Source organism: Anas platyrhynchos, chromosome 1, assembly GCF_047663525.1.
Source record: "Anas platyrhynchos isolate ZD024472 breed Pekin duck chromosome 1, IASCAAS_PekinDuck_T2T, whole genome shotgun sequence".
Classification (NCBI taxonomy): Eukaryota; Metazoa; Chordata; class Aves; order Anseriformes; family Anatidae; genus Anas; species Anas platyrhynchos.
Genome location: NC_092587.1, coordinates 128,440,158 through 128,565,639, shown reverse-complemented (window position 1 = coordinate 128,565,639; position 125,482 = coordinate 128,440,158). Strand labels below are relative to the sequence as shown.

Genomic DNA, 125,482 nt, shown 5'->3' with positions numbered 1-125,482 from the left:
AAACTGGGGCTGGAAGAACAAAAATGCATTTAGGGCATGCCTCAATAAGAAAGCACTGAGTTGCATATTGGGCACCACACCCCTAAAATAACATCAAATACCATTATCAGGCCATTTTTTTCCAGGCAGGAGTGCAGCTTAAGCTCTCTCCTATACTTCGTCTTCTGCCTTTCTGCCCAGTGCATAAGAGATGGACACAAGCAGTACTCAGAGACTGATTTTCAGAGAGTGGCTCAGAGGGGCTGTAGCTGCATGGCACCGGGTGCCTGGCCTGGAGCATCCCCTGGGAGGATGAGCAGCCATGGGAAAAGCTGTCCCACTGCCCACGCAGGGCTGCAGCTGCCCTGCTTCTCTGCTGTTTGCCAAAGAGCAGCTCACGTCAGTTAAATACCTGGCAAATCCTTGCTCTGAGGAGTAAGGTAGCTTTGTAGAGGCAGAGATGGTCCGGATGCAGCAGCGGTGCTCGAAGAGGGGCTGCACTGCCTCAGCGACTCCTGAGCATCGCTCGGGGGCAATCCCACAGCCTATCCCTCATCTTCGTGTTCCAACTTGGGGGCTGGGCTAATAGCCCTTTTAATCCCCAGAGCAGCCTGTTTCCCACATGAGTAACCCTTCTGCATGCATGGCATCAGACAGCTCTCAGACAAAAGCCCCTGTGGCCCAGCCAGGGGCAGGGCACTGCATGGCCACATCCTGGTGACTGCCTGAGGCTACGCCTTGATAACTGACTGTACCCCCGCAGCCTCCTGTCCTAGGACAGGCTGTTTCACTACCTGGAGTGCAGACCTAAAGAAAAATTGTTGCTTCTGGCCCTCTCCTTCCATTTCCATGGGAGGCATGGGCTGACGGCTGTTCGAAGCGTGCTCAGCATCGTCAAGGAGGCAAGCACCCGGTGGGCAGGTGCACAGCCTGCATCTGAAAACATCAGGAGCTGTGGAAAGATGCTGGCAGCTGCCTGAAGCATCAAGAAACTGAAGTGTTTTTGCAAGGTTTAGGACAAAGCATTGAAGCTGAGTGGCTTTCAAGAAGGCAGAGAAGATCTTACAACTATGCAGGTTGAATCAGGATGTTATGAAGTGTCCTGCTTTGTGCTGGGGAAGGCCAGTTAGATTGAGACCACAGGTTAAGGAGACAGAGGGGAAAAAACCATGACGGATCCCAGTATGCTGTAATATTTACACCTTGCCCATTAGAGAAAGCCACCTTGCTGTAACAGTGAAGGGGAAGTGTTGATCCTGTGATATGCAGCTTTCCCTCTAGGCAACCAGTGTTTCTCATTCCCTGCTCACCAAGGAGGAGGTGAGTGGTCCCACTTCATTTTAAAATGCCCATGTGTCCACACATCAGCATCTGCATTGTTGTTTAGATACATTGGTCCAAAGTCTAAAAATCCCATTGGTCCACAACTGATAAAGGCTTCATATGGTAATCAGTAGTAATTAAAATCTAAGTGATAGGAGAGCAGCAGCAGCTGATGGAGGGATAATACTAGAACAGAAAGGAGCTCGTGCCATTTCTCTGAAATTAAATGTTTTCTTTTTAACCATTGCTGAAGCTATTAAGATGCATTGACAGCTTCACATTATCATCTCTACAGGAAAGGGAAACAGCAAAAAGAAAGAGGACTGGCTAACAAAATCAAAGTTTTCTGTATTATCTCAAGGCAAATCTGTTTACTACTAAAGCTGCTGACTTTGCTAAGAACAAGGTTGAACCCATATTGTAAAGACGTAAGTCCTCCACACCATTTTATCTTGGTCAGAACAAACATCAACCCAACCACAGAATATCAAGCTATAAATGCAAATGCATCATGGTAAGTGCATCCACGGTGCTTAATGTAATCACAAAACTGAACATACCGACAAATTTCTGCTGGCAAGTGCGTGCCACTGATCACTGTCAATGTACTTTAGCTTTATATAATTTGAAATCTGCCAAGTTTAGTCATTCAAACTGGACATATCTAACAGTGCAAATTTTCATTAGCAACTGTCCGATAGCTGAGGAGGCTGCAGTGTCATTCTATTGCATACATGTCTTCTTGCATGTCACGTTAAAAGGAAACAAACCATGAGAGGCCAAAAGAAACTGCTCATAGAAAACCAAGCACAGATTGATCATTGCTAATGGATTGCAGAAAGTTGGTCAATTTTCTATAAAAACCTGGCACATTTAAAACAGCTAATTTCATAAGTCACAGGTTACTGCACTGGTGAAATGACCAAATGTCCGAGGGCATCTGAGATGTGTTTTTAATAGTATCTAGAAAAATAGGCACCTACATTTTACTGGGAGCTATTTTAGATCTTTGTTTCATTTCTGCTCTAAGCTTTAAAGTAAGTCTTCTCCTCTTTCCTTTTCACTTTTTCCTTTTTTCCTTTTTTTCCTTTTTTCCTTTTTTTCCTTTTTTTCTTTTCTTTTCTTTTTCCTTTTTTCCTTTTTTTTCTTTTCTTTTCTTTTTCTTTTCTTTTCTTTTCTTTTTTTTTCTTTTCTTTTCTTTTCTTTTCTTTTCTTTTTTTTCTTTTCCTTTCCTTTCTTTTCTTTTCCTCTCTTTTCTTTTCTTTTCTTTTCTTTTCTTTTCTTTTCTTTTCTTTTCTTTTCTTTTCTTTTCTTTTCTTTTCTTTTCTTTTCTTTTCTTTTCTTTTCTTTTCTTTTCTTTTCTTTTCTTTTTTCTTTTCTTTTCTTTTCCTCTCTTCTCCTCTCTTTTCTTTTCTTTTCTTTTCTTTTCTTTTCTTTTCTTTTCTTTTCTTTTCTTTTCTTTTCTTTTCTTTTCTTTTCTTTTCTTTTCTTTTCTTTTCTCTTTTCTTTTCTTTTCTTTTCTTTTCTTTTCTTTTCTTTTCTTTTCTTTTCTTTTCTTTTCTTTTCTTTTCTTTTCTTTTCTTTTCTTTTCTTTTCTTTTCTTTTCTTTTCCTCTCCTCTCCTCTCCTCTCCTCTCCTCTCCTCTCCTCTCCTCTCCTCTCCTCTCCTCTCCTCTCCTCTCCTCTCCTCTCCTCTCCTCTCCTCTCCTCTCCTTCTTTTAGCCTTGCCTTGCCTCGCCTTGCCTTTCTTCACTTTTCCTTGTCTTCACTTTCCTTTTCTCAAATGTGGGAGGTTAAACATGATAAACTCTTCCTGTTAAGATGTGATAATCTTGCTTGGTCAAAACGGACACACAGGTTGTCAAACCAGAAGCTCTTGTGCTAATGCAGTGATTTGCATTCATTTTGGAAATATTTTATTCCAAAAGTGATGAGGGAACACAACCCGAGTCTTGCCCTGAGGCTCATTGTGCCCACATCACCCTTCTCTTTCATGAACAGTGCCAGAAACAGTGAACTAGCTTCAGTTGTCTTACTTCAAAATACAGAACAAATGAGGCCCTTTGTGAAGGCATAGTCAAGAAGGTGCTCTTCATGGAGGCCCGTGTGACAGAAGCAAATGTCTGTACCTGGAAGAGTAACTAGGAGCATACAGTCTGCAAGAGGAACATGAGGGAACCCCTCCAGGATCTTCAACACAACAGAGCCTCGGGGGGAATCCATGTCTGAGTACCAGATTGCAAGGTGGGATAATAGGGAAACATTTAGAGGAGAGTGCAGCAGACAAGCCACACCTCCAAGGACTTTGTGGAGGATGAGAAGAAAATGCTGAGGTGGCAGGACAGGCTTCAACCTGTTTTTGTCCAATGCAGAGTGAGTGTGAGCTTGTGGACAGAGTTGGATTTCCTTAAAGCAAGTGGCAGAATTGGTCTGTTAAGGTATTTAGCATCTGCCCATGGTTTGTCATCTTCCCTGAATAACTGAGTAGATGAAAAAGGACTACTAATTTCATTCACACAACCAGTCTGTGGTCAATGCAATGCTCAAGGTTCTGCACAGGAAACAGATGTGTCTAAATCAACCCAGTCCCTAGTCTATGAGCAGCATTTTTGAGTTCCTGATGTCTCCAGTGCTCCAAGAATGTAGCTAATGAATGGCAGTGCAAACAACTTACACGTGCACGGGTTGTGTTTATTCTAACGCACACATCAATACTGTCTCATAAGTAAACTGAACAGAGCTGCAACGTCCTTCCTAAAATGTCGACTCACTGGGGATATGGAGCTAGTGATAAACGCTGCAGATCTTCTTCAAACAGAACTTCTCTGCCCTTACTGCTTTATATAACTGAATTTTCTTTTTCCTCTCCCTCTCTTCTCAAATGCAGCTCTTGAAAATAAAACAATCCTGTCTGGGGCACACCATGTCCCTTTGAGGAAATTCATTGGCTCAGCACAAATGTAACTGAAAGCAGACTGACTCACTGCTTTTAGGAAGTATTTTACCATGTATTCTATGTTGCTTGTTTCTCACTTTTCTGTTTATTATCATGTCTTTCGATGGCAGGTGGTTTAGGGAAAAAAGCAAAACTTAAAAACAGTGAAAGTTACATAAAACCTCTGGGCCAGATCCTCAATGGATATAAATTGTCTTTGTACCATTTGCAGGCTCAGGAGAACAGGCTTTACCAAATCAAAGTGCTCTTTGTTTTCTAATAGGTTTCTGCTGCACAGGGAGACCAGAAAAGAGATTTGTTTCTTCTGTAGCACTGTGCCCTTGATTAACCTCATTTGCAGGAGCTATTTCAGTTAAAAAGTTAATACCAACACTGACTTCTAAGTGTTGCTGTGTGATACCTGTCTGTTCATGTACCATTTACTTCTCTCAAGCCATTTTCTGTCAGCACAGAGGCAAGCAAGATGTATGCTGTGGCTGAATTTCATATCATCATTAGCAGAAAATTACACCAAACTGCTATAAAGTAATTACAGTGCTAAGAGGTGAGCCAGCAGGAAGTCAGTGATTAAATGTGTACCACCAGAGTCAGCCTACACCACTTGGTGTTTTGTTCAGAGGCTTTCAATCTATTTTCCAATTGCTGGCTAGTGCCACAGGCTGTATCAAACCTTCAGTCGGGCCCTTCTTCATACCAAGTGAATTTTGTTCCAGTCCCATATAGCACAGCTCAGGATAAGAGTAATTTTTAAACGGTAGCTTGGGGTTCCTCTTGCACCACTAAGCTCTTCTTACTGAAATCTTTCAGAGGCTCTTGCAGAGGTGCTGCAGTTACAGCCATCCATTGTGGTCAGGCTGCAGCATAGCTATTTGTCATACAAAGAATGTGAAAAGCGCGAAGGTTTAGAAATGATGTGATCTGAATTACCTACATAAAACTCTGCCTGAGTGAAAGACCTTGGAGCAATGACTGAGGAAGCAATAATAATACTGTACTCTGTATCTTCCCTCCAAATGATCTCAAACAGCGGTAAGCTTAACCTTTGGCATTCCTGTGAGAAATGCATCTCCATGTTGTTGATGGTAATTTGAAGCACCGAGATGTTACCATTAATAACTGAGGAGTGAGTGGCACACCCTCTGGGGCACAGAGAAGGTACGGTCCTCATCCAGAGGGGCCCTCCATCACGACACAGAAGACAGCAATCAGAAAGAAGACCAGGTGAGACACTTGGTCTGTGGGATCCATAGTTTTATTTCACATTTTGCCCTCCTCTCCCCCTCCCTCTCCCAGCTTTGAGTTCCACCCTCTCAGCCTCCTCCCTTCTGCTCAGTTTCCCTGATCTCCTCCCCATTCCTCCTGTTCTGCTCACCCCATTCCCAAGAGCCAGAGCAAGGTTAAATGGACAATCAAAGATGATACAGCCAAAATGCCAAAGAATTTGAACCGTGGGAGATGAAAAACCTTCTCACCCTTCAGGACACTGGAGGGTCCTTTACGAGGAGCTTTTACCCAGTTTTACCCTGTTCCTATGGGTGAAGGATCTCCAGATGCACAGAATAACCTGAATAAAAAAGTGGGCTTTCTAATATTGCCTTCAAACTTTACACTAAAAATTAGATGGTCAGATCCTACCTATAGTAGCGTGAATAGCTGTTTGGTGACTGCAGATACTGTATTTTACTTAACACACTTCCATTCTGTGTGCAGTTATCCACACAGACAACTCTCCTTCACTCAGGCCTAATACTTCTGAAATCAGTAAGAATTTTATTACTGGTTTCAATGGGAACAGGCTTAGGGCACGGATAGCCTATTCTGAGTGCATGACTGATGTCAAAGTAATCCATCAATGCAATTTAATGGCTGGTATTTGGTGCCCTCAGCTTCCAGACCCATAGGAAACCCAGGTCCAAATGCTCTCTGCTGACACAGCCTACATGTTCTTATCTGGGTAGGATGCAAGAAGACCAGTAGCCAGTGCTACAAGTGCTGGACCTTTTCAAAAGCTGCCCAGATACCACATTAAGTGTTCAGCTGACCCTGGGTTCACTATGTCCCTGGGAAATTTGCTCTTCTTTTATTATTAAAAAGCATATAGAATTTTCAAAGAACTGCAACATGCCCTCATAAATTTAATGAGAGACGGGCCACTAACCACAGGCTACAACTTTGAAAAATCTCCCCTTTCTTCCAACTTTTAAGTTCAACAGATTTTAAACTCTTGCAACTTTTAATTTCCAGGTCATGTAATCTGTTACTTTGTAAAGTGAAAAACCTGTTTAGTACCACCAGATCTTTGCTAGTCCTAATCCTATAGTTGACCCCATCACTTCCTAACCTGCTCTTATGGAGACTGTGAAAGCTTACTTTTTTCTCCCCAATAAACTAAAACCTTCATGCACTGATCACTATTCAATCCAAAAGCATACTGTGGATGAGCAAACAGAAGTCAGCTTATAGAGAAACTTTTGCATATGGCTTAAAAGAAAGCCCAGCAAGGATTGACAATGACAGATGATCTCCCCTGTGACATCCAAGAATAATGTAGTTTCACATTTACATTAGGGAAAAACAACCAACAGACACACTTAAATAATCATTAAAAATTAAACACTTGACATAACGCAGATTTCAACCCTGTTCTGCCACACATCTTTTAGAAATCATTAATGGATATCATTTGAGGTTTTCTCATTTGCTTCGCTCATGAACAAAAGCTTTGTAATGGAGGTTCCTGTGTATCTGTTATCAGCAAAAGGTTCTCTCGAGGGAAATTAAGTGAAAGGACATTTTTCTTGTCTTCATATTTGACATTCAGGAGTAGTGACGAGATAAGGTAGGCACGGGAGTCTTTCAAAAGAGCGCCAGATAGCGATGGCAGCATTTCATAAGGACGTGAACCGTTCATCATCTGCTGAAAAGACTCCGTTAATGTGGCCTGCTTTTAAATCCAATGTTTCACAAGGAGTCCCATTTTCTATTGTTATTGTTACTTCGCCTTTCTCTTCTAAGTTTTCTCTCTCTGTTGACTCTTTATTCTTTCTAAAAACAAGGAAGAGAAAATTGTCTTATTCTATTGACCTGCAGCACTCCACCAAGCTCTCACAGACAGAAAACAGCACATTTAGTTAGAAGGTTGTGTAGGTTACGTACTGAAAGGCATCGTCTGGCGCAGAGGCTCCCCAGCATCATTTGCTCTTACATCAACTTTAGCTGTATTAGCTCACAACCACCTTTACGTGCAAAAGCAGGCAGCTACCCACACAGCCTCTTTGCTGCTGTAAATACACCACTGAATGGGGGGAGGCCTTCCCTTCCTGGGACTGGAAACTTTGGTTTAGTGGTTCAAGGTCAGGACTGGGAATCAGAAAACCTAGGGTAAACGTGTTGTAAATATGTTATATGTATCACTTGGGCTACTGGTTCTGTGAAATGACTGGAGGTTGCAGAAGTAAAACCTGGTGCAAGAGAAAAATGGAAATAAAAACCAACTCTGAATCTGTTTTTTTGCCTGAAGTCAGGAAGGACTGCACTACACACCTAGTCTGGCCCTGTTGTACGTCATAGATTTCAACCAATGATGTGGATAAATTAAAATATACTGTAAGAAACAAATTGACTTCTGACTAAAGCCTCCACTGGTGGAGACTTGAGTGTCTTCAGACTCCTTGACAATCTTCTCCAGAAGTTAGGCACTCTTCCAACCTAGTATCTTTTTATACTTTTGTTTTCTAGACTAAGCAATTTTGTGGGTTTCACTTTCCTGGCTACAGTTCTGATGACAACCATATTAAAATAGTTAAATAAAATTATCTTAAAAAAAAAAAAAAAAAAAAAAAGATGTAATAGAGAAGTATCAGTCAACATGTCATAGTGTTCCTTCAATTCCAGATTTATTTTGACCTTGAGATCCACTAGTTCATAGTTGAAAAACCTGCTGTACTTTACAGCCTGCAGCATCAGCGGTTTCAGAGGATAAGAAACTCAAAGGTCAGCTCCACCGCTTCTTCCTATCCCACAATACACACTGTAACAATCTGACTCAGGACAATCATAGCAGCCTGACTCAGTATAATATCAAATAATAGTTATATTAAGAATAATAAAATGTTATTGGCCTTTGGGAGATTGTTGGCATTACAGGCTTGCTAAAAATAAATGTGGGGATAGTACTGGAAGCCTCTGACCTCTGACTGACTTATCAGCTCTTACAGGGATGAGAGTTCTTTGATTCAAAAAGTGTGGGCACAAACATAAAGAGAGATGGTTACTAAGGTGTGCATTCAAAAGAAAAGAGAGGAATAGAAGAGGTGTGTAACTTGTTGCCATAGGAATTCAGAGCAGCTAAGAATTTCTTAGTCCAAGGAGGGACTCAGCAAGTCAAGGGAAGATAAAACATTGTGGGTTACTCAGAACATGAAGACCAAATCCATCTCAGGAAGGCCACCAGCTGCAAAATATGTGCTGGGTGAGTAATAGAGGGAAGCATTTGTGTGCTCACTCTGTCCTTCCTCTTCCCAAGGCAAATGTTTTTGGTCTTTGCTGAAGATGGGATTTTGGAAGTAGGGCTGTCCATCAGATCAGTCTAACACATCATACACAGTAAAGAACAGAACAGAACAGAACAGAACAGAACAGAACAGAACAGAACAGAATAGAATAGAATAGAATAGAATAGAATAGAATAGAATAGAATAGAATAGAATAGAATAGAACAGAACAGAACAGGACAGAACAGGACAGAATGGGAGCAGAATAGTTCAGCTCGAAGGGACCCACAAAGACCATCAAATTCAACTGCCTGACCACATTGGGGCTGACCCAAAGTAGGGTCCTGCCCTGGGTAGGCACCAAATCTGTTAGTAGAGAGGGCGGTGTCATACTGCTGTGATGGCAGGAGAACAAACATAAAGTTGGGAGATAATGTGTCTGATCCAGTTCACTGTAAAGTCAATGGCTACAGCCACATGGAGCTCTGCTAATGATTGCAAACTACAGGCAGCTGTGGCCTGGATTTTTACATGTTGGCAGTGATGCACAGTGAGAACCTAATTAAGAAAATCTTCCAGTTCAAGAAATGACACGTGAGTCTAACTCATTAAGGAAGCTCCATTAGAGGCCAGTCATGTGCTTCCTTGATACCCTGTGTGTGAGCAGGCTGAAGCACTCCCTTTTGTGCTTATTTGAATTAAGGTATTTAACAGGTACTTTAAAGGCCAGTAAAGACAAAATGCCAGGTTTATGAGAAGTCAACACTGTCCTTGGGGCCAGATTTCCAACACAGCTTACTAGGCAACATAGTTGTCACTGTGTCAGCTCTGGTCAGGTTTCCAGGAAAACTCATTACTGGCTGTTCTGAAGTCTTTTCACGACTTATCACATACTTCAGTGCCTGAAGAAGAGATGAGCACTTTTGAAATTCACTTCTCTAATGTCTGGCTCTTCTATCAAGAAGCCAAATAGCTCAGACCATCCATTTTACCTCTCCAGTCTTTCCAACAGTAGACAGAAAAAATATACACTTGTTTTACCCTCTCACTCCTTTCGCTCTGCCTGCAGATGCCATTGAGTTGAAAGGAGGGTTATAACTCAACCATGGATAACTCTGCTCTCAGGAAAGTCTATGCATAAAGACAAGGTAGGGGAACAGAGGAGGGAGTGAAAAGGTGCCTAATAGAACTGTTCATGCTCAGCTGAGCTTTTCTGTAAACAGGATGGGAAAATGTTGTCTTTCAGTCTGATATAAAGTAAAAAAGGACTTTTTAGCTAGAAAAATCATGGCTATTTAGCATAATTTATTTATATTATGCTCATCTGAAATGTTCAGTGACCCCCTTTGAGCAAGGTGTTATATAGACTCACAGAGCCATGATACTACGAAGATACACTGAGAGTAAATATGGTCTTCAGGAACCAACAGTGCTCCAGTTTTACAGATGAGGTTGCCTAGGTTCAGGGGATAAAATAACCTGAAGGTTATGGAAGGTTGTGACAAGGTTTAAACTATACATGATCTCAAGTGCCTGCCCTAACTCTTTCCCCAGCAGAATATCTCATCTACTGTTTGTTGAATTTTGCTTTTTGATAACAGAAAGGGGGGGCACAAATTCATGCAACTTTTCTGAATGCAAAATATAACTGAAGGGATTCAGACTACCCATCTCTCTATTAAAACCAGTTATCCCTCACAAAAAATGCTGTTCTTCTGAGGTCTTTTAACATTGCTTTTTGACTTCAAGGAGTCAAAAAGCAATGTTAAAATAAGGAGGCAGAAAGGAAAAATCTCTGCAACATACTGCTTTCCACATGTGAATCCATTGTCCTGATATATCTGAGGATATGTGATTCTTTTGCTGATGTCAGACTTTGCATTACCCTAACCTTCAAGGCAGCCTAAATCATGGTAGAAGTTCAACTATTTCTTACTTCCATGGCAGGATCTCAGCTCAGATGAGAAATTTCCATTCCTCATGCCCAGCTCTGAACCAACAGTGACGGTGGGATCAAAACCTCCACAAATCTCTGACCCACTTCTACCTGCTCACACTAGGACAGCATGAATAACCTTCTCTGTTTCACCACTGCTACCGCAGGGCAGAAAATGAGTGTCAAAGGGAGCACCTCTCTCTCTTACCCTACCAACAAACAGCAGACACCTAGGCTGGTGAGATCTGGTCACGAACCTGTGAAGGGCTAGGTTGCTCAGACTCATCAGGATGTGAACAGAAGGTGAGATTAGGCACCATCTCATTGGGCAGGCCTTCTTCAGACATATGTTAACCATTACTGTGTCCTCTACTTAGGCTTCTCAAATTGCAGCAGCACTTTTTCTAGCCTTGTCAGTTTGTGACACTATGGCCTTGGAGGGGACGCAGTCACTGGCAGGCTTCTGTCCCTTGGTAGCTATTTGGCTACTCTGTGAGAAGAGATTCGCCACACAGCACGCTAAATCTTGAGAAAAATGACAACAAAAGTCTGTGTAAAGCTATTGTCTCTACTTAGATGACCTCCAGGATCAGGTTGTTATCCTCCCTGTTTCCAGTACCCCAGCATTACTAAGGCATTTAGTTCACAGTTAAAAAAATTTAAACCCTACCCTCAGAAAAGGACACAAAGGCTACCTTTACCTATGGATGGAGCAAGGACACAGCTACAATTTCTCTGAGGCAGATTTGAAAAGCACAACCAACCCAGCTAACTTAATTTGCCAGTACGTAGTTAGAAGAAAAGCTAAGCTGCTTACTTCTTGCGCTGCTGAATCCCTGCAACAACGAGGAAAACAATTCCGGCCACAATGAGACAAAGAACAACACCAAATACGATAAGCCAGGCAGGTGTGGAGGGCTCAACAGGAGGTGCCAATGTGGAGGGTATCTTCAGGAACTGCAGCGTTTTGTCACTCAGTAGGAAGGCATTGTTGATTCTGTTCCGGTTCATCCTTCACAAAAAACAAAAAGCATCACAGCTCTTTAAAAAGGTATTTTATAAATAATAAAAAAAAAGGATAGGAGAAAAAAAAATATTTTCACATGTGTGCTGCAAGTCTGTTGGGGTTGAATTTGATCCAGCATGATGTTGGTAGGATTACACAGACCTTCACTTTAGCATAGATCCTGTCAGTAATCCATAGATACCCACACATTTATGGGATTTTGAATACCAGACTTCTTTATTCATTTATCTGAAATAATGGAAAATACAGATGAGACTTGAAGTACAGTATTATTAGTTGTTTCTGGTTTGGACCACATGCTGAAGACATAGCAATCTAAAATGGTGGCTCTGTTGTCTTGTTTATGAGACATTCAAGGATAGCGTGGGACTGGTGGAGCCACTCTGCAATGCTCAGAGGATTTTCTTGTCAGTGCCCCTTGGTTCCACAAACTGAACTGTCCTGCCTGTTATAGGCATGTACATCTGCTCTTGCTGATGTAGATTTTCTTAGATCCATGAGGCACTGGTTATTATTTGGTCCAGAAGAACCCATCCCCATTGCCAATATACCTTTCTTCCCCGTAGGATGTAGCTAAATGGATTTGCACTTTGCAGATGTTTTTTCAAATGAGTAGTACAACTGCTACCCTTGAATGGATATCTTCACTCACATTCATTTCTTTTGAGCATTTGCAGTAATTTCTGGATCTGAATCTAAGTAGTCTCAAAAGGATTTAGCTGTATCTTTCATTAGCTTTTGCAAGACATTTGAAAATTTTGACAAAATTTATTACATATATTGGTGTTTGGAGATTTTGATTGCAGTTGTATGATTCACATCATCTCTTTCTTGTATACAATTAAATTAATTTACCATAAAGGAAGTATTTCCTAAGAAATATTTCCCATAAGATATATGGTAAACAAAGGTAAAATTTTTAAAATTACTCTTCTTGAAAATTATCACGTTGACTATCTTTTAAGCAGGAAATTCTTACCCTTAATGGAAAGCTAGCATTCCTGGAGAGGACTGAAAGGCATGGCATATTGTAAGACTCATTATATGGTAAGCCGCCTGTGATTTAAAGAGATTTTCACCCTTATTGATATAAATGGTTCTTTGTGAGCAGCTGAAGTAAGCGTTGTTCACCCTTCTCTAATGGCTGGAGTTACAGACTTCTGTGCTGAAAGATGTGCAGGTAACTACAGGTGCTTATTGCGTTTGTATATGCAGAAATATATCCATGTATATTTATGCAAGATCTTGGGAACCATACAGAGCTTTGAGAAGGTTTGCCTTCCTCTTTGTTCTTAGTTTCTGGAGAACCTCATACTGTAAAATCCTGGTCCTCGTTAGCATTCTTACATGATGCTGTACTATACAAAGAATTTGAATAATAGTTTAGTATGGAAGCCTGCAGTCAGAAGCAATTGAATTTTAAAATATGTAGCTTTATAGAACACTTTAATTCTTGTTTCTGTGTTAGGTAGGAATTACAACTTTTTAAAAATAGCATATTCTTTTTTTGGGTGAGAGACAATAGTTAAAAAAACAAACATGCTATAGTAGTATCCAATTTCTCCTTCCAAGGGGGCATATAAAAGACTTAAGTAAATCAGCTTATGCTACTGAATGATTCAAAGAATAACAGAAATGGAAAAGGAAAAAAAAATAAATCTGCATTCCAGCACTCTTAGAGAGCTTCAGTGAATAAATAATCTGCTTCCTCTACTAATGCTATGAAACTATTGTTTGGTGCCTCTGCAGGAAACAGTTTAATCTACTCATAAGCTTAAAAGTTAATCTTTCCAAAAGAACGCATGCTCATTCATCAGGAATTAGGCATTACACCTCCACAGAGATAACGTGAATTTTCAAGACAAAGTACAGAATGTCTAAAAACAAAGAGGTCTGTTTTCCACTCAGTGCTTGAGAAAGATATGTGAGTTATGCTGCCTGTGGGAGTCATCCCCATAAACCCCTTTTGTAGCTTTGATAGACCATTGAAGTCAGGTTTTTCGCTCTTCAACTCCACACTCTTGCTTTTATTGGCTACGGAATGTGATATTGAGTAGAAAATGAACTGATTTGTACCACACGGTACTTTGTACAAGTAATGCTCAACTACTGTAGCAACTAGCGTTCCAAAAAGAGCTGGAATGAGAATAATATGAGTACAAGGTTATTTAAACCAAGCTGGGACACAGCCAACTGTTCTCATGAATAGCTCACATGAGCTCTTCTCATGTAAACATTGACTTCTACAGGAAGCCTGAAAAATTGTACTTGATGAGAACCTAAAGGGAGCCCATGGTTACTAGTCCTGGTGCATGCAGATGGGCATACAACATGCAATGAGCATGAAATGATATAACCTCCCCCCCAAAAAAGGCTGTAATCCTGTCACCTGAGGAAGAAGGCTCTCTCACAAGGAAATGTAGCAGCCAGATGCCAGCAGTGCTTCTGCCATGCACAGGATACCAAATTACAGCTTGGGCTCTGGGAAGGGGTCTAGCTTTCATCCAAAGCCCCAGCATTAAGAGAGACTCCTTCCACAGTTATAATCCCAAGGTTCACATGCTTTGAATTCTGTGGGCCTGTTAAAAATCCTGCTAATCTTACATGCCTGAAAGAGTACTGACCCTTTGGTGTTTTAACTACTTCAATTAGTTCATCCTTAAAGAGGCAGAGTGCTTATTGATGGCCCCAAGGGAGAAAGCATCCTCAGTCAGCAAGAAAGAAGAGGCTGGAGAAGCAGTGACTGTACCTGATGGCTGCCTCTACCTCGCTTCCTGGAACAGTTGTTGTATTTTTGGTAGAATCCGTGACCACAAACCAAAATGACACCCGATCCGTCACATTGCAGAGCAGCACATTGGAAATTCTACAGATGGTTAAAAAATATATAATAATAATAAATTAAAGAAGCACGGGAGTAATTAATGAAATATTTCAGATTTTCCTAAAATACTGCTTTCATCTAAGGGGAAATAATCTTCTAAAAAATGCAACGGTTAATGCCCAAGGAAGAAACACCACCCATGGCATTTCCCATTTCCCAATCTGATTGAAAATATGTAAGCTTATTGAGACCAAAGTTGAGCCTACAAATGAATTTCTGAATCTACTACAAACTTGTCTGAACTTGGACATACATTTAGCATAACAACCCAGAAAAATAAATATTTGTATCTTAATCATCTGGGCTTTGAAAAAAAAAAAAAAAAAAGCCATATAATAAGATAAACATATTGATGAAATAAGAATTTTATTTTTGATATCCAGTGCTACAGGAGCCAGATGTGGTGATTCCCCATACAATCTTCAAGTGTGTGCAGTCCTACAGGGTACACTTTCAGGAGGGAGGAGAGGAGGTCAACATGGAAGGAAGAGCAAAAAAAATTGGTGTTATTCTCTTTAACATCTTTCTGCACTGTCAAGCACAGAGCGGAGGCAAAAGACTGAAAATAAACATCATACTGGCACTGATCTATGCCCTTTAGGATGTGCTATGGCATATTTACTTCATCTGTTTCAAAAGAAGATTGCTTGGTTTTATGTGAAGTTAGCAGTGGAAGGCCATAGGCATGCAGCTTCTTATTGCATACTATGTAAAAAGTGGGTGACATGTCTTTAAAATGCTTTTTTTTTCAGAATCTTATAAACTTGTAATCTATCACTGATACTAATAAGTGTACTAAATGAACTATAATTAGAAATAACTTGCAGAATGATATCACCATGAGTGTTAAAAATAAAGAATTAAAGGCTAATACATGTATAACAAAGTGACTGAGAATAGATGGTGCCTTCGTGTTCTTCTGTCTGTTCCTATTTTTTATTCATATAGCTGAGAAACCAGCCAAACGCACGTGTGATATACAGAAATTGCTGTAAATGTAGCACTTCTAACAGCATGGCAAGGAATATGGTATGTATCATAGAAGGACATTCAAAAACTTGAAAGATAGAGACCTAGAGAGAGAAAAATAGAAAACAACAACAACAAAACATTCTGTATCATTAATAAATAACCCTTTGGCTCAGGATTCAGATTTCCTGGTCATGCCCAAGCAGTGAGCAGATATTCCAAAAGCCCACGAGCAAGAGTTAGGACTATTTCTATTGCCAGGGAGTAGCCCAGCCTTGTTTCACCTTTGCATAACGTCTGCCTGGCCACAAGCATAACAAAGCTGCCCTGTCCCTGTTTTGTTGGACCCCATTTGGGACAATTGGACTTCAACTACTATCTGCTGTTACAGAGGAGACCCTGCTGTGAGCCAGCAAAGAATACAGCTCCTCTCTTAATTAACTACGTTGATGCCCATTATTATCACTGGATTCAAGGTTTGGACTGTCCATCATCAAAATGCAAATTTTAACATTTCCTTTCCAGTTTCTGCAATTCCCAGGGTGACAAATCCCCCACTGGAAGCAATGACCTGCCACAGAGCTCTGTTTTGTAGTGCCATCTTCTGGCTAATTACAAACTTAATTAAATGACTGCTAAGAAGACTTCAGCAATGGTCTGAGGAGCAGAAAGCACAAAGTAGGAAAGAACGTAAGGTAACAAATGCTGCCCTTAGGTGCGTAGTCTCCAGCCAGAAGAAGGAAAAAAAAGGGGGAAAAAAAAAAGAAAAAAATAAATGAGATAGCTGTTAAGGCAGGACAGGCATTGGCTTGTTCACAACAGTTCACTTTGGATATTTTGTAGAAATACTTCTTGCTACAAGCTTTTTTGGGTGGTGGGTGCTTTTTTGGTTCAGGTGCCCGAGTGTTTGGGTAGGACAGCCTTTAATTTTACAGAGAAGGTACGTATTCCACAGAGACATGCAATAAAATGGAAAGCAATGATTTTGCAGAACTGAAATACCTACTTTTACCTCTCAGGAACAATGTCAATTTTGCAAATACAGAGAATTTTCTTGGATAAAAGAGGAAAGCCATCCTCTGGGATTTTAAAAGATGTTCACATCAGTTTGCTGGCAACAGTCAGAAGATGAAAGTAGATTTATTCCACTCAAAATAAAAGCAAAGCACAAAATTTACAGGAGGGGAAGAAAAAGTGTCTACTTTTGGCTGGTGGATGACAAACTCTTGCTGACTTCACAGAATATCTAAAAATGTTTCTGTGGAGGAAGTTTTCCATCAGGAGAATTTATAACAGTAGGACCTAAATCTTCACGCTGCTGCAGTTCGTAAAGAAGGAATTTCAGTGGTGCACTCAGAAACTGGTCTGGGTAGAAAATCTGAGTTCATAGTGCTCTACAAATATTCTCAAAATGTGGTGAGTGAGCAAAGCTCATTCCTCCAACAGAAAGACACATTTGGTGGGTAAAGACTGGCAGAACACCCTGGTGTTCTCTACAGCCTCAGAGACTCAAAGGGACTCTTCATCCCGGGGTCTTCCTTACATTGCCAAGGCTTTCAGCATGGGTTAGGGCAGTCAGACATCGTTGGGGGCAGTGTCTCCATCTCTGGATGGTACAGCACTGAATCAGCTGGGCAGCAAGATTCATGCTAAGTTACGGAAATTTTGCCTCCTTAATGCCCCCTGTTGTGTCTAAAATCCTCTCCTGATTATCAGCATCTAAAATCCAGCTTCACTGCTGCTTTTCATCAGCGGAATCTGCATGATGCAAATCCTTTCGGGCTCCAAAAAGAATAACACTGTTCTTGAGAAGGTCAAAGAGGATTGCATAAACACCAAAATGGACTAGTTCAACAAGCACCAGTGTGACCAATGTGACTTGCAGCAGGTATGCCCCCCCCACTTTTTTTTTTCTTCCAGTGCTGTTTGCACATAGGTTTGATTTGCAGCATGCTGAAGTGTTCGAAGCTCCTTATGGAGATTTAGAGGATTATTTAGGGATAAGAAGATCCATCAGGGACTCTGTGGGTGCTGGGTGCCCATGGTGGCTGTAAACTAGTGGGAGAAGCATGGGCCCTGAGTCCCAAGTGTCTATCTCTGGCTATCTCTACAAGTTTATTTTGTCGTTCTAAGTGGTCAGAATATTATTTTATTTTATTTTTTTTTAGTATCAAAAATGCCTGTCCTAGGAGGATAGATAATGTTGATGAACTTTTTCTGGTTATTCCAATAGGAAAACTGCACCTTCCTTACATGGAAGATGTAAACTGGGGGAAGATGTACCAAAAGTAGATCCTTTCATTTGAACATAGGTAAATGTAATCATGTTCTTTCTACTCTAGAGATTAATCAGCGTCAGGCCCAAAAGAAATGCATATTATTTCAAAAGAGTGACAGATTAGGGAAACCAGGATTGCTAACACAGGCTGCGGACAATTATCTTCTAATACTGGCATATCAAAGGTTTGCTTATGTAATTCATGAATGTATATATTGAGAATTAATCAAAAAGCTATACAGAGAGCAAGACATAAACTACATGTATTTCTCCACTGAACATTAAACCTCTGTTTTTTCTGTATTAATAATTACCGAGTAATTTGATGGATTATGTTTTTTTCCTGTTTCACACAACCTCGACAATTTGTCAAGCCTTTCAAACATTAAACACAGCTCCATGACTTATTAAATTTTAGTTTAGAAATTAACTTTAGAGAAACTGAGATACAATGTGCCATCCTGTCCACTCTGAGTGGGATCACTTGGTGGTTACACAAGGGCAGCACCAGCACCAGCTGCTCTTTCCAGCAGCACACTCAAATGCTTGCCATCACAGGCTGGCTTTAATCCAGCTTCAGAGCCTAACAAAAGATTACTTTGAATCTCAGAAATGATGGGCAGGCTGCAACAATGGTTATGCTGATCCACCAGAAAATTATATGGGGCCTGATCCAGCTTGCTGAAGTTAATGACGTTCAGTCTCATGTGGGAGTCAGTTGTGGCTGCTGCTGCAGTGTCGTGGCTTAGAAATTAATGGGATGTTAAAGGGGAAGTTTGTCACATTCTGGTTATGTCCCCATGCATAAATTATACTCTGTCAGAAACAGTGTTTGTTTGTAAAACAGCAGTGGATTTTTCATAAATTTTTCTTTTGTCAAAAATGTTTAACTGACTAGATGCAAAATTTGGGTAAATTTAGATGCTACCAGAATGCAGTCATTTGCAACTTGTTTCTTCTTTTATCACAGAATAATTTATCATCTTTTACATCTCATGATGAAAATCTGCTGGCATTTACCTGTAAATGTGCCCACAGTGTAATGCAATTTATTTGCCACAAGTTTTCTCAGAAGATTAAAAATTCTACCTCACCTGCAAAGTAGCAGAAAAAACTGCTTTGTGACAAAAGGTATAAGATTTCACTCAGTCTGAAGCTCGGTGAGTCCCTTTGGGATCGAGGTTGGGTACAGCCTGGCACTTACCTAACTTGTAACTATGTGGGGTCCTTGCCTCTGCCCCAGCAAGTTATACTCACGAGGAAGTCCTATACTGTCTTAGAAACAGGAAAAGATGTCCACACCTAGCTATTTGCAAATATTGTACTGACTTCTCCTCTGACAAACTTAGTAGCAGGAAATTGTTGACATGTGCAAGCCCACCTCCAAAATGGAGTAACTGCCATTATCATATTTGCCCATAGGAGAAACTGTCTTGGTAGGAAATTGAGCTAAGTGAGCACAAATGCTGTGGTTTTCCAGAGTACATAAGCACAGCTTCCATTAAATTTTTATCTCCTTTCATACTGGCTTGAATTTTTCCCATTCCTATACCAAACTTTCTAACATTAGTTGAGTCTGCAGACAGCCATGGTACTTGAAGAGAATAAAGCTCACTGGTGTCTGACACAGGCTTTTTGCCATGTGAAAGCACCATGGATTTGAAGGAAGAGAATAATAATTTAAAAAGGGGACCTGGGACTAAAATAAATATATGGAAGCAAATCCTTATGGGTCAGAGACTGAATTAAAATTCTCCTCATTTGAAAACCTGAGAAAAAGCCCTGCATAATCACCTTTAATTAGCTTGAATCTTAAATTCATTTTTTGTAAGTGTCATTTTCATTGTGTGCAGTGGGAACATACTTGACTGTTTTTGTTAAGCTCGGTGTAATGGCTCCTTTGATGAAATAAGGCACCTTCTGAGGAACACGAATAAAACAATAAGGAACCAAGCAATCCTGTGACGTAGAGGGGGAACGCATCTTCTATTTACGAGAAAGTGCATCAGCCACAATAGTCATCATATGACTAAAGATAACTAATGTCTTTGCAAATGTGCACTATGCTTCATCTGATGCAATGATGGCCTAAAGCAGGTTTTTTTTTGGAAAGTAAATTGAAAACCTTATCCTCATTAGCGTACCAGAGAAATAAATCTTTCCTTTAAGATTGAAAAACAATGAAAAAAAAAAAAAAGGCCTATAGAAATACACTCACAAGGTTTCTTGTTTAAGGAAGGGAAGAATATACTGAAGTTACAGCCTGCTAAATGGTCTGTCTGATCTGGCATCTAATTTCATAAGTAGCAATGATCAGAAGCCTGAGAAGAATATTCAATGCCTTAGGGTAGATTTAATCCCAAAACCAATTAATGGCTGATTTATGTCTGAACAGCAACATCTGAAACTTCTTGATGCTAGGTAATTCAGCAGCTGTAATATTAGGGAGAGAGCACCAGCACAGCAATCCACCTTCCAGTTCTCTGGCTCAGCTCATCTTCAGCTGAAGCTACACGCTGAGTAAATGTGCACCAAAGCTGCTTATTCAAGGATCCACACTGCATTTCTTGACCTTGCCGACGGGCCCCTTCACCTCTTCCCAGTACGGCCTCCAGAAGGCATCATGTCTTACTGCCAGATTCTGCTAGAGAAAATTGGCACAGCCCCACTGAGAGCGACGGCTGTGCCACTTCACATCAGTGGGGACACTGCTCCAAAGGCTGCGTGCTGCTTAAGACAGAGAGAGTGACATTTAACATGTATCTGGGTGTCAAAAGAATACACTGGAACAGTCTGCTTTTGGAGGCTGTATATAATGATTTCTACACCTAGTACAGCAGGGAATGGCCCACTAGGTGCAGCACTGTTAATAGGTATAAGGCAAATCAGAGTAGATGCTTACTGAGTTGTAGTCTTGCTGGAATATCTTCTCATAGTAAAAGCCACCATTGCTTTGAAGAGGTACTCTTCATTTGTATCCCAGGCATACTGTAAAGGAAGATGGAAAATCATCGGTTTCAGCTTCAGTGCTTGCAGTACAGCAGGGAAAAAGAGTCACTGAACTTGGAATGCTATGCTGATCAAGAAAATTAATAAATTCACTGGTTGTGCTATGAAAATAAATTCCTGTCTCTTATTTAGTGTGCAAAGATGACTTCTAATGGCTACTGTGAAATGCAATACAGAGTGAAATGAACTTTTCCAAAAACTGACTGAATGGAATGTTTCTGGAAACTGGCCAAACTGGAAATGTAAAGCACCTCATATAAAAGACCAGGCATGTTACCCGAATTCTCCCAACACAGCTGCACCAATTGCCTTGACTCTTTTGTTGTTGGATCAGCCATGTTAAGGAGGTTTACATTCTCTCTTAAAGACCAGATGGTTCTGCCAGAAAATAAAAAAGCTGATGTTGAAGGTAGTCTGTGGGAGCTGGATGCCAGGACACCAGGAAAAAAAAAAAAAAAAAAAAGAGATTGTGGCCTTATTGCTGCACGCTGTTCTTACAACATGAAGATAGACTCAGCTACAACCCTTAGACTCAGCTACAAGGAAAAATACTACCTCACATTTGAGATAAAAGAAAGAAAACAGTATCCTTACTATTTCAATAAAAAGTAAAAATGGGCTCCGAAAACTTTTCTCTGTTGTCTTGATGAAAAATCATACTTCCATTATTTCAGGTTTCTGAGAAAGCTTCCCTAGGTTCCCCTGGGCTTTCATTCCCACATGCAATTCTAATGACCAGCAAGAACTGCACCTATTACATTTTTATAACAAAAGACGTGACTGAGGCATACTGATTGAATTTCCCCTTTCAGCAGATTATAAAGATTAATAGTTTCTTGGAATTATATTAGTGGAGGTTAGAGGCAGCTTTCGTCAGTCAGTCAGAACACAAATCTAATCTTTAACTTTCAGCACTAAAAAAAAAATCCTCACTGTAATCATCCAAAACAGAAAACCAGTGGAGTGGATACTTAACCCTGCTGACAACCTGGACCTACTTTTTCATGGGCCCTTATAACACACTCAAAACCCATCAATACACATCAAAAAACAGTAGACAAAATACCACTGAAAATGCCAAATCTTAATCCTGTTTTTTAAATTCTGATTTTGGATGCATGCAGCTGCAACCTCTCTGTAAAAAGGAGGAATCCACTTTCCAGACACCATCGCTCATTTTGCTCTGACATACTGTGGACTGGGAGCCTGAATAGGGAAGGAGGCAGACAGATAAAGGGCAGAAAGTCATACCGATCATATTTATCACCCCTAAATGAATGACGAGTGGTGAAATGGGCTGAGATACGGTTGGCCAGGGACAACAAAGCTGAGCAACAGACAGCTTGAGCAGCATTAAAAGCCAGATGCAGCGCTGAGAATCAGGTTTCTGACTCACCACTCCTGCTTTGTGAATGAAGGGAGGTGTAAACACACTGTGATAATGCATGCCAATCGGGGAACTTAAAGTGAAAACAAAACAGGAACTGTTTGCATAAAAATATTTAAAAGCCCGTATCTTGAGCCCACTGCACTGATGGAAATGTAACAGTAATGTCAGCAATAGTATTAAAGGAAAAAGAGACAATGTAGTAGAGGAAGGAATACAGATGAGAGCCATAAAACTATTTACCATAATTTTAAAGACATCTGTATTTAAACCACAGAGCACAATTTGCAGCAGTAAAAAGGCAGATCATCCTCTTTTTCGTGTGTGGCACTATTGACTGAATCCCTACGTGCCATCTGTAGTCCTTGAGAGCAGGTCCAAAAGGACAGAATAAGATCATTTGTTATCCAGTGGATTAAACCAGCTGTAGAGATAATTCCCTCAGATGGATAATGGATAATGATGAAACTCAATTTCATGCTTACATGGACACAAATGCAATACCTGTACTACATACTATATGTACTTGACATGTTTATGTTTAGTGCACTACATGTATATATGCAAAATGCATCATTATGAATGAAGTACTTGGTTTTCATGATGAAAAAATAATAATAATGATGAAGCATAGAGCTTCTTTAAGACAAAGTAACAAAAAGGGTACCAGCTCAAAGAGTAAGCACTATAAAACAGACAGAATAAACTGCGAGAAATGGGAGAGCAGACTGGCAGAGAAAACCAAGTGGCACTCAGGGGTCTGCTCTAGTGAGGAGAGGGAGCTGCAGGATGCCTTCTAGGCAGAAAGCTGAGAATCCCCAGGAAAACAGGGACGAGACAGGAGGAAGAGGAGATGGAGATGGCTGTGGGCTCCATGTTAACAAGACCCTCTGAACATGAGTGCTTGCAGGAATATGTGTGGTGAGAAGGCAACATAATTAGGAGGAAGATGGTGGCAAGAATGCCTTTAAGGTAATAAACAGTACAGACGCACCTGACTGTCAAAGCCAGTCTGCCAGTCTATTGCTTGCTGTGAAAGAAGAGGTTGTTGAGTCAATGGGGAAAAAAAAGAAATGATGAGTGGTGTAGATTGTAAAATGCTATAGTAGTTCTCTCAGGAAAATAAAATGTATGTTAGTAGAACAAAATTATAATCTTATAAACTTGTCCCTGGGCAACCTGATCCATGTGCAATGGTGATTTGGCCTTGAGCAGCAGAGGACTAGGGACAGCTGAAGGTCTCTTTGTGTGGACATCACACCTGCTTACTCTGGTTGACTCTGGCCCTTTTGAGCTAACTCTATAGCTTTTCTAACTCCGTGACTAGGAAGCAACCAGTGACTCCAGAAGGCACTCATAAAGTTAACACCAAAATCAGAGAGACTCTGTCCGTAAATCACCTTCCTTCTGTTTAGGTTTCCTCCCACTAGCTAGCTAGCAGTGTCTCTGTCTCTGACATTATTTTCAAGTAACATGAAAACAGCTAGATACTTGCTATATCTTATCTGCTACTTCTACGCCATCATGATAAGAACAACATTAGTACACTAAAACAGTATTCTCTGCCTAAAAGTGCAGCCTACCTTGTGAACAGATGAAAAAATGCTGTCTGTCCTTATTAGTATCACTCAAAGTATGCACTAAATCACGTGGAAAACTATACTAACCTATTTCCTATACTCCTGAATGTATGTAGGAGTTATCCTTCCAATCCTACAGCAACATGCCCATGGATGGTATCACAGTCTTCTGCAACCATCTAGCTTGAAGTGACTTGAAAGTGAATGAAACAGAATTAAATAGCAAAGCATCATACCAAGATATTCCAAACTGATTGTGTACTATTGTGATGCTATGACAGTGTTAACCTTTTCTTTGGTAAAATTAAAAATAAAAATCAATAAAAAAGCAAAGTTTAACAAATTATTAAGCCAAAATGAATTTCAGTTTGACAGCAGTTTCAGTTTTCAGTTTCAGTCATTTGCAGAGAAGACTACCATGGCTATGAAAAGGAAATATTAGTTGTGCAGTTAATAGATTGTTCATTATCTGTGGATAATTTTGTATGGCATATTGTTCTAAAATGCTGGTTTAGATCGTACCATTCTTTGGTCTTAAATCCACTTTACTGTATGAAATAAACTACCAGCTATTTACCAAAAAAAAAAAAAAAAAAAAAAAGGCTCCTCACTTTTTTTTCTTTCTTGTAATATAAAAATATAAAATGTAATATAAAAACTTTAAGATGGCTTGTATTATACCTTTTTGGGGATGAAAAATAGAAAAATTACAAATGATCAGACAAATCACCCTTATTTTACTATAATTTCAGAACTAAAAAACACTGAAAAAGAGCACTGCTGGGAGCTGCAGTTTTTATTCTTTGTTTTGAGCCTAATGTTTTGAACCAAGATTAAATCAAAATATTTGTAGTTATTATCACAAGGTATTTCAATAAGGATTTTAACATATTTTCAGCGATAGGATTGCAGTATTTCACTAATTTTTAAAACAATCTAGGTTTGCACAACTGTTTAATTAGTCTCTCACCCAAGAGGATTGACTTCAATACCAATTTCCACAGACAAATACTTTAGTATTTATCTTGAACATTTCTTCTAAATGTATCCGGCTTATGAAGTTCCCAGTGGAACTGGTCTCTGCTACTGTTAAAGTTACCTAATAGTCCAGGGTAGTTTCAGAATGGCTTCTAAGGTCACAGGGAGATTCTCATACCTCCAGTCTCTTCTAGCACGTAATTTATGGTGCTCTGTTTCCCAGGGCTCCTAACAATCAGACATCTTCCAGTGAAGATGACTGTCTAAGACATTTGATATCTAATTTTATTGAGAGCCCTGTAGCACTGCAGATTTGCTGTAAGCATTCAAAACTGAAAATGAATATTGCCTTCGGCCATATCTCATAGCTTTTTAGATCAAGAAGGACCATTTGGTCATCTAATTTCCCAAACTCTTGCATATTACAGACCATTATTGCTCACACCAGCACTTGTACATTAAGTCCAAGGACTTGAATTAAGCCAAAGCATTTCAGTCCTCATGAGACTAACATGTGCACCACAGACAGGGAAGAAAGGGCACTATCCAAAGCCTACATTAGCAGAGAACTGATGAGATATGCATGAATGAGCTCTACAGATCATGCTTGTCTGAGAGCCTGACATAAAATCCCATTTCATAAAGATCTCACAATCGTTTCCTGCTTATCATCCCTGACATGCTTGACTTTACAATTAGCACTCTCAAGAAGATATGTTTTTCCCAAAATACAGACTTAGATTTATGCAGCATCTCTCATGCATGAAGTGCAACATCTCTACTGTTTGTTTTTTTTTCAAGAAAAAGAGAAAGAAGAAAAAGGAAAATAGAAAACAAAACAACAACAACAACAAAAGAATAGAAACACAGAAAAAGAAAAAAAGGAATAGAAAAAGGAAAAAAACACATTGACAGAAAATTATCTTTATGAAAAGTGAAGCTTTACACTTCACTTACAGGATGTCATTTTAAGGAGTGGGCTAGCCAAATGCCATGATGTGAACAAGCTATTACAACTAACACTTCAGAACAAATTGCTTGAGCTGCCTTCAGAAATTTTACAGTGTGTATTAGTTTTTTTTTGGCAGATGTTTAGTTAGGAAGAATATGTGAAGATACTTTACTTACTGCATTATCTCCCAAAGCTGTTTTGATACTAAGGCGTACTTTGAAAGCATTCTGTGCATCTGACACAAAGAGAAGAAAGGCAAACATATATTGATAGTCACCAAGATAGGATTTTAAATCATCTACTTCTCTAATTATTTTACAGATCACAGTTTCTAAATTTGCCCTAACGGATTACCCGGTTAGGAGAACCAGAAGCTACTAGCATGAATAAATGCATCAGCCCTATAGATTTTCAGTCAGGTTTACCATGACCTCCTTAAAATATGTAAGATCAACTTCCGTACTTAATTTGAAAACTCAGCAAGGAAGTGAATGCTCAGAGTTACCATATTCAAACTGGATGCAACCAGCTAAAATAAAAAACATAAGAAGCTGACAGCTCTGTAGACATAAGCTCATAGCTAAATTTCCCCGAGGAAGAGTGGGAAGCAGCAGCTCCAAAACTTACCTGGCTTGCACAGCTCAGCATGAGCAATGGTAACTACAGAGAAAGTAAGCAGCAAAACCTGTAACATCCTTTCAGTGTGGAAAAGTTGAGGCAAAAAGAAGTAAGTCTCTGGTGTAAAGCACTCTTAAACTTTCTGTGACCCAGGATTAAAGCATCAGCAGCACAAGTGAGCAACCAAGAAAAAAGGTTTAATAATTAACCCTCGTTATTTTAGCTAAAACGGGCACTAGAAACAACTGTCTTCTGTTAGTTATTTACTACCTTTATCTGTAGTAAAAGGGAAAAAAATAAAGCTGTTATAAGGTTTTCATTTTCCTTCTTCCTTTTTAGAATAATGCAAAGTATTGCACAATGTGTTTTTTCGGTTTTTTTTTGTTTTTGTTTTGTTTGTTTGTTTTTTAATTTATTTATTTTCCCCACATGTGATTTTAGACACATATACACAGGATGTCTGGGATAATTAATGCCAGGCCAGACTGCAACTCCGGTGGCCGGATGCTGTGCTGTTACCCACAGGGTGTTCACCTGCACCGATGCTGTACCAACAAAATCAGCTTCTGAGACAATACTCTGAGCTAAGAAAAGTTATAAAGGTAGAGAAGTACTTTCTTGCTGTTGGAGTGTCACTACAGTAGAAACTGGAATGAGAGACCCTGCAACAGAAGGACTTGATGGGGAAGCATGTACACATATTAAATAAAGATGCATTCTAGTTTTGTTTGCACAAGGTGCTGTGTATACACACACGCACACATGAATGGAAATATGTTAATGATGTACTCTATGCCCTTAGCCAAACATTTTCAAAGACAAAGAAATAAGTGCAGAGGAGAAAGATTTCAGCAACTGAAATGTCTCACCAAGAGGTGAACAGTCTTTGCAATTGAGGCAGCAAGACAGGATTATTTTATAGCAGTCCGCTGCTGTATTCCCCCTGCAGCCATTCTGATTAATGGTTAGTTCCTAAATTGAAGATTTCTTCAAAATTACTTTCAGTCGGCCCTTTAGCACTAGAAGTGTGTCTTGAGACTGCAGACCCAAAGACCTTCACAAGAATGGCTACCACTGAGAATATTTTATGTAACAGTGGGATTGAATTTATGGAGGACAGTAATCAGTATTTACTACATAAGGATGCTTGGAGTTTCAGGTAATTGAGAATTTACTGATTCACTAATTTAATCTTGTTTTTAGAAGCCACTGTTAAAGGAATTGATACCCCATCATTAAAAGTCATTAAATCAAGCTGATTCCTGGCCGTCTGTTTACTCTCTCTAGACAACCGGTTCCGAGTACAAACCTATTGGATTTGTTATCTGCTTAGATGTTCAATCTATGCCTACGAAAACAAAAAAAATGACCTATTCATTCCTAATGATGGCTCAAATTAACACACTGTGGCTACACGCATCAAAAAGAGACCACTAAAAATGTACAGATGCATGAAAAAACTACCATTTTTCTGTAGAATGTGTAATTTCAAAAAAATCTAAAAAGACTCTGAGCCTTGTTAGCCTCATGCTAAATTCATGTACGTTGCTTCAAATAACGAGAGCTTGAACTCTGCTCCCTCTGTGGAGGACATACTGCAGTACCGGGGAAGATGGTGGAAAAACAAAGCATTGATTTCCCACACGCAAATGGAGCTGATTGCCACTGTGATGTGTTGTCATCTCTCCCTGCTGTTGGCCACTGGAAATCAGTTCTTGCCTTAGAAACACACGGAGCCAGTGTCAAAGTACATTGCAGGCACACAGTGCCCAGCGGGAACGGCCTCGGAGGGTAAGGCTGGACTCCCTGATCACAGCTGCTGACTTCCAGCCAGGATGGCTGATTTTACTGATTTGTCACACTGGCAAGCAGCAATACGGGTGATTTTCCTGGTGGTGAGGGGAGGAGGTCAGGAGAAGGAGTGGTGTGATAAATGCCCCAGCTCACAGCTCATGGAGAGTGACCTGGATGCGTGCCAGATGCACCCAGCTGATGCCCCACGCGCTTATTCAGCTGTGCATACACAGACCACTGCACATAAACAACTGATTGCTGCACATCTATAAATCTTTTTCCAAAGCTGGCATGATTTTCATCTATTTTTTTATGTATCTACTTGTTATATTTTTATTAAACCAGGCAGGTGGACACGCCTAGACTGGGTATTAGCAGAAAACTAACTCCTCTTCAAACCCACCACATTTTTTAACACTGTCATAAAAAAGCACTGTAACTTCTCAGGTTACAAATGCCAGCAAAATGTAGGAAGACACACATTTTGCCACTTTGCATCCCTCTAATAAAACTACTTGTATGGGTTACTTTCTGCCCAGCCTCTTTTCTCCCATTTTGGCCAGATAATTTAGCACTGTAAAAGCACATCTGCATTTGTTTGCTACTGATTAATCAGCCAGACATCGGTTTGCTTGAACAAACAACAATCTACATGCAAACAGAGCATGCTATTAATCCAGTATTTTGATGTACTTGATCATTTAATAGTTCCTCTTTTGTATTAATTTTGTTTTTCCTAACTACGGCTGAGCTACAAGTGAGAGCCACGCAGAATCCCAGGTGTAATCTGCAGCTTGAAAATAAAATTGAACTAGTGCAAAGAACTAGTTCCCTTCTTGCACTAAGTGAATTTGTCTGTCTGGTTGAAAATCAGTATAATTTTTTTCTGCCCTTGTGACTTCCAGAAGTTCATGCATTATCTGTATGTGTATACCTAACAGTATACCATAATTCAGACTTCTAAACAAATGAAGAAAGGACTGAAATTTCTAGGAGGCATATGACTTGGTAAAACAAATAAAACCCTTCCGTCCTCTCAATGTGATTAGCAAGGTACTTTTCTGCTTCTTTCAATGCCTTTGAAATGGAAAAATCCCAGGAAAGTAAAATATTGATAGCCATCATATAAGTTAATTAACAGCTATGGCCAAACTTAACCTCAGTTTTCAAATTTGACAAATTAACAGTTTTAAACTCTGTGGAAGTTAATCTTTACTCTTAAATAGTTGTGTTCAACTCTTATGAGGAAAGAGTCAATGTGCTACTGTCAGCATTAGTCACTCATGGAAATGTACCTAGAGCACTGCAGGCTGGCTGTGCACGGTGCTGTGCCGTTCCCTGAGCACAACGCTGCACATCCCCTGCAGTCTTTGGTAGCTGGTGAGATGAGGATCTACCTGAATGTCAGCAGCATCAAATAGACCAGCGCCAGCTTTTATAGGTTCAGCCTAAGTCTCATTAAATGGGAGTTTTTCTATTAAGTTTTTGGGAAGTGGGTGTGGAATGGGGACCATAATCACAGTCATCATTATAATATTGGAGAAATAGCTTACATTGTCACGGAGTTTTTATCAGGGCTCACAGAAGTAGACAGTGTCTGAGAAATCATTTACCCCTCGAGACAGCAGTGCAGCCATTAGGCAGCAGGTGTGGGAAAGATGTGCTCTCTAGATTTTGCATGTATCACCTTGAAGCATGCACTTTGCAGTGAAAAGCACAGATGGTCACCCACAGTGGGGTTAGCATTGGGAATGAGCAACAGCAACTTTCAGCGTGATAGGGAAGGACGGTGCAGCTGCTGTCACTTCACCAACCACTGTACAGTACAAGCCATGGCCCTAAAGCTTCCTGAGTGTCTCGTTATAAAAATGCATTTTCTCAATCAACCAAATTCACGCTGGTGATTTACCGCCATTTCCTACATATTCTCCTAGTTCCATTTTCTTCAGACAGGAAAATAAAAGCTGTACACTTATTAATTTTTCTTTTCTTATTTCCCCATGGGGCTTGGGCATACAACAAAAAACAATGAAAACTTTGTATCTGCCTGCACTGGTGGGAAATACAAGGAAAATGGAAGCCAGAGGGATCATGTGGCCACTACGTGAAAATATGTGCTAAACGGGGTACCTGTACTGTGGTTCAGATGTATGTATGTATTTAACTCTGTGCATATATCTTACAAGGCATGTAGATTTATAATGGAATAGTATGTAGTCTCAGATTGTATAATCAACGTTTTGTATTCTGTAATGTACAATCAGAGCAGCTCATATATACCTTCTCATGATGGGACATGTATATAACCAGTATAGGTATATTTTTCTTTGGGAAACATGCAAGAGTGAGTTATGCAAACTTCTTGAAGGTTTCCACAAAAATAAACCATGTCTGAAGAGACCTCTGTTCTCCAAACCCAGTGTCAGGGCTAAGAATTACCTACTAGAAAGCTACATTATCTTGGATACGTGAATTGATCTTGCCAAGCAAGAATGGTCATATTTGTTTCTTTCTGACATGAATACTTTCATAGCACTGTGACAATTAAATTACATGGAATTCTGCACCTGTGCTTGAATAGCAGGAGGTTGCTACATGCACAAATCTGTAAGAATAAACAAAATGGAGAAAAATGCAATTATTTTATTCTTGTTGCAGAAGCATTTCCAGAATTATGAACATCTGTTATAGCTGATTTTTTTTTTTGTGTGTGTGTGTGTGTGTTGTCTTATAAAGAGATCCTCCTTTTCACTATTCAAATGTATAATCTTAAGACAGTTATTTCCACAAATGTATTTGGAAAATGCCATAATGAAATGTACGATACTAATGAAAGAAATGAGTGAATTTCTCAATATTGACTTACAGACAATTTAAAGGAGAGTTGTTATGGTACTTACTCTGTTAAAAGGATGATAAAAAGTTGTAGCTGTAACTCCTTAACAAAATCAGATTTATGAAATATTTGTGCTTTTTCACAACTTTTGTGAATGTGTATGGTTCATCAGTCCTAAAATGCACAATACTGCCATCTTCTGTATCTAATGCAGCAATTTGTGTGTTGTTTTACATGTTTGTTCTGCACAAGCAAACAGTAAAAGTAATAGTGATGTCAACTCCATTTTAAAAGACAATCTATAATCTGAAACATGGTGAAGTACTAGTAGAAAGGTCATCATCTGAATATTCATTGATCAACTGGCAAACATAGCTGCTGACTACAGTAGTCACAATTGCTTTAAATAACTTCACTGAGGTCCAGAATAAATACGACACTCATTATGCTATCGATGAACAGCACAGTCAATTAGTCTGATTTTCACAAAGCCTGCTCTGGTACGCTTCACTGCCAGCGGCTTGGACAATTTATGCAGTTTACCACCTCTAGGATATACAAAGTAAGCTCCTGCGTTGGGATTTATGCTAATAATTTAGGTACTAATCAACGATGTACATTATTAATGACTATGCAAAACATGGCCAGATGAAGCCTACATATCCTTTACCTCCAAATACTGCCATGTATAATGCTTGTCACCAAACAACTGATTACTGACAATTTGCAAATTTTGGCCCATCTAATCTGTGCCAGTCTGCACATTTTAACTTTCAACTTGCTGTGAAACGTGTACATAATCAAGAGAGATGGGATGCCTCAGACAGGACGAGGACGTATAGGTGTTGTCAGCTAAATTCACAAACATACCTGCCTGGGGTGCCCCGCTACACAGCTCTGACTTCCCTTGGCTCTTTGAGAGGCCATTAGGCCACAGCAGCCAAGAGATTTAAAAAAAAAAGCTCTAAAAAAGAGCACACCTAGTGGTGGGCATTGCCCACCTGACATTTCCAGGCATATTTCCCCGAGTATGTGGTGCAGCACAGGCAGTCAGCTGGCGAGTTGTGACAGCTGGGGACTGCCTGCACAGCACAACCCACTGCGCATGGGAATTGCCTGCTGGGCACCACACGCAGTGCTTTACTCAGTTGGGTAGGGAAACTTTATTCAATTGGTGTATTTGGGCCATGTATCAGTGAGGTGCATCTTTTTACTTTTTAAACACTTGATTGAACTGGGGATTCCCAACGCTCCCTCAGGCGTTCCCTGAGTAACAAACGGTTCTGAGAGGGAGGAGCAACGGCTGCGCTCCCCATCCCGCTTTTTTAGGGCGGGCAGGAATAGCCTGAGCTTTGTTTTTTAAACTTTACAGATGTTATAGTTTTAACACTGCGCCAGTATCGCTGGAAGGAGCCGCACGAGGGGCACCAACCCCCTCAGGCTGCCTCCCCCCCCCCCCCATTCCCTCCCCCGGCCGGCGCCATGCCCGGCGGCGCCGGAAGGGATTTGTCGCCCTTCCGCCGCGGGGTCACGTGACGTCCCGTCGGCCCCGCAAGATGGCGGCGCCCATGTTGCTGCCCGAGTCCCCCCTGGGGAAGCTGAGGTGAGGCCGGGCCGCGCCCCCCCCCCGCCCCCGCCGCCGAGGGAGGGAGCCCCGGGGGGGGCTCGGGAGGGGTCCGCGGCCCGCTCCTCGTCCCGGCCGAGGGCCCGGCGGTGCCTCCATGCTGCGGGCCCGGCGCTGGGGCCGCCTCGCGGCCGGGCCCGGGAGTGGCGCAGCTCCCTGCCGCCATGGCCGCCCCGCCAAGGGGGCCCTGAGGGCCGGGGGGGGTCGGGGAGGTGCGGGGGAGGCCCTGAGGGGGCTGCGGGGCCGCTGCGCTGCGCAGGGGTTGGGAGCCGGGCTGAGGGGAGCTGGGCGCGGGGCGGGGGGGGGGCTGCGGCCGGCGCCCGGCGCACGCTGAGGGGGCGAGGGGGGTCCCAGGGCGTTGGTGGTGCAGGGGGGGAAGCCAAAAAATGGTCCTGCGGCGAGGTTTGGGTCTGTGAGGGAAGGAGCTCGGCTTGCTGCGGCTCGTCGCGGTGCTATGAGTGGCACGCAGCACTCGTACATAGCCACGAGCTTAGCTGGAGATGCAGGTGAGTTTTGGGGCTCTCTGAGTTAACGCCTCTGGAATGCTGTGAAATGGCAGGCGCTGAGATGTCAGGGTCTGGATCTGCTGTCGCTACTCGGAGTGGCAGGATGGGGAGCGTTGGGGATCCTCCCTCTGGTTCTTGTGTTATGAATTGGCCAGAAACAGTGGAGCCAGAAGGAAAAATGAAAAAGAAGGGCTTGGTGTGGAAAGATCATTAGATACTTGGAGGATTTCAACCGTAATGAAAACAAGATGCTGTTTCCAAACAGACTTGTAGAGCTATCAGACGAGCTTTTATGCAAAACACGAGTGTGGCCAAGATTCAGTGGTGGAAAAATGGACCTGAGAATTATTTGTCACAACTGTTACATGTCCTTTTCATATCCATGCATTAAAACCGCTGTCTGTGGAGGGTATCTCGGTAGAAGGGTAGAAACTTAAAATTTCATACCGTGTCAAAAGAGAGAAAGATTAAAATATTCTGAAAGGGGTATCACAACTTCAGGGCAGGATACACCCAATTTCTTCTCCCAGATCTTACCTAGCAACCGAAGTTGAGGCTCATGGGGAGATTTCATGAAGCTGGTGATAACACTAAGCCCTGCAGAGCTCAAGAAGGATGAGACTCTCTGTGTTGGTTCCCAGCGAGGTCATTACTGCTGGCAATGTGCAGTTCTAACAGCATAGTTGCACATTTTATTACCTTGCCAGATATTCCTGAGGAGTTACTGTTTCATATGAAAATTAGTTAATTTTGCATTTGTGAGATTTTATGCTGCTGATGTAATTGAATGTATGTATGACAGTAAAACTTAATCGTTTGGGTATAGTAATATAAAAAATTTCTCATCTTCAGCCATCAAAAATACAGAGCTATTCTGAAAAAAGAAAAGCGGAAAAAAAAGCGGCAGGCACTGGCCAAACTGAGAGACTCTGGTAAGTGTGAAGAGTTTCATATTTTGTGTATTTTCATTGACTGTGACATCTGATTGTTTAGATGCGTTGTTTTGCGTCTTTTCTCAGAAGCTACAGAAAAAGATGAATCAGTGTCTGAGGAGGAAGAGGAGGAACTGGAAGAAGAGGAAGAAGAAGAAGAGGAGAAAAAGCTCGAGGCAGAAAGGTGAAACAGCTAGAAACTAGCATATGCTTAGTAGATAGGTTTTTAGCCAATTACATTTTGAAAATTTGAAAAGTCTCAATATATTTTATGAAATAGAATCCTTAATCTGTGCTTTATGGTACATGGGATTTTTCTAATGCATGAATGACTTTCATGGCATTTTCTATTTCAAAGAGTATTAGATAAACCATAGTTAATGCTGAACTAATAAATTCGAATTACATGCATGACAATTGCAGGAAGTCAGTAAAATTTGTCTAAATGGTATCTGGTTTCATTGGTAGACAAAAACTACATGAGCAGTGGTTGCTGAGAGAAGAAAAGGCCCAAGAAGAGTTCAAGCTTAAGAAAGAAAAAGAAGAGGCTGCAAGAAAACGTCAAGAAGAAGAAGAGGTGATGCATAAACTGAGTGTTATAGTCGTGCCTGGTAATAAGGAAAACTTCTAAAAGTCTTTAATATCTTCTACTGTTCCATAGTGTACGCAGTTTTGTTGATGTTGCTAAGTCTGAAAGTGTAAGCTCTTATAGTTTCTTTCATTCTAGATAGCAAAATTAAAAAGACACAAAAATACTCTTTAAATTGGTTTTTGTTCAGAGATTTAGTGGTTTATGACTGAATGAGAACTTTATGGTCAAGGAGCTACAATACAATGTGATAGTTTCGAATTTGACTGTAGTGATTATATAATATTTACTTGTTTCCTTAAATAACTTTTTAAAATCTCTTCTATCGTAAAGAGAAAGATCAAAGAAGAATGGGAAGAGCAGCAAAGAAAAGAGAGAGAAGTCGCACAGCAGAAGCAGCAGGAGAAGAGAGAAAGAGAGGTGATTCCTGGCAGTGGGAGGATAAACGTGTTACATATCCTCTCGCATTATCTGATGCACGAGTCTATGCATGTTGAAGGTGGATTTTATTCTAATTGCAAGTGTATAAATGTGTTAGTTACTTCTCTCAGTCCTAAGTTGCTGAAATTATTCTTCATTGTTAAAGAGGAGCTAGCAACTCTGTTTACCTGGGGGGAATAACTGATTCTAAATCATCGGGTCATGTTTGTAATGTGTACTTTTGTACATCAGTTAAACGTGAAGGTGCACTGTGAATGCAGTTCCTGGTACGTGCCCTTCTTTACATCTTTACATTAAAAGTGATCCTTATTTAATGTCCCAGTTGAACACAATCAGTATGGAAGAAAATTCCCAATGAGGACATGGAATTACATTGCTGCTGTTCCTTAACAGAGTTCTTACTCAAAAGATACATTACAGCTCTTCTTTACCTGACTCATCCAACAGGACGTATCTTTTTTTCCAGAGTTCCCTGAGTGGAGGAAAAAAGTTATAAATGGCTATTTCCAGTATAACACTTAATTTATAACACTAAGTGTACATTCTTCTTAAGTTTTAGGAGTCGAATAAACTGGATGTAAGATGCCTGTATGGAAATCCAAAGGGAGGACTAGCCTATCACCAGTAAAGGGTGATTGCAGCTTCCCAGGACCTGTCACAAATCAGCTTCTCCGCATTAGCAAAAGGTTCTTCTAGTTTAGTACAACTCCTGGGAGGTGCCTTGATACCGTGTCTGGTAGCCGCACTAGGAGAGGAGACATGAGCACGTGGTATTGTCTCCTGCACTTAATTGTTGCACTTTATGTCACGAGTTACATAACACTTCCACGATGAATGAAAAAGAACAGCAGTTGTGTTTCCTGCCAGTCTTCCTCTTGTGCTATGTATCTGTGCCTTTCCAGAGTAGGGAGAGAAAACGTTGGTCTCACCCCTGTTGAAGGCTGAGGTAGAGTTCCCAGAACTATGCCGTGGTTAACAGCAGAATTTTGTTCCTTCCCGTTCTTGGGAAGGGGTTTGTGCGGTGTCTGGGTTTGCCCAAGCTTCCAGCGGACTAATTTTGTCCCCTGCACTAAATGGAAGCTGCTTTCTGTTTTTTGTTTTGTTTGTTTTTCTGGATTACTAATTTACTGGTCTAGTGAGCTAAATTGGCTCATAGAGGGCATTGACATGCGCTCAGAGGGATGCTGTGAGTGCTCAGCTGGGAGTGGAGCCACCCATTTCAGCAACAGAAAGTTAGTAAATTGATTTGGCCTGTCTCTTCGAACTGCAGTTTATTCAAATTCTGTCTCACTGAATGAAAAAAAAGGTTTATTTTTTTACCCCCTTAAGATGGGGAAATAGTTATTTTGGGTTTTTGTCTTTTTTTCCTCACATTGATTTTTTTTTTTTTTTTGACTTGCTCCTCCTCTTTTTAGATCTAATTAATTCACTTCCAAATCAGAACAACGATAATGTGTTTTCTTGTATTGGCTATCTTTAAATGTCTTTATTCTTGAAATTTCCTAGAATAATTTGAGAGAACTAATTTCCAGCTAGTCTTGGAGTGTGTCTATTGCTTTGCTCATCCAACTTAGAGGAGGGAAGGGAAAGAATATCCTCATTGTTTTTGCTTTGTTTGAAAGAGTAGATGCAGCAAAGCTTACCAGGTTTCTGATATTAAGATTTCTTAGCAGTTATAAACTTGGGTTTAACAGAGGCTTACTAAGCTACATGTTTTTCTGTGGTACACAGGATGTTCCAAGTCAAAAAGTTTAGCACAACTAAATGATTACAAGTATAACTGTGACAAGATTGAGTACTAGACCAAGAGATGCATTTAACTATTGAGTAGTTCAATGATAGTTTCAAAAAAGAAAATGAAATTTTTGAAGTTGTCTAGCATTTAGGTTAGAAAATTGTCCACATGCAACTCTAGTCTGATGTATCCTTTAACAGCTTTGTACCATGTGAAATGCTACAAAGCAAAGTAAAACGTCTGCTTTTAAAGCAAACCCCACGAAACTTTCATCATACATAATCATTGAGTATTGTAAATTAGGTTCTTAACTAAAGAAACCAGATGTTTTGTGTGTCCTTGGGATTTTCACTAGTCCTGTGTTTGCACCATTTATAGGCAGCTGTGCAGAAGATGCTGGATCAAGCCGAAAGCCAGGTACGCTCAGAGTCTTTTTGAAAAAAGAACTGAAAAATAATTTAATTGCCATCCGGTGTTTGCCTCGTAGCGTGCTGTCCATCTGCTCTCAAGATCCTAATGGCCTGAATAAATTGAATATCTAGTGGTTTGCGTGAGCAGTAAACAATTATTTACTGGGTGGAACATAATTAAGTGTATTTCTGGCCGGTTGATGGCAGTGCATTTGTGCATGCTCATTGCTGTTTAGAAGGTCTGAGTCAAAAATGAATCTGAAAATACTGCTGTGTGCTGTGTTTAAAACAAAACAACAAAACGCCCAACCCACAAACCTAGGAACAGTGGATTTTTGAAGCTTAGAGAAAATGAATTAGTTTTTTCCAGTTTCCTTAGAGAACAACCTGATACAGTTAAATTTGTGAATACTCATACTCTGCACAAGTCCGAAAATTAAATTTTAACCCAGTTACCTGTTGAGGGTTGTTTGCTATTAGCTACATTCAATTCTGAATTGCATTTAAAGAGTTTTCTTAGGCAAGGAATCTAAACCTTTATTTTGCAATATGGGTAGAAAAATGCTCGGAGCTATTACCCGACTGGTGCTGAAGATGCATTAGCAGCCACTTCTGCGAGGGCAGAGGCAGAAATATTGCATGTTGGTCTTTATGTGGTATCAGTGCAGGGTTCAGTTACTTCAGCAGCATGAACAGTGATAGTGCTGTTTTGTTGAGGGGAAATTATGGCTGAGAGTCATGAGCAGAGCTGGTGGCAGAGTCAAATGCTGCTCATAAATAAACAGTTTTCAATTAATTTAAATGGAGAACTTAGGCTAGTTAGCTTTACAGATCTTTTGGCTAAGGAAAATTACCTTCTTAAAAACTGTTTTGTTCACGGTCAAGCTTGCAACTTGATAATCCCAATTTGAATTTTAGAAATCTTAATGTGATGGCCTGAGTTGAGCAGTATGAATGTTTTTCATTCCAGTGCTAACTGTGAATTTAATTGCTTTTTAATTATGGCCTTTGGCAGGTTACTTTTATTTAGCCTTTCCTAACAGCATAAAAAGTGATAATATTACTGAGCCTTAAGGTTTTGCAAGGACAGATAAGTTAATAGTCCTAGACTTTTACCTGCATGGTGTAAAAAGTGCTGCTTAGTGTGTGCTGGCGTGAAGTACCTAACTGGTTTAGCAGAATGAAAATAAACTGTCCCAATATTTGTAATTCTTGTGGATGACAAATGAAATTGGTGTTTCAGGAGCAAATATCACAGCTCATTTATTTATTTATTTTTACTTCAGCAAAAGAAAACACACATTTTTGGTTATATTTTATTGTTAATATGTAATTATGAATATGGACTTGTTCATAAAACTGCACAACTATCAAGAAAAGGGGCTTCCATCACCAAAGACCCAAGGCACTGGGTAGCTTTTGGTTTGTTTTTTGTTTAAAAAAATAAAAGCTTAAATAGGTTCAAGCTTGGCTCATAATGCAGTGCTCATAATTGCCTGTGAATTTAATTGGTAGCTTCATTTTGATACTAAATCTTTCTTCTTTTTTATTTTTTTTTAACTTAAATGTATTTTAATGTTTGTTTTCTTTTTCCACAGCTGGAGAATGGTGTGTCCTGGCATAACCCAGAGCCCCCAGAGAACATAGGAACAGAGAAGGACAGAGCAAATTGCCCATTCTATATCAAAACAGGTTCCTGCCGATTCGGAGACAGGTAATCAGTTGAATATTTACCAGCAGGAATGTTTCGGAGGGGTGAGAGGCAAGCAACTTCATTAGTTTATGTGCAAACGGAAGAAATCTTGCTTCATAAATTACTTTTTTTGGATGGGATACTGTTATTCATGGTGGAATTAGACATTGAGAGCAAAACCGTTGACTATCTGGAACTGAAGCATTTATTGTTAAGGCGTATTATTGATGGTACATTCTGGTTCCACTGGCCAGACTGCCTTTACCTTAGAGCTGGCAGATGCACAGATTCGTTCAGAGTACATTTGATTTCTGCTATTAGCACAGGCCTCACATGTCAGCTGTTGATTTTTATCTTGATTAGTTTGCATACGCTGCATCTTTTTAAAAATAAATGTATAACTAGGAGGATGTCAACTAAAGCAAAAGTGTGGTACATCTGCACAGTTGGGAAAGATGTTGTAGTAGCTTCTGGAATTCTATTTGTATACTGTTAAATGTGTGATACACTCATTCTTGGTTCTTGTATACTGCTGTCTGGGTGCCCTGTCTGGGAAAGGAAATAAAAGGTGAGAACAGAGGAAGGACGACAAGATAATGAGAGATGAGGAGCAGCTTCTGTAGGAGGACTGGCTAACTGGTCTAGGCTCTTCACTTTCAGTGAGTTGGTAGAAGAGGGCTGTGGTACATGATGTCGTGAGCAGGATGGGAAGGATTATTTGCTTTTAGCATGAAACAGCTTAATTAGGTGTCCCCAAGCATTTACCACCTTAAAACAACAAAAAAACACCTTCCTCATAGGAAACAAATTGTGAAATTTGTCGCCAGAGGACATAGAGGAAGTCAAGAGCGTAAATGGGTCCAGGATTACAGGTTCGTTAGTGACCATTGAAATTGGTGTCCCAAATGAAGGGTCTGGCTAGAAAATCTCTTCATTTCTGTGCATGTTAAGGAGGAAATATAGATCAGCAGGGAAAAACTGATACTTTTTACTTTTTTTTTTTTTTTTTTTTCTATTACACGAATCTACAGCATAAATGAGTAAGGCCATTTAACTAACTGCTGTGGTTTAATCCGGCCGGCAGCTAAACACCACACAGCCGTTTGCTCACCCTCCCCCCTACCTCTCTGGGATGGGGGAAAGAAGCCTGTGAGTTGAGATAAAGACAGTTTATTAAGACAGGAAAATAATAATAACAACGATGATAATAGTACTACTACAAATAATGTGTACAGACAAGTTATGCACAATGCAATTGCTCACCACCCGCTGACCAATGTCCAGCCTAACCCTGAGCAGTCTGGCCCTCCTCCCCCCGGCTAATCACCCCTATCTATTGTTTAGCATGACACCAGATGGGATGGAATACCCCTTTGGCTAGTTTGGGTCACCTGTCCTGGGTCTGTCCCCTCCCAGCTCCTGCTGCACCCCCAGCCTGCCTGTTGGCAGGACAGAGCAAAAGGCTGAGATGTCCTTGGCTTGGTGTAAGCACTGCTCTGCAACAATTAAAGCATCGGGGTGTTATCAGCACTCTTCTCATCCTAAGCCAAAACACAGCATTCCACCAGCTACTAGGAAGAAAATTAACTTTGTCCTAACTGAAACCAGGAAACTAAATTGTATCACTGAAATGTGCGTGATCCATGTACTGTAGTTTCCTTCCTCCTAAAAGTAATTTGTTTCGGAGTGATGCATAGTGTGGACAGTTATGTGATTACTGAACTCTATGTAAGTTTCAAGCCCATAAGCCCTTATATCTTTTTCTGTTCTGAAATACAGGATGAATGCCTAAATAAAACCTTGGGCATTTATTTCACCGCAAACAGCATTATTGCTACTGAAATTTTCATGCTTAGTTCTTTGTAATCTTTGTAGTATTTCTGTTTTGGAGGTACTAAATGGAGGTAACCTCCTTGGGTTAATCATGAATTGGCCATAAATCAGCTTTGCTGCAAACTATGCATAAACTTTGTAACTATGTACCGGGAAACATGGCATGCTGCCCTTCTCTCACCTGTAGTTGTTGATTTCAGCTTCCTCTCCTTCATCTTCCTTCTTTGTCTTCACATAACATACTTCTGTCATATTCTGGTCATTTCATCCCCTGCTGCTAGCCATAAGTAGAAGGACTGAGGTACAGGCAGGATAAGGAATGAACGAATAGGGTAGAAGCTGAAATGAGCCACAGTGGTGAAAAATTGGGAGCTCATATTATCAATACAACAATGACTGACTTGTCAAAGCTCACTATGCCTTGAAGAAGGCAAAACTTTTTCAGTCGATCTTTATTGATCATAAAATCATCAAGGTTGGAAAAGATCTCCAAAATCATCTGGTCCAACCATTACCTTACTACCAAATAATCACAATAATTTAAATACTAATTAATTTCTAGCAATACTAAATTCTGGGTCATTTGTTTTCCTTGGGGTAGCTTTTGTTCTGTCACGTGCTATCTGTGTACAGGCAATGCTGGTTGGGTATAATATTTTGTGTTCCATAATACAAACAGCTGTGAAATGAGGTCGCTTTTCAAATCAAAAAGGATCAAATTCATTGTCTCATTTGTTTGTTTGTTTTTTGTTTTGTTTTGTTTTTGTTGTTTTTGTTTTTGTTGTTGTTTGTTTTTCTTTTCTTTGTTTGTTTGGTTTCTAAGTTGTAAATCAGAACGTGTGAGTCAATTTCTAGCTGGCAAGATGCAGGAGGAAACTTTCTGTCTTAAGTCTAGGTTGTAATTGCTGGTTTTAGACCTGACCTCCCCCAGTTTGTCTGTGCTTTGCCATTGCTAGATAAGAGAGCAGACTAGTCTGACTGTTGCTCTGATCATGTCATGAAAAGCAGAAATGTGTTGGAGAGCGTATGACCCAGTTACTCTGTGAAGTGTTTGAAACAGATCATAAAGCACAGTGAAATAAACACAGGGGCAAGCATCCGTGCTCTTACCAAATCTAAAGGTCTGTGGGGGAGAGCTGTGTTGCACAAGGGAAGTAGCCTGAAGATGATAGACAGTGTGGGAGATCTTAATACTTTTATGGCTGCCCAGAAGATGCAGATTAAGCTATGACTTGTTTATAATGAGCATTTTTTTAGATGGAAAAAAAAACAATAGGGTATTCATCCAACTACAGGGCTAGACATGCTCTCTTTTCCTCAGCCCTGTCCAATCTCACAAACTCCCCTCTTCCCTGTGTGCAGAGAACGCTACCAGTAAAAATTATTTCAGTTCTTTCAGCAAAAAGAAGAACAGGGACTTTTTTTTAAAAAAAAAAAAAAAAAATTGTGAAAGACTGTTAGTATTTCTGTAAAGCCATTGAGAAATGGGGAATGCGTTTAAGCCTTGCAACTTCGGCTTTTAATATGTTAAGGGTATCTATGTCTTCTGCAGATGTTTTTCTTAATGTAAGAATATATTTATGATTGACAAAAAGCATTAAGGTTATTTGCAAACTCACTTCCAAACTTTACCATTTTAATTATTAAGTAACTTGATTTTCCACTAGTGGGTTTTCTTTTGTAGTAACTCTCTCAAAATGGCAGCTGTTCGAAGCTTCAACAGGTCTGTCTTCACCAAAAGTGCAAATCTTCTTCTTCTTTGTAACTATCCAGGTGTTCTCGCAAGCACAACTATCCAACGTCTAGTAAGACACTACTTGTCCGAGGGATGTTCATCACTTTCGGCATGGAGCAGTGCCGGCGGGACGACTACGACACCGATGCGAGTCTCGAGTACAGTGACGAGGAAACCTACCAGCAGTTCCTCGAGTTCTATGAGGACGTGCTCCCGGAGTTTCAGAATGTGGGGAAGGTTGTTCAATTCAAGGTACACGTAGGAGTCTAATAGCTTGTCTCTTTTTTTTTTCAATTCTTAACTTATACCGCATCAGCTGTGTTTTACTAGCCTTTAGAGAATTCTGTGCAGTATGCTCTAGCTAAATCCCATATCCTTGAGAGAGCTGTCTGGTGTCTGCTGCAAACTATGCATCTCTCTTGGCACCTGTTAACTTCCAACTGCTTCTACAGAGCATTCTGGGTGAATCTTCTCTGCTAGTCTCCTGAACTGTCATAAAAGCGGGTGCTTTTATATTGCCAGGTGTTGATACAGAACAACAGTCCACTTAACTTCACAGTCCCGTCTCTGCTTAGCCTGTGATAAGCCCCAGAGGGCCCATGGATTAAAACTGCTAGGCAATATTAAAGGTATCTGGGCTAGTGCATTTGTGCCACTTAAAGCTGCACCAAAGGAATGATACTGTGGAGATACAAAAAGTATTTGGACTACACACCCAAATACTGTCATTTTAGAACTGGTTAGATAAAATAAACTCAAGTGGCAATGAACCGAAAAGGTATGAGATATTTCACTAGCAGGAATTAATTTGAAATGGCTGTATTACAAAGAAGTATGTCATGTGAATGGTGTTGAGATTTGTCATTCAGCCTTAGTTTCTGCATCTGGCTTCCTGAATTTTTTTTCCTATTTATATTATTTCTCAGGGGGAAAAATGAGGGTCCTGTAAATGGAGACCTTGGAGATGAATGATGCATTTTGACAGTCCCTTGTTGTCATAAAACGTGCAGCTTGGATGGTGAAATCTTGTAACAAAACCTATTGCAGCATCCCTTTCTGCTTGCCATTCCTAAGTGTTTTTCTGTAGTCACCAGGAGGCATGCTGTGCCTTTTCTCTTTTTGTTTCTCTGTAGTGACAGCTGCCTTAGAACAGAGATTGTATTAGCATTTCAAGCAGGAGGAAAGTTAAAAAAAAAATAAAATATGAATTTTCAATAGCTGTATAATGAGGTTGTAAGAAAGAAACCTTTACTTGTTTGGATGAGTATCCCACCTTATTTTGACTCAAGGGATATTAGCCAGCAATGTTCCATTGTAGAAGATGGGACGTAGATTCCCACTGGAGCATGTGTTGAAACGCTGTCTTACCTTCAAACTCGGATCCTTAAGGTAGTATCTTTGTTGTGTTTTGTGCAACTATCTTCTAAAGTTGCACGTACTTGGATCCCTGTGGCTAAAAATGGGGTAAGAGCTTCTAGTGTGGGGTTTCATAGCTTCTGAAGTAATTGTGCGACTGTATTTTGATTTTCAAAGGCGGTTTCATTTTATTAGAGATACTTTGAAATTATGTGTTGGCAGCTGGAATCTCAACCATGGTTGAGTCTCTCCTACCATTTATAATCATATTACACACATCCCTGTTTCAACTGACTTCCATTTCCAATGTGGTACAGGGTTTTATTCTTACTGTTCTTTCTGGGGAGCTACTCCTCAATCTGGCAGGTTCTGACAAAATGCCCTTCTTTTCTTTTCCCACCCAAACATGTTGAAGGTGAGGTTGTTCTTACATTGATGTTGCTATTTATCTGAAATACTGTGACTATTTACTCTAATATTTAATTACATAACTGTTCCTTGTTGCCTCTGAAGCCCTTGCCTAATCTAGAGGCGTATTCTCTGAGGGTCCAGTGATGAAAGAAGCTGCTTGCCTCACTTGGTGTGGGTATTGGAAGAGGCCTGGGGGCAGGAGGGGCTGGGCTCACAGTTCTGCTCTGGAGAACCAAGTCTTAACTGGGTTGGGCCTGTCCATCTCAGCATCCGTAGCAACTAGTAACGAGGTTTTTGGAAGTTAAATTGTGCATTTTTGTGAGTTCTGGATAGACTTCGAATGCTAGATTGTAGCGAAAAATAGCATATCAGAACTGTTCAGTGAAAGCTAGTGACTTCAGCTTTCCTAACATCTCACAGGGATGCTCTGAAGGTAAATTGTTCTAAACATTCTTTTTCCATAACGAATCCCACGTTTCCTCATGGGGATACTACTGAACGTTTTCAGAGCAGGACTTGGCAGTCATGTAGTAGGGTTTGCCCAGACTTAAGTGCAAGACAATGGAGTACAAGCTGCCTCCTGGACTAACTGAAGCAGAGGACCTAGTGTTAATCAAAGCAAAATGCTGGAAACATACAGACATAAACCAGATGGCCTTTGTTGTCTGAACATTGTATTTGACTAAGAGTATGTTTTGAAGAAAATAATACAGAAGTTCATATTGATGTGCTGTCATAAATCAGAATGGCTGCCACCTTCACGTGTGTAACTTGCTGTACATCAGCCTTCAGTTGTCCTAACTTAATGTTTTGATCTCCTTAGGTCAGTTGCAACTATGAGCCTCACCTGCGAGGAAATGTGTATGTCCAGTACCAGTCGTAAGTATTCACAATCTTACCAAGTTTTAGAACTAAACTCCAAAGCCCAGTAATGAAAACTGTATAATCCAAATGATTTGTTCTCATACTGCAATGGGAGCCTGAAATTGGTAAGTGACATCCTAAATGCTTGTACAGTGATAATGTTACACGTTTGTTTCTTTCTTTCTTTCTTTTTAAAGGGAGAAGGACTGCCAGGCAGCTCTTGCTCTATTCAGTGGTCGATGGTACGCAGGCCGGCAGCTTCATTGTGAATTCTGTCCTGTGACAAGATGGAAGACCGCCATTTGTGGTGAGTTAAGTAAATGCTCATAAAAGAGAATGTGCGTTAATGAAAGAGTTAATGTAGAAGTGAAAAAGAGGGAGTTAATCTGTCACTTTGATTCAGCCAGTGCTTCAGATCGAGTTCATTTCTATTTGGAAGACAAATATGCTTGCTTGCTTGTGTAGCTCTAGGAAGGAAAGGGAATGTTTGTCCTCTGTCACTTAAGTGTTTGAATCATCCTAGTGGATTTGCTTGGACTGGAAGAGAAAACGTAGATTCCAGCTTTAGAAATAATAACAATACTAAGGCGGTAGTAGAGAAAATACAAATTTATCTCTTTCAAAAGCAACAATAGTTCCTCAACCATCAACAGTTCTTAGCAGTAACTTACATTTGACTTCTCTGTATTTACATTCTTAGAAAATTTAGACTGCTAAAATTATTTATGAAAATAGTTTTAAGCTAAAGCTGTAATAGCCATCTTAAATACATGTTAGAAGGTTAATTCCAAGAAAAGTACATATTGTAAAAATAATCTTGGGTGAATTAAATTGGTAGGTGTTCAGATAGATGTTTTTCTGTTGGAGGAGACAAAATTAAGTTCAGAAAGCTTAATTTCCAGTAGGTGCATAATGAAGGTTTAACAGGTCTGGTTCATTTAAAAAAAAAAAAAAAAAAAAAAAGCAAACCCTCATCTGTTGCAGGCTTATTTGAAAGGCAGAAGTGTCCAAGAGGGAAACACTGCAACTTTCTTCATGTATTCAAAAATCCAAACAATGAGTTCTGGGAGGCCAATAGAGACATACGTATTTCTCCAGAACGGACTAATCAGTTGTCTAAAAACTCTGAGAGGAGAAACAGATCAAGCCATCGTGATGACTATTACAGCCGGTCAAGGAGAAGGGGCAGCCCAAGCCCAGATCATTCTTACCGCAGAAACGGCGAATCTGAGAGAAAAAAGAATCGCCGCAAAAACAAGAGGAGGCGCCGGTCTGGCAGGTCAAGGAGTCGAGAAAGGAGGAGGTCTCGAAGCAGAGGGAGGAAGAGGAGAGGACGCAGCCGCAGCAGAAGTTACAGTCGAACACGTAGTCGGAGCAGAAGTCGGAGCTCTTCTCGATCCAGGAGTAGGGGTAAAAAGAGATCAAGCAGCAGAGGAAAAAGTAGTGAAACTCCCAAAACAAAGTGAGAATTAATCTTAGAAGTTGCTAATTGATCAAATGTTGATCAAATGTAGAGCTGAAAAATATCTTTCCAATAGGGCACCAGATACGTTTGAGTTTCAAATAAAGTGTTCTTGCACATTAAAATGTTTCTTCCTAATAAAGGAACCTAGTTTACTGTGTGCTAAGCTTCAGAAAATTAAAAGTTTAAGTCCTATATGAGGTGTAAATGTCAAGTACTCTAGCTACTCTGTCCCTCTGAACTACTGCAACATCTGGATGCATCCTGAATACAAAATAGAAAGAGAAGTAAAGCTTTTTTGGTATATGCTTATTTCTGTGTAATGTGTGTGTTAAGTGTTTCCTGTCCCTGTAAGGAGTTAGTACAGAACAGCTAGTGTGCTGTGAACTCACACAGCAGCACGCTGCCAGTTGAAGTCTGTGTAAAAGACAGCCATTTATGTTTACCGTATGGTTATGGGCTATCCTGTTCTAGACAAAGTAATATAATCATGTTATGCATTGGAGAAAAGGGATCTAAAAGGCTTCACTGTTTGCTTGTACAATACTTGCCCAGTAGGAGCTTTGTGGTCATAAGTGTTGGATTTTTCTCTCTCCTGTGACTGAGCTGCTGAGCTAATTGCCTGTAGGGATTGCAGTAGACAAAAAACAAGTAGGAATTACACAGGAAAACAATCAATTTATTCAGTACCTTAATCCCCAAGTAAGTGTGGAGACCAATCACTTGTAATCCCTGGAGTGAAGACAGAAAATACTTTGCATACTTCTTGGTTGCATACCATTTGTAGTTGAAAACAACCTGCCTAACCTCTTATGGAGTGGGAGGAAAAGCGTAAATCTGGTAACTAAAGATGGGAATGTCATTGTAAAGGCTCAAGATGTTGCAGAGTGGCTAAACAAACTCAGTATTATTTTATACCTGAAGTAATATTTTAGGTTTTTTTGTGAGAGGATTTGATATCAAGCCTTTTTTGGGGGCTTATATTACAGTTTAAGGCACTCTACTGCCTAGCTTCCCTACAGTCAAGGTGGAGAGGGGTGCTTAAAAGTGAGGTTATCGGGACGAAGCTTTTTATAACTGACAGCTGTGTTAGCGGAGTACCTGCAATTAGCGAAGTTCTTACAGCTGTTTCTTCAGTTTTAAATGAAAGATTTGTGCTGTTAAATTGACTGTACTTCACCCTGTTTACCTTTAGGTTTTTAACTTGGGCACTTCGATGTCTGTTTATGCTTGGAGAGAGCAGTTTGTGACCCTGAAGGTGTGGGTGCCCCAGGTGTCTGCAGAGATAGCTCTCTCTCTTCAGCCTCTCCAAAGAACTTGGGACTCCTGCCTCTAGAGTACAGTTCAGACCACTTGTTAAGTTAGAAGCCTCTGAAGTAGGCATGAAATGCTCCCAAATAGGTGTTCGTTATGACTCAACAACATAGCATCAAGTTCTTTAGCAAATCTGGACATCCAAACTCCAGTGTAGCTTTCCTCATAGCAAGAGCATTTTTTTTTCCCCAGGATAGAGTGAATGACCATTGTTCTGGATATATATATATTTTTGCTTTTCTAAATGCATACTGCACCTAGCATGCTGATTATACATTTTCCTTCTTTCATGTGTAACTGTTGTCCAATTTGGAGTAATACAACAGAAGTGCTATATATTGTTGTTCAGTTCAAACCCGACTTTCAATATATATTGTCATAACTGTAGGCAGAACTGTAGCTTAGTTAATTTGATTAAATGTTTTAGTTATTAACAGATGTAGGGACTGTAATAGCATAACTTTTGAAATAATAACTTCATTTGAAAGGCAGATTTTGATGGATAGACAGCACCGTTTTAAATTGTATTTGAGAAATTTGTGACAAGCGCTTTCTCATAATGTATCTTTCCTGACTAGATCTCACAGGCAGATTTTCCCCAGGGTTTCTATTTTTTCATAGATGGGCACTTGTGCAGAACGCAGTAAACCGGTACAGTTGAACTGGTCTTCCCCACTTGCTGGGCAGCATCATCAGCAGGCCAGTAAGATCATTTCACTGGTGCTGCCTTGCGTCTCACAGCCCACATTCTGGTGAGCTAGCCTGCTGGTGAAGGCTCTTGGGTGGAAAAGTTGATTTGTGCCACCTGCAGCGTGTTGTACATCCCCTGCCATGCAGCGTGCCGCTTGTGCTGTTGCTGAGCGTTATCTGAGGGAAGTAAATCACTGAGCTTGACCAGAAGTGAAATGGGCAGTAGGATGCTGATTTTGTGATGATCTGTGGTGAGCAGGGTGAAATAAATGAAACGGACCTCTCTGGGACTGAGAATTCCACAGGTAATTAGGCTCCTTGTCCCCACGGTTTTGTAAAGGGAGCAGGGAAGCTGAGCTGCTGTATTTTATCTTTTTTCTAAAAAAAAAAAAAGTTCTTAATAATAATTTAAAAAAAACCATTGCTCAGAGATGCATGTAAAACTTAAATACACTTTATTTCTGCTATCCTAATGGCTGAGGCTTCAGCTTTTTTTCTTGAGGTCTGGATCCAATGTGCTGGCTGCACCCGTGCGCTGTAGAACTGGTAGCTATAATTATTGTTTCACATGCAGTCTGCTTATTACACAGAAATTGAGTGCTGTAGATCTGACATTTAGTTTGCATTTGTTAGCATGAAACCTGGCATTCAACCAGTTTTCAAAATTAAGAGTTCATGTATTTCAGTAGTTTCCCTACTTCATAATCTTAAGTAGTGTCATATGCATGGTTTTGTGTTTCCTTATTAGCTGAGTGAGCTATTTATTCTGGAGACAAAGAGCCTAGAAGTTCTTAAATGTTAAGCTCCTTTTTTTCTTCCAAAGGGGAAAAGCCCCAGAAAACACAGAAGGGATTTAAATTTGCAAGGAATAGCTTGTTCTCACCATGTACTATTCTGCATAATCCACATAAAAGGACCTTATAAAGTGAATTCCTAGTGGCTAGTGAATTATTACTTTTTATTAATGACTGCTTAAGGCAGTTGCTTTTATACTTTTTTTTCTAATTTAATTGTGCAAGGATCACCAAGAGGCTTTGGATTGATCATGAAAGCAGGTATTGACACAGAGCTGCAAGAAGGTGGTTAGGGCAGCAGCAGGGCCTGCCAGCCAGCTGATGGAGTCAGGGCAGGGAGCAAATGCTGCTCCGACCCTTCTCTTGTGGAAGGAATAAATGTATAAGAGCAGGAAGCTGAATTTGGAAGTCTCAACTACTTCATGGAAACCATCCTGCTCCAGATGATTACCTGATGTGCTTTGTGGCAGAAGGGGAATACTGTCAGAGGGGTAGGAGTTACTCCTGTCAGCAGCAGTAGGATCCCTGCCTGGTGGCGGTTAGGCACCTGGGAAATAGGCTTGCCTTCTACCAGCAGCACAGCCTCATCTTCTCAGTGGTGCCTGCCTTGAGGTGATTTCCCTTTCCTTGGTGCTTGCTGTGCTTGTTGCGTAGCCAGCTCCCATCACGCAGCTCACATGTTCATGTGCTGAATGCAAGACTTGCATTTTCACAATGAGGGAACAAGTGTAGAGGATGGCCTTTCCTCTCTGGCCCTTTCCATTGGTGATGGAATGAGTGGTCAGAGGACATTCTAAGTAACTTTTCAGCTTAAAACACTTCAGGAGGACAATCCTTGATTCAGTTGCATATTAACACACGCAGTGCATCAGTAATTATCCTGATGTTTACTGGTTATACACCTGTACCAGTAGCAGCATCTTTGGGATGTGCAAAGTGACAGTTTTCAGAAGAAATGCAGGAGTCCGCTCTGAGATGCTGTTGCTTCCTGTCCTGTAACAGCACTTTAAAAATGTGAAAGTTAAAAACTTAAAAGCTCAGTTTAGTTTCTTACATCACTTGAAGAATGCAGCTGATTTTGCTTTCACTATAAGCTTGTTGTAATTAAAAAACACACACAAAACACTTATTCCACCCATCCTTGTATTCAGCTCTGATGTATCGGCTGAATACAGCATCTATCACATATTTAAAAAAAAAAAAAGCTATCTGACACACAGTTCAGAAAGCCACTAGACTGAGTAGAAAGCAAGCTGTACAAGCATAACCCATAAACACGGTAATTCAGCAGAGGCAGCCATAGCATGACCATCATCTCAGTGTTAACCCAAAAGGAACAGCAGATGTTTAAGGCCTCTTCAGCTTGAAGACTCAGTGATCACAATAAGGGCACACAGCAAACAATCCCTTGCCTAAACAATTCAGAAAGTCTACAGAACTTCTTAGCTTTTTTTTTTTTCCTCCTTCTCTAACTAAGATAGAAAATTTAAGAAACAAAATATTTCTTCCATATTAAAGAATGCCCTAAAGATGGTAAGTTTTCCCCATGCTTTTGCTGGTGACATCAGGCAGTTCAGTTGCTTCAGAAAGCTAGAAAGCAGATGCGTCAAGAGAAACTTGGTTGAGACTAGGATTTAGGACTGTGAATGCTGCATTGACATGTTTGTAATCCCATGTGAGGAACTGAACAGCGAGCTTGTATTACCTAGACCCCTCTCTCAAGCAACATGTGATTTGTTTTAATTTCAAGTGAAGTAACACTACCGCAACAATTTACCATCCCCTTTAATAAATTCCATGTTTAATGTGATAAGGCTTCCAAAAACTTGCTAATTTATTGCTTTCTGTAGAATTTAAATGGATGTAAATAACTAATCTTGGACACAGTATTCTCACACATTTTTTTAATAAAGTGCTCAAGAGCAGGTTAAGCACTGTAATAAAATTTCCCTTTTTTTTAAGCTGGCACTGAGTAGCCTTTTTTTTCCTCTGAAAAAGAAAAAAAACAAAAAACAGTACTAATTACATATAAACACAAAGCAATGGTGTAAAAATGGACATTTATTACAACTAAACCAATGTGACAGTACGACGGAGGTCAAACAATTTATTCATCACAATCACAACAAAGCTTAACCCAGCCAAGCACATACAAGTGACAGTGTAAACTTTAAAAACGCTGAATACGTAGGAAATTGCTTCAGGTTTGACTAAAGGTAATTTCACCGCTTCGATCTCACACTGAGGGGTATTCTAACACCATATTAACCTCATCTATCCCTGCACATTGTGCACAGAGAAAACGCAAACCACTGCTTTTGTGTGCCTGACGTTAACCGCGGGCTCTAGCAATGCGGTACGTTCAAATCCCAGGAATGGCTTAAGCAGACAACATTGAACACCGCGAGTTCACAGGCTCTGCTCCTGCACTGCCACTGAGGCATGCAGACCCACCCCTGCCTTCTGCTGCCACCAGCACTTAGGTCAGGGAACTCACGCCTGTCACCACTGCCCCTCTTCTGGTGGGTTACATTTAGTGCCCATGAGAGCAGACCCACAGCCTGTGCAGCTGGGTAACTGCACATGCTAGCGCTGCACAACTGCCTCCACCAGCCCTGCCAAAGCTCTGTTTGGGGAGAACATACATGGCACTACGTACTTAACTGACCCAGCCAAAACATGGACTTCTACAGTGAAATTGCTGGGAAGGGAAAAGAGGGAAACAAAGCCTGGCATTCTCAGGGACCATGCACACACACAGAACTTGGCTACTCCCAGGTGTGCCGATACCTTCTCAGAACTTGCAAAGCATACATGAACCGCATCTCCTCAAGTGAAACAGTTTGAATGTACAATTAAAGAGCCTGCGAGAAGTGTCAAACTATCACCTGATATCACTTTGCCCCATTTGCAGTGAGTCTCATATACAAGTCTGGCTTTAAATGTTCTCACTGCAAATTAGTTGGTTATACCACTGTACACCAGGTAGGAGTTTTATAAGGGACGTGTCCCACGTGAAACATGTAAGTCAAAAGTATTCAAACATGAAGCTGACACTGTTTTTCCTAAAGGTGCTTATACACCCATTAAAGCATAACTATAAAACACCAATAAATACAAATTAAGTTGTAGAGTTCAAAAGAAAATCATAAAAACTCCCTTCTGTAAAGCTCCCTCTTTCCATGTTCAAAAGTATCCCATTTTCATTACATACCTCTATAGTGTCAAAAAGGCTACTTTTTTGTGTGTTTATATTCAGAGCAAGCTAATACTGATTTAAAAATAGTTTCCCTGTTTGGATTTTTAAATACATGCATTCCCTTTTTAATATAGTAACTTGCACAGATTTGCTCAGATAACTACATGTAAATGCATTTTCACTGCTAGTAAATGATCAGTTTGCAGCTTTCTTGCAAAAAGCATTACCACCTTAACAGTTTTTAACCAGTTTGATATGCAGATCCTAAGAGGATTCTTTGGTATAATGGCAAATTCAGTAGTAAACAGTTATTTCCAATCTTAATGCATCAACTGAAAGAAAGCAGAATTATCACAGCTGTTGACTAAAAACGTAGATGAACGAAAGTCTTTGGTTGCATAAACACAATTTCTACAATATAACATTTCATACTTGAAGTTGTCCATGTAGTTTCCGTTCATTTAGATATGCTATGGCAATGATACATTTATTTCCTGAAGTCAAGTTTGCTTATAAAAACAGTACACTTACTGAAATCAAATGCAAATTTTCTGTAAATGCAGAGGAGACATTGAGTCAATTTAAATCTAATTCCCTTTCGTTTATCGTGTTTGGACTTCGGTTTCTTGTTCCCTTTTCAAAAGGAGAATTTATCTTGTAGGCCTGAATGAAGCAGCTTAGCAAAACAGTAATACTGACAAACAGCATCTTACACCATTAGCTAAACATTACAATGAAGGCAGTGAACATTTACAGTATGAAACACTGAGATGTCATCAGCGGAACAGAAGATTTATGTCAATCCAATTTCTTCAAGTACACTACGTGGGGTCTCTGCTTCCTATGGAGGGAAAATTTGAGACAGTGGTAAATGGATCCTGTGCTTCTACTGAACAGTACCATACATGAGAGTTAGTATGAACGATGCTTAATTAAAGAAAAGCTGGAAGACATGAAAATATAAAAGCACTGCAGTTTGCAAACATGGCATTAGCTGCACTTTTCAAAGAGCTGTTAATTAGATTGTCATGGTTCACAGGAAGAGCTGGTAGATTTTATTGCCCTTAAGCATAATAAAAAAAGCAATTCAAGTGTACCAGCAGGGAACAAATCACAACCCAGTAATAGAGATATGAACTGGGGAGGGACAGGGAAGCATCTTGCAATGGAGTCTGCCAGTTATTTTTGTGGTGAGTTGTTTCATGGGTCTCTGCTAGGCTAGAAAGAATACACAGATGAAAAGACTGAAGCTACTTAGATACGGTATCCCTCATGCTCTTCATGAAGAACCTAGACTTTTTACACAGGTAACATGCTTAGCTTAAAAAAAATAAATCCATGTTCCTTAGTACACCTGGTGTCAATGAATTTACTGTTTTGACAGGGGAGGAGTTGCCAGGATTGGAACTGAATTATTCTACAGGAGGTAGAATGCAAAGTTTTACGTTAATTCTGTTCTTACAAAATGTTGTTTATAGTCAGAACAAGTTGTTTTATACAAAACTCCAAAGGGTTATAATCATCAGTTCCATATTCATTATTGCTATAGCATCTGAAAAAAATATTACTTTGATTAGAAACATTAAGCAGTACTTCACCATAATGATTAACAATATGATAGTAAATAAAAAGGGATACCGTATCTTTACGGAAACATAAGCATTTTTAATATCCAGAGTATGAATAAACTTACTTTAGCATCCTAAAGCAAGACATGTCATGAAGCAGGAAAAAGGCAAATAACAGTTAAAGCAGCAAACAAATGTTTTCTAAAACTGTTTTCTAAACATTTTTTTTTTTTCAAAATATATATTTTTTGTAAAGTACAGAATTAAAAGCCTTAAATCTTGCAAGCAACACCAGAACTTTGTTTCTATCGACTTTGACTATGGAGCACAAAATGATCACATTTAGAATCAATTCAATTCACATGTAAGACTATTTAACACAAAAATGTATAATAAATATAAAAATATATATGAAGTTATAATATTTTATAGGCAAATTCACTTGAAAGTCAGCATTTGGAGAAGTCCACTGCTGAGCACTTTCAGATGGCTTTCAAAATCCAGAAAAAAAGCAAGTTAAAACTGGAAGCGAGATACTCAGTGAATTAAGGATGAAGTGTTTTCTCACTGATGTGATATTTAAATATTCTTAGAACTGCAGTGACCTTGATAAAGCAAGGCAGTACAGCTTAAAGACTTGTGTTTTAACATGCCCCCCCAAAAAAGAAACACTGCTTGAAAAGGAAGCTATACCCTCTCTCTCTACATATATATATATATATTAGGATATATATAAGGATATAAGTTTTTAATATAACCTGTAGCACTAAATTCCCAGATGACTTTGTTGCATTCATTTTAGAAGATATGCCTCTCCCCTATCCAATAACTTGAAGCATTTCACTCCAAAAAAAAATCCTACACTTTTAACCAACTACAGCAACAGAATTCAAGTGGAAAAAAAATATTGAGGAAAACATGAAATCGTGAAACTTCTCACAGATTTTTGGGTCTTGAAAATATTTGTAGTAGAACAATCATTCAAAGTTTTAAATTGACTCAACAGCAGTAGATGCTTACAGTTACAGTGGTGAAGCAGTGTATTTAGTAAACAACCCAGAAAAAGGTTGCTCTAACTCTGAAGACAGTGCACTGCTGCTGTCTTTAGAGCAGTTTACAATTACCATCTCCACTGCCTATTCAAAGTTGCAGATAATTTAAGTATATGCCTGCTGAAAATTAAGATTAAATTTCTTCAAAAAAAAAAATCAAGGTCATTGGCTGATAATGATTTTAAAGCAAATTATTTCAAGGACATTGGCTACTTGCCCACAGGTAGACCTCACCAGTTAAACTCAGTAAGATGTTAACATTTTAATACTACAGCAGCAGCCTTGAGGCAAACATGCCTTCTTACATGCATATCAACAATATAATCTCAACAGGAACACCTAAAAGCTAATGTGTTTTGCTAGAATAATTTCATCAATTATGACTTTTAAGAAACAAATGGAATGGATTATGTTTTGTTCATGTTATTTGTTTTAGGAAGTGTCAAACATTTTATGCAATTATGGACTACATTCCTCTTTATTATACACTACCTGCAGCTCAGAATCACCCAAGGCAAACAATGCAAATTTGAAATATATCAGAACACAGATGAGGAAAAAAGCCATTCACATGAGACAAAAGTGCATGCAATACTTTTATTTCAAACATGCCAGGGAAGCTAATTCATTACCTAGTCATTTAGAAGCAAGCAGCTGTATACAGATAACAAGAAAAACAGCATCTCATTACAGCTCAATGCACAGCATTTTAAGCCAACAGGCATGAAATAATGCAGGCTAAAGCAGCATTAACCAGACATTCAGAAATACATTGTTAATGTCTTACAGAAAAAGGCAAACTTGGAAATGGAAAACCACTCCTATGATCTTGTCTTCTATGACTTCAGAATGATGCAAGTCTAACCCAAATCTTTTGTCCCATCTCCTAAATCTCTCTTCTTTATGTCAGTTTAACACTTGAAATGTAGTGCATTACCACATATAGAATGTGGAATTAGCTACCTGTAAGTCGCTAGTTAACCTCTGTAACCACCTCTTTGCTAATTATATTTCAACAATTTTCAAAGACAGCATTGGTTTGAGGTTACAAAATACACTCTTCTGCTAGGCTAACAGAGGATGCAATGAGTGCCCTCTCATTCTGCTCGCTCTTTCTAACTGAAAGTTATTCATCATATTTATATATGTGGCAGTTTGCTGATGCACACTGCAGTCTGCACTTAAAACTGGAAATATCAATTGAAGGAGAGACATTTCAAGTATGCTATTAATGAACTTAAAGTCTTTCCCATCCTAATCATGTGGGAAACAATGAACTTGTTCTCTCCTTCAGTAGCAGCAATTGTTTAACTCACAAGTGTTTTTAACATTGAAATACAAATGTTATAACTTCCAGATTTACATAAGCCATTCTCATTGCCCTGATCAATCCTGTCTTCCTTCTCTTTGTAAGGTAAGGCACAATATTGTACCAGATTCAGCAAAGGATACTGATATGAGCATCTTTAATTAAGATGCATGATCTACATAGAATTATGTGCAATATTTAATACTTCTGTATATATATGTAGTAGTTCCACACACTACTACTACACTAATTTCTCAGTAAATATTAATATAATCTACTGATTTTAACTCTATGTTTAAATACCACCAAAACTCAGTTAAAAGATAACACAGGTCAAGTAATGTTACAGTACAGGTGCTGCAGCAAATAGATGTTTAGCTCAGAAAATTCTGCAGAACTTTTAGGCACAAGGCTTCAAGCTTACACACAATAAAAAAGTTAAACCATAGGCCAAGAAGCACAAGTTCTGTTGAAATGAGACATGTGAAGAGACAACACTGTAAAACATAAGGGGAAGAGGAAAGTACAACAGCAGAGAATGGTTGTGGCATTCTATTAGATTCAAGATGACTGGATTCACCAAGCTGATGATAATGTTGTCATGAGTAAGTCACAGGTTTATCTCCTCTGAAATTCTGCATGCATGATGAATGAAGCCATTTAGTACACTGGGACATTAAAGTATTCATGACGTGGCTACAAAAGAAATGTACATATTCTTACACATAATAAAAAGGTGGACATATATGCAAGGAAAAAAAAAAAGATTCTCACTTTTGTATCCCTGACATGGAAGAACATTTTGTACATCAAATAAATACTGTATTTTTGACTGCTCTAGGTTTCCTAGGGAAAAAGTTATGGTTTTACCCCCCTTGTACTTGCATGCTGGCAGCACCAACATATAGGAGAGTTTCACATCATAATTACTCTAGTAATTACTCTCGAAAGTTCAGAGTTTCTTCTCAGCCAAAAATTGTTTGAAGGTAGCTGTTCCAGAGATGGCTCACCCTGTGTATCTGCTACGTGCTAGCCTCTTTGGCAGGAATCAACTTTTGGCTGCTGTGAGAAATATGGCAGTGTGCTAGGTGAACTCCTGACATCTCCTACCATATCCGCTCTCATGAACACGCACTGATAACAGCCCCCAGAATACAACTGCAAGGAGCACAACGTGCCAGGGTAATGCAGCAGGGGGATCACCTGATAGAGACATTACCGTTCTTTTAAAGAGCGCCTGTCTAAAAACTGGGAGCAATCTGAGACACCTCTCACAGCAGGCCAAGTTCTTTGCTTTTGAATTATACCACTGAATTTAATAACCCAGCTCTTTATTTTTACCAGCATAAAAGTTAATACACGATTTGTTGCAAGATGAGTTAGAAATCAAGCAGCATTCAACTTTTTTTTTTTTTTTTTAAACCCTCCCAAAAAAACTATGTCTTGAAGACAGATAAAGTTTTTAAACACAGCAGTAGTGGTTTAGGAGCATACGCCCCAGATATGCCAATTAAGCACTGTCTGGGAGAAAAACTTCCCTGCATGCAAGCTAGCATCTTTCATTTTATACCCATTAAAATCTTCAAAGTATTTTAGCACCCTATCCCCCGAATCATTGAAGTCTTGGAACAGAACCGAGAAAGTTCTCATGCCTTTAAACCTAACATTTCCTCCATCCTATATTATTTCACAGCAGTATTGCCATCTCATTCACAAAATGTTCAAGGTTGAATATTTTTTAAATTCTTACCTCCACTTAGTAGGAGTCCCTACAAAAATATCCTAGAAGCTTTACAGGATTTACATTGCTTTTTAAGAATTAGTAACCTGACCATTAGTTCATACCAGTTACTTAAATTATCAGGAACAAAACCAGTAGTTCTCAAACAACAGCTCAGTGGCAGTTGCAAAGTGAAGTCTGCTGTGATTTTTGGTAGAACTAAGAAGAATTGGTGGATAGCAGTGAATTACAAATGGAATTTTAACTCTTCAAATTCTTACTGAAGTCAAGTGTCAGCATATGTTTAAAAATGAGAATGTAGGAGAGTGGAGGTATATTTTTAACTGGAAAAGGAAACATCAAACTGACAGTATACAGTACTAGCCCCAAGGAGTAGGAGCCTCAACTAAAAAGAAGAATTCTAGAAGCCTCCACAGACAAAACATTTCCAGAGATAATTACGGAGAACTTCTGCCTTACTTACACTGCTGGCATGACATTCATTCATGAAGACAACTAAAAAACAGGTACATTGCAATAATCTAAACCACCTAATTTTTACATTTTTGTATTTTCAGTTTTTACCTGTTATCTTTTAGGTTTTTATTACCTGATATCAACAAGTAAGGACACGGAAGTGTTATTTTTATTTACTTGTTACCTTTCTGTAATTTCTAAACTATCCAAATTTACAATTGAATATTCTATTCCCCCCAACTCACCCTTCAGGTATACCCCACCTCATTCTTTGAGCTACAAACCATTGAAAATAGGAATTAAATATCTCTGGTGTGAAAATACTGGTACACAAAATTAGGTGACTGACTCAAATCAATCTCATGGGATTAGGGTCTCATCTTGACAGAAACGTGTTACCTACTGATAAGGCAAGATAGAGTGTCAGATAACAACAGGAAGAACGTGGTAATTTCACTCTGGCAGCATTTTAGCCTATGGAACATGTAAACACCACCTGCAACTAGCCTAGCAATAAACTGACATTGTAGAGGTGAATCTAAAAGATGAAAGGGAAGATACCAGTAACTGAGAGATGAAGCAATAGCAGAATTGTGAGATGGAAACTGCTGCAGCTTCAGCGAGCCCTCTGTACCGAGGACATCCTAGAATATCACACACAGAGGGTCCAGCACTGTGGTAGCCTCACAACCAACAGAAAGGAAAAAAACTGACAAATTGTATCTGGTCAGAGAACTACAGTACCTCACATACTTCAACTATGAACTGATCAATTTCTTGCTGCATTCCCTACCACACTGCCTCCAGATAAGTGAGCCTGCAGGTCTGAATACCAGAAAACAGACTTGGGACAGGAAAGGACAGATGTCAACTTTTACAACCAGTGTCCACCCTACCTTGCCTTCCTTCTATGGGACTCTGCAGACCTCAGACATCTGAGCCAGTGAAGCATGTGCTTAAGATAGCTAGCTAGCTGTGAGTTTATAAATAAATTCATCTAGCAGCTAGGGAAGAGGTAATGGTGTTCTCACAGAACAATACAATGTCAAACCATCATGGAACACTGCCCCTGAAAAATCACCACTTATTTTAAAGATGTGTATGTCAACTGTTTATCTGACTTTAACATGTAGATCCTAGTTAGTAGAATCTTTTTTTTTTTCCAAGCTGACATTTGTTTGCAGCTCATTTTTAGAAACCGATTAACACTGGGATTTTCAGTCCAAGTCATTAAAGTTAAAAAATGGTAGAATTTGGGTCACAGGACTATTTAGCCAGTCCAAGCAACATTTTTCTCCATCAGCTTTGTAATGACTCAGCCCAATTAAATATCATAGTCATACAAAAATTAGAAGGGATTTCATTTAATCCAGCCCTCCAAAATGTGTACCTGTAACATTACTGGTATATATTTAATCTGTTAAAGGCATCCAGTGATGGAAACTTTTTAACATCCCCCAGGCAATCCGCCCAAATGCTTCATTATTATTGCTACTAAATTTTTTCCAAACATCTACTTGGAATTTATTTTCTTGCTGCAATTTTTGCCTGCAGTGGACAAGAAAACAGTCTACTTCTTTCAGGCATTAAAGAGACAAATAATTTATGCCTAAACCAAGCTGACTCAAGCTCAGTGCTTTGCCCTGCTGACAATTCAACAGTGAAAAACAGACTTCAAGAACACCTGGCATGTCTCCTTTGTCAGGTACAATTTGCTCTAGGTTTGTTTCAATTTTCTGTCAAAACCAGCACAAACCCCCATGAATATAAGCCATGCTAAACTGCAGACAAAAATACAGTGGCTACCTTATGATAAAGGCTTGGTGTTTTGTTGCTTATTTGTTCTTTCCCAGCATCTAAACAAACCCCAAGTGAGAACAGACAAAATACAGGACCATGAAGTGCACAGCAGTTTGGGAATGATCCTACAGAAAAAAACTTATGTGGAAAAGAGAGGGGAAGGATGAGGGTTTCTGTTTGAAAACACAAAGCTCTTACAGTAGAGATTAACATTTAACAAGCACTTCTTCAGTAATTCTTCAGAAGCAATTACTTTTACACTCTACTTCTGAATCTTTATTAGGAAATATTTCTAATGAGAGCCTGCTTTAGGAAACTGCTACTGTTCACTTGAAGTTTCAAGGGCCTTAAAATAGTAGGGTAACTGTTTCCCAATCTTTGCTTAGCTAAGTACTCAGAAACTGCAATTACAGGGTTATTGGGAAAAGTCTACTTTACATACAAGGCAGAGCAATGTGTTTTGTTTCCTCAGAGAGCCTAGAAACACCCAAGAGGTCTTTACTGTGTTCAAATACAACTATTAACTATGATATTGTTTAAAAAACAAATATATATATATATATATATATATATAGCGATGCCAACTCCAAGTCAAGATCTTGTCTGCAGTTTCATATGTACAGAGCACAAAAAAAGCCTTCAAGATTGGTGCAAATCAGTCAACACAATACTCTAAAACAGCAAAAGCTGTCACGGATGTTTCTCAGCAAAATGTTCTAGTATGTGTGTACAATTAAGGTCTAAAACACTACCATTACCTCAACAGACCAGATCAGAAGGACGTGACATACAATCAGCAGTGACCTGCCTACCTCCCTCTCAAAAGTAGGAGTAAAAATACCAGTGGAAACTTTACGTACTGTAACCGGATGACAGTGGGTGGTCCTGCTTCTTGCTATTTCTGACCTGCTGGATCAGCGGTGATAATCACCCCAGGAGGCAGTGCTTTCTACCTGCCTGTCAGTTGCTACAAAGTGAGCTAGGAAGAATTAACGTGGTCCGAGCTTTCATGGTGAGGGTGGTTCTGAACATCCACTGGAGGCTTTGCTTTCCCACCACAAGAACACAAAAGCTTTAGGGAAATACTACTGCAGAATGCTCTGCATTACGAAGCCAGAGCCGAAGTTATAAAACAAGTCACTGAGTTCTCCTCTCCCAGACAATACCACGGTGTCTGTATGGTTGGCACGTTGCCAAACAATGCACAAAAGGATTCATTTATGTTTTCTTCCATTCTCTTCCAGTCCCGCACTGCGGCTAGAGGTTTACCTTACTTATTCCCCTTTGCTTAAGGAGCCATTACTTAAACTGCTGGGCTGTGTCTCTGAAGAGATGACCAGCATATACTGTTGTAACAGCCATGTCACGTCCAGTATCATTCAGCTTCCATGGTAATGGCATTTAAGCAGTCCCACTCCTTCCTGTTCTGCAGCACTTTTGCCTTCCTATAGTTGTTTGGACAAATGTTTACAGGGCCAGTTTGTTAACCAGAAAGCGAAAAGTTGCTGACTATGGGTTTTTATAAATGAACATTTAAATACAAACATTTATCATTTTAAACATGATACATGAGGAACACTGGCTTTTTAAAAACACAAATACACTGGCAATTGCTGAAAATAAAATGTAATTTAAGTTACATTATTAGCTTTAGAATATGAATCCAACTCCCCGTTTGCCCACAGCCAACCTTCTTTACCACTGGTAACCTTAATTTCTATGTACAAGAAGCAGTTACTTCCAGCAGGCAAACTATCCCTCTCACTTTGTGCAACCATCTGTCTGTCCCTCTCCACCCACCCCAGCAGACACCATGCCCAGTTCTGCTAATTCTGTGGAGTCACAACGAGCAGAAGTTATGCTCCGTACACAGCGACTATTTCACTCCTTTCAGGGAAAAGCACAAGCCCAGGAAGAAGCATCCCATAGGCAACTGATAACACCACGGTTAAAATCAGTGGGGACAAAGCACATCTGTTCAGCTAAAACCATGCCCCCAAAGAATTAAAGACATATTGTAGATAAAGTCATGTCACCCAGAATTCTCTATGCTTGAGCTTGCATGTTCCTGAATTGGTCTTTCTAACAGTCTAAGACAACAAAAGATTAACACTCCTAAATAAAAACTCTATGCCTAACATAGGTCTGAACTGTCACAAATACCCTTTTTAAAGTTCTAACCACCAGAAAATGTTTACAGTCACAGCATTAACACTAACCTCACCGTGAAAACCACACTTCGTAAATAAGCTTACTATTATGAAGAGAAAAGCAATAAACGCGAAGAAAAAAGTGTGGAAAAAATCCAGTTGGAACCTTTAGGTTTTCTTTTAGTTGTTTTAGTATATGTCTAAATTCACATAAGTAATTCAATTTTGAACAAACGACTCTTGTTGGCTGCTCAAATTCTACAGATCTAATATGCAAGCGTATTAGTTACTCCCCACTCTTCGACACCAATCAACTGCCGTATCATGTAAGAGGTAACTTCTAAGTGGTAAAACTATCCATATAACCGTATATTGGATTTTGAACATGTTACAAAACATTTTTTTCTATTATAACAACTTCCTTGGGTCTGGAAACTAAATCCTGATCTTTATAAAGCTGCATATGAAATTATATTTATTACTGCAGTTCCACATTACAAAAGCCAATTTGTCTACTGAAATATGTGTATATCCTGATATCAAATAAGCAGCAGGCTAATTAAGTTTTCTCTAGCAAATCATTTTCATGTGCGTTTTAAACTTGCCTTATTTAAGATAAAATCTTACCTTTATTAGTAGGACTGCCACAATGTACTCCTTACGCTTTGGACAAAAATATGTTGCAATGCACTATATATGCAAATAAGCTTTGTTCTGTCATGCAGCATCCGGCACTTGATATACAGTCAATTGCAGCAGCACCCAGTCTTTTTAGGGCCCATTTTCCTTGCACAGCAGATGTAAACAGCCCATTTTCCAGTAAATACACATTTACATGGGTTGATTGTAAGTAAACAAAGCCAAACATCTGTTTAGTTATTAGTTCTGGTATCCATTTCTCTAACTTGCATTATCCCACTTAATTATCGACACCAAAAGAAAGCTAGTAGAAGTCAGACACTTTGAGTTGATGCGGTTAGTACAACAAAGGAAAATAAAAGGGAACACTCAAAGCACTCTTCAAAGACCATCATGCAAGTGTTGCAGAAGGTTAAGCCCATCACCCATTTTTGTTTACCCTTGCAAGGATTTAATTACACGTGCAACAGTCTTTGCATAGCACCCATTTAATCCATGCCACCAAAATGGTAAACTTGGTAGTTACCAATCACTTAGATGGGGGTCAAAAGGGCTAATGTCATAGATTGCTCTTAATCATAAGATATCCTCAGACAAACCTCCCCAGTCTTCATTCTGGCTCTATAAACACAAAATCAAGCAGCAGTGAACATGTAATATCAACTATGTAAAAAACAAATTAAAACACTATTTACAGCTTATTTCTATTTAAGATAAGTTAGAAAATATTCTCAGTTTTATATAAAAGTAAATTCAGTTATTTCACTTAAAAATATTTCAGCTACTGTTATTCATTAACACAATTTTATGAGGTCCTACTAAAAGCCCACCATTAAGAAAGTAAACAAATGCATCAGTAAAGAACATCTGTTGAAAGACTCCATACAGATGCATTAAAGAATACATTAATTTTTCACTTCTTAACAAGCTAAGGATATTAATTCCTTAAAAGAATAAGCTCTAGAGTTAATCAGAAAACTTCACACCTATGCTTGAAGAGAACTTAAAATCAGTTGTTTGTTATTGTGACCTTAACAGACTGAGAGCATAGTAGCACAGGATGGTATCAAGTTTACATATATTTAATCCAGTGACCATTTCACATAGTGCTTTTACTAACATTGATATTTAAGTAAGTTTTGTTCCATGAAGGGAGATGAGTAACATTCAACTTATCCCTTAAGTAATCTAAACAATTTAATTCAAGAGCTATGTAATGATATTTACTCCTCTAATAAGTTATCATTGTTACTTGCTGAGCTGTATGTGATAAACCAGTTGTTTTCATGTAGTAATGCCTGGTACAAGAAGTTGAACAGCTTTGCTTTAATCCATACATTAATCATCCATACTTAGATTTCTCAAAATTTCAAAAAAAAATCAAAAAAAAGTGGATAGGCCTTCTCACACATTTCTTGCCTTTTCAAATCAAACTTTCAGCATAAGATTAAAATACACACACTTCCAATGTACAGCCAGCATGAGAACTATTACTCCTGTTAGACAGACCTTTAATAAAAAAATAGAGCTTCTTCCTTTAAAATAGTATCTAAAAGCTACCAAACATACCAGCAACATGCCTGACATTTGTACAGATATGAGCACAAAAGAGATCAGAATTCAAAACCTGAACACAATGGGATCCCTCCTGGGGGCATTCATATTTTTTTTCGTCTGCTGTTCTGTGGAGCTCTAAACACATCTTCACCAGTAATGAGAGTTTTAAGGAAGGACAGTACTACTGCAACATGACACATCATCTCACACAATTCTCAGACACCAGAGGGAAATGGAATTTTCTCCTCACTATCTCAAGGTTCAAACATCTAACACTACTCTTTTCAGCATTCTGCCAGATTTAGGGAACACATTCTATTAAAATGTAGATTTATGTGCTCATTCAGAAAGAGCATCTAATTCTGAAGATAAGATACTCCTTACTGTCAAGCAGTCTTCTGCAATTGTTCATTGAATTTTCTATGTTTATTGACCAAAAGCATGCAACTAAGCTCCTGGAAACAACCATGGATTATGCAGCAGAGCTAAAATTTTCGTCGTATCACCCCAATGCAGTACTTCTACAGACAGCAACAGAAAAGCATCTCCGGAGAAAATCTATCAGGAGTTCAGTATTGTTAATATACCCTTCACAGTTCTATAAGGATCACTTGTATAAAAGAATAATCAATTCCATAGTTAGTTTTGTGATGTAAACATTGATTGTTAGTATTGCAATTTGTATCAGAGAGGGTACTGAATAATTGCCAGGAACACCAAGGACTTGTACTAATATGCCTTACTTATAATTGCTTATAGTGTTTCAGTTTGCAAACCAAATTGAACATTTAATGCAAGACTTATATTGTAGATGCCTTCCTCATAACTTCAGGATTCTTAGGACATTCTAATCAGTTTCTGATTTAAGAGAATAAAATTACTTGCATCTTACATGTGCACCCTGAACAAAACTATCAAGAAAAAACATTATGGAGACAAACTTATTAAAATGAGATTCTAAAGGTCTTCACAAAAGTTGCACATGTGAAGAACAGACTGATTTTTATCATTTTCAATTCAAAGTGAAGGATAGGGTAATATCTGACCATGTGTTTCTGGAAAGACAACTGGATTTCTAAAATATTTGGAAACTAGTGTGCAAACCTATGGTAATGAGGTCCTAAGAATCATGAAATCTAGAAAAGCAAGAAATTTCAAAGAGTATTAGCATAACTACTAACTACATCTCTCCAAATAAAGAATAAAGAATATAAGACTCACATATAGACCAATCATTAAGTTATCGGGGAAAAGAGTCTTAAAATGGGAAGTGGGTGAAGTATGATATGACAACATCTTGGATACTCAATGACACTTTTTTTTTTTAGGATAGCTATTAGGTCTGGAAAGGTTAACTTCCCCTCCTCTCTCATTGCTACCTAGGAGAAAAAAAATTAGATGAAGGTTCTACTACTCATTTTCTGCACACACTCTGATTGCTTGAAACAAGAGTACGATCTGGTATTTGCAGGAAAGCCTATTCCATAGCACATAAAGGACAGTTGAAAAATATGTATTAAAAATACAGAAGTACTTCTGTATTTGAGGATTACAGACCTGTCTGCTACTACTGAAGTGACAGTTGTAGTTAGAGGTTTGTTCCAAAGAAGTGATATTCCTATCATTTCTGATGATGTATATTCTTAGAGTGCATTCCATCTGAAGTTCAGCTGAATTTGTATTACGTATGTCAGAAACTATGAACACATCTTCAAAAACAGTTGGCAGGTTTTATCAGTACTTTTAAATTTAGAGACCTGATGACAAGCAAGATAGCCATAAAGAGATCTAGATACGAAGTCAGTAATGCAGTTCTGCAGAGATTTTAAGTCACTTTACTTGAGCAGAATGCTACAAAGAGTGAAATAGTTAACAAACATACACACCAAAAAAGATACTGTAGCCAGAAGTTAACTGACATATTTGGAAACACCAAACTTCAGCAGTTCTACACAATTAAGAACTTTGTAACTCTTTTCTCCTTGCTTTGCATCCCTTGAAGGCTGAATTTAAGAGGCAGGCTAGTTTTCAGCACCAGAAGAATAATTTGTATCATATTAGAACAACACTTTGACAAGCGTACTTCCCTAAGACAAGGTGCAAATGAGTTCCTCCGAAGTGAAGGGTATTACATATACAGTAATATCACTCTAGTCAAGTTATGTATACAAGGTTTGCTTCATTCAAAAAATAACCATCTGTTCAGCTCATGTGGGAAAACGAACAAAAAAGCAACTGACCACTAACATATGCTTTATCTTGGTTTTACATAATGTTTTCTGATCAACTATGCTAGTCTTTCAGAACAAGCAATGCAGCTTTTTATTCCCAAAACTGGAAAGAAAAATCTACCCGTCAAATCCGAAGTATCTGAAAAAAAAAAAACAAACTGTTTCCACATGCATGCATTTCTTCACCTAATACTGTATTAGCACCTACGTTTTAAGCAGCACAATTAAGAAAGCACACAATACTTCAAAAAGGAAGTCAATATGTTGAATGCACATTCCAAATATATATATTCTATATATAATATATATAAAAATATATATTCTATATTCTATTTACATATAGGCTCTTCTATGACACTTGCCAAACTACTTTGCATGTCTCATGAATAAGTATGGTTATACTTTCTCACATCTATCACATGAAGACAGAAGTAGTTTCATTCCAGGTTCTTAAGATCTCCAATCAGCACCATAGGAGAACTCACTTTTTCTTTCTTGATCTATTTATCAGTCAACAAATTCCATATAACCAGACAAGACATATGCTTCATATGTAAACCAAACAATCGAAATCTAACTGCAATACAATCTCTGCCACATATCTAACACCCTTCTGGCACTGATGCCTGAACAGCATTAAAAAAAAAAAAAAAGTCAGCTACCAAAACAATACCACAACTTATTGAATCTTGTAAGAGTTGAGAGAGATTCCCAAGCAACGTAGGCCTTCGGTATTTCCTAATCCTTGTATCATTAACTAAGAGCATGTGTTACCTCCATCGCAGTAACTCTCACAAAGGTCCCCACAAATATCTTCTAAAATATAATTAGAGACCATTGTCTGTTTATATAATCAAGCATATACATGTCTTTAAGAACTGCAGCCTTAAGCTGACCAAGCTATCTACTTCAAAGTGAGTCAGAAGTTACACATCACAGTCAAGGCAGCCAGATCTCCCTTAAAGAGAGATTACAACAAAGATTTCATTGTTGATTCCTGTTGCACCCTGAGAGGCATACAGCCAGGTACAGCTGAAGCACAGAACATCACAGCCAACTTCAGAAGGCAGTCTACTGCAGTAGTCCGTATTTAAGAGCTAATGTAAAGCAAAGCTAAGTGAAGACTGAATTCATGGCATTATGGTAAGTTTCTCAGAAGACTAGTAAGAAACAGGTGCTTACAGAGGCTCTTTCCTAATCCAGACATAGAAGCCTTATGCTCTCACCCACTGTAGGTTTTCAAAGATGTTCTTTTGTCACTGCTAATGCTAACATTGCTCTAATTTCTCATATTCCAAGAACAACCTAATGCCATCTCCCCGCTATTACACATACCTTCAAATGTACTGTTTACAAAGTGCACATCTCCAAGAGAAGTTTCATAGCCAAATCTTCATTTGCAAAGATACTCATTCTAAAACTAGATCTACACAGCAACCTTAACCGTCTTGCACAGGTCAGCTGATATTAACAACTTAACCACACTTCTGTATATAGGATGAGGTAAGGACTTGAAATAGCAAAGTAAATGAGGGTGATTCATAGCATAACTATTATTTTTCATGTGGATGAACTAGCAGATAGTATCAGAAGCCAAATTGCAAGAGCCTATGAAAAACATTACACAGCTTCTACATATTTGATCATTAGTAGAACAGTGATAGAAAAAGTGATTTGTGAATAGATCCACTTTTTTGAGATCTTCCAAAAAAAATGTAACTTAAAGTATCTTAGACGTTCTGTGATCAACTACTGAAAGCATACATAACCTGTAAGAATAATGGTGAACAAAATGGGGACAATTTCTGAAATAATTTTATAAAAATGACAGATAAAAATACCAAGAAGAATTTTAACTTGAAACTAGTGTTTAGGAATTTGCTCCAACCTCAAATGAGGAACAGCAATTCTGTATAAATTTGGTTTCAAATATTTACGTAACCGCCTGTTTTAGATATTAGAATTAACTCCTTAAATTTACATTTTCATCACAGTGAATAACCATGAACTTCCAAGGAGCATACTAGCTTTCTTGGACCATCAAATAAAAACACAGGAAATTCAAAAGGAAAAATGGATCCTCTCCTTTCCATAAAACACATTGTGTTGAGAGTTTCATGCATTAAGAAAAACAAAATCACGCATGTTTTAGATCTTTCACAGACCACACATATGCAGCCATGCACAAACAGTCTGCAAATTTGCCTCCTTGAGTGGATCTCATAAAACAGAAACACGTGCCTCCGTAGTCACTACTCAAGTATCTAAAATTCCTACAGCAAACGAGCCATAGAACTATCAAACAAGACACACAACAGTATTTTCAACAGACACTTCTAGCAATAGACTCACAGTGAAGCATGGAAGCATTAGAATAGTTTTTGCTATCTGGATAATGGATAATACTGCCAGTTTTGGTAACTGACTATTAATAAGTTATCAGATGGTAATAAATGGGAGGTAAGGAACAAATATTTGAACTGAGTGCAATTGTAAGAGCTAAAAGAAATGGATGAAAAAGGCATTAAAACTTTTCATATTTCAGTCCCATGAACTCTACCAGTAAGTGAACTGCACAGCACAAAGACCTTAAGGACACAACAAGTGGGTGCTCAGAAACAGAAGCACATCCTGGAAAACTGCCACAAGAATATAAGTAGGCAAAACTATTAAGAACCCATTTGCTATGCAGCAATTTATGCCTCTGCATTTTCTTTTAACATTACCCAAACAGCCACTTAATGTATTTGTGATTATTTTCCATTGTGCAAGCATTCTGTACAGCTTTTAAGGTGCTTCATACATTAATGTATGTATTATTAATAATGTATATTCAAGACTGATTAATAACTTTTAAATTAGGCAATGCAAGTTTTCAGGTCAAAATAAAAGTCCCTTTGTTGCACATTGTTTTTGACTGTGTCACACTGTAATAAACAAACCATAACCCTGCAAGAAATGGCTTGCATTTGGAATCAAAACATTGCACTCCAGTAGCTTTCAGGTATTCTGGAAAGCAAAAATAAACTAGAGGTACAAAAATATTCCATTTGCGACAAACGATTATTTTAACAATATTTTAATGAGCTGCTTCTTTAAGCTCAGAATGCACATTGTAGTAGTTAATACAAAATACCATCCAGAGAAAAAAGTCAAACTTTTTGGAAGCTCAATTTAAATATAAAAATCAGACCTTTACAGGTCTTTGTATTTAATGTATATTAAAAAGCATATATATGGAGTAGTTTTATACTTGACTGACAGTCGATATAATTCTACTAAGAGTGAAACAGTGAAAAAAATAGCTTATAAAAACAAACACATAACTACAGCAGAGCCATGAGCCAATGGTTAAATTCGAATTTAATCAGAAAAGCATTACTAGATCTTGACAGAACAAAGAAAATCTCAGGTGGCAAAGGGAAGGGTATAGAGTAAAATGCACCAGGGTAAAGCTATCACAGCAAGGGGAAGGTCTCCAACTGAAAGTCATACTTTATACATTCACATTTTTAACTAGAATTTACATGATGTAAGTGTAAAGAGTATGCTGTTTAGAAAGACTGTCATTAATCCCTAGTTTTTGCTTTAGCAGGAGAGCCTTAAGAAATGGTGAAAATTAAACTTAAAACAAATGATCAGAATACAGTACTTCATCTAATATATAAATTAACCCTGCATTTTCAGGAGATGGACTGGAATAGGTAACTGTTATATCTGTTTATATATAAAGAACAGCATAAGGTTTTAAGAGAAACTGGATGGATTTTTCCCCTCTTTGTACCTGGAAGTCCTCTTGCAGTTTAAGGTAATTATTTCCAAGCGTAAAGGAGGGACTGACAAACTTCTTCAGAATACAAGCAGAAAATACACGCAAGTATTTCCTTCCTAAAAAATAGCATCAAATCCGTGTGTAACACTGACCCTAATCATAACACTAACTAGCTGCTGACAGACAAGAACTTCAATGTGTTGTGGATTTGTCTGTGCTCTGAAAGAGCTACAAACACAATCACAAGGAAAAGAATAGAAAGTGATGTGCACCTGCATCTTATTAATACCACAATCAACAAAGAAATACCACATGGAACACAGCACACTCATATCAGAACTAAGTAGTTAACTGACTGGACAAATTAACAAACTGAAGGGTCACACAAGTATAAAAACAGAGCAGCTAACACGTATATGAGTGAAACTTTAAAAAAAGAAAAGTTCATCCCTGCTCAACCATGCAGTTCACTGACTCACACACAAGACTGATGATATCCCCAGCCCACCAGAATTTTGTGAATTTCACTCAAACATTTGAGAACCTTAATGCTGACCTCAAGACTACAGCAATTAATTACAAAGAAAGGCACAGAACTGAGTAACAAGAGGGAAATGTTATAAAGTTTTTTCTATGCCACTGAACACCCCCCCCAAACACTTTCCAAAGAAAAAGGCTAAGATGCAATCTGGATTTTTCGTTAGAGTTAGTAATGAACAAATGCATTCAAAGTGAAAAAACAGATGTTTGTACATTTCATTCTGTGTGGTTCTGTGGCAGTACTATTACTGCTTTTCCAACTTAAAAAGACAGAAACCAGAGTAAGCAACCTATAGCAGAAAAGCATGTCTTTAGAATCTAAAGAACTATACCTGAAGGAGTCTCAAAGGAGAGAGTCTAGCTTCTGGATTTCAGCAATGAAACAGTAAAGAAGTGAACATGCATCAGGTATGACAAAAAACTAAGTGCTGATTAATAAAAAGAATGAAAGACACATGAACAAAACTAAAGCTGCACGATCTATAATTACCTAGGTATACACAGAACAAACACACAAAATCACAGTAGGTTACAATATACTCATGCCAAACAAGATGAGAAGAGCAGATAATGTTGTAGTATTGCACAATTAGAACAACTAAGCAGAAACTACATGCTAGGCATGCTAGAAAGCACCTTCTACAAGCTCAAAGAAACAGGAACTTTTTCTAATCACAGTCTAGCATGCCCATACTTTGACCAGAGAAGTTTAATTTGCTTACCTCCTGTAAAAGATCTGCCTGCTCAATGGCTTTGAGAACATTTTTCTTGGAAGTCTCCTGAACTTCCCCTCCCAAAAGGAACTCATCCAGAATAAAATAGGCTTTTTCAAAATTGAAGATGATATCAAGTTCACATACCTACAAAGAACATCAAGCATTACTGCGAAGTGGAAGTACACCCTGTTGAGGTGTCCTCTCACAAAACTTAACTTGCTCACAGCTTCACCAAATGAGGATGTTAGCTTCACGCTGTAACTTTTTAAATTGGGCAACAACAACAAAGAACAGTTTGAAACCAAAAGGAATAATTTTTTTTCTCAAGTTAAAAAAAAAAATAGAGCAGTCTCTTTTAAAAGCCTTTTCATTGTTAAAAAGTTCAATTCACAACTGACAGTCAGTCTGACATGTCTTTCATGAGGCAGAAGATCACCACTATAGTTATCTTCTTCCCTGAGCTATCCAGAGGCAGATCATGCAATTGTACAGAAAAATTTTTGAACAGTCACAATTTCTTATTCATCCTGTGCATGCCCTAGTCAGAAGGGCTAGAAAGACAGAAGGATGAGCAGCAGTGTTCCTAAGTGCAAACGCACACTACCTCTGTTCCGTTTGGTTTTGGTATCTGGGAAAGCAGATGCCTTGTCTTTTCTTCTCTTCCCCCTCCTGCTAGCTCACAACCAACTGCCTTATTTGAAAGCAGATGTAAGAAGTGTTGGAGCATGGGGAAAAGTATATACGCAAGAGCAACACCAGGAGAAGAGAAGCTGGAAGCCTGGACAGATAGCTAAGAATTCATAAGATTTTATCTGACCACAAATGAAACTATGAAATAAAATAAATATAGGCAATTAACACCAGACTATCAACTGTTCTTCTCCAAAATCATGTTTTTATATTTTAACAGGTATGTAGGCACTGATCAGTTTAGTTTGGCCAAGCAACAGAAAATCTGTTAGATAAACCATTTTAACAGACAGTTGATTGTATTTTAAATAAAAACACTGTGGAAATAAAACAAAGTGATGTAATATAAAGAGACTGTGAATCCATAAAAAAATAACTGAAAAGAAGTTAACTCACACTTCCAAAATACTTGTCAAGAAGTTCTACGTAACGATGAATTATTTCCAGAGTTATTAGTTCATTGTCCTGATCTTCAATAGCACAGCAGAAATAGAGGCTTGCATATCTGTAAAAACAAAATAATCCTCGTTAGCAAAAGATGAGTAAAATGAATACATTTGAGAGTTATTAAATTCTCAGTAGTCCTTAAACTTAACTTTACAGTGTTGTTAGTTTGTATGAATAGCCACGCAAGCTCTACCAAAAAATGGCTTGGAGACCAACAGACACGCACATGGACCCAAAGGGATCTGCCTTCCACAGTTAAAGAGGACTTCATTTTTTATCATCTTTTAGCTGATGGAATTAAATTAGCCTCATTAGCATTTGGAAAAGGAAATATATTTGATTCTCTAGCCTCCTGGCAGAGTTTTGAGGCAAGATGTTTTCTCCACTAACTGTAACATCCAAACACTGGTATACTAATCAACAGATTAAACGTTAAAGTTATAGCACACAAGCTACACATATAACAGCTAATTAAAATGCCCTGGGATAAATAAATGGAACTAGCAATTTAGGATTTGGTCTTTAGAGAATTTAACTAATGCCAAAAAATTCCAGGACTAACACTAATGTCATATACCCCAAGCACTATTAAGTCAACAACTCCATCACTACCAACTGTTCTGGTGTCAGGAGAGGCCATCAGCTCATTTCCAGCAATCCACTTCCACCCTGGAATACAGGCAATTATTTCCTCAAATGTGATCTTAAGTTCCACTTTAACAAAAAGACTACCCAATTCTATCGTATGACACCACACAGTTATTGAATTCATGTTTAAAAAAGCAGATGAGGCAAAACAAAAACAGGAGTGAAAGCTGAAAAACCCGTTTGCTCTTTTGTAAAGTGCCAAAACCATATGGCACACAGATACACATGGCAGAAATGAGATTTCAAGTAACACCTGTTGTAGCCACTGATTTATATGAACCAGGAGCTGCTTTTGTTTGCCCATTTAGAGAGAACTGGCAGTGTTAAGCACTGAGTAGCCAACCCTGTTTAAAAAAAGTCATTAGGATATAAACACCAAGTTTAAGATGCATATTCTTTTCCCACACACTGAAATGAATATGCCTTTTTAACATTACAGAAGTTTTTATCACTTTATCATATTATCTGGAACTCTGTAAGGCCTAAGAGAAAATGACTTTTTTTTGCTAGAAATCAAAAAAAATATTTTGTAGTGTGTTGAAATATCTCCCAAGCACTTAGCTAGTATCATTCATGATGATGCTGAAAGTCTCACCCCCCACTCTGCTCTAGCCGATTCAAGTCACAACTGATCAGAAACACTTTTATTCAGAAGTTCTAAGCTGTTATACAAAAAAAAATTCTATCCCCCACTTCTTTCCAACCCATCACAAAACCAGACTTGGGGGATAGGGAAGGGCTGGTGAAAAGAGAGGGCAGGTACCTCCAATGAAGCGCGCAACACTAATTCTCTTGCTCTTTCATCTCTTTACCATGGTGACTTGTCAGCTCATCAGAAGCTCTATCTGAGAACAGTTCTTTTGATTTTACACTGCTGTGCTTGTCCCTCACTTTAATACTTCAAGGACATTTACAGCCATTGTAGTAGCTTGCAAAATGCTATCTGTATATGGCATCTTTAAACAAAGATGCTTAAAAAAGGAAAGAAGTATGAAGAAAAACTGTTCTCAAACCTCCTGATTTTTTATTTTTTAAGTCTAGCTCCAAGTTAGCATATTTGCTTGTAGAAAAGAGAACTTTGTACATTAGTTGACATTTATGGTGGTTACCAGCACCGAAGTCAAATACACCTAAACAAAATGTCCTTCATATACAGATAAGCAGAATTGATTACGAAGTATAGGTAAACCATTCCCATAGTGCTTAAACAAGTTGAATCACACACCAGTAAAACTTATCAAATCACATTTGACTTAAATATTTGAAACGTACCCACACGGGACAGTCCTTTTGCGTTTCTCTATTACTTAAGAGCCTCTTTTGACACTCGGAATTATTTTATGGAAGTACAAAAAGAAAAGGGAGGGAGAGGGATTTTACCTAACATAGAACACTTTCCAGGAAAGCTGTCTGCTCTCAGTGTTCTCATTTAAAAGAAAATGTAGCATACTTCTGAAAGACTTTATTTGGCAGCTATTAAGCAAAGTATACTTTCAAGCTCTGCCAACTGCAGTCTTGGAAAAGGAATACCAAAAAATGAAAACTACTTGTCATAAGACGAAATGGAGGCCTAGGTATCTATCCCTAGAGAACATTACTTTCTTTTTCTTTCCCTTTTTTTTTTCCCCTCCAAGTAGTTGAGGGGAAAATTCAGGCAGATTCAATATGCCTACTTTGCAAACAGTGTAAGATTGTATATGTCAGCCATCATTGCAAAGGGCATGTCGATACTGGAAACAAAGGTATGCATTTCTTAAGACCCAAATTCTCAACAGCAATAGTTTGCTGTCATTTCTTCCCTCTACAGCTGATGGCTTCAGAAAAGTGTCCACATATACTCTTGAACAGATGGAGATTGTCTATACAAAGATGAGTAAATTTCTGTAGTCAAGCTGAAAAAATTATTTAACCTACAGAAATGTTGTTTCTTCCTAATGAACCTGAGAGAGAACTCTTAAAACGCTTAATGAAGAGGAAAATCTTGAAATAAAATAAGCCACAGCACACTGAAAAGCAAACACCGCCCAGCCTGTAAGAAACATTCTGCCATTTTCATTCCTACTGCAGTTTGAGTTCTCCAGACCACCCCCCACCCTGTAGGATCCTTAGCCCTACATCAGCTGTTTACACTCAGTTAGGGAAATATTTTATGATAAAACACTGTCTGCTTGTCAGAAAGGGGGATCAGTTCCAGAGACCAAAAACAGTTTGGAAAAATCACCTAAGAATGCAATAAGAAATGGAAGAGCAAAAAGGAACTACAGGCAACACAAACACTAAAATTTGTGCCTTCAGGCAGGTGACCTTACAAAGGTGTTTTTTTTTTTTTTGCGGAGGGAAACAAATTTATGAACCTTCCTCCAGCAGCTGCACTAGTCCAATAGCGAGAAGCCTCATAACTGGCAAGGTAATCCTTCAGCCACATTCTCCCCTAACTGCTCACTGCCAGGCTCCCCAGTTCTGCTGAAGGATCAGGTCACTGTGGGCAGAGCACAGCTTGCAAGCCCTATCCATTCAGTAGTCTACATGATGAGAGAACACCTGCTTAAAGTCATCACTGACAGTTTGTCACCAGGTAAAGCTGAAGCCTGAAGACCTTCAGCATCTAAGCTCCTTTGCATGTATATTCTGTGTGCAGAAACCTGAAACCTATTGAGCTCAGAAAGAGCAGAGCTCAACTCAAAGCCACCACCACCATGCTATGCTGCCTTTCAAAGGCACAGGTACTTCAGGCAGCCCAAGAGTTTGGGACTTGGTGATAGGTTATCACAGTTGACCCAGTGAAAACTGCAGCCATTAAAGTTGCCCTTGGCACAAGATTTGTTCCTCCTTCAAAGGAGCTGCATGTTTCATTAATAAGAAGTTCTAAGACTCTAGGACAGGCAGAGCAGTCACTATTTAATTAGGATACAGAAATAAGCAACAGTAATAAAGCTATCTAAAATAGGCATTAGTTCCACAGTTTCTTATTTCAGCAAGGCTATAACCCTTACATTTAGAGATGAACAAAATCTTGGTACTGGTAATCCTCTGTAAGATAAAGCTGCTGCTTCTGCCTGGATACATGCAGAGGTCCTCCTAGTACCACAAGAACCAGGATAGCGTACAGAGAACCTAAGCTAGTTAAAACAACCAAACTTAAATACCTAATTAACTATTATCATTACATCCAGTCAGTTTTACAGAGATACCTACGCAACATTTTTAACAGATACAATTCTGTTAGATACACGTAAGGAACAATACTGATCAGGTCAACTACTGGCCCTAGCACTTGCCACATGACTACCAATGGGGATCAAAATATTGAGTGGAGGCGCACACTGCTTGCAGAATGGGCTCTTTTCTTTGGAGGTGGAATGTAGAAGGAGAGTTTTAACCCCCCTCTCCCCCCCCCCCAAGTCTTTAAAGTAACCTATGATTAAGGTTATTTGACATTAAATGGAAGGCTGTCACAACACTAAAGGCAGCACAAGCTGTGACAATTTAAAATGATGTACGGCAATACAGTTCCAAATTGACATATAAAAGCAAAATCACAATCCTTAATCAAGTTACCAATCAACAATAACCAAGTCCAACAACCTCAGTATACCAAATGATAATAAGTAAAATTTACATCAAAATCAGTAATTCTGCAATTTCTGATTTCAAGTGCCATATACTACACAATGAAAATAACTAATACTGCCAGAAGCTAAAGCAGCAAATAGCTGAGATCTTAAAAGAAAGAAAAAAAACACACAACCTATCTTAAGTTCTCTTTCTAGTAAAATATTAGAATTTTTAACATTTAACAATGATTTCTCTGTCAAAAAGGGAAAGCTGCACAAACTACTATCCAATATTGTATGCTCCAATACTACTAGTTAAAGAACAACAAAAGGAAGAGCAACATGAATTGTATTTGCTAAGTTTCTAATCAGCTGTCTGCAGACAGCTCCCTCTCAATTGTTAATGGATTCCCATTCTTTATTTTATTCTTTTTTTCCCCTGGGAAGTCACTTCAAAACTGTCTTTTGGAGTCAGAAGTTCATATCCTTTTTCAGTCTTTGGATGCCTATCAGCCTGAAAAACTCTCTTCCAAATGAGCTACAGAACACATCCAGCCCAGTTCATGAGCTATGTCAAAAACAGGGCACCTTACTATCTGCATTTTGAGATCTCTAAAGAATTTGTATCTCTAATGAAAAAATAAGGCAACAATGACTGACCCAGTTTTGCAAGCATATGAACGCTACACATATGAAACTAAGGAGAACAGAAGTAATCGCATATTCAGATGGATTTTAAGGACATACAGCTCTGTCTCCTTGAAGTTTCATCCAGAAAGCATTTTATATGAATGATAAGGATGAAATCCCAAAGAACTAAGGAGGCTAATCAAAGTAGTCCAGCTTTCTTGCCAAATGTGAAATATCAGAAGGCAGCAAAAGCTACAAGCTTGTCAATTTTGCATTTGAGTTGGTTTTATTTTTGCAAAAACATACAATGAGAGCCTAGAGTATACTTCTAATAATGCCAACCATTCTTTGAGTTGATATATCTAGGTCAATTCTCTCACACCTGAAATGTTGACAGTTAATATGCTCTAAAAACACTTATAGCACAAATCAGCCATTTCAGACTCATAATAGCAATATGTACATAAAGCATACACAACAGCAATACATACAAACATTTGTAGCTTTTATTTAAAAAAGTATTTTAAAAAACATTTGCGCCAAGAGGTTGAGATCCTTCCCAATAAGAGACCAGACAAGAACAGACAGTAGTGATGTGCAGGAGTCTTGTCTGCAAGCAAATGCGAGCGCCTTCTGCAATTTCATAAACCACACAGCTTCTGTTAGGTGTCTTGCTCTTTTAGCTACCCACTGTTCAGGAAGTACTGGACCTTGACTATTTTAGTTGTCTTCTCGGTATAATCTGCTGCTGAGCTAACAGATCTGCCTTTTCAAAGAGATCATGGTAGCTGACACACTAATTACGGTACATTGATTGGGAAAAAAGTCTTTCCCCTGAAAACCTAAAAGTAGTTGCTGTACAGGATTTTAAACTATCACCTCTTACACTCGGTCCTTTTGGTGATGTTTTAGCCTAGTGCAACTGCCAAAAAAAACAAAGTATAACAGGAATTGAGATGTTAATTAGCTTGATACAAGCTAATCTTAAGCAATTTCATAGGCTAACTGTGCCAGATTGGTTTGCAGGCAGTGAAAAAAGCTACTGCAGTCAGCTGTGCACACCAGCAGTCTAGCAGATGGACTGCAGTCTACATACACATCGCAGCCAACTTCTGTATTCTCCTTGACCACAGATCCCATTGCATGTTACTGAGATGCACGAACACCACAACTCAAAAAGCCATACACAGATTTCCACTTGCTATCTGAACAGAAAAGGACATGACAAGCAGTTGACAACCGTTGTAAAGAGACCGGGAGAGAGAATAGCACCAAATGAACTCACTACTACAACAGCTACCACCGTTTGAGACTGGGCAAGGAGTAGAACAGGCTGGCCTACTCATGCCCCATTCTTCTGATCTAGCCCCATAAAAGCCCAGCTGAAAGCATACTTGCATGCATCATCGCTTACAGGAGCACAGAAAGCATTTGAACAAGCTTGTCTACGTGTATGTTGAAGAAGTTTTGTAAGAAATCAACAGGAAGAAAAAAACCATTGTTTTCTTTAAGCACAGCCTTATTGTGTTTCCTCCTGATTTTGGAGATCTACACAGATCAGATACACTGGTAGCTTTCATGTGCACGATGCTACATGCACTGATGTACATATGAAAGCAGGACTTAGAACATCTATTCCTTTTTTATTCTACTCAGTACAGTGGAGGAGAGTCAGAAACTCAGTTTCAGCGCCAGTTCTCTCTGTCATTCCTACTGACAGAACACAACAATATTGTAAGGCACTGAAATTATTTACCACCTCAAAGAAAATAAGAATGCATAAACCTTTTGAAGTTTATAAATAACTAGAGCAGGGAGTTAACTCTAGGTTTCATAGCACCAGCTTTAGCTGAAATAGAAGCAGCCTCCCAAATCACAATGATAATTACGGTAATTTGTGAGGAAAATTATTTCTACACCTCTACATTGTAATACTTTCTAAAGATCAGAATAAAACTAAAAAATTTCTTGCCATACACTTTAGCAAGTTAGTGAACAATTGGGACAGGAAACTATTGCTAAAGAAAATTCTACAGTAGTTGCCCCAAAAAGAAGCTAGTCATGATTTCGTAAGTTAGGAGAAATGCCTTTGCGTGTTCATAGCAAAACAAAAAAACAAAACCCTACATACTCGGAAACAAGAGAATGCTTTCCATATTTCTATGAGCTTTTAGAAGCAAGTAACATTTACAACTACTTTATGAAGCCACTGCCTGAGGTAAATGTTTATGAAATTTAGTATTTATTACCTATTACATCTTACATGCTTCCTATTTCCTTGCATTTATTTATCATAGGCATCTAAGCAGAGAACTAAAACCCACCACTCCTTATGAAAGTAGAAGGGAACCTCATCTCTTCAACACATTTCGAAACGCATGAATGACTTTCTACACATGAATGATTCCTACTTGGCTATCAAATTAGATCCAAAGGAAAAGTCTGTCTCCTCCATAGCCAGTAGAGGGAAGAAAAAGAGATAAATTAAAAAAGTCAACCATCATTATTTTCTTGCTTATTACACTATTTGTGACATATGGTAATTACAAGGTTAGTGAGAAAGAATAACCTTTTGTAGACAATCTTCAGGTCTCTCCATTCCAGGAAGCTGCACATTTTCGGTTTGCGGGCTAATACGGTTTGAACAAGTTCCCTTGTGATTTTCTTCTTCTCTTTGTCAGATAACGGGACATACCACTTCTGGAGTCTCAGCTTCCCCTGGCGACTAAAAAGCAACATAAACTGCATCTGTTGAATTAGAAGGGAAAAAAAGAATAAAGGATTAATCTCAGTCTCTTAGTTTAAGATTAGATAGCTACGAGGAAAACCAAGCAGGAAGCAAGATAGGCTTTTGGATGGCTATCTACATTATGCATTTCTACAGCGGTGGCAGATGTTACACAAGATTTGAGAGTACCAATAACACAAAGGATTCAGCTGAGCAAGGTCAGGCAAAGTAGAGATAGTAGAAAGCACGCACAAGTTTCAGAAACGCAAGTCAGGCAGCAAATACACCCCAGTTCCTGACAAACCGCGTCCAGCCAGCCCCGGTACGGCTGCATATGCATTCACGCCAGGAAAATAACAAAAAAACGGCACAGCCACCTCGTCCAACACCCAACCTCCTTTTCAATTCACCGGCTTAGAGCCTTGCAGCAAGGAGCAATTTGCACTTAAGATCTCTCCGAAAAGCCTCCGAATACTTTAAGAGGCATTAAACCTCCCAGCGGAGCGTCCTGTGGCACGGCAGAGCCCTGCCTCGCCTCGCCTTACACAAAAGGAGCCGAGATGAAGTGTTTTCCCTGCGGTCCTATGTTCCAGGGCTCGCTTCCTCTCGAGGAGTGATGTTGCAATTATATTTTTAAGAGCAACTTGCCGGCTGGGCTTCCCAGCAGCCGCAACACTGAAGGAAACGGATGGGTTTGTGGTTGTTTTTTTTTTTTTTCCCACCTCCCCCCTTTCCTCTTTTCTGCTCCAAGTTGCGAACCGGGCTGAGGAAGTTTCCCGGGCAGCCGCGAAACCCGACGGGAAAAAAAAAATTAAATAATAATAAAACGGAATAAATAAAAAATAATAAAAGAGGCTAGTCCCAAGTGCCGAGCCCTCGCAGCCCCCCTCCCTGCCCCGGCTCCCCCCCTCCCCTCACAGCCGCCGCGTCCCAACGGAGGGGGGGCAGCCGTTAACGGTCGCTGCCCGGGGGAGAGATGAGGTGAGGGGGGAGCGGCGGGTCCCGGGGCTCAGCGAGCCGTGCCTGGGGGACGCGGCGGTGCTCACCGTGCCCCGGGGACAGGACGGGAAGCAGGATGAGGAGGAGGAGGAGGACGCGGCGCTGGTGCTGCCGCCGCGGCTGCCGAGCGGCTCTGAGGGGAGGGGGCCCCACCGCGCGCGCACCCCAACGGCCGCCCCGCCCCGCCCCGCCCCTCCCTGCCCGGGTGGGGGCGGGGCCACAGGGAGGAGGCGGGGGGAGGCCAGAGGGAAACTTTACCGGCTCGGCGCATGCGCGCTGAGGGTGGAGGGGGGGTAAAGGGGAGCCCGCCGCTATCCAATCGGAGCGGTCCGTCGCGGCCAATCAGAGGGGGGAGGGCGGGGCTAGAGGAGGAGGTGTGAGGGGGCGGGGCTAAGGATCCGCGATCCGTGCGGCCCGCGTTGGGATAGGGCAGCGGCCGGCGCGGCAGCAGCCAATCAGAGGGCGCGGTGCGGATAGCGGCTCGCCAGCAGCCAATGGGTCGGCGAGGCGCGGCGCCGGGGCAGTGACAGCGGGCAGTCGGCCGCCCGGAGACACGGGCTCCGCCCCGGCCCCTGGGGAGGGGAGGGGGAGACGGATGGAGCGCGCATGCGCAGTGCCGTGTTTCTCCTAGCACGTGCGTGCCCCGCGTGGGAGGGGGGAGCTGAGGCGCGCGGGGCGGGGCGGGGCGGGGCGGGGCTCGCGGCAGGGCGACCGTTACGCGGCGGCACCGCGACCGTTACCCGCCCCGTATTGTTTTTTTTTCCTTAATAACCCTTTTTTTCCCCCAAAGTGACCTTGATTAAATTCGCTAATTAGATATCCCGGATTACTCGCAGTCTATTTATTTATATATTTATTTTATTGGGGTGGGGAGTTTGGCAGTGGGTAATTTTTACAAGTCGTGTGCCAAAACAGCCAGACCTGCATTTTTTTTTTAAATTATTTGTAGGGATTTATTTATTTTATTTTTGTCAGTTCTGATGCAGGTTGGCTAAAATTCCGCGGTGTAAACACAATCTGAGAGAAATGCAGAGCAGCATCTCTTTAAGCCAAAGTTGGAACACCTCAAAAAAAAGAACCTTCTAGGTTCAGGTTGGCAATGAGGGGACATTTCTCCTCAGAAGGAGCAGTCAGGCACTGGGACGGGTGGAGTGGCCCAGGGAGGTGGTGGAGTCGCCGTCCCTGGGGGTGTTCAAGGAGAAGCTGGACGTGGTGCTTGGGGACATGGCTCTGTGGGCGACATTGGTGGCAGGGGGATGGTTGGACCAGATGGTCTTGGAGGGCTTTTCCAACCCTAATGATTCTGTGAGTTCACCATTCCTCTTCTACCCCACCACCACCATTAAAGATGGAAATAATCAGGAAAGGTTGTTTCTGCCAGGTGGCTGTTTAGTGGCATAACACGCTGATTGACAGCACGGGGAAAAGCGAGCTCCCCTCTGCACCTTCCTGGTAGGAGCTGCTCCAATTGCTTTGGGATGTGTTGTGCTTTTATTACTTTTTATTATTGACGCTTAAAAAAAAAAAATCTATTCTTCTGGCTACAAAACAGCTGCGGCAGCAGAAAACAGTGCTGGAAGTGCTTTTGTGTAGAAATGTGGGCAGTCAGGAAAGCCAGTTTTCTGGCATTTCAGGGAATGCTATAATCAATTGTACTTGAGGAAAACTGCAGATACATTACTTTACCTTTTTACAGTATAAGTTAGAGCTGTGAGAGGAAAGTGATACCAGGGAGAAGGAGGCATGCATGAAACCAAACTGGGTGGACAAGGCAGTTGCGACATCTCTTAAGAAGTGGGAACTGCAACTGGAGGTGCTCCTTCTTATCCTGTTTAACATTGACTTAGCAAGTGTCCTGTTCTCATTTGAACTGGCCTTCCATCAGCTTCAAGGACAGATGCGTGTGGATTTGGTAGCTCACAGATCCTACTCTTTCGCTGCTGTGGTATTGTTCTGCTCTGTGTATTATTTTGTCCTCGGTAATTTTGCAGCTCTGCTTGTTCCTTTTGAGGCAATTCCGTGGTCTCAAGCACCCTTTTGTTCAGTAAGCATCCTTAAGTGTCTCTTTCCTAACCTGTACTTTGCTGTCTGTCCTTGAATTGAGCATCCTATATCCTATGAACCCTCCATTAGGAGTACATACACACTGCAAGTGTTTCTAGATCACCAAAATCATTATTTAAGCCAGCAACCACCTTGTGTTTCTGTTCATCTTGGCTACTTCCAGTGTATTAAGGTCATCATCGTAATGAGAGCTCAGAAATGAATTTCTGAAGTAGTCACTCCAGACCTGTATTTTGATTTGTTGCTTCCTAGCTCAGTGAAATATTTCTGCGTACAGATGAAAGCACACATTCTGTAAATGCTTTGTTAGTGAAATTTAGCTGGACTACATAGATGGTTCAAGAAACATGTATTTTGGTGCTTTAAAGGCAAAGTCTTAAAAACTCTGATTCTTTCTGGATCCTGTATCGCCTTTTTCAGTTTTTGTTAGATTTCCCGTTCATTTACGGTTTCATCCAATGATACAAGTGCATTTTTCTCCTGTATTCCTCCCTCCTATCTATTATGTGACTGGATTTCTACAGGCTTTAACCTGGATTCTCTTACTTAAATCCCCTCCTGGTCAGAATCTCTCTGCTACGTGCAGTTTCAGGTGATGTGCATGCGTGACCAACCAGTGATACATCAAGCATGGTGGGAGCAGCATCCAGTTCAGTCAATCTCAGATGAAGTTTGTCCTCCTCAGCCAGTTTCTGCCTCCTCATCACTGTTTCAGCCGGAGGATGCGATGTTCTCAAGCCTGCATGGTATTGCCACTGGTGTGATCATCCTTCAACTCATTTCTCTCAAAATGAGCCTGCTTATTTTAAGCAATTTAAGGTGTGATTCCATGGCAGTTTCAGATGGTCTAAATCCCAGCTTCCCCCACCCCCTCCTCCCATTCCCACCCCCATGCTCCCATCTCTTTTCCTGTGCTGCCGTAAGTGCTTGTGCTACCTCTCTCTGTTGTAGCAGGGAATTGCCAACGAGGCTTATTTTGGCTGTACAGGTGAGGAGAAAACAACTGAGTGAGCCAGTCTTGGGATCCAGTACCTCTGTCAGGAGGGCAGTGACAAGAAGAGGTAATGCTCTCCTTTCTGTTTGTGCTGTTTCTTTCGGGAACTTCAGATGATGTTCTCTTTGCATTTTTTTTCCCCAGTGTTGTGGTTTGTACTAATTACCCCTCTTTATACCTACTCCATTGTTTGTTCCTGTAAGAAATTATCCTGTCACTTACCTATTGAACTAGCAATATACTAAACTAGCTGTAATTAGCAAATTGATAAAGATGCATATGATGCTTAAAACAATAATACAATAGCCTCTGCGTATTCCGCAAACCCATGACAATGCAAATGTCATGCAGTCTAATTTTAGACATGACACTGAGTCTTCTGTTCATTAGCCTTTGTTTATTGCCTTACAGCCAGCTTTAACAAGACAGATTTTAAAGAATGAACTCAGAATTTTGATCTCTAAGCCATGAATGATAACCTCCTGTTTTATTAATGGATGTTTGTTGTGTTTTTTTTTTTTGTTTGTTTTGTTTTTAACTGCTATAGTTATAAAATCCTTTGTACTCCATTTCAGATGTAAGGCAAGTCTTCAGGGGATATATCCATTGACCATAAGACATTTGGGGTCCCCAGCCAAGAGCTTCTCCCTAGATTATTTCCAGCATGACTACAGACACAGAAGAGAACTGCCTGGAGCTGGGAAGAGAAGCAGGGAGGGAGGAAGGAAGGAAGCTTACACAAAATAAGATTAAATTTGCTTGGCTTTCCCTGGTATGGTTTATGTCAGATCTTGGGTTTTGATTTTTTTTTTTTTATTAATTAGAACGTAGTAGTTTTGTCTGGAATATGGGTCTTGTACAAACGTTATTGAGGCTGACATCTTGGCATTTGGCACTTCATGCACTGTTTTAGTGCCAAGACTAAAGCCCCTAATAACATTTTGTTGTGTTTTCTTTGTTACACAAAATGCTGCGTAAACCAGGAGGCTTTTGAAAAACAAACTGTTTATTAATTCTAATGGAAAACTTGTTTACTTTTTTATTAAGTTTTAATGTGTTTTTTCTTTTTTTTTTTTTTTCCAGAAATGCCACCTAATATTTGGTAAAGAAGGACTTTACTTCAGCCTACCCTTCCACTGTCTTCACCTTCCTAAAGAGGAGGCAGCGTACTTTAGAAGCGCATCCTGTATCTTTGCAGGTCTTCACTAAAGTAGTCAGTGGATGTATCAGTGAGACTCATTTTATTGTTAATTTATCTTCTTGATGCACAATATCAGACTCCATTTTCATTGACTGAATAACCGTGGAGTCATTATGAAGGCAATAAGAACTGAGTTACTAGCCTTGGAAGTGATTACTGCTAGATTTTTGCCTCTTAAGCCTCCAAACAGGATGTTGCATTATTATATGCAATTCTCTTCCCTGATGTACTGTCTGAGCATTGGCTAGAGTATCATGTTCCACTCTGATTCATGCAGAACACTTAATCTCAGTGGAGCCAAAGTAAGTATACATGAGATCGTAAATGACAGTTTTCATTGTCATGCTCCTTTTTTTTTTTTATTTTTTTCAATGTGGAGCTCTCTGTCTTGATGAAATACTATTTATTGCAAACCAGGGGCCTGATTGCTAGATGCTACTAAGTCATCAGATCCTACCTAGAACCCCTACCTACCTGTTTTTTTCAGGATAGGTGTTACAGGTCACTGAAATCCTGTTAAATATGACTGGTTTCTAACAGTTGTGTATGCCTCTCCCTCAGGCCATGTGTGGTAGGCACAGCCACAAATTGAGCATCAGGGGTGTTCATCCCCGAAGTCGACTTTTCACAGCTGGTTTGAAGCTGAGGTGTCGGTCTTTTGGCCCAGTTCTGTGAATTACAGAATCATGGCTTACACGTGTAATTTCCCTTGGAAAATAAATAACTGTTTTTGAAAATACCTCATTTCTGCACATTCAGGTAAGAGTGTGTGGTAGCTGCCAGTCAGCCAGGGTTTCCCCTTGCTTACCACGTTTGTCAGTCTGAGCCTTGCATGAGGCACAGCACATATCTGAATGCGGCAGCACAAGCCAGCTGGCAGCATTTTGTGCATTGGGCTAGTGAGCAGCAGGATTCTCTTTACTTGTGTGATGCTCTTATCTTTCTTGTTTCAATGTTTATATTGGAGCAGTGTGCAGAGGAATGAAGAAGAAATGAGCTGCTCCACGGAGATTTATGAAGAAATTGTCACAACTCTTAATGCCCTTTCCTGCTCCACTGGTACAAACTGTGCCACGGTGCAGCAGAGAACTGAATGTTTTCAAAAGCACAAGGAAACCTGGCTTTTCAGCCTCACAGAGTGCTTGCTTGGGAGGGAGGGAGAGAGAGAAAAGGAGAGCAAGGAGGATTTCTAAGGCTGTGTCAGTACTGTACTTTAAGGAATCATTGAATAAAGCACCTCACATACATCTTGCTCATCCTCTGGCACTCCTAAGAAAGCAGCAGCTGCGACTGCAGTTTGTGAAGTGGCTGATGCTGCAGGTTAAGCAGTAAGTACTTACTGGATCCATCCCCTCAGATGAAGAAGTACTTGGGCAGCCTTGTGTGGAGCTGCTCAGTTTTGCCCGTGATGAAGAATTTCTTTTATATATCAGAGCAGTGCTCTGGTGTATTAAATGCAGCATGTGGGTTTTCTGAGCACGCTTTGATCACCCTAAATCCTCTCAAGCCCTTATTTAGGCATGTATGTCCTCCTCTGTCCTCCCTGTGAGGCACACCCAGCTGGCAATCCCACAAGGCCTCTTGATCCTATTCTGCAGAGAACCTGGTCTGATATAGCTCAAAAGATGCTGTGTTTTGCACGGAAGAGACGGTCCAGTTGCCAGCTTCTGATGTTCCCAGATTGTCATGTTGCTTTGTATAACCAGGACGGAAGATACACGCTTGCACAGCCTGTGCCCTAATTATGCAGCAGATAGAAACTTTTCAGGGGAACTTGGAAACTGGTATGAATCTGAAATGGTAACCCAAACCTAAAATGTTCCTTTTTATAATCAGTCTCCTAAGTCTTCCAAGCTACCACACTGATCCTACGGTATTACACTAATCTTTCATTTCAAATCCTTTTGGGTAACTCAGTCCAACTTCCTCCATCTTTCTGAAGAAAATACGTTGCGTGATCTGCCTAGTTCTTGCCAGTAACACAAGGGGACAGCATACACCGTAAGGCCTTCGTTTATTGCCATTTTCTTTTTGGCTGAATTGTGTAAAGAGTATGGAACCAGGGCAGCTGAAGGCCTGTAAACCATTTACTTCCATATTTTGAAGGCTCAAGAAGGATTTAAATGGTGCGTAGATGTTGTGCTGGCTGTGTCCACATGTGAGGAAATTTTATCCACATGGATTATGGTTCATCAAGCTGTCTAGACTCCCTCTGTCACTAAAGCCTATCCTTGCGATGCCACATTTGTCCTACCTTGGAGCTGCTGAACAGCCATTGCAGTAAACATCTTTGCCAGGGGGTGTGCACCCAGGGTCCCTAGGTTTCAAAGGATTTTGAAGAACTAAAGGGCATAGGGAACAAGTGTAATAAAGCTCACTGTGAGATCATATAGAAGGGGGATGTGGCTTTATAAAAAAGTCTCTGTAAACAGTTGACTGTGCCTATTTACATTCTCGAACCCCCATTCCCAGAAGCACCAAAATAAATCTGTCCAAATGGTCTAACCAGGGTCCCATGTGTGATCACACACAGGACAAGGAAGCTGTCTGTTAGGTCCTCATTGTTCCTCTGAGTTTCTTCTTGATTGGAAACTTGAATTGATTTTGAACTTGTTTTTGTTTTTTAACAAAAGATGATGCTTGGGGTCTTTTGACTTCACAAATTTGATATGTCTTGTATTTATCTGTGTATTTTATGTCTCTGTACTTGATTTTCTCGCCTGATGCTTTATGTCTGTTTGTTCCTTCTCTTCATTTGCATACCTGTGTTTTTACTGCATGTTCTGCTTCTGGTGCTTCCACACACATATATGCACACATTTCCACCCACACTCCATCAATACCAATCTTACTATTTGTTACAAATTACTGCAAGGTAATTGAGTAGCTCTTCATTTTTCCTTGAACACTTTGTTCCTCAAGTGCAAGCTTCCCTTTTTATTTCCATCTATGCAGTACCATATCAAATACAGCTGGAAGCATGTCCTGCTAAGAAGACCCCACTTACTCTCTGACTTTAGGATTCTGCCCTGTTCCGGTGGGTCATTAGTGGAACAAAGCCAGAAGGAGATTCAGTTGTTTGCTCAAGTCTGAAAGGCCAGTGTTTCAGAACTGCAGAGTGTGCTATTAACAAGGATGAATCCTTTGGCAATGCATCCTTTCTGCTGCAAAATAGTTGCTGTGTGGAACCTAAGACCCTTATTACAAATTCATGAATGATTTTAATCCATTCTGGCAGCTTTCATAAGCATCGCAGTCATCTGGAAGCAAAAAAGATCATTAGTTTGTGCAAAATAATACAGCTATGCTCATATTTGATCTAGCTCTCTAGTGGGAAAGGAATACTTAAAGTTTTTTTTTTTTTTAAATAATCAAGATAGGTTTCTACTATATTAGATCTAACAAATCTATTTAGAAGTCATGTTCAATAAGACATAATAACACAATGCAGGGCATTAAAAAAAAAAAAGTCATCTAAAATGTGCACAGCCACCTTCAATGTGCTAGAGATATGCTAGAGGAGTTGTAAAATCATGTTGTAAAACTTAAATATCAGTTGTCAGAAAGTGACAATCTAATAGGAAAATCTAGCTATCACAAATTCCTTCCTTTCATCTTCATCATTTTTAAACGTCTGCCCCAAAAATGTGAGTTTCTCTCTGAGCACTCTTAATTTTTGGGGCACTGCTTGTTGCAGACGCAAAATCAGGAAGGAAATCAGATCTGAGAGTCAGCAGCTTTTGCTTCCCTGGGGCACTACGGTGCAAAATTATAGCAACAGTCAAGAAGTAACATTTATTGTGGTAGATGCCTGAAGAAGTACCCAACAGCTGATTTCTAGTACAATTTTCATAATATTATTTTTGCCAGTAGGCAACTGTCAAGATACTTTATGATTGCAAGTCAGAGGAAGCGTGTGTGGGAGAGGATGCATTGAATGGAGTATTCCAGAGCTGCTGTGAAGTTTTCTGTAATACAATCAACCCCGATGCAAGACCAAAAGTAAAGATCCGACTTTCAAAATTTCAGCTCTTATTTCTATAGAGCACCAAGCACAGCTGAGCTTTAGTTGAGGCTCCTAAATGCTAAGAAATCTCTAACTTCTGTCAGTAGAACAGGTTCATCCCACTTGCTCAGATTTGCAAAAGGAATTCATGTAAAAAATGTTTATAATTCATCTCTCTTCCCAGTCTGCCATGAAGAAGTTGTGGTTTTACAGCTTGCTTTGCCACTGAATAATCAGAATCAGGCATCCTTCCTCTCTGCTCTGTTATGAATAATTTGCATGAAGGGGTACCAAAGAAGAGTGTAGTGAAATCACCCCCAGGCAGCTGAAGAGTCTTAAAAAATTAAGCCTGCACATAAACTACATGTAGACTTAAAAAAGAACAAGAGACCCATGCCTGAAACAGAGCATCGAGATGGCGAATATTTAGGTTGGTTTATATTTATTTACAAATGTTGGTAGCAGATGGTTACCAACATTTCATCAGTATGTCTGCTTAAGCAAACTTAAAAGCTGTAACAAACAGCACAATTTATGTAGCAGCTCGCCTTCTTTAGCCCACTCTCAACTTGCATTACCCAGAACAACTCCCATTACAATTCATCACACAGCTAAGTAGCTAAAAAAGGGAAGAGATGCAAGGGGAAAACCAGGAAAGCAGGATGGTTGTCCAGCACTAGGGATCGGTGGTTTCTCCACCATGGATTGCTATGACTGATAGTTCTGTGCACAAAGAATCGTTTTCAGAAGATTTCTTCCTCTCCCACATACACTCCATTGTACCTTGGTTGTTAAAGCTTATAGAGGCTACAGAAGCAGACACTACCTGAGCAACCAGATAGGCATAATCTATCTCACTGCTCTCTTTGCAAGGGAGCATATTTAGCAGACGAACTGAGCCAGTCTGCTTTTTTTTTCCTCCACATTACCCTTTTATTTTCATGCAACACACAAGCTGTCGGAGATGAGGTGATGACTGACAGATGAGGGTGGCTGGTCCAATGGATGCCTCTGGTAGATATTTGTTAAAAAAATGCTGGGTAAATGGAATAAATTAATAGAAAGGGGGGCTCTCAACTAATTTCCCCAACAGAATGCTTCACACCTAAGGGTACCTCCCACTGAAACAGTTTAATTCAGCTGGCCTCCCCTCTCTCTTGAATACCCAATTCACTCACGAGTTCAAGAAGAAAGATTATGTTTTTCCAGGCAACTGGAAGGAAATACTTGTGATGCCAAAGTGGAGATGGAAGAAAACATCAATTATATCACCACAAATGGGATGGGCAATATAATGAACAAACAGTGATTTAAAAATGGAAACGTGAATGCTTGCTCTGTAAATATTTGGACTGCCGCTGACTTTCCTGTTCTAGCTAGTTGCAAGGAACAGGGTCATGGCCTGTCAAAGGATGTCACTGTAGACGGTGCAGAGATGAGGGTAACACCATCATTTCCCTGTCTGACTTGGCCTCACAGCCTGCCTGGGGTCAGAAACCTGCATTCAGCAGGAGCCCAAAGTGTGCATGTCCGTGTGTGTGTGGGCTTGTGTCTGAGAAATAATTACTGACTGTACACTTATAAATCAAGACAATTACCAACTATAGTCTTTTGTTCCTTTCTGGGAAAATCCTGTATACAGGAGCTTTGTAGCCTCATAAAAAGCGGGTGGAGTCTTAACTGGTTTAGAATATGCTGATTTAATTGATTACATTAAAAATATTAAGAGACTGAGGAAAAAAATATTCCTTTCCTGTCTCATTTATACGTAGCAAATGCTCAAAACAACTTTTTTATGAGAGTGAGCATCGACTTAATTAGAAGTGGCGTGCTTTCAAAAGATTCCTTCTGCGTGATTCGACACATCACAGAGCAAGTTTCACTTAAGACGAGGACATGCATATTTAGATCCAAGGCTTGCAGGGCGTGCCTGCTCTGTACGGTTCACCGAGGTCCACCCTCAGAGTTAAGCAGGTCTGAGCTTACACATTAGCCCAACTAGGGAGCATTTCCATGCCAAGATTTGAGCGATGCTCTTGTTCCCTCATTGTTTCTGTACCTCATTGTTTTGGTATGTTCCTGGGCAGTGGAGCACAGAGCTGGCTCTGTGTGCTGGGACCCATCCTTGTGCCACCCGAGGCAGCCTTGGCACAGCCAGGGGTGGCAGGGAGGGGACAGGGATGCAGGGCCACCAGTGCTCTGCTTTGCTTCTGCCCTTGCTGCCCAGTCCTAGAAGCAGACTAAGTCCTTTGGGGGCTTTAAAGCAGCGCCAGCCTGAAAGCACCAGCCTGAAGAGTGGATGATGGATGGGGGCAGGCTAGGAACTGGCTGGGAGCCCTGAATCACTCCGCAGTTCAGGCATCACCACGCTGGAGGAGACTTTGGCAGCATCCACGCTTACCTTCCAGCTGAATCATCCCGACCTGGCCAGGGTCGGGACGCCAGGGAGGGAGGCTGCCCTGCCAAGGGACTGTGCCTGGCTGGGGCTGGGGTGAGCTCTGGGGCTGGGGCTGCCCCCCAAGCACAGGCACAGCCACCCTCCTGCCTGCTGAAGGCAGATGCATCTGGTCCATCTCTGAGAAAAAGGCAGACTAACCAGACACAGGGGCAGCAAGTTTATGGGGTCGCTCTTTTCCCCTCCGTGTCAGGGAGCGGAGCTGGTGCCCTGCCATCCCTTGGGAAGCAGAAGCTCGGGGCCTGGCCATCAGTGGGTGCAACTGCTGCCACTGGGCTCGTCTTAGAAGTCGCGGGTAAAGACATATGTAGGCTACAGCAGATCACATTTTCATTAGTGGTGCTGCTTCTGGAGAGGAGCACTGAGTAGTAATCATTATTATTGCTTTAGCAGATTGTATCTGTGTGCTGCTGCCACCTGCCACTCTCCATGCCATGCTGCAGAGACAGCCCTGGCTTTAGAGCCTAGTGGGTGACCTTATTATCAGCTGCATGTTTTCGAGGCCCACAGAAGGCTGCCTGTGAATTATACAATTTAGAAATAAATACACTGGAGACTTCCTTTTTCTTGCTGCATGGCTTCTGGGTCTTTAGCATCCATACAGGTCATTTTTCATTTTTCTCTCTGCGGCAGGCTAAGATATTAGGTGAGGGAAGGAAGGGGGAGAGAAGGAAGGGAAGGGCAGAAGGAAGGAGGGAAAGGAGAGAGGGAAGGGAAGAGGAAGAGGGAGGGAAGGGAAAGGAAAAATGAGAAGAACAACAAGCAAGAAGAAGAGAAAAATAATTTCTACAAAATCACATATAAGCAGAGATAATGGCATTGCCAAGACCTGGTTCGCTGAACAAAAGCAAAAAGCAAAGTAAACATGTTTTATCTAGCAACAGCTTGCCAGCTGAAAATTATCCATTCCAGCACAGAAGTTACCAGGGTCGGCAAGCCACCCCATTCCCTTCCCTTCCCATAATTTGTCCAGCTGGTTTTAGTGAACTTAAGATTTCTTGTCCCTTCAGTTCTTACGATTCCTGGGCTCTAACCCACAGCAGTCCAGGTGATGGACTGCCTGGGTGCTGAATTTGGTTTTATTTTTTGCTTGTTTATTTCTGAAGTGAGAGAGCTGGGATTTCAGACTTTTCACTCGAGTGCTATCTTTACTTTCTGGGCTATTGAATATGCAGGTGCAGAAGGCCAGAGTGATTCGGGACCTCTGGCTTCCCCACCTGGCTGAGTGTCACAGAGATGATACATCAGAAGGGGAAGTAAGACAGCGGGGGATCCAGCAATAATTGCTTGGGTGGTGCTACAAAAGCACAAAATGATGGTGATGGAAACTATGCTCCCAGCTCTGTCCGGATGGCCAGCCTGCCTACAACCCGTCCAGGCACTCACCTGGGTCAACACAAAATATGGAACAGATTGTTTGGAAGGCAATACTTCTTTGGATCCTTATGCTGTATAAATCCCTGTGTTCACTGATTCAACAGAGGTGCACAAGTTTACACCACAGGGAAGTCTGGCCATATCTTTAATATATAACTCATACTCTTTGTCCCAAATCTGGAGAAAATGATTCCAAAATGTGATTCTCTATGCTGGGAACAGTGTCATTTAAATGCAAACTGTGGCTTGGCCATGGTCAAAGGTTTGTGGAATGCATTGTTTCCATTTTAAATGTGTAGAAAGAATGAAATTTGTAGCTGAAAGCCTGATAATGTGGTTATCCTTGTTCAATTTTTTAGCACCATCTGTTCTTCCCAAGTAAGAATTCCTGACAAATCATATGAGCGAAAACTTACTTTATTTCTCCATGCAGCAGACAAACTATTAGAGTTACAGAAATCTGGTTGGGCAAAGAAATATGTTTATAAAATGATTGGTTTAAGTCTTTGTTGTCTGAGAAAATGACTTTTTAATGTACTGACAGCTGTCTCCCTCTGGCATGTTTTCAGTTTAACAGTTTATGTTGGAGCCAGATCATTTGTTTCATAACTGGCTGCAGCATAACAAACAGCACTTTTAAATCCCCAATCAGCCCACGTATCACATAAATGTTATTTGTCCCAATTGGAATACCTTCCCAATAACTACTTTTTCTTAATCGTGCCTGAAAAATGCATAAGTAATATGGCCACACAAAAATCCTCTTTTAAGTCCTGTCGATAAAAACGTTACATACCTGAAAAGTTTGGGTATTTTAATAGGTTGCCTTAATTTAGAGTTGAGGCAGCTACCCAGCACATTAATGCATACTTATTTATTTGCTGAAATACTTATATAGTGCTTATTTAAATCGTATCTAGAAAACAAATGTTATTATTTTCTGCTCCCTAAAGCCTGTTTCCAAAACCCAGCGTGCTGGACATGGTGCAGACACAGTCTGCATGCTTGCAGGCTGAGCCAGGGGGCTGTTTAAGCATCTTCACTGGGCTTCATCTCTCCATCTGTATCCAGTGGTGTCCAGCTGGATCCAGGCTGGTTTTGCATGGCTGAGTACAGAAGTCTGGCCAGAGTTTGGTGTCCACCCTCCCATCCTTTGTGCACCACACCGGACATTTCACCTCCTTTTTGGAGCAGCACCTGTACCTTTGGTTGGAAACTGCAGTCTGAACACAGAAATCAATTAGGGGCAGCTGGAAGTGGCAGAGAGGGAACTTTTCTTCATTTCCATCTAAAGTGCTCTTCCAACATCACTGTAGCTCCTTAAAGGGTCCTATGAACAGAAAGAAAAACATCAGACTATTATGTCTGGTTTTGGCAGTGTGATGCTACTTTTCCCTGTTCCGTGGGGAGAAGAGAAGCTCGCAGGTCAATCTGATCTTTTTTGGCATAGTACATTCTGTACACAGCAGTGCCACCCATACTCATTTGGTAAGGCTTCCTTAACATCGTGTTGAGATGTTACTGATTTTATTAATGATTAGATCAACTCATCATACAATGAGAGCAGTGTTCAGGCACCTCCTCAAGGGTGGAATATGTTCTTTGACCCTGAACCATAGCATTTGTGCCCTCTTCTAAATCTCGTCTTTCAAATAAATCTTGCAACCAAGGTGGGAAGGATCTACTGCAGGTAGAAAATTGTCTTGCTAACCGAACAGTGAATGACACCATTCCTGGATGTATTTCTGTGTTGCATTCTGTGTCTGTGATCTGTCCCTAGGCTATGTGCACTCTGAACTGAAACATTTATTTCATGTCAAAATAGCGTGCTTATAGACCATATGAAAACAGAGCAAATGTTAAAACCTTTGTGAGCTTTATGCCACCAATGAATAGCATAGGGAAGGAAAAATGTAAGCTCTCTGTAGAAATAAGCATCTAGATAAAACAACTGCAAAGGAAAATGTGTCTGGAGAATGGCTTTTTAGGGGAAAGAAAGAAACCCCATAAATTAAGCAAGCATTTGTCAGCTGGCTGCCAGAGATTGCAGCTGTAGGTAGGAAAGCAACTTCTGACGCTTGGCTTTTAGATTCTCTCCCTAACCAGCAACAGTAGCGGTGTGACACAAAGGTGAAACCTGGAGCTGCACAGGCAGCAGTAGTGTGGTTGTATTGACTGTGCATTGTATGGCATTGGCTGTCCCCTTTCCCTACTGTGACTGGGGAACCTGCATTAACTCTGCTTCAAACTAGAGTTGCTTTTAAGCAGAGGACTTGCCATGTCAGGTGGGCTGACCGTCAATGGCAAACGAAGCTTAATGGTCAGAAGGGGAGCGATGGGGGTTACGTGGCTATCTTGGATGACATGACATGGATTCCTAATGTTGAAACTCTGGGAGAACCTGCATTTATGCTATTTAACCTGAAGCTGCCCCTGTATTGACCTGCAGCTCTCATCTGATCATTCTGCCTGTGAGAACCTGACTGGAGAAGAGGAAAAGAGTGCAGTTCATATTTGATTCTAGCTCTAGTTCAGGTCCCAGAACTCCAGAGTGCTCCCAGACTTATGAAGAGTTTTATTCTGAAAGTTTTATCTCTCACATGCAAGCAGAGGACCTGGTCCCAAAACTGTGTGGAAAGATTTCAAATCTGGGTCAGTCTTGCTCCCTCTCTGACTCAGGAAGCTCTTAGTCATGGTAGGTAGGCAAAATAGTCACATCTCCCTGAGTAATATTCCATTTTGGGGAGCCAAAGATTCCCTAAGTTTTGGGGCTGCTAACACATGGCATTCAAGGTGGGTTTTACTCCAGATGCAGCAGAGGATGGAGCACAAAACAGTATGGAGTAGAAAAGATGAAACTGCTGCAATAGCACAAAGAAAATATTGATAATTCTGAATATCGATTTATTAGCAGAGTTTATAAAAAATCTCAATTCTATGTTTAAAATTATGAATGCTCTTGCAAGATACTCTCAGCTCTGAAGTGTGCCCTACAGTATATTTTTTTCAGCTATTCAGATGACAATGGAGTGTCAGGAATGTCACATTGGGTGTGTGTGGATATGTAATAGCATTCATGAGCTTCTGTGATGACACAAGCTTTGTAGAAGCTCTCCGACTATAGCAGATCTCAAATAAGCGATTGTTCTGAATAAATTGTCTACGCTATTGTTTTCCCACTGCAAACAGAACAGAGCCATTTTTAAACAGGCTGGATAAAAAATGATATAGAATTCACTGTGTGAAAGGAAAGGACAATTCCAATTATATTTTCCCCGATATTTTCTGAACACTTCTCAGAATGTTTTTTTATTATTGCACAATTCTTTTGGTTCAAACCCAGACAAGGCTTTGGAAAGTGTTGCCTCCCACTAACAAACATGAGATTTGCACACAGTTATTCACTTAATGTTTTGGAACAAGGAGTCGCTTATGCAGCTAGACAAGGGGCAGAGCTTGGGAAAACTTTGCTATGGCACTTCTCCAAGCCACAGCTGAAGAGGGCTGTGCTTTTGTTTCTTAGATTTCAGATGCTAATTGCAGCAGGATACTTGTACAGCACATTAGTGAAAGCCTTCAGTAAGACAAAGGTGCCATGGCAGTCAATATTCATGGTTCAGCAAACAAGCTGAAGCCCCAGTATCTTGCTGGGGAATGTGGGGCTGTTTTCCTGATGAGTCCTTGCAGTGGGTTCATGACCCTTCATGGTCATTACAGACCTCATGCCAAATTTTGTGAGAGGGTTGCTGTCGAGCCAATACAGATAATAGCAGCCCATCTTCTGAAACTCTCACTGCAGTTCCAGCTGGATGCAGCATTTATGCTGTCTCAAGTTGTGATTTACAGAACATTTACAAGATACTTCACTTTGGGGTGAGCAGAGCAGCAGCAGCGAACCAGCAGAGAGCCAGGCAGTGTGCCCAAGCACAGGCTGATGTGCACATGTGTCCTGAGAGGGACAGCCTTTGGAAAGACCGTGATTTCCAACCACTCACCCATCCCAGCGCATTAATGTTTTGGGCAGATGTCACAGGCCACTCCACCCTCCTTGCAGCACATTTTTCAGCCTTCTCACCACACTGCCCTGTGCTCGGGGCTGCCCGTAACCCCAGCTGGAGTGGGGAGGCACAACTGAGACCAAGAGGGAGATTTTGAGCATCTTCCAGCTAGCAGGCAAAAATGTTCTTCCCTACCACATCCCTCACACTGAATTTAAACCCTTGCTGAGAAGCCAGAGCACTGCCAGAGACCCCAGGGCACTCAGGGAATGGGCACCTCTGAGGCTAGAGAAGGTCCTTCATTAATGCAGAAGTATGGTAGCAATAGAGGATAACTGAGACTGGAAAGGTGCTACCTAGTAGGGCACACAAGAAATAAGGGAACTTTCATGTCTAAAGCCTGCTGTTTTAAACAGCAGTGTCAGCTAAAATGGGAGTATTTTTTAATTTAGCTTTCATACTATGTCAGTTCCAGAGGTGGTCACATTTTCTCTGCAGTGATATTACTGAAGTAATTCTCAGCTGAGTCCATAGCCTTATTTTGTGTCACATCACTCTTAGATATCTGAAAACATACCATAAGTATTAGGCATCTCCTGGAAATGAAGAATTATAGAAAACACTTGCCTCATCCTTGAAAATGACAAAATATTTTACTGTCAAGAAAATCAGCCACAGACTGTCTTTTAGCATAAATTGCAACCATGAGGTTCTCAAATAGGTTGTAATGATCAGCCTCCCCATTAAAAGCCTCAAAGTGCCTGCATTATACTCTCAGTGGATCATGATTTTGCTGTTGTTGCTGTTGTTTAATTAGGGCAATTAAAAACATTAGCACAAGATTTTCAGCAGGAGGAACTGCAGCTTGGGTGGGGTGAGAGGAAGCTCCTTGCTCTGCAGTTTGCTGTGGCTGTCCCACACCCCTCTGGGAAGTGCTATGAGCATCGCTCTGCCTGAAATGGTTTGGATTTATTGAAATGCCCACCACTGCTTCGTTTTCAGAAATATTTCTGCCCATTGCTAAAGGTTACTGTGAGAACAAGATGCCATCTCGTGGTCGGATTTTCATCTCACAGGTCTGAGTTTGCTTTCCTGAGAAGCTAGTTAAATGGTCCCTCCAGCTTAAAACTAACAAAATAACTAAACAAGCATTTTCAGATTTCATTATAAACCCAGGTCCCCCACTAATACCTGAAGGCTTTTAAAGCAGAATGTTCTGCTATTAATCATAACCCAGAAGTACATTTAGAGATAACAATCATTTACGAAGTTATGAAAGCAAAATGCTGATACGTGCATTTTATTTTTCGAAAGTCAAGCAAACATATTAATTTTCCAAAGTGTAATGATTTTGTGCAACTGCTTGGAAAAAGGTAGCGCAAGCATTATTCAAGGGAAAGCCTATGATTCCCACAATATAGGTTGATGTAAATAGCTGGTAGGACTACCTCATCTGTTTTCTACATTTCCTTATTTCTGAACCTCATGTACAAAGCTGAGTGATAAGAACACCAACATGCAAAACATGCCTGAAATACAAAGCTTATAGACTTAGGGAGCACTTCCTAAATGTCAATTTTTGTCCAATCAGTTATTCAGGAGTAACTTGTGAAATTAAGAATCAAAAAGTTGCATTTTATAAGCCATTCCCAATGCTCAGGGCTGCGGATCAGGCATGGTGGTTTGACCACGCTAAGCAGCTAAACACCACAACTGCTCTCTCACTTGCACTCCTTAGATGAGGAAGGGAAAAAGTACAGGAAAGAACAACTCATGGGTTGAGAAAAGAATAATTTAAATAAAGGAAAAAATAAATAGTTATTAAGGAAAGATTATTATAAACTAAACAACTGAACAAAAGAGGAAAAAAAGAAAAGGGGAAAAGGCAGGAGGAAGGGGAAAAAAAACAGACAACAAAACAAAGGCTATGTGGAAGTGCAGAGATGTAGTCAGCTGTTTAAGTAAAATTCTTACATATACATTAACGTTTTCCTCTCCAGTTTCCAACTTATAGTGCAATATTTTTCATCATACTCTTCGATCAGGATTCTGATTCTAACAACAGTTCCTAGTGCAGAGAACTTTTCCAGAGAACAGAGAAGCAAGCCAGTCCTGACCAGTATCTACCCAAATCTGTTTCTTCTTACCAAAAAGCAAGGTCTGAATGCACAGTAAGGCACCTTTTTCATACAGCCTGTTGCTCAATCTTCACAAATACTTAAAAACATTCTTCAAAGTCAGCCTTACCTGCATGCACTTGAGCTTCTGAGGTTGTTTTTTTTTTTTTTTTTTTTTTTTTTAATAATTATTATGTTTCAGGGCTGGGAAGAAAGCTTAAAATCCATGAAAGTTACTTCACTGAAAACAGACAAGGTGAAGGAAGTACTCAAACTCCCCAACGCGAAACAACTGTAGAATCCAGGAACACTTACCTGCCTGCCTCTGAACTTGAGTCACTGCCAAACTACTTCCCAGTAAAGTAGTACCACCCAGGTTTTACTGGACTAAGAAGGCACCACCAATGTAACTAGCTCATAGAGTCTCTAGAATTATTTCACTGAGACCATAGAAAACACGAAGAAAAAGCAGCCTACTGGGGAACACTAAGTCCATTTCACCAGGACAGTAGAAAAGCACCCCAGATAACCCAAGCCTCAAACTCCCCAGGGAAGGCAATTCCTCCCTTAAGTCCTCATGCTTCCTATATAGCAGAGATCAAATGAGCCCCACCTGGCAGATTTCACTTCACAAGGGTGGAGCCAAGAGACCTTGTGGAATAGGCTCATCTACCTGGCTTCAATGTTTTAAGGTTGATTACTTCTTATCACTAAGAGAAATAACCTGACAAGGGGCTTAGTGGTTAGAGTTGACCTAATGAATTAACTACAAAAGGTGCGTAAGGGTCATATTTCTGTTAGTCATTCTGTGAGGAAAATTAGTACAGAGCCTGTTAAAATAAGATAAATAAACATAAATAAAATAAATAAATAAAAGAAAAAAAGAAAATGACCTTAAAGGCAAAATTGCTGTCATAGATTTTCAACTGTCTAGTCATGAAAGATAATGAATATAACAATCAGAATGACTTTTCTTGACATTAATAATTATTTAAATTTGCTTTTCTGAGATCTCTTCTTTATGCAGGACTTTTCAAAATCTAGCGCCATGACCTCTGACTACAGTATTTACTTTGGCTGCATATAAACTATCAGGTATAAATGCCAGGATCCAGATCCTCACTCCCTATTCAGGTCAAGGACTGGGCTGAAAGTTTTGGCTTTAATTTGGTTACATGACTACGTTGCTGCTGTTGTGGTTTTCCCCGGCCGGCAGCTAAGCACCACACAGCCGTTCGCTCACGCTCCCTCCTCCCTCTCTGGGGTGGGGGAGAGAAATAGGAAAATGAAGCCTGGGTGTCGAGACAGAGACAGTTTATTAAGACAGAAAAAAAATTAATAATAATAACGATAATAGTACTGCTACTACTAATGTGTACGGAATAAGTGATGCACAATGCAATTGCTCACCACCCACTGACCCATGCCCAGCCTAACCCCGAGCAGTCCGGCCCCTTCCCCCGGCTAGCCACCCCTATATATTGTTTAGCATGACACCAGATGGTATGGAATACCCCTTTGGCTAGTTTGGGTCAGCTGTCCTGGGTCTGTCCCCTCCCAGCTCCTGCTGCACCCCCAGCCTGCCCGTTGGCAGGACAGAGGGAGAAGCTGAAACATCCTTGGCTTGGTGTAAGCACTGCTCTGCAACAATTAAAACATCAGCATGTTATCAGCACTCTTCTCATCCTAAGCCAAAACATAGCATTCTAACAGCTACTAGGAGGAAAATTAACTCTATCCTAGCTGAAACCAGGACAGCTGTTTTCTGGCAGGTTGCGGGAAGAAGACTGTCTGGCTTGGGGGAGCTTCTGTACACATGGCATTTAGGCTGCAGCCAAAGTGTTCCTCTAGATCTGGAAGTTTGAAGTTGGTTGAGAGCTGCCTGGCAGAGAAGGATCTGGGAGTGTCGGTTGATGGTCAGCTGAATATGAGCCAGCAGTGCGCTCAGAATGCCAACAGCATCCTGGCTTGCATAAGAAACAGTGTGGCCAGCAGGGCTAGGGAAGTGATCGTCCCCCTGTACTCAGCTCTGGTGAGGCCGCACCTCGAGTAGTGTGTTCAGTTTTGGGCCCCACAGTACAAGAAGGACATCGAGGTGCTTGAGCGAGGCCAGAGGAGGGCAATGAAGCTGGTGAGGGGTCTGGAGAACAAGTCCTACGAGGAGCGGCTGAGGGAGCTGGGCTTGTTCAGCCTGGAGAAAAGGAGGCTCAGGGGTGACCTTCTTACACTCTATAGGTACCTTAAAGGAGGCTGTAGTGAGGTGGGGGTTGGCCTGTTCTCCCACGTGCCTGGTGACAGGACGAGGGGGAATGGGCTAAAGTTGTGCCGGGCGAGGTTTACATATTTGGAATAACTTCTTTACTGAAAGGGATGTTAGGCATTGGAATGGGCTGCCCAGGGAAGTGGTGGAGTCACCATCCCTGGAGGTCTTTAAAAGATGTTTAGATGTAGAGCTTAGTGATGTGGTTTAGTGGAGGACTTGATAATGTTAGGTCAGAGGTTGGACTCGGTGATCTTGGAGGTCTCTTCCAACATAGATGATTTGGTGAATGAGATGGAGATAGCAAACAAATGTAAATGAAGAAAATAAAGCTTTTGGACAATGACAATTATTTGAAGACATTTCCACAGGTTTAAATTGGTTGAATACTTGAAAGTTAATTAATGTAAATTCAGGTTGCATCACTGAACTTGAAGTAGTTAGATAGACTTGCACCATTGTAGAGTCTCAGTTACAGTTTAAATTGTCACTGCCTCAAACTTCACAAGAATGAAAGAGAAAAGCACATCTTTCTACTTTGTCAGCTAGTGGCAGACCTAGAGGAAAAAAATGTTAAATTGTTAATTGTTAATAAGTTGTTAAATTTTAAAAATAACGTTGTTTTTAGGACATTTCACCAACTATATAGTATTTAGTAGTAGTCAGACTACAAATGAAAGAAAAGATGAAAGAATAGAAGGTACATGAATAGCCTTAATTTACATGGCAATTGACAACAACAACAATCTGCTATGATTTATAAGTGCCTTACACCATTCACCCTTAAGACAGAAAAATGGGATTCCCATCTAATTTAAGAGTGCAATCCCTCTCAAAAAAATGAGAGTCTGGGGTACACGACTGAGTACTGAAAATCTTAAGACTAGGCAGCACCGAAGTCAACTGAGAAGGGAGTATGAGTCTCTTTGGATCTAGGTGTAACTGAAAGGAAACTCAGATTTTAGCCCTGAGCAACTATTTTTAGGGACAGGCTGGGAACTGGTACTTTTTAACCCAGGGTCCATTTCAGCATCTTCAAAGCTAAAGAAATGGTTGACTGCTCTGTTGAATTGTGTTCCTAGCAGAAAAATGACTGTGCATTGCCTGCATGCAGGCCATGGCTCTGGTCTTTGCTATATGGCCCCACAGGCATGCTGGCAGTGGCTGTTCGTCTATGCTCATAAACTGTGCATGCGCAGAAACACTCCTGGGCATTAGGACTGATACTGTGGGGTGGCTGATGTCCATGCCAGATCACCATCTGGCCTTCAGATGGAAACAGCTGTGTGCACATGGCCACATGCTGCTGTTGGTGCCTGGAAATAGCTCTGGGGGAGCACCCAGTGTGGCACAAGGAGCAGTTTAAGGTAGGTGCTTGTGGTCCTGTGCCCAGAAACCTGCTTGGCTTGACCAGCACAGTTGGGCACAGAGCAGCGCAGGGGCTGTGCATGCAGCCAAGGATGAGGGAGGGGAGGAAAGTGCAGGTGCAGTGATGGGAAATGCTTGGCTTGAGTCAGCCCTGACAGCACTGTGGGCTCTGTCCTGATGCCCCAGCAGGAGGAGGGGAGGTGCAGCCAGCTCCGAGCCCGTCTCCATGCCTGCACTGCAAGGAAGGTGACCGCAGCCAGGTGTGAGACAAGAGGAGCAGGGAGCTCTGCTGGGCCAGCCCTGTGGCAGCTCCATTTGGCAGGTGCTGCTGCGTCTTAACTGGTGTCAATTTGTGGGAAAGCATAACAGAGCAAAGGTGTGAGTGAAAGCAAAGGATACAGGGAAAAGAGAGATACTGTACTGCTGCCAATTGATTTTTTTTTTTTTTTTTGGCAGCAAAGTGGCTTTTATTCTCACTGCATCACGATGAGAGCTTCAAAGCCCATTTAAGTGCCTGTTTGCCTTTCCTTTTATTCTGCATTGCAGCTGGCATGCCCAAGTAAGCCAGCTTGCTCTGAACGCACACTAGAGATTGTCCAACATCATCAAAGCAGAAGTGGTACCTTCATGTGCTCCTTCAAGGCAAGCAGACATCAGGATTAGAGAAGAAAGCTGAGGGTGTGCTTGTCTTCCCATTCCTCCCAGATGTGTCCTCATCTGTGGCAGCTGAGGCACAGCAACCAGCACCGTGGGCTTCGCTCAGACCTGCCAAAATGGAGAGGAGCTGAGTGAAATGCAAACTGACAGAGCCGGTCACTGAGCTCCAAGGGGCCTCTTTCCATACAGGTGCTTCTGCCTGCAGAGGCAGATTTTCTCTGCAGCTACACACTAATCTGAAAATTTAAGCAAGCTATCATGTAATTTTGTACTAGATGGTTGCTCTTTTCTTTCTGTCCCTTTTTTTTTTTTTAATCTTCTGCAACACTGATAGACGTTAAAAGACAAAAGGCAAAGAAAAATTCAATGAAAGTGATTCGTTCCCTTCCACCCTCTATCTGCCAGCTATGACAGGTAGCACATAGAGCAGCACTGCATCCTGCCTTGGGTCAGGTCAGGACCACCTGCTGCTGCAAAGTCAGCATGATCGGGAACCAAAATATCCATAAATGTCAAGTGTATCTCCAAAGACGGCAAAGGTGAAAGGAGCACCTGTGTTCACACACACTGCTCTTCTGCACAAACAGGGCATAGAGCTGTTCTCTGCCGCTGGATGACAGCCAGTTTAGAAAGATACAATTTCATTTTAAGTGCCTGTGCAATTCCCCTGGTAAATCATTCCAGCTGTTAATCTTCTTACTTCAAGGAAACTGTGTCCTATGTCGAGGCTGAGTTTATCTATACAGAGTTTTGCTTCCAGCTACTAAATGTTGGTCAGCTGCTGGCTGCAGGATGGACAGCCAGGACTGGAGGCAGCTCTGTAGGTTTGGGGGAAAGAAAGGAAAACGCATTTTTCCTCTTTTATTCCCTAACAAAGCTAATTCACAGCACTGGCCAGTGACAGCAGTAGTTTACAACTACTGATGTCCTCCTCCTCCCCCTTCCCTGTGAATTCATTCATGGCTGTAAAAGCAACTCTCATGCCAGCATTTTTTAACATGTCTATCTAAAATGATTGTAAGACCCATTCTTGAGCAAGCTGAATGACTCAATCCCTCTGTACAAGCTGAGGAACTTGATCCCTCTGCATCACAGGAATTCCCTCCCCGTTCTGGATCATTTTCTGTGTTCCTCCTGCGAGTTCCCTCCTTCCTGCATGCTCCCTGGGGGCATGTTATTCTTGCAGCACTCTCACAATTTCCGCATACAGAGGCAAGATCACTTTCTTGCCTTAGCCCTCTTTAAGTGTTGATTTTCCCATGCTATCACAACAACCAAGGCAAGGTGAAGGACTCATGGCTTTCTGTGACGAGCAGACCATTCCCTCAGCTGACACGAACACATGGATGTGTTTCCAACAGGATGGCTGAAATGTCTCCCAAAACCAGATTTGACCTCAGCAGGGTGACTAACCACAGGCCAGGCCTGGTGCTTGTCTTCTGCTGTGACCTCTTCCACCCTCCTTTGGCCGGTCACCCACCACTGTCAGCGCAGGTCTTGGCCCCAAATTTTCCTAATCCAGCAGGTCAAACCCCATAGATGTTCCTCCTAAAGTTCAAGTTTCTGCTTATTTCTGAATCCCAATAATGCTTTGTTGACTAACAGTTCAACAGTTCATACTTATTTATATATGCAAACTTACGTGACCCATATTTTGTTACAGAGGAAGTTTTAGCAGCCTAGAATCAGAGAGAAATACTTGAATCTGGGTGCCACCAGGGCATAGCAGCCTGGAGAAACTCCAGTCTCTGGCACCCAGCCACAAACCACTATTCCAAATGTGGATTTCTGTGGCAAAATAATCTTCCTGAATAGAGTCAGTAAGCTCTTATCAGATCCAGCCCCAGTTACCGTTTATTTTGTACAAGTTTGTTATGATTATTTTGCCACTCTAACAATGTGGGTGATGCTAATGAGCCACAGTTACAGCATCTCAGTAACTCTGCCTGAAATGACACGCAGAAAGATCAAAACAGAAGACAAAGGTTAATTGAAAACTCGCAAGGTCGTCATCATCCTCCAATATGCTAGAACCTGCTTCTTGTTCCTACTAGCTGGATTTCCTGAGTATACAGCCATCAGATACTAGTTTTCAGGTTTTACGGCCAAGTAAAATGTAAAATGTTTATTTTCAAAAAAAAAGATATCCAATAATATTTATCTGAAGTATTTCATAACTGCCAAATGTGGGAACAGTGCTAAAAACTGGGAAAAAAAATCCTCTTATTTCAACTTACTTTATGTTCTGGAAAAAAAATATAAAAAATACAAAATCTGTTGATTTAGAATATCAAATAGACATCCATATCAAATAGACATCCACTTTCCTGCCTTCACCTCAGAGGTATCGAAAAATATTACCCTGTCAGTTCTACTCAGACCTAACAGGAAAAGATTGCCTCTCACAGTATCTGCTCACAGCCCAAGCTAATCCTTTTGTAGCACTTGTCTGTTAATATTTAACAGGCTCCAAAGTGCTCAGATTCAGTGGCCAAAAGCCTCACTTACGAAGTAATCCTGTACTAGAATTCCTATTTGGTTTCTAACACATAATCTTTGCCTTTGTGAAATACTTTTGATTACTTAGAAATTCTGACATGACCTTAATACATGTCTCATAAAGAATTATGGCAAAAGTGACAAGTTAATTTCATAGTGCAAAATATGAGGACAGCAGTAATGGATTATTGGTAGAATTTAGTCACAAATAGGAGATAATTTTTCTACTAATATCAACATAATTTTATCTCTTCAGTTAGTATTAATTTCTTTAATTTGCAGTTATTCAGATTCTTTTTGTGTATTTAATTATTGCATTCCCCTAACTCCAGAATAAATATAATATATATTTATCTATACATAAAATATTATCTATATTCAACAATTAAGGGAAAGCAACACCATTAGGATTGTAAATAATTGAACAGTAAAATTTATGTCTTACAATAAGCCATGAACTAAAACTTAGTTAAAGAATGTCTCAGGCTCCCTCTCTAATTTTAAATAGATTTAAACAGTGTATTCCTATCAAGCACATAATTCAAGTGCATCATCTTCATTAATTCTTCAGTCACCCATTGTAAAAATGGTAATCTCAGTAAATTCACTTGATAATAGTATAGAATCTCCTGCATAGGAATTGCACAATATTCCAAATATAACAATGAAAGCAGAATCGCTTAAGTCTTCAATGATTTTTTTTTTTTTTTTTGAAAAACAAAAGACACATTGGTTTATCTCTTTGTCATTTGTGTGTCCTATGTGGGGGAAAAAAAAAAAAAAAAAAAAGCTCATTAACTATGTGAAACATCTGTCCACAGGCTTTTTATGGAAACAAAAACTGTGAAATCTGGTCTCCAAATCTACAGCATTTTTTTTCTCCAGTTTTGGAAGTAAATGAATAGAATAGGTAATGCAGATACCTAAATGACCTTAAAGGTGATAGAACAACCAAAGACTTCAGTGAAAGAATCCATTCCCCCACCTGCTGTTGTCATAGATGGTGAGTTACCAGTCTAGCACTTAAGATGGAGGCCATACACAATACTGACACCTTCACCTTTTTTCTACCCTCCTTTCTTCTACCCAAGGTGTTTATGGACCTTGCACAAGGCCTGGCTGGGAGAGGTTCCCATTGCAGGATAACTGGGCAAGAGAAAAAAGCCCTTTAGATTGCTTTGGTTGTGAAGCCTTCCTGACCCCATGTAGGCTGCACTGTGGGAAACCTTTGTCACTTGGAGATCTGGCCTGTGAGCTGTCAACGTGTCGACTAATTCAGTAACACAGAGCTCTATAGGGCTGGGTTTTGCTGGCAAAATTGAAGGAATGGAGATGCTTCAGGACTGCAATGCATGCATCACAACCACAAACAGGTGTTTGGCTTGAAAGACTGGGCTGTAGCTGGGATGCGTGACCCAAGCAGGATGAGCGTCATGCCCTTCACACCAACTGTTTTGCTCTATGGACCTGCTCCTATTCACCTATGCTACTTGCTAATTAATACAAAACCTCATTGAAGAATGCCACCCTTTCAGCTTCCTGAAGGCCCACCCCAGCCTTTGCTGTCTGTGTGTTCATTTACCTCAGCTCTACCAACCAAGGTGTTTCATTGCTGGATCACTGAAATGATCTGTATCAAGGATGAAAAGAAGGTTAATATTTTGCCAGGAGTTGAATGTGGTAGTCAGCGCAACCAAGTGCACCGTGTGCTGCTGTGGAGCATGGGAGTCAACAGCCCAAGACTGGGGAAAGATGCTCATTGTGTTAGTGTTGGTGAGAGTTTGAGGAATCATCACTTTCCTTGCAATCTGACAAGAAGCTACAGCCTTCTTTCAATACACCTTCCCCACACCATCCTCTCTTTCCTTATTTAGAGAGGTTAGTAGGAGTTTTTGAGGTGAAGTTGGTCAATTTAGGAAAAATACAAAAAACGCTGATAACTGACACTTGAAACTCAATAGCTGTGCAAAGGTTGCTCAGTAAGAGTAGATATTATATTGCTCATTATTCTTCCATGGCCTGGCCAACTGATCTATTCACAAGGGCAAAAGTTATTTAATACATTAACTGGAACCTCTGCCAGGTTTTGGACTGATATAATTTGTGGCCGATGAACTCTTGTAGTCCATCATTAAATTCCCTAATAGGTTCTTTAACAAGCTGCTGTGGAGGAAAGCTTGCCAAGTCTGAACGATTTTTGCTCAGGGCTTTTCCACATGCTTCTAAAGCCCTGCATAAAGCCTGAGAGGTTAACAGAAAGACCTCACGAAATACTTATTATTTCTCAATAGACATCTTTCACATAGCATCTTCCTGATTTACCTGTGCTCTCTTGCTCGGTGAAACTATTGAATGTGTAAGGTCCAGATGATCTGAAATAACTCATGAGTAGAAGATTCTATACACTAAAATCATGAACTGAGTTTAAAATAAATAAAAATATTAGTTACAGTAGTGAACCTGCCAAGTTGACTGAAGCTACTTTTTTTTCTTCTATATTAATCTTTAATTATTAAACCTATTAAACCATCAACTTTATGAATCAGGCAAACCCGCATCTTGCTGGCATAGCTAGAGGCAAGATATGAAGGATAAGAAAAATGACAGAAGTAAACAGTTTTCTAGAAAGATTTTGTAGAAATAAAGGGTTATTTACCAAGTGATGTTTGTCTGGATGTCTCACTAGAAGTGGCAGCAAGAATAATTAGAGGAAACTAAGGTTTCCCAGCACTCCAACAATTTATAGATACATAAGCAATCCTTCAATGCCTCTCTCTCTCTCTCTCTCTCTCTCTCTCTCTTTTTTTTTTTTTTTTTCCTAAGGAAGAGAGTGATAGTCTTTTTGTTGTTGTTCATATAACTCTCATCATATCACACAGTGTTCCTGAGGCTGTGGCTTACTGGTCCCTCACTGATTAATGTATGTCAGGATGGACTTAATCTTGTCTTGATAACAGAGAAACTTAATAGCAAAATAGCAAGTTTATTCTAAAATTCAAATTATTATGCTATTTTATTACAGAAATTGGAACTGGAAACAAAACAAAGAAAAATAAATCTCTGAAGTGCAATTCTCCATTATGCTTAACCATTAGAGCTGGTCCCACATCTCAGATATCATGAGGACCTGGCAATATAGTTCTCCCACATTGATAAGCATGCTCTGTGACTTTATTTTCTCTTTCTTTTTCCAAAATACAGTCTTCTCCCTACCTGTCTTGTCAGTCTGCAGGGTGCCCATCCCATCTTTTCTTGTTTGGCAGCACAGATTTAGCATCACAGGGCTCTTTTATCCCACTTGGCTGTGATCATTTATGATTTTTCCATCCTATCTCCTCAGCAGAGAGCCCCATCCTCTGCTACTGGGAACATCCTACATCCTCTGAACCCTGGAACTGGGTTCTCATATTCAAGCTACAAAGGTCTTAAATGGCACACATCCTGGTCCCAGAAGCTCCTGTGCACATGCACTGATGTTGCAGTCCTTACCAAGCAGAGATTTTTTTAGTTTAAAAAGCCTTTTTGCTATTCATACAATTTTCAGGATTGCCACAGAGCTTTATAAACCCTGTGCTGTAAGGTTCACAGTGCCGATACCTGTTTATACCTGCTGCTTCTTGCCCAGTGGTGATGCTTTGCCAAGACTACAGGTGTAAAATTAGTGACCAATGTGACAGACTTGGAACTGAAATGGAAGTATCCTATTTTGCCGGTATGTCCCTTTTTCCTCTTCCCCTTTTATTGTTTTCTAAGTGCCTGCTTATGTTTTATAAACAGATCACACAAGCTCAGCTGCAGTGGCTGGGCAGAATGGGAGAGCTGTTTATGCATTGAAACTGCTGCCTGCTGCCAAAATCTCTGCTGAGCAGAAACTTCCTGGAGGTGTAAATTCCTGCACTGTGAGAAACGGGAGCTCTCCTGTCAGATCCTGCCATCAGTCTCGTCCCCACACAGAGAAGTTTTGCGCCATGCAGAGCTCTGAGTGAGGTGCACTGGAAAAACCAAGCCCTGACAGAGGGAAGGTGCCATGGACTCTCTAGATTGTGATACCCTGCTGCCATGAGAAACAAAAAGACTTCTTGGCCAAGTTTTACCATGGTACTTGCAAGAAGCCTGGTGGACCAGCAAAGCTCCTGGAAGCTTTCTGAAAATGTGGCTGTGGATGTTGTTCATTCAGGTTACAGTTTACTTCCAGCATATGCTAGCTACCTGGAATCTTTCTCAACCTCTGTCCTTGGGTGTCCTCTTCACTTGCCTTCAGCACTAGCTGGTGCTCTGGGAAGAGGTTGGCACCTGCCTCCTTTTCAAATGTTTGATTCACAAAGATTAATAAGCATGAAAAATGCTCCATCTAGCAGCCACCTATGAAAAGGTGATGACAAGTTGTGCAAATTTAGTGTCTCCTAGCAAATGCAGATCAGCCAAGAGGACAGCAGCTGGAAAATCAGTTGACTTCACATTATCAGAGTGTCCTGGCAAGAGCTACCAGGGAGTATGGTGGCTACAGAGCAATAATGCAACTTCATCCAGCGTGGAGGAGAGTGCTGTGATGGAAGAATATACAACCTCGACAGGGCTTAGAAAACCAGTTCTCAGGGGAGGCAGGAATTCTCTCTGCCCTCAGTGAATAATTCAACTAGGGAGTTTTGCTCTGGGCAACTTGTGAAAGCAGCAGAGTTTCATGTATGAAATGGTATTTCTGAAAGCCTTACCCATTAATTTAACATGCCTTAGCTCAATTTCAGCCTTCCTTATGCCATATGGTCTGTCTTCTGCTTTGCTAGTCAGGACTGATGTATTCCTCTGTGGTGTGAAGTGTACCAGCTACAGCAGGTCTCAATAGCTCTCTTCCATGGCAAAGCAAAAGGGGAGCTTTAGAACAGCCAAGGAAGTCACACAGAATTTCCAGTGTACTCAGCAATTTCTTTTTCATTCTGTGCTATGCAGTATTTATGGATAAAGCTTTTATAAGAGCCATTTAAATACGTGATTGTAATAAATATTCATAACTCCTTTTGCAAGGTTTTTTTTTAGAAATGTACAGAAAACCAACAAAGGTATTTCAGGACTTCCTTTCTCCACGCAGTTCTAGAGATATTAATGTTTGTGAAAAACAAAGTTCAAAAGGGAGTCTGTAATCATGAGTGACAGGCATGTAATATAATGCTAGTTCAAATTGGACTTTATAGCCACTCTTCTAGAATGCAGAACACGTGCACGGATATATCAAGTAAACCGGGGCTTGTATTTCAATAAATACAATCATTTTTTTTAAATACTAGGTTCCAAATATCATTGGCAAATATACTTTAAATACAACAACCTAGTTCCAATGGTTAATACTGGGATGTTCAATACCAAAATAGGAGGCTCATATATGAATCTAATGGAAGGGTAATTCTAGGAAAAGGATAACGGATACTGTAAGATCCAGGGCCTATCGAAGCTTTACAACTGTCACGGATATTATCACAGAATCACAGAATTTCTAGGTTGGAAGAGACCTCAGGATTATGTTGTTACCCTGCTGCTCTGTACTTGTATCTTCAGTGTACCCGCTGAATGTTTGTATGCTGGTGAGGTGTGTAGGCCTGATATACTCCAGGAATGGGAGAGTGAGACCCTGAAAGAAAGAAAGCTTCAGTAAAAGTGAAAAAGTGATCTGGACATTTTCAGGACTGAAATTAGAAGAGAACACACTCCTCTACCAAGTCAAAACAGTTTGACAAGTGATTTGATCTAGCAGTGTCAGCAGGTGTCTTCCTGCCTTGCAGCAGGAATAGGAACCTTTTCAGGAGAAGAGAACTCACCCCGGATTTGGACGCATACCTTTCTCTTCAATAAGCAGCCCACGTTTGCTGAGTTACAGCATTGAAGCTAGTATAAATATGCAAATATGCCAAACTTGTCAAAGATACCTGCAAAAGCTGGACAGCCCGTGTGTGGCCCAGCTGCCCAGGGCTGGAACTGGCCACAGGTCACAAGAGCAGCGCTGCTTACTCCACAGGACAAGAATTTCCCCCCAACTCCTCACCCCCAACCGCCCCCCCCCCCTTTTTTTTTTTTCCTGGCAAAGTGACTTTTGGAAGCAGGACAATGTGTGGCAAGACAGGCTGGAGAACAGAAAGCAATGCAATGGAAGACTGGGGTGGAAAAAGTACTGAGGGTCTTGGTGACTGTGGTGTAATGAGAGGCTTACGTTTTTCAGCCTATTTATCTTATCTAAAAGTAAGTTCAGAGTGATGTCATTTCTGTCAGTATTTTCACAAGAATAAAATGCTAGGTACTAAAGTGCTTTTTGATCCATGAGAGAAAGATTCAATGGTGTTCAATGTCTAAGGATGCTGGACTCAAAAAACAAATAAAAATACATGGTGTTGAGAAATGAAGTTAAAACACTACAACAAATTCCTAAGGGATGCCATCAGTTTATATATATTTATTTTATTTTATTTTATTTTATTTTATTTTATTTTATTTTATTTTATTTTATTGTATTTTATTTTATTTTTTATATATATATATATTTTTTTTTTTTTTTGGGGGGGGGGGTAGGGGGGAACTGGTTTTGTTTCCTTTTAGGTGATAGCCTATAGGTAGTTTTATTTAGTAAATAAGTTTAGATGCAAAATTTCCTTTTAGTCCTTTTAGACCTAAACTCTTTGGACATATAACGTGGAGAAGTGGCAAGGATAAGAAGAAGACTGGAGCTGAGTAAGAGGAAAGGACCAAGAAGGAAAAAAAAAGGGATAAAGAAGGGGAGGGAGAATATGGGAAAGAGGGAGCAGGAGCTCAGCTGTGCAGATGGATTATTAGATCATACACCAGAGGAGACCCAACTAGACCACACAGCCTGAGACTTCCCAGAATTTATCATTATTTAAGCTGGTGCTTCTTGTTTTAGGAATAGAAAGACCCCACAGATGAACTTGGTTTTGTCATTATCAGCAATTGAGTAGCACCACATTTATTGACAGATGTTACCATGACTGAGTACATTATTTGTTAAGAGAAAATGATAGTTTCTCATCAAACGTGCTTAATCATTTGTTATATGAAGTAAAAAAGAACAGAGACATTATCTGTGAAAAAGATGAGTGGAATGTTAAATTTTCAGTCTATTTGCTAAGCTATTCTATTTTCTTATTTAAAACATTCTTTTTGTGATTTAGTGAAGTGAAAAATACTTAAATAGCAAACCTTGACTTCAGTTTTACTGCCTCGAGTTTCCTATTAAAAAAAAAAAAAAAAAAACAGCAATAGTTTCTTCAGTTTCCTCTCAGTGTGATTCCCTTTCTTGCGGGTCTGTTTCTGTGGAGAAGGTTTTCATATTCTTTCTCATGTATGAAGACCCCATTAAAGAAATAGCTTAAGAAATTCAGTTCCCCAGCACTTCATTTATGAACATCATCATTTCTGGACAACTAAGTACATGACATTTCATCTTACCAGTACCAATCTGCAAATCTTTCTTTCCTCTAAAATATCATTTTCACTGTCAGGGAATGGCAAATAAATGAGACAAATGGTAGACAAGTCAGCTTTGAAACATCAAATTTAGGGATGATACCAGCAGAGGGCAATAAATAGACACCATCCCTGACAGCCAGCATTACAACAGCCTGGAAGCTGGAAGCTCAAAGCCTTCTGGTTTGCCCATCATTTTTGAAAAGCAGTCTTGTATTCCTTCAATACACTCAAAAAAAAAAAAAAAAAAAAAAAAAAAAAAAAAAAAAAAAAGTAAAAGAAAAGTAGCTTTCCTTCTCAAAATTTGTTTAACTGACACATGGACCTTTGATAAAATGTGTGAAGCAGTCCAGTAAGTGCTGCATCGACAGCTCTAGAAAGGCTACTTGTTAATTTGATTTACAGCACCTCCTTTTCCTTTTAGTAATAGGAAACACAATTTTAGAATCAATGCAATAAACAGAAATGGAGGCTGAATAAAACTCAGTAATTTCCATCCACTGAGATGCAGAACACTTCATGGCCTTCAGTGTGTTTTCTTTAAAATATTAACATTTAGGTTGAAATACCTTTTTTATGTACATAACATATGCTGGTTTTACTCTTTTTCACTTCAGTATGATCTTGTCAAGGGACCATTAACCAGTCTTTAACTTCCAGCTTGCACATTTTATTGTTTGTTGAGATGTTTGCTAAAACAGGGAAAAAATGAAAAGAAAAAAAAAAAAAAAAAGTACTTCTGTTGTAAGCAGACAAAAAACACTATTTGAGTTCCCTAGGAATCTTGTTAGATAATTAAGTGCCTTAGGTCTACTCAACATCCCTAAACTTTTCAATACTTAAATTATTTACAGGTAGTTAAGACCAAATGTTCCACTCTCCATCAACAGGGATGTTGTTCTGTGTGTCTCAAGGCTATTTTAAGGCAGATCCATTAATCTAAGGAGCCTTGCAAAGAGGAAAAATTTTTTTTTTTTTTTTTTTTTTTTTCATGTTCTGGGCCATGCAAACCCTGTGGCTGATTTCAACTTTGATAATGCAGATAGGACCCAAGGCTGATATTCAAGGATGTCAGATGATAGAAAAATAATTCTGCTCTAAGCATCTTCCATGAAAATATTATCATCCTAAAACTGATGTTTTAACAATGCATTTTATTTCACTGATTTGTACTCTGACAGTAGAAATAGTTTGAGTGGGTGTGTCTGAATGGTTTTATTGGGTCTTCACTTGGGAGTTCTGTAAGGTAAAAAACTTCTATGTTGTTACACCTTCCATAATGTCGATAGTGCTCTTCTTTTACTAGATACAGTTGATACAGTTGTAGCTATTAGATGAAAATCTATCACCTTTCTTACAAAGTTCTTGTTTAATGAGTATATTACAGATACACACATGAAGTTAAACAGAATATTATCCTCCCTGCACAGTAGCTACCTCTGCTACTGGACACACATCATCCCCCCTGTGACCACACAGACAAGTATAATTCCTTCAGAACTTATTTTCTCCATTTGTCCTCATAAATAATTGCACTTTGGAGCCTATCATTGAGGTCAGAAGAAAAAGTAGTGTTGAGTTAGGAACAGAGCTCAAAGGGAACACACTATGGGACTCACCTAACATCATGGATATGAACCAGGGCACTTCTGCTCCAGATTCTCTAACTTAACACATGCACTCTACCGAACCCTACAGACTGTCTCTGGTGATGTGAAGAAAGAAGTGTCTTTACATGAGTATAAGAGAAAACATTGCCCTACATCAGGCTATGTGATCAGATGCAAAGATGCATGGCTTGGACCCAACTGATGACCCACTAGATCGTTGGGAACAACCCTCCAGAATTCAAGCAGAATGAACAAGAATATCTCCAGTTACAGAAAAGAAAATGAGCTTCATGTGCTCTCTTCACCCCACCCCACCCCCCCAAAAAAAAAAAAAAAAAAAAAAAAGACAAAGTGGGTAGGCAAGGTCCAGGGCTGCCAGAGAGAGCTGCCTTGTCACCCTCACTTTGACTGCTCTGCATAAAGAAAGGTCTGCCAGGGGCGTGGGCCTGGGCCTGGGCCTGGCCACAAGCAGCTCTGGTCTCCACAGATGGGGTGGTTCTTGACAGCAGGGTGACAGACCCTCCTGAGGAGCAATTTAGCAGTGATGTACCATTCCAAATGGGAACCAGACTCTTTGGGAAATTGAAGGTCCATGCATGTTACTTGGAAAGAAAAGATCTGTAGTGCTGTTCTGTAGTAGTCATAGGGTCATGCGCAACTTGCCAAGGCCACTGCTAAAGACTATAGCAGTGGGCTTATACTGAGTTGAACCCTCACTCTGTCTAATCCAGTAATTTGGAGCTAGAAATAGCCAACTAATGCTCTCTGTGCTCTAAAACTACAGGGGCAGGATATGGTACATGTCTATAAGAAACAGAGTGGCTTACGGAACAAAGGAAAGATATTTTCTCCCTGACAGCTAAATTTGTGTGCATCCCAATGGATTATAAAAAGAGGGACAAGGGAAGGATGTCCTAGCAGCTAATTGTTATTCTTCTGTCTCTTTCTTAAGCTAGAGGAAGTATTAGCCCCATCTGCCTCTCTTGTGCACAGTTTTTTGTGCCCATAAAGGCACAGGGAAGGAGGTCTTGCAGGGAAGAACCATTCCACCTCCTGCTTTAAAGAGAAAAATAAAGCATATCATCTGAGAGTAGGGGAAAAAAAAAAAAAAAAAAAAAAAAAAAAAGGAAGAAAAAAGAAAAAATTCATTTGAGAATCAGCTGAAATTATTTGTAAATTCCAGCCAAATTGACAGGATCATTTAGAGTACTGAAAAAATGAAATGTAGAAATATTGGGAGCATTTTTGACAATTAGACAAAATATTGATTTTTCTTGTCAAAGTGAAATTTTGTTCCAACTAAAATATGATTACATTGTCACTACACCAAAATTTATAATGTGATTTTATAATGTCTGTAGCACCCTGGCTGCTAAAATAACATTTTTTCTCTTTCTTTGTGGATCTGTAGATCAGAAGCCCTTTGATTACAGGCAGGGTAATGCATGTTTTGGCAGCTTTTCTTTATTCTCACAATCCAAAGACTTCTTATTTTTCAGTGCTTGACAGCTCTCTTCATGTTTTGTCCCAGAGAGAAACAGAGATTTGTGTTAGTGGACAGGTGATGGGAGAAGTAGAAAAGCAAGACAGTCTAGGAAGCAACTCCAGGTCTGTCTTTGAATTAAGAGTTCAGGGCTTTAATCACAGACTGTACAAATTGTCTTCTCCTCTGGCAGCAAAAATCTACAGAAGTCAATGTTGGGATAGCTCTGCCTCTGTGAGACTGATTAAGTCCAGAGCAAGTTAACGCAGAAGAAACAGGAAATATTATAAAGGTCTCATCATCTCAAAGGTTAAATGAAGCTCTCCTGTCTTCATAGGTAAATATGAAGTAGTATAAAGGAGACAGAGGTGGTGGTGGGCAGCCTGGTGTTGCCAGCTTCCCGGAGTGTCCCGAGCTGCCTGTCCTGGACAGCACATCAATCTTTTTCTAAACCTGGGCTAGGGGCTGTCTGTCAGTCAGGGACAGGCCTAGGCTGTTTATGCTGCCAGTCTTTTCATAGTGAGTCTGATCTTTAAGAAGCAATCATGCTGCTGAATGTAAGAGTGATTTATTTGTTCAGCTTCTTAGGAGCTCTTTCCATGCTAGCCTTTCCAGGTGCACAAAGGGTTAGGCCAGCTATCAATTTATACTACATTGCTGACTTCAGGTATCAGATTTGCAGAGACAAATTAATGAGAGTTTGGTATCACACACATTTCTGAAATGCTCGGGAAAGGCTGCTTCTTGCTTTTAGGTATCTACACACCTTTAACAGTCTCATTGTTGGATGTTACTGCATACCTTTATACCTCCTTCTCTTTTTCCAGGCTGTCATTTATCTTTTTATTTTCAGAAGAAAGTTCTTTACATCTGCTTCCAGTCCTGATAGCTCGTTATATCCTACAGGTTTGAGAGCTGCTTAACTAAGTTTTATTCTCATTTGGGTTCTTAGAAATTTTGTTCAAACCCTTAGCTTTCTGTTGTGTAAGCTGTGTGAGCTTTCTAAGGAAAGTGCATTTTCCACATCTTGGATTTTTCTTTTTGCTCATCTTTGACACCTGCTTTGAATTTTATTTATTTATTTATTTATTTATTTTGGTACCCTGGAAAGCCATGGGTGGCAGAACAGGTTGTGGAGTTGTATGCATGCCAAAGAGAGGGGTGGAAGTCTCTCCTTGTTGCTGGGGGTTTGTCACTCCTGGGGCCATGGTTTTGCTTTTGACATTGGTGACACTGGACATTGGATATTTAAGTCCAGCTGGATAAAAAAGCGTCAGGAAGGAGTCACTGTTTCTCTGGACAGAGACCTTGATGCAGTAGGAATTTCTTTGTTATTACCTGCAGAATATGATGTAGTGTTATAAAATCATACACTTTAGACCATTCAGACCTATCACTTTACATTTTTTAACACTAAACAGGTTTTTTGTCACCTGCAGACTCCATCAGCACTGTATGATTAATGGGTATTTTCATTTATTTTTCCTGCTGTGTGAGTCATCAGTCTTTATGAAAGGCATGTTGTCAGTCTACTGTATTTCAAATACATTAGTTTTAAATATTTATAGACAAGAGAAGAAGAATGTGCCATGTTGCCAGACAAAAGAGGAGGCTCACAACCCCTGAATTGTTTTTCACTCAGAGAAAAGGGGAAAAATTGTGGAGGAGAAAGGAGGGGAAAGAAAGGAAGAGTTCCAGTAGTGGCAAAAATCTTTTGATCCTTAAAGAGGTTTAGGCCCCACTTCAGCTTTTGTCTACACCATTTTCCACACCAAGGCAATGTTATGTACCTCAGTTAAGGAGCTGTTTTGCACCTTAAAGAAAGTAAAAGGAGAACCAGGCTCTCACAAGGAATGAGGAAAACAATCTGGCTATTTTCTGGTGGATGTCCCTGGTCACTCACCTCTGCAGTGGAAAGAAATAGGCATGTTTAGAAAAAAAAAACTCAACCTGAAAATTTTTTAGACCAAAAGGACACTAACCTAGAGTAGGTATCAAAAAACGTGAAAGGACACAGGTGAGATGGATCCTACCTTTACTGATCAACATACAGTTAAGCATTTATTTATGGTGAGGGGTGCCTCATGTTGCAGTTGATGGAGGGGTCTGGGCTGTTTTTAGCATGCCGCTTTGCAAAATGCTGGTGCATAAAACATGAAGGTGCCCTCTTGAATCCAAAGGAAATATATTCAGCTCTTTGCTTCATTTTGCATGTGTGCTCTTGGCTGCTGCCTGCTGCCAGCAAGCTGGCAAGAAGACATAGTGCACAGTCGGCAGTCTGGGGCTGTTGCTGCGGCAGGGTTGTTTCAGGCCAAGTGCATGGCACCCTGCGGCCAGGAGAGGGCCACCAAGCCATGGCAGTTTCGCGGTGGTTTGGTCTTTTACCAAAGAAACATGCTTTGTAAAAGCCTAATTGCAAAATCATTGAAATCATTGAAATTTGTGGACGTCTAACGCCAGAGAAGCAACGGCATGCCATCTCGTAGGAGAGGAATGAAAAAGACTTGCCTTCAGATCTGCTGCAAACGTTGCTTTTTGGAGAACGAATCAAAATAAGGAGATGAAAAGTGCTGTTAAAAGTGCAGGGGTCCTTGCCTTCCACTCCAGCAGCCTCCGTATGACAAATGTCCAACAATCCACAAGGCTGCTAATCTATGCAGAGCTGCAGATATCCTACAGATCAAGTGCAATCACCAGTACCTCTTCCTACCCTCTCTTAGTGCTAACAAAGCACAACAGGTTAGCAAAGGGACTACCCACTCCAGACTACCCCCAACTGAACATGACTCAACTGAGAGAAAATTGACTTTCAGTGACTGAATAGGAGCTAAATCATAACCCGTTTCAAGGTTGATTATACAAGGCACTAGGGGAGTAGGTATCTGTCTCACACAAGTGTCAATAAAAGACTTCCATGAATGGTAGAGGCTGGTGTACTCAGCCCTGTTCATAGCTATTCCTTGGGCAAGTACAGGCAGCCCATGCTCCTCAAATCTAATTTTAAGCCTCCACAGGATAAACACAGATCTAGTCATTCCTTCTGTGTTGGCAGGAGTTGATAGAAGTGTAGCTTGTTTAGAGTGCTCCCCAATGGAGTGTGGCTTTCCTGTTTCTCTTTATATTCACAGGTACATGTAGTCCTCTCTCCAACTCGTTCTCACACTACAGAGTTTAGGAGTTGTTATGATTTTTATCCAAGATAGTACACTATTAATAAATGTATTTGGACTCTGAAAAAGTAAGTGAGATCAGAACTGGGAAGTGCCAGATTATATGAAGCAAGGTGAGAAGGGAAAGTCAGCGGGCACAGACTCCAGCTTTTGGATTAAACAAGCTATCAATCCAGAGACAGGAGAGGGTCAAATGTGCCTTGTTCCATTTTTCATATGCATCAAGGCTGTTCCACTGCTGTGCTACTGCTTCAGCTGTTGAGCAGGGGCTGATAGCAGGCAAGGGCAGCATGGTCTGGAGCCTCTTGCAGCTTAAGTGCAACATCCTCGCTTTGGTGTTTCAACACCCAGAACATGTGCCACACCAGTGATCGCAAGGCAAGACACAAAGCAGAAGGTCCTGAACTAGCAGGGTCCATAAACGTGTGGCTCAACTAGGTTGTTCCTTGGGAAAGACTGTCATGAAGAAGATTCTGATAAAAAATAAACAAAAAACTCACTGCTGGGCCTTTGCACATAGCTCTGTTTGCATGTAGTTGGTTGTGATGGGCTTCTGCAAGTCAGGCTGGGGTCTTGTAGCCAGGAAAAGGTACTCAGGGAGCCTATCCATCCAGGACCCAACCTCTACACCTTGAACCCTTACAACTCTGTGTCCATTTGAGACTATTCAGGTGGGTGACGAGACAAGGTCAGTTCTGCTCATGGGGATTGGCTGCTGATACAGCTAGGTACCACTGTTTCCTTTTTTGGTGTGTTATTATACAAAGCTGTTCTCATTCTAAGAAGAGACTGGCACTCAGATGTAGGTATCTCCCTTGGTCTAAGCAGTATGGAAATGAATCTGATAAACAGGAAGCATTATTTTGAAGGATTGCCTTTTTCTCCCACAGAAAGTACTTACTACTTCCTTCTCAAGATGATGAACTTTATATTTAACTTATGAGTCAGATGTAAACAATACTTTTTTCTTTTTCTTTTTTTTTTTTTCCCTCCAAAATTTACTTCATCTTCTGTGTTGTCATGTCTTGATCCTGTTGTTTAGTGAAGTTTCTAATTTATGAAGTTTGTAGTTTGTGTAAGATTTGTTCCTTTAAAAAGTCAAACAAAATCTGGAATAACTATCTTTACTGCTAAGATCCAAGACATCTTTACCAAAGCAGGCAAGCTTCTCCATAATTACAGCCTCTGTGTGATGGAAACGAGACAAATGGTAGCCATGATGACATCACCTAGAGGAATCATTCCAAAAAGTGATTGACACATTCTTTATCTCAGCTTGTCTAATTTACATGTTTATTAATTAGCTAGAGATGATATATATCATCTTGCAATAAATTTTGTGTCCTGTGTTGTTTTCATTTAATTTCATTTGCATATACCTTATGATAGCATTATCTTACACATATATCAAATATCTTACACATATATCAAATATTTTCAAAAGAAAGCAACTTGTCTCATTAAATGTCTTACCCACTTTAAGAATTAAAGTAACTTTCTTTCCACTTAGCCAAAGCACATTCCAGCTCTAACAAATTATCATGTCACAAAGCTGACCGTCCTATACCCTTATGAATGAAAAACAAACACTGTCCACAACAAGTGTAAGTCTCTTCCCTCTATGTACCCCAGCAAGGATTTAATTCATTAGACCTCTCACCGCCAAAACTCCTTTCTTATTAATAAGCTAAGATGGTACATGGTAAGACTACTATGTACACAGGCAAAAACATCTCCTGTAGGCGACTATTGCACTAACATGCAGAAAAAAAATGTTCACCTTCTCTGTGGCATGGCTCACTGTTACTACTTTATTCTGAGGATCGATTTTTTTTCATCCATTTTCTCAGTCATTTCAAAATCTTAGTTCCAGTTTCTGACACTATTTGTCACTGCTCTGGGTGAAGTTATTTTACTGGTCTCATCATCATTCATGACTTTACCTGGCCAGTTCCCAGATCCCAGCACAAGGAGTTTGAATTCCAGACACTATTTTTGAGATACAGACTAAATTTACAAAGGAAATTACCAGATGCTGTATTAGCTTTCTGTTCAGAGCAGCTTGCAAAACCACCTTCTTTACCAAAATTATTGCCATAGGTTAATACAGCACAAAGAAAAGGAGAAAAATGCGATGATTATGTCATCATTATGCTTTCATCAAAGGAGGTCTCCATCAGTTGTCTCCAGCAAAAACCCAGGCAGTTCAAAAAAGACAAAGAAAAAGACATTAAGATGCTCCGTTCCTGTTTTGGCAGAGCCTTTTCCATTTCCATATGGAGAGATTTAGTGTTTTGGTATTGTACATGGCAGTACACTGTCACTGGGATACCATTAAGACTTTCCAGAAAGGAGCTAAAAATTCTCAGTTATGTCCTACATCAACACCAAAAGAAAATAGGGGTCAAAAGATACTATTTTCTTTAAAAATTACATACCATACTTTTGTGCAGCCAACTAGCACCATCTACAGTCAGGAGAGCCACTAAAATGAGAATGTCATAACTGAAACTAGGAAAAATAGCAAAAGGTATTTTCAGAGCTCTCCATATTTTCCTGTTATATGTTATAAAACAGCTTTCTGAGACTAAGGAAAATATACAAACAGATCAATCTAGTCTGCCAATATGATTTTAGGGGATTGTAATATAATAACAGTGATCCATAAAGTTATTATTTTGAGTATGAAGAAGTGGAGGTGGGAGAGGTGATGGGAGGATATTCAAGAATAACATACATTGCTTCGAGTATATCCTGCATGCTATTTGGTAATTTCAAGTCAAAACCAGTGCCAGACAAACTGAAGCTGGTGTGCCTCTGCCCTGGTCATTCAACAGGATTTCCTTCCAATTTTGAAAAAGTGGAGAGAGGAAGGAGCTTACCTCTTCCCCATCACAGTCAATAATATATTGATACCAGGTTTTGCCCTGAGTGTTGTGCAGGCTGATGTTGTCATCTAAGCTCTTTCTTGCCACTGCCTTTCAGATGCAGCCTGCAAAGAGGACAAGAACATCCATTCTTCTCACACACCAGACTCGCTTCCTCCCACCTTTTCCTCAGCTCCTGTTTACATACTGCTTTCACGGAAAAGGCACTGTTCCATTTCTTTCATGGAAGTCCTTTCACAGCTGGTCATCTAGGACAGACTGAGCACAGGCATTAAGATAAATACAGTGTAGTTATTATATTCTGGCCAAGTCCTGTGCTGTGCCTGTTCAGTTTTTCTGAATACAAATGTCTTGCAAAATTCATCCCCAGACCACTCTGTAAATACTGATCTGAGGTGAGGATTCCCAGAGCTTTGATGTGGTTCTGCATGAGCCTTTTCATTAAAGTAAGAAACTCTGGAAGAAAAATTGCTTAAGTGAAAACCAGGTATTGGCCTGAACAGAAACACGCACAGAATGTGTGTCATAGGAAATAACATGGTAGAGGACAATGTCTGGCTCTGGGCTGACATTTAAATGAGGAGGAAAAGAGGAACAACTGAAATGCAGGGAAAAATGTCGAGACAACACTGGACATGCTATGAAACAGCATAGACAGCACTGTAGAGAAAAAAAGTGCAGCAAGAGTTTTCTGTGCTGAGCCTGGGTAGCAGACGGTAGCTGTGAGTGAATAAATACCTTTTATTGGGTTGCCCTTGTGTGCAGGAAAGCTCCGTACTGCACACATTGCTTCCAGGGCACTTGACACCACGATCCATTTTGTTGCCTGAGAGAAATAACGCAGAAGACCCCATAGCTTGGTTAATCAACTGGGTCAAAAAGGAGTAATAATATGCATAATGTAACAATTAGCTTTTGGCAGTATTTAATATATTCACTCTGGAAAAGGTTTGCATAATGGCTCTGATTAATATAAATGAATGAAATTTTAAGGAGTTTGTCAGCTGTCCTCCCCCTAAAAAGCAGAATGATTAATGATAGCAAAATTATAACAAGAAGGTAATAATAGCTTGCACTTAGCTTTTTAGATTGTAAGGAACTTTACAAACATTCACTAATTGATTTAAAGCCTCTGTTTATCCTGTGGTGTGAACACCAGGAGTATAAGACAAATGTATTAACTGGAGCGACTGTGAAATTTGTCACGCTCCCTGCTGAAATCAATGTTCCACTTCTGTGTTACAAAGGAGAAGTATTAGGCTCCTAAGCTGTTTATATTAGAGTGCAGATATTTTAGCTGCCAGGGACCCCAAAGAAACCACGCTGTTTATTGCCAAAGCTGATGCTCTCCTAGTGAAGTTGCCTACTGTTTGTAACAAAAGAGACTTCCATTGGCCTGTGTACTTTTAAAAGCCCACTCAGGTGTGGAAAAAATGGACTCTCATAAAATACAATAGCACTAATAAAACTGATGGGTAGCACACTTCTAGAGCCCTTGTACAGTTGTGAGGCCACCTCCGAAGTGAAATATTAGTCACTGTGTGCAGGGGTGAGAGCTTTAAACTCAACCTTCGCTTGCTAAAAGCACTCATTTTCTGCAAGATGACCCTGGCTGTCTTCAACAAAGCTTCCTCACAGCAAGGAAAAGGATATATCAGCTTGGCTTTAGGAAAAGCTCCATTTTGAGATCTGTAAGTAATTGCCACACTTGAATAGTCTAAGTGTGGGTACATCTCCTTTTGATCTACAACTGCATAAATCAGCATTAAAGTTTGTATCTCATAGAGAGGTATTAATGCTGCCGGACTGCTTGGCAGTTCTTGCTCTGCTTCTGTTTATCTTTTGTAAAGGTCGTTTTCCAGCTTGCAGCAGAATTGGCACCAGAGGCTGCTAGCAAAAAGGCTTTTTGTATGGAAGTGTAAAGGATTTAAGAAAGGAACACAACCCTAAAATAACCAATGTGAGCATTTCACTGGGACTGCATGCTCAAAATTGTCCTTGGCTGAGAAGCAATATTTTTGGATCCTCTTTTGAACGCATGTTTTGTTTTGCGTT

At 40.2% G+C, this 125,482-nt stretch overlaps 3 protein-coding genes and 2 long non-coding RNA genes across 13 annotated transcripts; 2 read left to right on the top strand and 3 right to left on the bottom strand.

Moving 5' to 3' along the window:
* Positions 1–5,491: 5,491 nt before the first annotated feature.
* On the bottom strand, positions 5,492–26,535 carry CLTRN (collectrin, amino acid transport regulator). 3 transcript variants are annotated; one of them, XM_005014220.6, is made up of 6 exons: positions 26,378–26,534; positions 25,927–25,985; positions 20,747–20,832; positions 14,463–14,579; positions 11,504–11,698; positions 5,492–7,302 (listed from the first exon to the last, which is right to left on the bottom strand). In XM_005014220.6, exons 1-6 carry the CDS (start codon positions 26,442–26,444, stop codon positions 7,146–7,148), a joined length of 681 nt encoding a protein of 226 aa, XP_005014277.1. In that variant the 5' UTR covers positions 26,445–26,534; the 3' UTR covers positions 5,492–7,145. The 3 variants fall into 3 exon arrangements, with proteins under 3 accessions (XP_005014277.1, XP_038028872.1, XP_012949914.1); XM_038172944.2 differs by lacking the exon at positions 14,463–14,579 and having other exon boundaries at positions 26,378–26,535; XM_013094460.5 differs by lacking the exon at positions 25,927–25,985 and having other exon boundaries at positions 26,378–26,518.
* Positions 26,536–32,456: 5,921 nt separating this feature from the next.
* ZRSR2 (zinc finger CCCH-type, RNA binding motif and serine/arginine rich 2) lies at positions 32,457–51,348 on the top strand. The gene is made up of 11 exons (XM_027447927.3): positions 32,457–32,601; positions 33,981–34,060; positions 34,148–34,244; positions 34,529–34,637; positions 34,983–35,069; positions 37,204–37,242; positions 38,834–38,949; positions 42,535–42,748; positions 45,087–45,142; positions 45,325–45,434; positions 46,112–51,348. The coding sequence occupies exons 1-11, from the start codon at positions 32,555–32,557 to the stop codon at positions 46,591–46,593; spliced, it is 1,437 nt and encodes a 478-aa protein (XP_027303728.1). The 5' UTR covers positions 32,457–32,554; the 3' UTR covers positions 46,594–51,348.
* Positions 49,032–82,019, bottom strand: AP1S2 (adaptor related protein complex 1 subunit sigma 2). Of its 6 annotated transcripts, none has more exons than XR_003493874.3 (6): positions 81,861–82,019; positions 80,656–80,834; positions 73,204–73,312; positions 72,124–72,261; positions 63,828–63,922; positions 51,429–53,427 (listed from the first exon to the last, which is right to left on the bottom strand). XR_003493874.3 is itself a non-coding variant. In XM_072029127.1 (5 exons), the coding sequence occupies exons 2-5, from the start codon at positions 80,832–80,834 to the stop codon at positions 50,275–50,277; spliced, it is 543 nt and encodes a 180-aa protein (XP_071885228.1). In that variant the 5' UTR covers positions 81,861–82,019; the 3' UTR covers positions 49,032–50,274. The 6 variants fall into 6 exon arrangements, 4 of the variants coding, with proteins under 4 accessions (XP_071885228.1, XP_071885235.1, XP_027303746.1 ...); XR_003493877.3 differs by lacking the exon at positions 51,429–53,427 and adding an exon at positions 55,790–57,211; XM_072029127.1 differs by lacking the exons at positions 51,429–53,427; positions 63,828–63,922 and adding an exon at positions 49,032–50,391.
* Positions 61,055–63,821, bottom strand: LOC113841287 (uncharacterized). Its single transcript, XR_003493886.3, has 2 exons — positions 63,290–63,821; positions 61,055–61,957 (listed from the first exon to the last, which is right to left on the bottom strand). It is a non-coding gene; the product is annotated as an uncharacterized lncRNA (long non-coding RNA).
* A 2,344-nt stretch (positions 82,020–84,363) lies between the features above and the next one.
* LOC106015315 (uncharacterized) lies at positions 84,364–91,737 on the top strand. Of its 2 annotated transcripts, XR_011805242.1 has the most exons (4): positions 84,364–84,696; positions 84,829–84,938; positions 85,447–85,643; positions 85,955–91,737. It is a non-coding gene; the product is annotated as an uncharacterized lncRNA (long non-coding RNA). The 2 variants fall into 2 exon arrangements; XR_005262570.2 differs by lacking the exon at positions 84,364–84,696 and having other exon boundaries at positions 84,785–84,938.
* The last annotated feature ends 33,745 nt before the right edge of the window (positions 91,738–125,482 follow it).

Coding starts and splice junctions, on each gene's coding strand:
- CLTRN (XM_005014220.6), bottom strand. CDS start 26,444: ATGTTACAGGTTTTGCTGCTTACTTTCTCTGTAGTTACCATTGCTCAT. Junction 14,580..20,746: donor TCCAGCAAGACTACAACTCA/GTAAGCATCTAC, acceptor AACCATCTGTAG/AATTTCCAATGTGCTGCTCT. Junction 11,699..14,462: donor GAGGTAGAGGCAGCCATCAG/GTACAGTCACTG, acceptor TTTTTTGTGAAG/GATGAACCGGAACAGAATCA.
- ZRSR2 (XM_027447927.3), top strand. CDS start 32,555: ATGGCGGCGCCCATGTTGCTGCCCGAGTCCCCCCTGGGGAAGCTGAG. Junction 34,061..34,147: donor GGCCAAACTGAGAGACTCTG/GTAAGTGTGAAG, acceptor GTCTTTTCTCAG/AAGCTACAGAAAAAGATGAA. Junction 45,143..45,324: donor GTGTATGTCCAGTACCAGTC/GTAAGTATTCAC, acceptor TTCTTTTTAAAG/GGAGAAGGACTGCCAGGCAG.
- AP1S2 (XM_072029127.1), bottom strand. CDS start 80,834: ATGCAGTTTATGTTGCTTTTTAGTCGCCAGGGGAAGCTGAGACTCCAG. Junction 73,313..80,655: donor CTGAAGATTGTCTACAAAAG/GTTATTCTTTCT, acceptor TTGTTTTTACAG/ATATGCAAGCCTCTATTTCT. Junction 50,392..72,123: donor AGGCAGATCTTTTACAGGAG/GTAAGCAAATTA, acceptor ACATTTTTAAAG/TGCTGTTACAGGACAGGAAG.